At 52.1% G+C, this 122,429-nt stretch overlaps 3 protein-coding genes across 3 annotated transcripts; 2 read left to right on the forward strand and 1 right to left on the reverse strand.

Moving 5' to 3' along the window:
* Positions 1-24,011: 24,011 nt before the first annotated feature.
* On the forward strand, positions 24,012-44,524 carry LOC310923160 (NALCN channel auxiliary factor 2-like; the record flags this gene model as incomplete). The annotated part of the gene is made up of 3 exons (XM_083884306.1): positions 24,012-24,785; positions 43,228-43,399; positions 43,899-44,524. 3 exons carry the CDS (start codon positions 24,012-24,014, stop codon positions 44,297-44,299), a joined length of 1,347 nt encoding a protein of 448 aa, XP_083740432.1. The 3' UTR covers positions 44,300-44,524.
* Positions 44,525-44,696: 172 nt separating this feature from the next.
* LOC310922651 (SAP30-binding protein-like) lies at positions 44,697-53,020 on the reverse strand. Its single transcript, XM_083883354.1, is given in 2 exon segments — positions 44,697-49,578; positions 49,581-53,020. Coding segments are annotated over 2 exon segments (801 nt in total). The 5' UTR covers positions 50,257-53,020; the 3' UTR covers positions 44,697-49,453.
* A 9,868-nt stretch (positions 53,021-62,888) lies between these two features.
* LOC310923346 (ectodysplasin-A-like) lies at positions 62,889-121,675 on the forward strand (the record flags this gene model as incomplete). Its single annotated transcript, XM_083884620.1, has 7 exons — positions 62,889-63,164; positions 97,917-98,022; positions 114,871-114,900; positions 117,913-118,092; positions 118,870-118,904; positions 119,007-119,058; positions 121,283-121,675. 7 exons carry the CDS (start codon positions 62,889-62,891, stop codon positions 121,432-121,434), a joined length of 831 nt encoding a protein of 276 aa, XP_083740746.1. The 3' UTR covers positions 121,435-121,675.
* Positions 121,676-122,429: the final 754 nt, after the last annotated feature.

The following is a 122,429-nucleotide window of genomic DNA, read 5'->3' on the forward strand; positions in this document are numbered from 1 at the left end:
TTCCCTGGCCCAGCCCCGCAGGTGTTCGCTGCCAAAACAGCCCCGGGATGCCAAAGTCTCCACCGGGCAGGTGGGACCAGCGCCATCCAGCAGCGCCCCAAATCCATCCCGGTTATCCCGATCCTCTCCCTGGCAGCTCTGGATCCCCCTTTGCTGGGCTCTTTCCTTGTGTTTTTCCCCTCCACAGCGTCCTTGGGTGGGGTGAAGCGTGTTAACAACTATCCCGGGAGATTAAATTACTTTCGTGTTCTTTTTCTCACTCTTGGTGCGGGTTCTGCCGCCTCGGGCCGCTGTCACAGCCCCGGGACGCGGGGAACACGCTCAGCCGTGATAAGGTGGTGGCACCGTGACTCGGGAAAAACGGGAGGAGGGAAAACGGGGAGCGAGACTGGTCAGAAAAAGGCCAGCGCTTCCCCTGCACATAAAAACAAGATGGGGGAAATGGTGTTTTCAGAGTCTTCCATCGAAATCGGGAGGGCAGGGAATAGGACATTGCTTTTGGAGTGAAACAGAGGGAAATAAAAACTCCTCCAAGTGTTTGAATTTTTCTCCACCCAAGCTCTTCCACGGCAAAAGGGAGGTTTCAACACCGGCCTCTGGCTGGCCCAAGGAGGGGGGACGGACTCGTGTCACGGCCCCCTCATTCCCTGTCCCCCCGCAGCCCCAGCCCTGCCGCACCCCTGGGCCCGCCCAGGAGCCCCCGCTCTCCCTTTGAACCGCTCCCTTTGAACCTCCCTGCGCCGATTCCCTGCGGGACACCTGAAAGCCATTACCCGGCAGATGCCGGGGGGGGGAGCGCTGGGGCTCGGGGGGGCTCGCAGGAGTGACCCCTCTTTGATCCGGACCTTTGCTGCCCCTCCCAGCGCCGCTCGCAGCCTCCCCGGGTCAGCGCACGGGGGCAGCGCCCGGCACAACCCTCCTGATCCAGGAAAATGTCTGGGAATCCCAGACTCCCAAAGCCTCCTCGGTGTGGGGACATCGCGCCCCCAAAGCCATTTCAGTGTCGGGACATCCCACCCCTCAGTAAATCCAGGGCATCCCACACTTCCCTCGCCCAGGTCCCCTCTCCTGGGACATCCCATGGGGATTTTCCAGGACCCTGGATCTGCAGGAGCAGCCGGACAGGAGCGGCCACACCTTCACCAGCTGCTTCCATTAGCTCAGGAGCAAAATCCAGCCGTAGGAACATCCCGCAGCTCTGCACCAAAACAACCCCAGGCCCACACGAGCCCTGCGCGGTGCCTGGGGCCAGGGCATGGCCACCCCTCCGCCTCCCCCGGAGGTGTGAGGGGTCTTTGGTCGGCTTTGCAGACGTAGGAACCTCTGGGACACCGGGATGTCCCTCGCGGGCGGGAAGAGCGGCCACACTAAATCGTGTCCCCAGCTCACAAGCGGCTCCGCTCATCGCCTGTCCCTCCCCATCCTCCGGGCTCCGGCTGGGCAAGTGCTTCTAGACACGAGCCGGGGCTCTGGGATCTCCCTGAGCCCCCTCCTGTGCCGTGGAGATGGGAAAACGAGACCTGGGGCTGTACCCATGGTGCTGAGCAGGCGGGCTGGGGAGGCAGGATGCTGCCCACTGTCCTGCCAGCCCGGCCAGCTCTGCCTGTCCTGCCATTCCTGCCATCCCTTCCAGCCCTGGTCACTTCCCAGCTGCAGGTTCATGGCATTTAGAGGTCCCCATTCTGCCCCCCTCAGCCCCTCTTAGAGGCTGATTTGGCAGTGCTGGGTTAAACTTTGTATTCGATGGTCCTGGAGGTCCTTTCCAACCTAAACGATTCTAGGATTTCCCAGCAGGTTCCCACTGGAGTTTCCTGTCCCTCTCCCTGCCCTTACCCCCTCAGCACATCCCTTCCCTGGTTCTGCCCCTAGCTGAGGTCCTGCAGGGATGTGCCCTCCCTTGCACGGGACAGAAGGGTGAGAGATGCATGTCCTGCTGTCAGGGATGTCCCACAGCCCTGTGGTCACCCTGCACAGCCAATGGAGCCTCCACCAGCTCTCCAAATCCTGAACTCACTGCTCCAGCCCCCGGGATGGTGAGTTCCATCAGGACCTTCCCTTAGGGGCAGCACTTCCCTGCAGCAGCCAGGAAATGCCACCCCTGCCCTTCCTTGGGTCACCCAGAGCAGTCACTGCTGGGAGCTGCTCCAGCCCCTTCCTCTCCCTCACTAAAATCCCTTTTCCAGAGGAGCCTCCAGTCTTTGGGTTCATCTCTCTCTGTTTATAATGAATTTGTCCCATGATTAATCATTCCAAGAATTCCCTGCAGATCCTCTCGGCACTGGGGAGGGGACGTTGTGCCTATGGCTCCGAATTCCTCTGGATTAGCAATTAAGGCATCTTTTCTCACTTTGTGTCCAAGGGAGAGCCCTTCTGGTAGAGCCATTACAGGTCTCACACAGCCTGGCTCTTTGTAGGGCTGAGACTCCCTCTGCAGGGTTTGCTCCCATCTTTCACCAAGGTCTTTTTTGGGGGGCCACAACCTTAATTAAAACCTTATTCATTATAACTTTGGCACCTCGTCGCGCCTCAAGGACTTTGCAATCCCTCTCTGGGAATCCTGGGAGCAAAATACAAAATGGGTTCAATGTTGGCTTGAAGTGAGTCAAGAGGTGCAGGTAAAATTCCCAGCACACAGCTCCATCCAGCCCTCCCAGCATTCCAGGATCCTTTGTGGATTCCTACCACCCCATCTTGTCCCCAGTCATCCTTTTGGATGGGGTCCTCTCCATCCTAAGGCTGAAACACTAGGCATTGGGGATGAGACATCTCAAAAAAAAGCTGCTAAAAGACGATGTGGGGGAAGGGAAAATATCTGCAAAGAGGAGCTCAGGACAACCCAAATATGCTCCCCCCAGATTTTCCCAAGCTTTTGTTTTGGTCACGACAGTCATTCATTTTTAATATGTTTTCCTGTCATTAAGTTTAATTTCAGGATTTTCGAAACAGAAAAAACATGCTCAACAATTTGGGGAGGTTTTCTCTCTCTCTCTCTTTTTTTTTTTTTTTTTTTTTTTTTTTTGTAGTGAAAAAGGCAAATAATGCTGATCTGCTCCTGACAAAGTTGATGAGTCGGCATTTTTAACTGTCGTGTTTTTCCCTGGCCACTTCCCAGCCCGATCTCTTTGCTCTGGCAGCAGAGCTGCTCCATGCTCCTGCACTCCTGCAGAAGCTGGTGGTCCTTGGGGCCAGCGATTTTGGGATTCTCCTCAGCAGTGGCAGCCCCTTGCCCCCGGCGTTGCCGTCACTGGGACATTGGCTCCGAAAGAATCTGTGACAGAAAATCCTCCCTCTCCTCTGCAGTGTCCTTCCCACCTTCATTTCTCTTTCCTTGCCTGTGGGTTTCTCGTGGAGGCACAAATTCCCTGGCAGAGCTTCTCCCTCTGAAGTGCTGGAGGACTTTGTTCCCTTCCCTTGCCTCAGCCTACTCTATTTGCTGTCCTTTCTCCTGCCTCCAGGCAAGCTTGGCTCCTCAGGGCTGAAAGAAACCTTTGCAGCTCCCATTCCGCAGGCTGTTGCCCTTGGCCTCGCCTTCCCCATTCCCACTCCTGTCCCTTCTCTGCTGGAAAAGTTCCAGGGCTGTGCCTGCTGCTGTTCTGGCACAGGTTGGGGTTTCCCGTGTTCCCCCCTTAAAAGGAAAGACTCTGGCTTTCCCAAAATGTTGTGGCTCTTGGCATCCTTGCCTGTTCCCTGTCTGATCCCTGCTTGTTCCCTGCCTGCTCCTTGCCCTGGCACTGCCACCACAGGAAGCCACTCCTGAGGTCCTGCCTGGGACATTCCAGCTCACCGGGATGCTCACAGCTCATCCAGGCCATGCCTGAAGGATGCTGGAAGTGGGAAGGGGTCCCTAGGGGGATCCTGTCCTTCTGAGCTGTGGGGACAGCCCCGAGCCCCCCTCGGAGCTTGCTGGCACCACATCCCATTTCCAGGGGTTCAGGAAGGGCAGCTGCCTCCAGCAAAGGATTGGGAAAATGAGGTCATTGCTGACCACACCAGATGTGGGGACATGGAGCTTTTCTTGTCTTGCTGCGAATTCAATCCCTAAGGACACACCATGCCTAATGAGGGGGGCACAAAGAGCAAGAGCAGGGGGACACCTTTATTTTCCCTTAACACAATCCCAGGGGATCCCCCAGTGAGATCCAGGAAGGTGCCCCCATCCCATTCCCAGGTGGAGGGGGGCTGACACCGGATGGGATTGGAACACACAGCCTTAATTTATCAGGAGAAGGCAAGAGATCCCCAAGGGCCCCCGACCTTTCAACAGCCACATGCAACCCCCTCCTGCTCCTGTTCCGCAGGTACTCCCTTGTTTCCAGTTGATTGAAACCCAAATAATGTCCTCAGCCTGATGGATCGCTGCTGCTCCAGCGGCATTCACCTTCCAGGGGGAGTGGGAAGGAGAGGAAATGGTTCCTGTGCTCTTCCCACTCAGCCCAGCGCATGGAGAGAGCACAAAGCACATGGAAAACATCACTGCTCCATGGATAAGAACAGATTCACCCTCTGGAGCTGCTGGTGCAGCCTGAGGAAAGTCATGGGTTTCATCCCTTCCTCAGGTCTTCTCTCCACCATTTGTCCTTTCTATTTACATTTTGGGCACTTGTGGCTGCTCTTAACTATTTCCTGCTGGTTGGAGCATCTCAAATAGAGCTTGTGCCAAGGGAGACACTGTAGGAAATCCCAGCTGGGAAGCAGAACCACCAGGATCCACATGCAGAACTCTTTCCCTCCCTATTTCCCCACATAGCCTGCCCCAAAGATGTCCCACACTTCTGTGCCAGATCAACATCCAGTGATCTTTGGTGGGGGAGGTGACAATCCTGAAGTGCTCCAGGATGATGAGTGGGACCCTGGAAGGGGGGGCACAGCTCAGCCCTTCACAGGGTCAGGACAGCCAGGCAGGATTCCCAGATAACCCCCGGCAGAGCCAGGCGGAATTCCCAGATAACCTCTGGCAGAAATACGGCTGCTGCCAGGACCTGCCCTCCCTCCTCTAGTGAATTAAGGCAGCCCAAGCCCCGGGACATAAATTAGTGATGGGAATCAGTGATAGGAGCCAGCCCTTGGCCTGGAGGGGTCTGGAGCAGAGGGATCCAGAGCTGCAGTGCCCATCCTGGGATGTCCTGACTCCACAGAAATAGTGAAATCCTGGTTGGGCTGGGGGCTCATTTCTCCCCAGGAATGGTGTGGGGGGGGGGGGGGGTCGTTAATACCTGCTGACCTTGAGGTCACAGGTCAGGGACAACCATCACAAGTGAGCCACGGGAAGTGGCCTTTGCAGTGACACGTGGCTGCTCCAGGATCATCACAATTCCCGGGATGGGGCCCCGGCACCCCGGGCTTGGGGGTCCCTGGGTGCCAGGCAGGCTCCAGCAAAGGGATGTGGGAACAGGGAACAGCAAACCCGTGGCTGCCTTTGTGTAGAGACCAGGCAGGAGGTAAAGATTTCCTCCACATTCTCTTTTCCTTATCCTCTCCTTGCTCACACAAGGAAAACCTTTAATGTTCCAGGCAAAATTTCTTACCACAAAAAACTGTGGGGAAAAAAAAAAAAAAAAAAAAAAAAATTATGTGCTCTGAGCAGTGACATGAGCACAGGAATATCACTTGCAGCTGCTCAAGTCACCCCAAAAATGATCCTTTCCTGAAGGCATTGCAGCACTTCTGCCCCCAGATCCAGGCAGAGACACATCTGGCAAAGGGATCCTCATGGAATGGGACAAGACAAGGGCACAGCTCCTGGATATGGTCTGGGAACCCCTTCCCCAGAGTTTGGACCCCCCCATACCCTCATGTCACCCCCACTGGCAGCACCTTTATAACCCCTGGCGCCAAGAGCTGGGCCCTGAGCACGTGGGGCACTAATTAGCCCTGTGTTCATTAGCCCAGGCCTGGGGGCGGGGCTGTCAATGGATTTGGGGGGGATTAAAGCCCCACAGGGCCGAGACCCCCCCCCTTGCTACCCCCACCCCAAAGAGGTGATGAGTCAGTGCTGCAGGAGGGGCAGGATCCCACTGTTATCCACAGCATCCCCAGTTCTCCCAGTGCTAGCAGGGATCGGAATTCTTCACCTGGCCGGAGTGATGGATGTCCCTGGAATGAACCCAAAATGGAAGAGGCCAAAGATTAAAACCAACCCCCCCCCCACTCCCCCCACCAACAGCCCCCCCCCCCCAGTGTTAACTTTTGGTTGAGTGCAGCAGATAAGAACAAGTTAAATTTATCTTCAAAGAACCCCCAAAAGTGACTCTCCCTTAACCCCTCCCTCGCCGGAATAAATCTTCCCCTTATCTGAATTTCCAAGGAGCAGGGTTGGCAGGGGATGGAGTGGGAATGCTGCAGACTGGGTTGAGCCAAGCCCCTCTCTGGTTCGGATTAAAGAGGAGGATAAAAGAGCGCGAGGTCCCAGTGGGAGCATAAATAACACGGGATGGGCCCTGAGCAGGGATTTACACCCGGGAATGCTGAGAGTCCAACACAACAACGAGGGGAGACCAGAGGGCCTGGGCCCTGCCGGGGGGTGATAGTGGCTGTGGAGAGGGCAGGAATGCTGAGTGGGAAGCAGGGAAAAGATGGGATGCAGGAGGGATGGGAGCCTGCGAAACAGGCGTGGCGTGATGTGGGATCCTGCGGCAGGAGGAGGGGAAAAGGGGAGGGAAAAGGGAAAGAGAAAAGGAAAAGGGGAAGAAAAAAGGAAAAGAGAAAAAGAGGCAGGAGAATGAGAATGGAATAGGGGAAGGGAAATGTGGAAGGCGATGAAGAAGGAGATGAGCAAGAGGAAGGAGCAGGAAAAATGGAAAAGTGGAAAAGCTAAAGGGAAACAAGTGGGGGAGGACAAATGGGGATGGGAAAAGGGGAAAAGGAAAAGGGGAAAAGAGAAAGGGGAAAAAGGGAAGCAGATCCCTGCCCTGCAGCATCCATGCCTCAGTGTCCCACATCTCACACGCCAACACATCCGCATCCCTGCAGATCGGACAGAGGAAATCGGGCAGACACAGCCAAATTCCAGAAAATTATTTTTTCATTTTCTCCTTTATTAGTTTTTTATTAGAGGGAAAAACAAGCGAGTGCTGCCTCTGCCCCAGCACAACCTTCTCCAGCCACAGCGGCTCTGTTTGGGCTCCAAGTGCTGCCCTGGAAGAGCCTGGATTTAGGAGCTGTTGGAATTCCCCTGCTTTGGTGCATGGGCAGGGGGTCAGGAAGAACCCACCCCAACATGGAAGAATGCTCCAACATGAGGTGTCCTGGAGGGCAGATCCATAGGAAAACCCCCCAGGACCTATGTGCTGTGGGACCAGCAGAAGGGTGAATAAATCCACCTGGGATGGGAACATCCCAGCCAAGGGATGAGGTCACCATGGGGTGGGATGTGGGGGATAACTTGGACTCCCTTGCCTTGATGCAATCCGGGGAAGACACAGCCCGGTGAGAACCATCGGAAAAAGTCTTTGACCTTCCTGAACCCTCGGAAAGACTGAAGCTGCACCTCCGGCCTGGATTGCAGGGGGGAGGGAAGAGCAGGAGCAGATGTCCCTGCGGTGGGGGACACATGCAGCAACCAGGGAGGATGAGCTGGATCAGGAGGTGGGATGCATGGAGTGGCCACCCACGGCCATTCCAGCTTGGATCTGAGCCCTGCAGCATCCCGGGAAGCTGATGCCCTTCCCACCATCCCTCCCTCAGCAGGAGCTGTGCCACGATCCCACTGCAGCTGCAGGTTGCCTGTGCTGGAGGTGGGAAGGGCTGCCAAGATCCATCGCCCTCCTGCAAAACTGCTCCGGGATCTGGAATCAATTATTGTGCAGGCCCAGGAATTAGCACATTACAAAGGCACAGTGACTTCAGAAACCTGGAATGGGATCAGTTTTTGCTCAAATTGTCACCTGCTGCCCCTGCCTGTGCCCTGGGTGTGGGAAGGGCCAGGACACGGATCCCTGGGAGGGCAGGAACACCCTCTCCAGCAATCCACAGCTCCAGCCCCCGGCCAAGGAGAGGTGTCAGGGCTCACTCCCCATGTCACAGGGAATTTTCTCATTCCTAGGTGAAGCTCTCCAGAGCTCTGCCCAAGGTGAGAAGTGACCCTGGGGCTGCCACGTGTGCCCTGAAGCACAGGATGGAGGATCCTGACACCTCCCACCCAAAGCATCTCCCAGCTATCAGCAATGCCTCTCCCCTCCCCTGGCCAGGAGGAAACATCCCGCTAGGATTAGCAGAGTAACCCGAGGAGATACTGGTGGGGATGCTCCAGGGCGGAGGAATTAATCTGTTTGGAAAAGCAGATCCTGCCTCCAGTAGCTGCGAGTGCTTGTGATGAGCTGCCTGTGCCAACTCCCAATGCTTCCCTCCAGGAATCACCAGCCATCCCATATTCCTACTTAAACCTGAAGGGAAAAAAGCTCTTCTAAGAGGGATAAACATAGCAGAGGAGTGCAGGCAGTGGGTGCCCCTGGGTCGGACACACGACACAAAGCCCCCAGAGCTCAGGCTGTGTGAGCTCTTTTTCCAGGGATCAGGGTGGATGTTCATCCCCTGGTGTCATGGGTATAAACAACAGCCACAGCAACTGCCAAAAATTTTGGGAATATAATCCCAAACGCCTAGAAAATACCCTAGAGGGATGTCCAGGGATCGTGAGGAGATCCCAGTGGGCTCCTCCTTGCAGCGCCCAGGGCAGCTCATGGAGCTGGGCATCCCAATGCCCTCCTCCTCCTTCTCTTTCTCCTCCTCCTCCTCCTCTTCTGCCCTGCCTGCTGGCTCCAACTGGAGAAATCCTGCCTTTTTGCCTCTCGCCCGCGCTAAGTGAGCTGGAGCAAATCACCCCGGGATTTGCATTAACAGCAGTCGCTACAACAAGATCCCAGCCAAACACAATACTGGAAACTCGGCTTTCCCCCCATCCTTAGTGCTTCCAGATGGAGCCCAGCGCTCCCACCAAAGGGTAGGGGGCCAACCCCCCCTTTCTGCTCCCATTCCTTTGGCCTCAGGCTCCGGAGGGGGCGAGGAGGGACAGATCTGCCCTTTGTCCCAGCTCTGTGCCCAGTGCAGGAGCAGGGAAGGGCCCGGCAGCTTTCCCTGTTTCCAAAGCAGAGGATTTATTTCCGCTTACATCAGAGAAAGTTGAAAAAAAAATCATCATAAAAGAGAAGGAGATCAGGATATTCTGCAAGTCCCTTGGGATCCACGTAGGGGAAGACATCCTCGGAATAACATCAGCAGCCCCAGCACCGCCTTTGGAGCCGGCCAGGAACGGCCTCTCTGGGCACTAAAAGCATTCTAGCAGAGTGCTAAAAATATTCATTATCCAGGCGGGAATCGTCAGCACGGCACAGGCCCCAGGTATTAAGTAGGTAGCAGGACCTGGCACGGGCTCCTTGGCTTACACCTCCTCACACACATTTGGCTTTTTCATTAAAGCCTCCAGGCAGAGATGTTCCCGAGGAAGGGCCAGGAGCGGAGGGGCTGGCTCGTCCCTCACCTCCCTGTGCCAGGAGACCCCCATCCCATGGAGCTGACAGCTCCTTTGTTGGAGCTGGAGCAGCTGGGTCTGTGCCAGGGGCTTCTGATAAGAAAATCCACTGCTTGGTGGGGATGTGGGGTGTTGGGGAGCACCCGGGCCCCCTGAAGCCACCAGTGCTGCTGTGTCCCCTTCCATGGGGCTGGAATTCCTCCTCTCAGGTTCTCATCCTGTGGGAAGCTCATTAAACAATCAGGCTAATTTTTGGCCAGACCTTGGATGAGCCCAGTGCTGCTTTGGGCAGAGATTTCTGCTCTTTCCAGCCATTCCAATAGGAAATGGGTTCCACTGCTTCCTCCAGGTGGTTTTTGTTCTTCCTCTCTTTTGTTGGGACTAAAACTCCTGCAGAACTGCCATTGAATCCTCTTGGAATCACAGCAGCTCCCATCAGGATCACCAGCTACAAGACTGCACAAAGAACCTTCACACAGATAAAAACCCTCAAATTTAAGTCACAGGTTCTTGTTTTTCACCCACACTTCTGCAGCTGCTGCTTCCAAACCTTCCTTTGCCACTGTGAGGAAAGGGAGGCAAAGCATCCCAGCTGCACAGGGAGTGAACATGGAGCCTCTGCACAGGGAATCATGGAATCACAGACTGCTTTGGGTTGGAAAGGGCTGTACAGGGTGTCCTTCCACTCCTTCCATGGGAAAGGATAGGTTCCACTATCCCAGGTTGTTCCAAGCTCCATCCAACCTGGCCTTGGACATTTCCAGGGATTCAGGGGCAGCCACAGCTTCTCTGGGCACCCTGTGCCAGGGCCTCCCCACCCTCAAAGGGAAGGATTCCTTCCCAATATCCCATCTAACCCTGCCCTCTGGAAGCGGGAAGCCATTCCCTCTCATCCTGTCCCTCCATCCCTCATCCCAAGTCCCTCTCCAGCTCTCCTGGAGCCTCTTTAGGCACTGGAAGAGGTCTAAGTTCTTCCTGGAGCCTTCCCTTCTCCAGATGAACACTTCCAGCTCTCCCAGCCTCTCTTGCTCTGTGCAGGGGGCACTCAGAATTGCAGGATCAGGATTCTCCTGATGCAATCCCCCATCACCACCAGCACTGCTGGCTCCCAGCTGCTCCCCTGGTCCCCCAGGAGCACTGTGTCCATGCCCCACCACTGCTGGACAGATGATCCTGCTCACATCCTGTTTAACTCAGGCTGTTTCCAGGTTTCCCGACCCCCTGGACCCTCTGCAAACCGGAGGCAGCTGCAGCTGGAGGAGGAATAAGAGAGGGGGGTCTGAGCTGCTCCCCAGAGCTGGATGTGGGACAGCCCAAGGAGCTCAGCTTTGTTTATCCTGCTGTGGTTTCCCTACAGGGAACATACGTGTGTTCCTACAGGGACACACAGAGCATTCCAGCTTTCTCCCTTCCATGACCTCTGTGCATGTGAGGTCTCCAGTCCCTTCCATGGGAAAAGGACAGATGGAGGGCTGCTAAATCATAGAAGCATGGGATGGTTTGGGTTTGAAGAGACCTTAAAGCCCATCCAGTGCTATCCCCTGCCATGGGCAGGGACACCTTCTGCTACTCCAGGTTGCTCCAAGCCTCATCCAACCTGGCCTTGGACACTTCCAGGGATCCAGGGGCAGCCACAGATTCCCTGGGCAACCTGTGCCAGGGCCTCTCCACCCTCACAGGGAAGAATTTCCTCCTAAAAGCTAATGTAAATCTCCCATCTTTCAGTCTAAAACTTCCCTCTTTTCCTGTCACTGACTGTCTGTGTAAAAAGCCTCTCTCTGTCTTTTCCATAAGCTCCCCTTAGACACCGAGAGGAAAGGCAGGAACTTTGCTCAGACCCTTCATCCAGCAAACCCAGGAATGTTTTCTCTGGCAGCTGTTTCCAATGTCACGTTTGAGGCTGGCAGCGTCACGGAGAGGACAGAGCCAGAGCTGTGTCCCCTGGCTGGGCTGGCCCTGCAGCATCCGCTGGCCCTGCAGCATTCCAGGCTCCGCTTTTATACCCATCAGATTTGCTCTCTGCTTTAAAGTAAAGCCTCTTGTAAAACCTGGCAGCCCTGAGGAGAGATAAGGGGGGTCTCAGAGAGCCTTTGGCTTGGGAATGGGATATGGAAGGAGCTGCTGTGATGGAGAGCCAAGAGTGGGGGCGGCTGGAGCAGGGGGAGGCTCTGGGACCACTGCAGAGCATTTACCGGCCCCAGTCCCATCCCTGGAGCTTGGAAATCTTCGTGTTGGGATCTAGGCCAGCACAGGGAGCACAAAGCTCCTGCCTCCCCATCACACAGCTCATGGGTGGGGCTGTGTCCATGGAGGATCCTGGAGTTCCAGAGCATCAGAGACTCCCTGGAGTGCTACAGCAGCTGCTTCACCACTGGATCCCAGAGTGGGACCCATGCATCTGTTTGGGTGGGAATTGGGAAGAGGGGGATCCATTCCAGGGAGATGCTGGGGTGCTGCAGGTGATGACTTGGGGAAACAGCCACAGCACTCTGTTGTGGCAAACATCCGTGATCAGGATTCATTTATTGGGATGAATTTTTTCCATGGAAAAGGTCAGGCATTGGAAGGGGCTGCCCAGGGAGGTGGTGGAGTTCCTGGAGGTGTCCAAGGAACAACTGGACATGGCAGTCAGTGCGTTTGCTGGGATCGGTCACAGGTTGGACTGAATCTTGGAGGGCTTTTCCAACCTCAGTGATTCTGGGGTTCTGTGTTTTTAGGGATGATCTGCATCTTTCTGGCTCATTGAGCAGGGCAGGGGGAGCTTGGGTGCCCAGTGTGGCACAGCCCAGGAATGGGGGAGAGGAGAAGGTGGGAGGACAGGGCAGTGTGGAGAGGAGGCAGTGATCCTCTCATGGATAAGGGGGATATAATCCCTCATTTCACACACATGGAGATACCAAAAGCCAAATCGTTGAGGATAATTGCTCCAAAAAACAAAGGGGTGCTTCATATTCCTTGGCTCCCTGACAGAATTAGCACAGCAAGCGTTCCCTGGCTTTCCTTTCATTCTCCTCCAAAAACATCACTTTCCTGGGGGTGGATTTGGGGAGGATGGGAGTGGGAAAGCCGTGAGCACTGCTGGGTCCTGGCAGGGCGGGAGGGGCAGCTGCCCACAGGAGCAAGGATTTGCCCATACCCCTTCCTTCTGCTTTCCCATTCCTCCAGCTACTTGGACTCCCCCAGACCTGCATCCTGGGGGGCAGCTGTGGCCCCCATCCCATCCCATCCCATCCCATCCCATCCCATCCCATCCCATCCCATCCCATCCCATCCCATCCCATCCCATCCCAACCCCGGGGCTGTGTTCCTGGCAGCAGTGTGCCAACAGCACAGCCTCATCCACTGGGCTCAGGAGGCAAAAACAGCTGGGAAAGAAGAGCCTGGGAGGCTTTTTCCCAAGCTGAAGCTGCTCACCCCCAGAGCCAGGTGGCCTTTGAACAGGAGCAGCTCCCAGCAAGCCCTGGCATGGGCAGCACTGGGAGTGCCCACAGCCAGGAAGGGCCATTCCTTATGGAGTTTTGGGATGGAACGCCCCTGCTTGCCTCAAGCCAAGTGTTTATAAGCTTGCAGGAGGGTGGGTTAAGAGCTTTAGTGGAAGAGCAAAGGGCACAAAAGGAGAGTGGTTGGTGAGGAGTGGGATGGGATGGGGTGTTGGTGCTGGGCCAGCCATGGAGTGACAGGTCTGGTGCCACCACAGGCTCAGTCCTGGGCACCAGGGAATCCTTGAGCTCTGTTCAACTTAATAAAAATACACAATGTGAAACCTTTTCCCTGCTTTTGAGGTCTCATTTGAGGGCACCCAGTGCTACCTTCCCCATGTCCCTACACCCACAAGCCTCATCTGCCCCACTGCACCTCCAGCTCCATTCTCCCCAAGTCCCTGTGGGAACCAGGGGACACGGTGGGGGCTTTCCCAGTGTCCCCCCCACCACCAGCTGAGCCCCCCAGCCCTCCCCCAGCCAGGCTGCAGCTCTCCAGGCCTCCCCATCCAGACGGTTCTTCAGGGCTGGAATGAAAAAGCTGAAGTGTAAAAGAACACTGAAGGGAGCAGTGGAAGAACCGGATTTTCTTTTATTTGATTTTTTTTTTCTTTTCTGAAGGATGCTGTATTGAGCTGAACATGACAAATATGCCAGGAATGTTTGCCCTCAGGGCCTGGGAGAGCAGGGAAAGGCACTGCTGGCACCTTATCAATGCAGCAGCCCCAGTGTTTGTGCAAAAACAAGTGCCAGGGGCAGGTCCTGGGGCAGCAGCTGCCCGTGCCTGGAGGAGGATGCCAGCAGGAACCTGCTGTGACAAGGGGAAATGTCACCCTGACACGATGGGGACCTGCCCTCAGCCTGCACACAGGGCAGAAGAAGCAGGTCTGGCTCTGCTCCCAAGGGACAGGACAAGAGGAAACAACCTCATGATGCCCCAGGAGAGGTTTAGGTTGGATATTAGGGAACATTTCTTCATGGAAAAGGCTGCCCAGTGGAGTCCCCATCCCTGGAGGGGTTTAAAAGCCATGTGGATATGGTACTTGGGGATGTGGTTAGTCGTGGCCTTGGCAGTGCTGGGGGACAGTGGCACTCAATGATCTCAGAGGGCTTTTCCAACCTCAGCAATTCCATGATTCTCTGAAAGAGCTGCCGGCACCTCTGGAGAGCCCCGGCCCAGCTCCAAGGAAGCCGTGTGCAGCGGGCTGGGGCCGGGGCTAATTAACAGGCCTCGTTAAAAATATATTGTGTTTGCTTTAAACAAGGTTCCCCCAAGCCAGAGGAAGCTGGTGAGGGACTGAGGAGAGATAGTGAGGGAGAGAGAGGCGGCAGGGAGGGGGAGGCGATGCCTGGGTGCATTTATTCCTTCCCTTCCTTCCATTCCTAACCCAAACCAAAGTGTCTCTGTGGCTGGAGGCGCCCTCTCGTCTCATAAAGTCCCACATAGGAAATTGTAAAGTACAGGAAAACAACCCAAACCCCCTGACCCCTTAACAAACTCCAGCCACAGCCGAAGTTGCAGGGTAAACAAAGCCAAGCCGCTGTCGCCAAACTCTCCTGGGTGCTGGGGCTGCATTCCTGGTCCCAGCAGAGGCTGGATGGCCCTATTGGAGGCTGGATGTCCCCATCCGAGGCTGGATGTCCCTGCAGCCCTCACCCCAGCCCCCAGCCACAGAGCTGCCCCTCAGCCTGAGGCTGATTCTTTCAAAGTCAGATGCTTCCTCTCCCCCTCACTGGAGATGATGATGCTCTGAGCCAGTAGTCAGTCTTCCCTCTCCCATTCAGAGCAGGACTGATGTTCCTTGGAGCCTTGTCCCCGAGTTTATCTGTCACCCACAGAGAGGCACCGGCTCTGCTGCAGCGCCATTAGCATCGGTGCCACCGAGGGGATGCTCCGTTTCCCTGGACACCGGTAATTCAGCCAGAACCTGCACAATTTTCTGTGCATAACAGTCCCAAATGTGCTCTCTGGCAGGCTCAGGAATCAGCAGCCCAGCGGAGGCAGCCCGGATTAATCAGGCTGGCCACGACTCGGAACAAACCTGCTGATGAAGCCTTGGCAGCAGCAGCGTGTGTGAGGGCTGTCCCTCCCGTCCTGCTCCCACACAGCATGTGGGACTGGGAATCTTCATGGAGTCATTGACCACATTCTTCCAGAGCCCTCTGCCACCAGCACTGTGCCTCCTGCTCCATGTCCCTGTGCCACCTGTGTGCCCTGCACAGGGAGTGACAGGGGCTGGGCAGGCAGGGGGTGTGGGGCTGCTGCTGCAGAGGGGGATGAAGGGGTCAGGGATTGCAATCACAGGACTCTGTGCTCTGCCTGGGACACTCTGCTGGTTAATCCAGCCACACACCCCACCAGGAGATGCCTGTGCTCCTGCCTGGAGCATGGGACAGGAAAGCCTTGTGGGATGCTCGGAGCAAGCTCACAGGTTCATTGTGCTCCCAAATTTGGTGTGTCTCCTGTCTCCTTCCTTCAGCTTCCCATCCTCTCTGCCTCCCAAGTGCTCTATGGCTGAGGTTCCACTGTCCTTGGGATGCAGGTTGGGAGCTTTCCTGGGGTACCCCAACTCATCTCCTTCTCTCTTCCCCCCACCACCTCCTCTCCCTCTGAAGGGACAGCATGAGCCATTTTTGGCAGGTATTTGTCTTTTGGATGCTGTACTTGGGGCTGGCACTGGCAGCAGTCTGCAGCCAGGATGTCTCCTGCATTCCTGGGGGTTTCTGTGGATCCTTAGGGTGACCAGCCAGGTCATAGGAACCATGTTGAGCTGGGGGGATGTTGGCACTTTTTTTGTTCTGCCTGTGATGTGTGGGGGGTGGGCAAGAGGGACAGCCCTGCAGAGTGGGAGGCCGGACACTTCCCCCCTCCTAAAGACACAGCAGGATGTTTACATGATGGATTCTGGCTGGTGAAAAACACACAAAGCCTCGAAAAAATAAAATTAATAACAACAAAAAAAAAAAAATTCTCCTGTTGTTCCCCGCAGCAGATGGAAAATAAACACAGCTGCTCCTCTGCCCCAAGCAGCGGCTGCACACCCCAGCCCCCGCTGGTCCCCATGCCCAGGACACACTTCTCAGACACCAAATGCCCATGGGATTGATCCCACAGGAATCCTGAGCATCCAGAGGGGTGTCAGCGTGGCTCTGATGCTGCATGAGGGGCGTGGGAGCCCGAGGTGCACTGCCAGTCCAGAGGGGGACCATGAGAACAGGGACTGCCTGCCCCAAGGAGCCATCCCAAGGTGGTGCCAGTCCTGCTGGTCCAACCTCTGCCCTCTGTGTGCCCGATGGTGTGGATTAGGTGATTCCCTGGAAGGAGAACCCCTTGGGGGGGTGTGAGTGAGGCAAGGGACCATCCCCCACCCAGCTGGAGCAGCGGAGGAGAGGGGACACTGTGTGGGGACAGGACAGGCTGTGAGGCCACCCCCGGCCACGTAGAGCATGGGGTGAAGTGGAGGTTAAACATCAGGAAACACTTTCTGGCTCTAGACAGGATCTGGGAGGCAGAGCCAGCTCCCAGCTGGGAGCCCCCTCTGCAGGGACAGGAGAGGGGCTGGGGTGACCCCCAGTGAGGGCTGTGTGTCTGTCACACTGCCACAGCTGGGATGGTCTGCATCCCTGTTTCTCCTGAATTTTAATGCCAGCAGCAGCTTCTGCCAGCAGGGCCTGCTGCAGCCCCCCAGTGCCCAGAGCCCCCACCCCATCTGACCTGAAACTGGGGGAAAGGGAACATTCCCTATATTTACTGTGAAACCACAACAGCCCCTGCAGAGGCAGCTGCTGCCTGCAAAGTAACACTCCAGGTTCTGGATTTAAATGAAGTACAAGAATCTATAAATCCCATGGACAAGCAGAAAGTGCATATAGAAGTTAGGAAGAAGTTTTTCACTGAAAGAGTGATTAAATACTGGAATAGTCTGCCTGGGGAGGTGGTGGAGTCACCATCCCTGGATGTGTTTAAAAGGAAACTGGATGTGGCACTCGATGCCATGACCATGAGGTGTTAGGGCTGGGTTGGACTCGATGATCTTAAAGGTCTCTTCCAACCTACATATTCTGTGATTCTGTGTACCAAATCCCCCCCAGTTTCACCTTTGGCAGCCCAAAACCTCTCAGGAGGCCTGAAAGTCCCGGGTGAGGTTGGGCTGTGCTCCAGGCTAGGGGGTGATCCAGGTAGTTTGCAGGAATGCTGTCAGGGATGCCCGGGGCTGCAGGGATGTTTCCAAGGATGCAGGGATGCTGCCAGGGACTCCCAGAGGCTCTCTGGACTGCAGCTCTGCTCGGGGCTGGAAGAGTGCTTGAGGCTGCCGAGGAAATTCGGGATTGGCAGGGGACTCGGGACCGGCAGGGATGCTCCAGGCTGTGGGGATGGCCCGAGCTGGGGAATGCTCCGGGCTATGCTCCGGGCTGTGGGATGCTCGGGGCTGGGGGTTGACCATGGACAGGCATCCGGGGCTGGAGGTGCCGGCGGGCAGGGCAGGGGCTGCCGGGGCTCCTCCCGGGCCGCTCTGGTGGAGCTCGGCTGTCCTCTAGTGCACGCCCGGCTCCATGACACGGAGCCGTGAGGCTGGGCGGGGCAGGGAAGGGCTGGGAAAGGCGGGGAAAAGCAGGCGGGGCAGGTAGGGAGCGCCTCCAAGCCCCACCTCCCACTCTCTTCCAACCTCCGCATTTTTAGCGCCTCCGGTTTTTATTCAGCATCCCTTTGCCCTTCACTTTTCTTCCCACGTCCCAATCCCCTTTGGCCTTCTACCCCTTTTTAGCCACAGTTTTATATTAAGTCTCCACATAATTCAATGGTCTCCAGTTTTCCTTATTCTCCTGCTCCTTTTCAGCCTCCTGTTTTTCAGCAGCCTCTCACTCTCCATTTCCCATCACATTTTTATCATCCTCTCACCTCTCTTTAGCCTCCCCTCCCTTTTTCAGCCCTCAATTTTTCCTGGTCTTTACTTACCCTCAATCCTCCCACACCTCTTTGGACTCCCACCCCATTTCGGCACAGGGAAGCCACCACGGGAACATGGAACGGAGAAAGGAGGGAAAGAGTGGGAGAGGGTGAGGAAAGAGGGATGAATAATCAGCTCCCTGAGCACTCGGGGCTGTCACAGCCTGAGCAGCATCACCTGGGGCTCCCCACACACCTGCCTGTGGCTCTATTCAGCCTCAGCTCTTTCCTCAACCCGCTGTCAGTGTATCCAGCTCTGGCGCTTCCTCCAGTCCCACCGCCCATCCAGGTGCCTCCTGTCCTATCCCTGCCGGGGCTGTGGGCACGGGGGAGGCTCCCTGCCTTCTGCCAGCGCCGCTCAGAGGGACACCTGTCCTTGAGCCACGGGGCTGGGTGGTGGCCGCCGTTCCCTCCGTGGGCTGGGTGCTTTGGGGGCACCGGGTCCGGCTGTCCCTGCTCTGTCCCCGCTCTCCTGGCGCTGTCCCCGCTGTCCCTGCCGTGCTGGCGCCGCGATGGCCGCGGGAGGGCAGCAGAGCGCCAGGGAAGGGCGGCGGGAGCGGCGCCGGGAGTGACCCCGAGCGGGACCGGGACCGGGACCGGGACAGAGCCAGGCGGGGCCACGGGAGGGATCGGGGACAGGGACCCGAAACACCGCCCTACCCACCCCTGCCGTGGGCAGCGACACCTTCCGCCAGACCGGGTTGTTCCACCGCTGTCCATCCTGACCTGGGACTCTTCCAGGGATCCAGGGACAGCCACAGTTTCCCTGGGCAACCTGTGCCAGATGTACCAGGATGCTCTCTGATCGAGCCAGGTGTCGGCTCCTCTATGCTGTTCAGGCAGCTCCAGAACCTGGCATTGCTCACAAGAGTTTCTTCATCTTCAACCACCAGATAACAGAGGATTGAGCAGCCACCTGTGTGTGCGGGTGCTGCCTTCCTCTCTGCTCTGACTCAATTATCTGTCCTGGCTGAGGAGCAGGTTTGAGGATCATCACTCCAGGGCTCCTTTGCTCCAGCAGGATGAGGTTCCCAGCAGTTGCTGGAGCAGACCCGGGTCTCTCAGCCTGGCCTCGGGCTCTGTGCCCAATCTGATATCCACACGTGACCCCCCTCACCAGCCCCCTCTCCCGCCCCCACCATCTTCAAAGCCAGGGACCTGGCAGTGGTTCTGAAAGCCGGGCAGAGCCTCCATGCCATGGCTTGGCATGGAACTCAAAGGCTCAATTAGCAACATCTGCTCTTGTGGGCTGTAAAACCCTCTCGCTGCTCCCCTCCCTTGCCGGGAGCGCTCACAGCTGGGAGCAGCATGGGGCTGCAGCCAGCCCAGCCAGGGAAGCTGTGCCCCTGGCTCACAGCTGTCATAGCTTGCTGTGCCACCTCTGCCACTGCGACACCTCTGCCACCACTCTCCAAACCCCTCAGATCTCCGGCCTGATGGCAGCTGAGTGTGAGGGACAAGGAGTGAGCTCTTCTCTCTGGTTGACCAGGGAATGGCTGGAGCTGTGTCAAGGAGGGTTAGGTTGGATATTAGGAAAACGTTCTACCCCTAGAGGCTGGTCAGGCACTGAACAGTAGGAAGGGTCTGGAGAACCAGGAGTGGTTGGGAGTGCTCAGCCTGGAGAAAAGGAGGCTCAGGGGGGACCTTCTCCACAACTCCCTGACAGGAAGGGACAGCCAGGAGGGTCGGGCTCTGCTTTCAGTGAATAGGGAGAGGATGAGAGGGAACGGCCTCAGTCTATGCCAGGGGAGGTTCAGGTTGGACATCAGCAGGAATTTCTAACATGGAAAGGGTGGTCAGACATTTTAAGGGGCTGCCCAGAGAAGTGGTACATTCCTCATCCCTGGAATTGTCTAAGGAAGGACTGGATGTGACACTCAGTGCTCTGGGCTTGTTGACCAGATGGGGATCGGTCAAACGTTGGACTTGATGACCTTGGAAGCCTTTTCCAACCTCAGTGATCCCATGATTCTGTGAAAACCATCCCATGGCCTGCAGGCTGGCTGAGAGGCCCTGCCAGCACCCATTGTTCGGGAGCTGAAGCAATCAGGGCCCTTTCCCGAGGAGCCGGGCCGGGCTGTCCCGGGAGGGCCGTATAGCAGCAGGGCTGAGCACTGCTGTCATCATTCCACAGATGCCTCCAAACGCGGCCAAGCGGCGCCACACGAGGCCACCAAGGTCGGGAGGGCCTGGAGCCAGCCGGGAATGGGATTTGTGAATGGGAGCAGGATGGGCAGTGCTCATGGGGCAAGACCTTGTTGTGCCCCCTGGAGAGGGGGGTCTCTGAGCCCCCACTTGGAGGCAGCTGTCCCCTCACAGCCTAGAGCCAGGAGAGGACAAGGGTAGCATTGGCAGGGCACTACTGGTGTCTAGCACTGGGCACCAAGTATTTCCCTGACTTTCTCAGCCTCATTCCAAGAATGTCCAGTATGTCCACTCCTTCCCCACATTTTGGCCATTAGATCTGATTATCCTTGATTTATTCGTTGTCTGGGGAGCTCTCAGGGCCTCTCCCTCTGTACAAAGCAACCTCAGCTGCTTTCTGGCTGTAGCAAAACATCCCACCCTGGGGACATCCCTTGAGAGATTCCCCAAAACCCCAGTGCCCTCCTCAGCTGGGGGTGTCCCTCCACTCCTGCTTAGGAGCTGGAATAGCAGCAGGGCTTGCCAGGACTGTGATCCCATGACAAATAAGCAGCATGATCACAATCCCACAAAAACACATCATTGAACCCCTTTGCCAAGGCCAGGCCAAGGCTTGGCTGGTGCAGTGGGCAGTAAGAAAACACCTGGTGCTGATGGTGGTTTCCTCCCCAACTATTCCCATCAAGGATCTGCCTCACAGGTAATCATGGAAACTCTAAATTCCCCAGGGAATCCTCTGGAGCATCGAGGCAGAGGCTGGCAGAGCTGCCTCTCCCACCTGAGGAACCAGGACTTGAGCGCCGGCCTGTCCATATCTGCTTGGAGTAAGAAAAACATCCACAAACCACATTTCCCTTGGAATATTGGCAGTAAAACATCCATATAACATTGCCCTTAGTGCACCAGCAGCAGCAGTAGAGGGAGAGGAGCCAGAGGAGGGCTGAGCAAAGCTGTTCTCTCCTGAAGGGTCATGTGTGAGCCTCTGGTTTTGCAGGGAGTGGGAGGAGCAGTTAATGTTTTCCCAGGCAGAGGAAACTCCTGGGTGGAAATAGCGCTGTGCCCTGGAAACGGAGCCATCAGCAAACAGGGCTGGTGCAGCCTCATCTCAGCAGGTGATGCTGAGCTGGGCACAGGCTCTGTGGTGGATAAACTGCTCCCAAGGGGAATGGGAGCAGTGAGCTCCTGTCACGGCCCTGTGGAAGCACAGGGGAGCCAAGGTCAGGGATGGGCAGTGTTCCTGCATGGTGACTCCCTGGGGCACCCACTCCATACCCTCTCCCAGTTTCATTCAGCCCCAGATACACAAAAGGACCAGGAGGGCTTGGCCAGGAAGAAAGCTGCGTCCTCAGGCTGGGGAGAAAGCTGAAAAAGGATGGGAACGAGTGGGGCTTCGTGGGGACAGACAGGAAATAGGAGAGAAAGGACAGCAGGGCTCAGTGCCCATAACAGGGTGCACAAGGATTGGAGGGGCTCTTTTACTGTCTCAGCTCTTCCTAGACCAGGACAGGACAGGACAGTGCTGATCCCCTGCCTGTGGCACTCCCCCTGAGACAAGAAGTGATGGGACAAGGGAGAATGGCTTTAAACTACAGAGAAAGGAAATTTAGATAGGATATTGGGAAGAAATTCTTCCCTGTGAGAGTGGGGAGGTGGGGAGGCCTTGGCATAGCTTGCCCAGAGAAGTGGGAGCTGCCCTTGGATCCCTGGAAGTGTCCAGGGCCAGGTGGACAGGGCTCAGAGCAACCCAGGAGAGCGGGAGGTGTCCCTGTCCATGGCAGGGGGATGGAAAAAGTGATGTTTAAAAGTCCCTTCCAACCCAAACCATCCAGTGGTTCCTCAAACCCTGGTCTGATCCTGTGTGCACAGAGCAGGCATGGACAGTCCTGGGAAAGAAACCCACCACAGGAATCACAGACCTGCAGGAACAGCACTCTCAGCTATTCCAGTATCTCCTCCCAGCAGGGCTGTGGACGTGCTGGGGGAGCAGGAAGGGATGGGGTGGAAGAGCCAGAAGGAAACAGCTCCTGAGGAAGTCACAGGTGTCTGTGCCACGGCCCAGAAGAGCTGAGCCTCCAGCCTGGGTTGCAGATCCTTATATCACTCCCAGTGATGTTCAACATTTGTTCGTTCCGGCTGTAAAACCTCTCCTGGCTCCGCACCAGGTATTTCTCTCCCTCAGTGCCTCAGCCAGGGCTGAGCTGTTGGAGCATGAGCAGCTCACACACTGTCGCCTTTGGCACTAATGGCACCAGCTGAGGTGACAGCGCCTCCATCAGAGCCCCTTTCCCAAGGGCCTTGCTGTCCTCACAGGGTAGGATGATAAACAGGAGAAGGATAAAGCCTCCAGTGTCTTTCCCTGTCCCTGCAGGGTCCCGCTCTCCTGGGGGAGCTTGGGCAACCAGCTCTAGTTCCCCAAAGGAACCGGTTCACTTTGGGACAGAACTTGAGGAAAACCCCAGGAATGGGAACACCCTGAACAAATTCCCACAGCCATGGTAGTGCCCGAGGCTGAGGATCACTTTGTGGATGGAGAAGCAGCCTCCTCTGTTCCATGTGCACGGCGGTTTCATATCCATAAAATTATGGAATCATTTAAGTCAGAGTGGCTCCCAGAGACCATTGAGTCCAACCATCACCCCCAGCACTGCCAAGGCCACCACCATTAATCCATATTCTCAAGTGCCACATCCACGTGATTTTGACCACTTCCAGGGATAATGACTTCACTGCTTTTCCTTGCTGTTTGTTTCAATGCCTGACCACCTTTTCAGTGAAGAAATTTTCCCTAATATCCCACCTAAACCTTCACTGGTGCAACTTGTGGCTATTCCCTCTTGTCTTATCCTTGTTCCCTGGAGCAGAGCCCGACCCCCCCGGCTGTCCCCTCCTGTCAGGGAGTTGTGCAGAGCCACAAGGTCCCCCCTGAGCCTCCTTTTCTCCAGGCTGAGCCCCCTCAGCTCCCTCAGCCACTCTTTATTTTCCACTCCCAGCAAGTTGATGGTCTCTCAGGGCTTATCCATGTGAAGAACCCCCTAACAGGGATTTAGGGACATGAATAAGGGATGTCCCTGGAAGCTGCTTTGGCTGTCTGGTGATCTCTCTCTCTCCCAGTCTGCCAGAAATGGGATCACGGAGGGTTGTTTGTGGGTCTGAGGGTGTGCGGGCAGTGAGGGGACAGCGGGCTGTGCTCTCAGGGGACAGCACCGTGTGTGGGGCTGCTGGGGCCCTCACGGCCTATTGGCACCGGGAATGGGAATGGGGCTGGTCCGTGAGGGAGAGGATGGAGGTGAGGTGAGGATGAGGATTCAGGTGAGGGTGAGGGTTGGTATGAGGATGAGTATGAGTGTGAAGATGGTGGCAAAGGTGAGGATGAGGGTGAGGATGCCAGTGGGGGTGAAGCGGCGGCGAGGAAGAGGGAAGGGACGAGGGCCAGGGTGAGGACGAGGGTGCGGATGAGGAGCAGATGAGGGTGCGGGCGGCGCTCAGGGCGGGGGTGAGGAGGAAAAGGAGGCAGAGCGCGGAGCTGCCCCGGGGCTGGGGCGGTCGCGGGGGTTGTCCCGGCCTGTCCGGGCCGGTCCGGGCCCGGAGAGCGGAGCTGTCCTTCAGCACCTCGGCCGGGCCGGGCCGGGCCGTGCCGGTGCCGGCGGAGCGGGGGCAGCGCGCAGGCGCGGCGCTGGCGGCTCCTCAAGGTGTTGGCGGCGCGGCCGAAGATGGCGACAGACTGAGGGCCATGGGGCCGGGCGGCGGCGGCGGCGGGCGCGGCGCGGCCCCGGCACCGCGCCGGGGCAAGCGGAAAGCCGAGTGAGGGCGGCCGGGGCATGCCCGGGGCCGGGAACGGGGCCGGGGCGGGCGGCGGCGGCGGGGCGCGGCGGGGGCGGCGCGGGCATGGCGGCGGCGGCGGCGGCGGCGGCGCGGGGCAGGTGACAGCGGCGGCAGCGCGGCGCTGCCCGCCCTCCGCTCCGCCGGCCCCGGCATGATCCGCGGCGCCTGGATGTCCCCCCGCGGGGGCGCCGCCGGCGGGGCCGTGTGCTGCGCGCCGCGCCGCAGCGACAAGCCGGTGGCCGACCCCGAGCGGGCGCAGAAATGGCGCCTGTCGCTCGCCTCGCTCCTCTTCTTCACCGTGCTCCTCTCCGACCATCTGTGGCTCTGCGCCGGGGCCAAGCTGCGGGCGCGGGAGCGGCCGCGGGGCCGCGGGCCGCGGGCGCTGCTGGCGGCCGAGCCGGCGGGAGGCGGTGGCGGTGGCGGCGGCGGCAGCTGCGAGGCCCTGCTGGGCAACCTGAGCCGCGGCCCCGGCGGGCCCTGCCCCGCCGCCCGCGGGGACCTGGACTCGGCGTGCGCCCGGCTGCTGGCCCCGCAGCGCCCGCGGGCCCCCGGCGCGCCCCTGCGCTCGCCCCCCGCCGCCGCCGCCGCCGCGCCCTTCTTCGCCTCGCCCTCCTCCAAAAGGACCTTCCTGCAGGCTTACTTCAGGAACTTCAACCTCTCCTTTTGTGATACTTACACGATCTGGGACCTGCTGCGGGAGATGGCCGGCCCCGACGGCCTGGACTGCAGCCTGGACAACCTGATGGTGGACCTGGTGGTGGCGGCGGCCGGGGCGCTGGGCGGGGAGGCCTGTAGCAGCTGCGTCCAGGCGTACCAGCGGCTGGACCAACACGCTCAGGAAAAATACGAGGAGTTCGACCTCTTGCTGGAGAAGTACTTGCAGTCGGAAGAGTACTCGGTCAGATCCTGCCTGACGGACTGCAAGGTACGAGGGGCCGTCCCGGGTGGGCCGGGCCACGCGGGGCCCGGTGGGGTGGGGGAGCCGTGGTCCCCCTGCTCTCACAGCTGCCTGTGGGCTGGGGTCTCCCTCTGCTCCCCAAACCTCTCCTGGCAGTGGTCTGGAGCCTTTGGGAAGGCTGGGACAGGGTGGTGGGACAGAGAAGGCAAAGCAGGACTTGGCCTGAATGAGCACTCGCACATCCCTTCACACCTGTGAGCACACAGGCAGCTCCCGACATCCCGCTCCCAACACTCCATTCCCAACGCCCTGCTCCCAGCACCTCAGTCTGAGCACCCAGCTAATGACACCCCAATCCCAGCACCCCAATCCTGGCATCCCAATCCCAACATGCTGCCTCAGTCCAATCATCTGACTTCTGACAGCCCGATCTCTGCCAGCCTCACCCACTCCTCTTTCCACGTGCACCCCTGTGCACACAGGGGCTGAGCTGGGGCTGCTGTGGGGCCCCTCATCTTTGCCTCAGACCTGCTGCTGCTGCTCCTAGGACAGCCCACGGTTCTGCCTGACTGTCATTAGACCAGCAGTGACCTGAGATGAACCGTGGAGCCAGGGCCCCTTCCATGTACGCAGCAGCTCTTTTCCAGCTCTGACACCCTTTCTGCCCAGGGAGCTGGCCAAGGTGTGCTGGGATGTGCCTCCCACCTCGGTGTCCCCTCCAGTGTCACTGACTGTCCCCAGCACCAGGGCACAGTCCCTGTGCTGGGAGCTAATGGGTTGGTTGTGTCTCCCAGCATCAGTGGGATCCAGGCTCAGTATGGAGCCTTCTCTCTCACAGAGGAGAGTTGTGGTCGGATCTCCATCAGACCCCCAGTGTGCATCTGCTGGATGCTCCCTTCTGACCAGCCTGTGGTGCCTGCAGCTTCCACCTGCCCCAGGCTGCCTGGCTCACCTGTGCACGCTCCCTCCAGACATCATCTCTGGGAAGTGCAGTGGTCTCCATAATTAAACCTGCTTCCCATTCTTGGAGCTGTGTCTTGGGGTGTGTGACAGCATTGTCTCCACAGGGATGGTGGCAGAGCTTCCTCCCTGGCAGCAAGACGGGCTTGGCTGCTCCTCCTCTGGGACAGGAGTTTTGAGGGACACTTGGAGTTGCAGGGCAGCTCTTGAAGTGATGTTCATGCCCTGAGGAAGTGCAGGAGCAGCACCAAGAACGGCACTGGGACACCAGGGTGGTGTCTGTCACCAAGGCCACATTGGTGAAATCCTGGCCACTACTCCAAGCATCGCTTTTATGAGGAGCTGGGTTTGAGCAGGAGCTTGTGCTTGCATTCTGGGCCCAGGCCAAGGCAGGTAATTACAGTCTGCTTCCCACATTCTCCATGTGGTTTCCAAGGGACATAGTATCCAGCCTGCTCTGAGTAGTTTGGTCCTGCTGCTCCACTTCTGCAGGGAGTTGGGTGCTGTCCATTGTGCTGCTCCTGCTGCCAGGGGCCCAGCAGGATCAGGATCTCCCTGCGCCACGTCTGGTGGAGCATAAACATTCCAACTTCAGGCTTAGCTTTCATCTCTGCTGGGAGACCCAGAGAGAAGTGGAAGAGGTGAGAAAATAATCACTATATTGGGACTCCAAAGTATGTAGAAACAGAGCTGTGCTTCAATGAGTCTCCATTAAGTGTCCCTGGGTTTAACATCTGTGATGGGAGAGCAGGAATGTGCTGAGGAGATGCAGAGCTGGAGGTAGTGGCAGGACTCGTCTCTCTGAACTGGTTCCATTTGTCTCCGTGCATCCTTAGAGCATCTGTGAGCTCCAGCCTTGCATTCCACAGGCAGCACTTGGGAAGCAACAGGAGGCAGGAGCAGCAGGGACAACCTGTGCACGTTCCCCTGGGCCACCCAGTGGGAAATTCCCATGGGAGTTCCCAAGTCTACACACTCCCACCGAAGCCCTCACAGCTCCCATCCTTTAGGTTGCTCCTGAAAACCAGGCTGCTTCGTTTAAGGCCATTCACTCCATATTTATGTGTCTTACTCCAGCCTTTCACATTCATGAGACTCAGATTTTCCCTCTCAGTGGCTGTTTCCCGCTGGAATTGAGGCTAACGCCAGACTCCTCCAGCGTTGTGGTGACGGGCGAGTTTTGGCCTGATTTCGAGTCTTCTGGACTTGAGCAGGGACTGCAGTTACTCATCGCCTTGGGAAAATGTGGCTGGTGGGATTTTTGAAGCAGTTTGAATTTGTAATTCCCATCCAGATGCTGGATAATACCTGTTTGTGAGGGATGGCAGAGCTATTGCTTGGTGGTGATAATATCTGAAAGCAAATAACAGGAAAACAGGAGAGGAGTGGAGGAAAACAAAGTGGAATCTGCAGCTCGGCCAGTGTGAGAGCTCATGCAGAGCCCTCACAGCAGGATTCTGGCTGCAGGAACTCTGGAGCTGGAGAAACAGGATTTAAATGATGATTCTGGGACACAGGACAATGGGAGCAGGGCTGTGCATGGAGGGTTAGTGCTGCTTCCCGTTCACATCCCTGCCATTCCATAACTGCAGCTGGAAAATTGAAGATGAGGAAGGAAGCACAGCAGCTCCAGCTCACCTGCACACAGCCTCCCTTTGCAGGGCCACCTATCTGTCTGGAATTTGGTGCCTAAGAAGTGTGGCTCAATAGACAGTTCGCAGGGAGCTCTGTGACAGCCAGACCACTCTGGTGATTTTGGCTCTTTAGTTCACCTGGTATCCAACAACAGCAACACCAAATCCCAGCTGGAGCTGCCAGTTGCTTCCTGTGGCAGCAGGTTTGACCCCGAGCTGAAAGTTTGGAAGTGTGTGAGTGTTGCAGATTAGTTTCAGGAGATACATAATTCCCTGTCAATAAATCATCTTGAGAGCTGCGCTTGGATTTAGGGAAAAAAGGCAAGTGCTGTCAGGAGGGGAAACAACATCCTAGGCATCCCAACCCTGGATCCATCTGTGCCCAGAGACTGGGGAAGATTGGACCAAAGCCTCCCTGGGAGATAGGAATCCCATGAAATGGTGGGGTCCGTGTGTAATTCAGCTGCTGAGATTACTCAGTGATGTAATACTCTCCCTTTTTATTTTTCGCCTGGGAGTCATTCCTGGGCACATCCCAGGATTTCTGCATACGCTGTTATTTCTGTGCAGCACCATCAGCTTCCAGATCACTTCCCGGAAATGTTTTATTTGTTACTCTTACAACTAACCCCAGAAATCCTCTGGCTGAGAGATAGTAAACCACGAGGATGCACTTCTGGGGTTTATTGTTTACATTTCCCATTTAGTAAGATTGTGGAGGGGTCTGGCTGTCAGAGGGATGCTCATGGACAGGAGGAAAATAGGGGAATGAGTCCACAAGGTTCATCCATCTTCTCAAATACATTTCACCTCATGCTGCGAGGATCTGCCTGCCAGCTGCTGGGTCATGGTGCCAGGTAGGGATTGTGTGGATAAAAGGTGGAAAATGGCTGTGTTTTTCTGAAGATAGGAGGGAAAAGTCATTAATGGAGTCAAGAGCAGCTGCCGGCCGCCTCCATCTGGGCTGTTGCTATGTGACTTGTACCCTTTGTCACTGCAAGACACAATGAGCTTGGTGCACTTAGCAGTTGTGAGGACACTTTGGAGCATCCTCCAAAGGGGCTCGAGGAGGTCATGGCCTGGGGACATGGATATTGGACTCAAATATCCAACAGGAAATGTGGGCGAGCAGCAGCACTCAAACTTTGAGTCAGCCCAGGCTTTGCAGGACTTAGGGCAGGAGGAAATCACTGTCACTCTAAAAGCAATGCTGTGAGGGACGTTTGGTGCTTATTTGTGTCTTTTTCCCATCTTTCCAAAGAGGAAAAGAGCAGTGTTGCTCCAGCTCAGACACCAGATGAGAGCTTTGCTCGTGCCAAGGCCAAGCTCTGCGTGCTGGCTGCCGGCCCAACAGCTCCCAAAAGTTCCCCCTCCCACCAGTCCTGGGGCAAATCAAGATCTATGGGACAAAGCCTGTGGAATTAAGGAGTCATTAGGCTGCAAGAAACAAAGCTGTGGCAAGAGAAGGGCTGACAGGCAGGAGGGGGCTGGCAGCAGAGCTGGGCAGGCTGGGCTGGACAGGACCTGTAGCATCTCAGATGTGATTAGATTATCAGGTTTCTCTGCGCACGGGCCCGTGGCTGTGGGATCTGGCTCTGCACCTCTGGTTTTCCCGGTACCCCTGGCAGGGCAGGATTTACCTCACGAGGCTTTGCTGGTGTTTCTGTGCTGTGGGTGCACAGTAATGTGGTGAGAAATGGAGGCTCTTCCTGCTCTGGCATCACCCTGGCACAGCCCACATGGAGCAAATCCCCAGTGCCCGGGTTCAGCACCCTCTGGGGTCCTGTTTTCTGGCTTTTGTTTAGCCAGGAATAGCATCAGTAATCAGCATCCTTACAGAGCATCCCTCCCTGTGGAGCATCCTCTGGAAACCCAAGCCTGCTGGCGCCAGGAGCTTTGGGAACACCATGTGTTGGGGTTATCCCAGTGCCAGGGACACCTCTTTGGGGAAACCAAGGCAGCATTTTACCTTCACAAACGCAGCTCACATTGAGGATTTTTTTTGGGCTGGGCTTATCCAAAATGCTGCTCAACCTAGTTCAGTCCCACTCTGAGCCTGGATGGCTCCTTGCACAGAGCGAAGGTCCCTTGAGAACCACAGCAAAAGAGGTTTCACTAAAACCTTTTTAAAGGAAGTTACTTTAGGAGTGAGGCTTCCAGAGAATCTATGGATAGGTGACTGCAAAGTTGCACCCTGGACCTGTGGAGCATTTGGTGCTCCAGGAGCAGCAGCACCTGGGAGGGAAGAGGCTGCTCCCACACACCTGTGTCAGCTCCAAACCATCTCCTCCAGAACCAGCCTCTGGCCAGTGAGGCATCTCATGAGGTGAAAAAAAGGTCCCAGAGTGAATTCCAAAGTAATTCCAGCAGATCCATGCCATCATTTGGCAGCTTGAGCAGTAGCACATGCACAGGCTTAGCCAAGTATGTGGCTCCATGTTCCCCACCCATTCCATGGAAGTAAAGGGAATTTTTTGCAGCTCTGCACAAAGATGTGGTTCAGAGTTATGAAGAATTTGGGCCAAAGGACTGTGGTGAGTTTGGTCTGCAGGTGCTGTGGCTGCAGCCTCTGGCACAGCCCAGTTCCAGTGCCTCGTGTCTGGTACATCCTCAATGCTTGAAAATTGAGATCAAGTCTTGGAAAACAGGAGAAACAAAAACTGAACCGATTGAAGGAGTTTGCCCTGTGGAATAAAAGATGTAGAGGTGTCAGGAATGTGCCAGTGGTAACTGGGACTTGGCAGGACTGCAAGTCAGGCGGGAGTGGGGATGCTCAGATGGTTCTTGGGCAGTCCTGGGCTTTGCTTGGGATTGAGACATCTCAGGCTGCCTGGGAGTGTGTGGTGGGCTGGAGGCTGAGCCTGCACAGGACCTGGGGTGGGGTCAGGGTGAGAATGGGAGCGATTTATGGAAGGATTGGGTGGTGTTTGGCTGCTTCCTTTGTGCTGGTTGTCTGTCAGTCCTCGTTGTCTGCCTGTCCTCACCTGTGTCAGTCAGTGGTGCTGCGGGGACAACCCACATGTTTCCCAAGGGAGCAGCAGGTCTCCACGGAGCAACAGGCAGGTCAGCAAATGGTGCAGGGACAGCAAGGAAGGGTGACATCTGTCTCCATCAAACTGTCACCAGTAGCTCCAGGTGGCACAGGCTCCAGGTGCCAATTCCTGCTCCGTGTGCTCCTGGCTGTGCCTGCTGCCATCAGTGCCAGATGTAAGCCCAGGTTCTTCCCCATGTGTGCCCATCCCTGGGAGCATGCTGGGCACAGGGGCTTCACCAGCAGGGTGGGAACAAGCTTCTTAGAGAGCTGCAGGCTCACCTCAGCAGATGGAGATGGAGAGTATCCACCTGCTCTTTGTGGTGATGGAAAGCTCTGGGAGTCAGGAGCTCAGCAGCGTGTGCAGTGATATCAGCAAAATGTGAGATCTGGGAAAGCAGCACGACCCCCAGCCCCCTTGCTGTGCACATCCATTGTCACAGGCCTGTCTGTGGTTGTCCAGATCAGGGCTGTCTTGCCACGCTGCTTCTCCTACCAGGCCATGATTCATATTCCCCGTGGACAAAGGGATCTGCTGTTGCCACGCTGACTTCCAGCCCCACGTGCAGCCCAGGGAGAGGAGGCAGCACCTCCCACTCCAGCACCAGCAGATGGGAGAGGATGCACAGGGTGTCTACTTGATCCCAGCTGGACCTGCCCTCACAACAGGCTTCACCTGGTCCCTGCCTGAGGACAGGATTCTTTTCCATCAGGAAAAGAGCCGTTCGTGCCCAGCAGGGATCACACATGGCCTGGCCTGACCCCGGTGCTAGGCGGTACAAAGGATCACACACAGAGATAGTTTTGTCAAAACATCCCACGGCCCCAGGCCTGTCCCGAGGGATGCCCCACAGGCTTTTCCTCTGCTGCAGACTCCAGAGCTGCCCTCCAGGATGGGAGGCAGGCAGGGCGGAGGCAGGATGTGCTTGGCTGCCGGGGGCTATTCCTGCTGTCACTGGGATGCCATTAGGATGCGACTCATGCCTGGCTCCACGCAGGAGCTCAGCTCTGCTGTCCTTTGAAGGGCAATGACTCAGGGACAGCAAATCTGTGAATGAGACATGGAGGCTGCCTGGGCAAGAAGTAGCCATCTGTCCATGCTGCTCCAGCCCCATTCCCGTGGGCAGAGCCGGCAGCTGACTGCCTGGAATGGCTCTCCTGCTTCAGCCTTGCTCCTCTTCCCAGCTCCTGGCTTTTCCCTGGGGCTTCTCTCCCAGCTGTGCTCCTGGGGTGTCACAGGAAGAGCAGTGCTGGCAGCATTGGCTCCCCCAGATGCTGCCAGCGTGGCCACTCTGTTAAAAAAGCAGCATGAAATGGCCTCATCTGGCAAAGATTTGGTTTTCCAGAGCCCTGCCTGTGCCAGCATCCTGGTGTTCTGGTTCTGGCTGAAGGAAAGAAAGGAAGAAGGAAATGCCACCTGCCCTGCTTGTCCTCTTGGGAGTAACAGATACACATGTTTGGCATCTTGGCTGGAATCTTATCCCTGCACGGCAGCTCTGCAGCATTGCTGGTGGGTGGAGGCTGCGGATGGACAGGAGAGCAAAGGTAGAGCTGGAGAGGGGGCCTGGAAGTGGCTGGGATGGAGGGTTTCCTGGTGAGGGGTGTGTCAGCAGGGATCAGGGAGCCTGGAACACCCTGTGCTCATAGGCAGCAGTCCCAAACATTCCCCACTGCTGGTGGTTACAGAGGGAGGGGAGGCAAGTGGAATTTTCTTGGAATTTTCTGAACAGTTGTAGGTTGGGAAGGACTGACCAGTGCTGGCAGAGCAGGGTCTGTGCTTCTGTTCTTAATGTAATGAGTTCAACCCCCTTCAGACTTGGGCATCTCCCTGACCCACTCTTGGTCTTTCAGGCTGAAATCTTCAGCCTTCAGAGTTCCAGCAATATTCCTTGGAGCTGTTTGTCTTCCGTGTCATTTTCCATGGAGCTGTATGTGGAGAGGAGGAATCCACGGGGATCTCTGGCTGTATGTGGAGGGAGCAGTGTTTTGCTGCCATGCTGTGTTTCTTGTTTGTCATCATTCCTTGCTGTCCAATTCCAGCGAGACTGTCAGGAAGCAGCAGGAGCTCCGGGGTGGCAACCTGGCTCAGGGCACGGTCCTGGAACCGCTCTCCAGATGCCCCTTGCTTGTGGGAATGCAGGGGAAGCACTTCCACTCTGCAAAGCATCATGAGGGACAGAGATAGGGACCGGGAGAGCCCCAGCCTGCCCTGGGCTTGCTCCAGGGGAGAGCAGCAGGAATGTGGCTTCCCTGCAGTAGCGCATCCCTTGGGATTCGCTGCCTGAGGAGCGATGCCAGCCGGGAGCGCCTGCCTGCTGCTCACCACGGAGACTGCGCGTTATCCTGGGGCTTTCCTCCCCTGGAAGGGAGCGGGAGATTGCTGCAAGTGGTGTTCAGCCAGAGAAAGAAAAACAGAGGTTGTAGCTCTCGGGTCTGACATCAGCCATGGCCTGTTGTGTGTCTCCAGCAGTAGGAGCTGCCAGGAGTGCTGATAAGCATCTCAAAATCATCTTTGCTTGCATTTAAGGGACCTGTGGGCACAAGTTGAGGTGGCTGCAAGGCCCAGCATGAGCGTGGAAAACTGCATTTCCCTGTGACCATGGAAGGTGCCCAGGAACCGGGATGCTCCTGTCTCCCCACTGTTTGTTCCATGAGGGAGCGGGGATGGGCCAGATCCTGCTGCTTCCCCATCTCCTTGGGTGTGCAAGGATGACTTGAGGGACCAGCTTCCTCCTGCTGCCTTATACCCTGTCCCATTCCCACTTGAGCCAAGTGGGACCTCACAGGATGCCGCAGAGGGTTGGGTCCTTCCATAGGCATTGCTGTGACAGGCCTTGGCTGGGCTGGACACTCACACCATACTGAGGAAAATTTTTCAACCTCACCAGTTCCTTGAAAGGAGGATGAGCAGAGAAACTTCTCCCTCGCCCCCATCACTGGCGGGTAATTTATGGCTCGTGGCACTGAAGTGTCTCGCCTTTATTTTTTTATATCCTATCTAATGTAACAGGATGTTCTCATTAGCTGTATAAATGTTTAATCCACTTTTGAATCCTGCTAAGCCCCTGGCTGCAATAGGGTCTAATGGGAGTGAATTCCTCAAGCCATCCTAAATGGATTGCAGGGACCTCACTTTCCCTCTGTCCCCAACTCCATCGTGCTCAGCTTCAGCTTTGCAGAAGTCTTTAATTACTTTTTAAGTCATTGGGCTGGTAGGATGGGCTGGTGTCTTACCCACTGGGGGCTGGGAGGTGAGGGATTGTACAGGATGGAGCTGCTGGAGCGAGTCTGGAGGAGGCCACAGAGCTGCTCCAAGGGCTGGAGCCCCTCTGGAGCCTGGCTGGGAGAGTTGGAGGTGTTCACCTGGAGAAGAGGAGCCTCCAGAGAGACCTCAGAGCCCCTTCCAGTGTTTAAAGGGGCTCCAGGAGAGCTGGAGAGGGACTTGGAGCAAGGGCCTGGAGGGACAGGGCAGGGGGAATGCCTTCCCACTGCCAGAGGGCAGGGTGGTGAGAAATGGAGGCTCTTCCTGGAGAGGATGGGATATTGGGAAGAACTTTCTTCAGAGTGTGGGGAGGCTCTGGAACTGGAGGCCTGGTGTCCCCTCTTCCAGCTTGGGGCATGGCCATGTGGTGTCACAAGGACAGAGCCCTCCAGATTCCAATGAGAGCTGCTCTCTCCCTGGCCGCCAGCTGTTTGTCCCTGTCTCCTGGTGTCCACCTGCTTCCCACACAAACCTCCACAGTCCATCTGGCCTCGCCTTCCTGACGAGCTGCTCTTCTCTTCTCTAAAGCCCAGCCAAGACCCTTTTTGAAAGGAGAGTGTCGGAGTCCAGGGCAGAGTCCAGTACCAGAGGCCTGGGACCCGAGAAAGGGGTCTGTCCAGGGGGATTGTAGTAGGCCCTGGCACAGAGCCCAGGAGGACACAGGCTTTGATTTCAGTCCATGAGAAAAAACTTCAACACAAAGAGGAATTACAAGTCACAAATGTGACAGACAGCAGTGTAGTTTATCACCAAGTGGAAAATTTTGTAGTTTTGGGGTTTTTAGAATGGAGGTGAATTGGGACAAGATGGAGATTTTAGGGCGGTGCCCTGGGTTCTTCTTCTTCTCCCTTGGCATCCATCTTCTGTAGTGACGGGGGCACAAAGTAGTTTAAGAGGATTGGGTCAAAGTAAAAATGACCCTTTTAGTATAGGTAATAGGCATTGGTACATAATTGTAAATAAGACAGACGTAATTATCTGTATAAGAGGCAGCGACCTCCCATCGAGGGGGGAGTCATCCTGTGTCCGAGCTGCTGTGAACATCTCGGCCGGGCACAGGGAAAATTTTAAGATAAGAAATGAATAAACATGCGAGCAACCTTGAAAAAACAAGACCTTGAAGACTCCAGTTCATTCTCGTGCCAGACCCGGAGCCTGCAGAGGGCAAAAAGAGACTCTGGAACCACCAACCTGAATCTCAAGTGAGAAGAGACCAAACTCAAGAGGGGAGCCCAGAGCAGCAGCCTGGATTAACTGCAGCCTGGGAATGCTGGTCCCTCTGGCCTCACCGTGTTCCCAGGCTGGGATCCTGGGACAGGGACTGGCTGTTCCTGGGGTCTGGCAGCAGTGCCCACGGGCAGCCCACCATGGCTGGGCCACCCTGTCCCAGACACTGCCAAGGAATTCCCAGGGTGAGTAGAGGGGGCACACCCAGGATGTGAGGAGGGGGGACTGAACAGGAGACTGACACCAAGAATGCCGGGATCAGAGCTTGCATCTGTGAGCAGAGCACTGTCACCCCGTGCTCGCCCCCCTTGGAGAGAGCACGCATCTACCCCGAGGTGGAGTTTGCTAATGAAATGGAAATATTCCGTGGGAATTGGGATGTTTTGTAGCAGTGATCTGGGATCAGGAGCTTCCTGCAATGGGCTGGGGGCTGTAGGAGTGGTCAGGCAGGGCTGGGTGGCTGGATGCGGGTAACCTCCAGCCAGATCCCAGCCTGCACTGGGAAAAGTGGGAGCTGAGGTGGGAGGGAAGGGGCTACAGACACTGCTGGGCAGGGACATGGAGCGACCTGTGACATGTGTGGAGACAGGCACTGGCTGTGGGAAGCAGGAGGGCCTGGCAGTGGTCACTGCCTTCCTGTTCATCCAGCTGTGCCCTTAATTACTGTGATTATTCAATGGGCACAGGCACATGGCCACGTTGGGATGCCACGTGCTCTGTCCCCTCAGCACAGGAGCTGCCAGAGGTGTCCAAAGTACATCCACAAGCTCTTTTCTTCCAGGGAATGCTTCCTGCTTTGGTACCATCACGAGCACAAGCTCTTCCTCCTGGTTTTGTTCCAAGGATAGTGTGGCATTTGCTGGGATGAGACCAGGCTTTTCCCGGGGCTCGGCACAAGCAGCCCTCAGTGCCATGAGCAGATGAGCAAAGCCAGGAGGCTGTGGCTGTTGTGTCTGTCCCCTGAGAGCATTCCCAGGGCTGGGAATTCCCATGGCTGAGAGAATTCCCAAGGCTAGCAATGCCTCTTCCTGCCCAGAGCTGGGAGCTGGCACTGCCAGCCCCTGGCCCATCACCTGTGGGTGCTGGGGTTGTATGTGTGGTTGCAGAGACAGGTTGGGGTGCTGGTTCTCCCACCCTTTCCCACTCCAGTCCTTCCCAAGGCATGTGTTGAACTGGCTGATATTGTGACATAGTGTGGTGGTTGTTACCTGGGCCTTGAGTGTGTCAGGTGTGTGGGATTCACATTTTAAAGCTATTTTCTCTTCGTTTTGACCAATGAGCACCTGGGACACTGTGTGTCTCAGACAGGGTTTGAGTGGCTTGGAGGTGGAAATGTGAGGCTTTTCCCTCCAAAAAAAGGAGTGTTCAGACAGGCTTTTTAATCCAAAACTTGGGAATTAAAGCTAAAATGCTTTCTTTTAAAAATGAAAACTAAAATATTTAAACTTTAAAATGATCAGCTGCTTCATGAGGTGGTTGAGTGGCAAGTGAGTAGCTCTGACAAGCTGCTTCCAGGTAATTTGGGAGTGACTTCATCGCTCAGGTCAAAGGATATGGTCTGGTCCCGTGGGATACAGGTGGGAAGCCACACTTTGGGAGCACAGGGGATGTTCCAATGCTCAGAACCTTCCCTGAGGATGAGCCTGGTCAGTGCCAGACCAGCCCCCCTGTGCTCAGAACAACACACAACAAGTGGGATGCAAATTGGTGACATGGATGGGATGGCTGGGGGAGAACTTCTGGGAAAACCAGCCCTGGAGAGGGGTGGGCTGCAGGGTGATGGACAGCCTGGAATGGGCATGTGCCAGCCAGCCCATCTAGATCCATGTGGAGTTTCCAGTGGTGTTTGAGGAACAGCAGCTCCACTTGGAATTCCCACCAGTGCCATTCCCTGCAGCCTGCTTGCATCCATTCCCATTCCCCCATCCCCATCCATGTCCAGGCAATCCTGCTGGCAGCCCCCATCCCAGTGCCCACTGCAGCCACCACTCCATGCCCTCTGGATCTGGGCATAATGGGCAGAAGCTCCCCTGGTTGGGAAACGGAGGAGCTGTGGCTCCAGTGCTGTCATCGCCAAGCAAAAGGCAACTTTATATTAAAAATGAAGGAAAAACAATACAAATCCCATAATCCTGTCCAGTTGTTGGGGTTTAGGGTTGGGTTGGTGTTTTTCTCCCCCCCTCTCCTAACCCAGAGCATGTGAATGTGTCAAGGCAGGGATAACAACTCCAGAAGTATCAAAGAAACCAAAAATCAGCTGTTCAGAGATGATGTTGGAACAGCCCATAGCAAGGAGAATTTTTTAAAAAGCCTAAAAAAATCTGGTTTAAAGCTCCACATTGTTACTGTCTGAGTTAATTGAATACAGTGGTAATTGGACATTGCAGATGTGTTTTGTGACTCGTCCTGGCTGGCCCTGGACTTCAGCATTCCCTTAATCCTCTGCCATCCAAGGGGGCTCTTCTCTCCCCCCCCAGCCCGTCCTGCTTCCCGCGCTGCATCCTGATGTGCCAGAGCTTGGAGAGCTGCCCAAGCGGCTCATTAGCAGTGCTCATTTCCCTGTGTCCAAGATTAATGAGGCACAGCCACTCCAGATGCTCCTCTCAGACCAGGATGGAAATGTGAGTCCCAGGAACTGCTCTGGCAGGGGAGAGGGCTGCTCCAGGCTGGGTGTCTGGCAGGAACCCGCAGGGATTTTTCTTCCCTGCTGGGAGCTGGGTGCACCCAGTGAGAAGGGGGAAAGGAGGAGAGTCGTGATGGCAGAGCCCAGTTTCCAGTGATCCCCACCTCTGGTCCAAACACACTCCCAGGTCTCCTTCTGGGGTTATTTTGTAGAGAAAAACTCCCTGTTTCCCTCTCTGCCTTCCAGTCTGCATCTCCCCCTTCAGAGAAGTGGATTTTGGGCTGGGGATGCTGCCCCAACTCCTCCCTCCCTCTAGTTAAGGAAAAGGGTTTGTTACATTTGTGCCATTAGCAGGATTTTCCTTGGGGAAACTTCCTGAGCATTGATTCCTGCTCAAATGGGGAAACAACAGTTTGTTGTGTTAATTACAGCTGGCATTCCCAATGGGCGTCCAGACTATCCCAAGCACTGCAGTGGTGGTGTATCCTGGGAATGTTGCTCCACTCCTGCTCCTCAGTTCTCAAAATGTAGCTGGGATGGTTCCACAGGCAGGGCAGTGGCAGTGTTTCCAACATACTGGCAGCAACTGGACTGGCCTTGAAGTGGCCAGATTGGTGCAGAAATCCTAAGGACACAGAAAGACTTTGGAAAAGCTGTTTGGTGGGGAATGCTGTCCTAGTACTGACAGGAGACAGAGGGAACAGTGCAGGCAGGGAAGAACTCCCATTTGGCACAGAATTCCCTGTGAAAGCACCATCCCTCTGACTGCAGCTTTCAGATCCCACTGGAAGTGTGAGCAGAATTCATTCACTATTGGAAATCCAATTCATTTTGGGTTTTGTTAATGTCTTTTATCATGAGGTTTTTCATCCCACCTGCAAAATTCTGATGCAGACAGAGCCTGTCCTCCTCCTTCCATATAAATTGGGTGTCTGAAGTTGGCTCCTTTCCTAGGCAGCCAAATTCCGTGTGCTTTCTTGAAGTCATGCAGCCAGTCGTCCAGAGCTAAAAATGCAGGAAGAGGGCACCAAACTGGAGCTATTTTGGAGTTGAGGTCACTTATATTTACTTGGCCAGGAGATCTGCCAAAAGCCAAACTGGAATGGCAGGAACACTGATTGCAACCCAACCCGCTTCCTGAAGAATCCAGAGAGGGCAAGGATGGAAACCAGGGAGCTTTCCCAGTTGTTCTAAGCAATAAATTTCTTCCTGCCCTAAATTCTCACACGTCCTTTTTAACAGCAGAACTAAGGAGGTTGTGTGGGGTAAGGTTGGAGATACCAAAACCTTGAGCATACCAGGGAATTTTCTCCTTGTCTGTGACATGGATCTCTGTGGGTGAGTGATGGGAGGATACTGGGATCTCCTGGAGATCCACCTGTGTCTCAGCCTGATCCCAGTGGAGTGGGAGAGCCCTGTGGGACCAGCAGGTCTTGGGTGTCTCTGTTTTGGAGTACACACAGGCATTTTCCATCCTGCAGAGCTGCAGGAATTCCTGCTGCAGCACCTGGGGGATCTTCCACAAGGGAATGGCAAGGGCTGGCTGGGGTCAGTGCTTCCCTCAGTGAAGGCAGGTGCTCTGGAAAGGGAATGAAGAATGGAAGGCAGCCAGGCAATCCTGGTTCAGGCTCTGGATGAGTGCTTCAGCTCTGCTCTCCCTGGTGGTATCACCAGCTCCTTGCAGTCCCTCCTTCCATATTTTCATTAAATTCATGGAGCATCCCTTTGTGTGACCCCAGCCCTCTGCCAGACTTCCCTGATGGGAATCATCACAAACATTTTAGGGGGAATATGTGTGGATCCATGCAGAGCCTGCTTGTGCCAGCTCTGTTTCCACATGAGAGCAGGATGAACCCAAGCAGCTTCCTACAAAGCTCTGGGAAATCTCCTGCTCCGGCTGCCTTTTCCACCCAAATCGGGAGCTGGGACAGCTCAGGTGACACCCACAATCCTCTACTGGAGCATTCAGTGTACTCTGCATGCCAGGCTGCATATGAGCCCAGGTGGGAGCTGGGATGTGACAGGGATCTGGGACACAGCGTGGGAGAGAGTCAGAGCTGGGAAGAAGACTGGCAGGAAATGGGAGTGAGTAAATCAGCCGAGCTCGCCTGAGTTGTGACTAAAGGGGGAGCGTGAGACATCTGCAAATATTAGAGATGTGTAAACATGGAGCAGGGAGAGAGAATGGTGGAGGGAATGATTGAAGGGAGTGAACTTTTGGATGGAAAAATGTAGGTCAAGTATGAAGGAAAACTTGTAGGCAGTGAGATAAGTGCTGTAAAACAACCTCCTTGGGAAACACGAGGAAGTCCCACTGATGGAGATGTTTATCCTAAGGCAGATGAGGGCTGGAAAAGAGGCTGAGCTGGAGGGATGGATTCAGGGTGTCCATCCCAGATGGGGCTGGGCACACCAGTGATGTCCGTCCAGCTCCTTGTGCGTTCGTGATTTCCTTTGAAACTACAGGCTGGTTGTTGTTTAGTTCATCCATCCGGATTTTAATCCTGAAAACTTCATGGCTTTGGGGAAAATCCACCTGCCTGAATTCAGCCAGTTCAAATTCAAGCAGGTCATCCACACCAGCTATCCAAAATCCTGAGTGGTCACCAGGGGAAGGAGAAGCTCATCATGCCCTTCACTGCTGGATGCTCTGAGGGTCAGGCTGTTCTCAGGACACCCTCTTCTTGTTGCTCTAAGGGCAGCCCAAATAATTAAGGTAATTAATAAGGCCTCTGTTTTGCTCCAGATTACACTGGTGTGTGTCTGGAGCATATGGAAACAATGGCATCATGTCCAGGCAGGGATTTGTTGAGTCTTCAGATTGGAATGAGGATAAATCCTGAATAGATCCTGGGTAGTCAGTGGGGGCTTTGGAGCCCATTTTACATCCCCTGGTGCTGTGTCCCATCAGTGTCACTGTCCCCTGAGCTTTCTAACCCTCCTTAAAATCCTGTTGAGGTTCCATAGCAGCAGTGACAGGTCCTGCTTTCCCAACAGAGAAGAACTCATGGTGCTTGCAGAGGGTCATCTGCCACCCACTATGGGGTCCTGCTGTGTCCTCCTTGCTGTCCCTGTGTCTCCTTGTTCCTGACACTGTCCCCGATGAAGCAGAGGTGATCAGGGTGGGCACGTGTTGCAGTGGGGATTGTGGCCCCTCTGGAGCATGGCTTCTCCCTCCTTGGCTCTAGGGAATCAGCTCGGGCAGATCGTGGAGTTGTGGAATGGTTTAGGTTGGAAGGGACTTTAAACCCATCCCATCACACCTCCTGCCGCAGGCAGGGACACCTTCCACTTCCCAGGGTGTTCCAAGCCCCATCCAGCCTGGCCCTGGACACTTCCAGAGATGACATGTTCAGGGATGCAGATCCAGACCCCAAAACTCTCCTGCTTGTATCTTCACACTCTGCAGAGTCATTCCCTCCTCTGGAGCCGTTCCACTGTGTCCCAGTAATTAACATCCAACAGAACAAGGAGAACAACCACCTGCATTTCCACATCCCAGGGGAAAGCCCTGGCCATGGCCCTGGGGATTTCTCCAAAATGTTCACTCCACAAATTGTGTCCTGTGCCCATTAAACTTTTTTGGGATGAAAGTTTCACCAAAGCTAACACAGTTCTGTGAAAATTCTGTGTTTCATGATTTGGTGATTTGGCATTTTCCAGGAAAAAAAAAAAAAAGTTAACTAAAATAACTTTTATTTCCCAACCAGCTTTAATCCTGAGACACAACCATGGTCCAAACAAATTATGATAAGGATCTTATGGAAAACATGGGGAAGCAAAGGAGGTTGAAAGCCTCCAGAAAGTGAAAATGCAGCTGGAAGAAGGAGCTTGGGGTTTCCCTAAGCATGCCAAAGAAGGAAACTCATTCCCTTTGAATTACAGGGAACCCTTTCTAGCTGGTTTCAAAGGAAGTTGGTTGTGGTCATGGAATGACCATGGTGCTGTAACTCATGCCCACATGAGTTCATGGATGAGCTGGAAGTGCCATGGGTTTCTTGCAGCCTGAGGAATGATGCACATCAGGAGAAACAGGAGCTCTCCCTCCCTCTCTGCTACAGCCTGTGGAAACAAACAACTTCCCCCATGCCTGATGCTAGGGCAATGTGGGAAATTTGGGAATATGGTTGTAGCTGAGGCCATCTGGGCTATGCCCAGCTGTCTGCCATGGGTACAAGCACACAGAGGCTGGAAGAGGGAAACAAAGGACTGGACAGGCTGGAGAGGCAGGGAATGTGGCACAGCTGAATCCCCAGGGTGCTCTTCCTTCTGGAAATGTTGCCAAGCACAGCTTGAAGTATCAGGAAGATGAACAGAGCACACGGAGACCTGTACCATTGGTACATCCCACTACCAGAACATCCGTGGGAAATAAACAAGTTTTCCCCTTGAGCCAAAAGAAATGGCACAGCAGAAGTTCCAGATGTCAGGGAATCAAGAATCTCTCCCAGGACCTGGTGGGGAAAGTGAGGAAGGTGTTATTTGGTGGCAGAGAAGGACAAGCCTGAGGTGGAGTGGCTGTGTGTGCTGCATCCCAGCTGCTTCTGCCCAGCAATTTCCAGCAGGAAATTTCCAGTAAAGACCAGCCCATAATGTGTTTTGCTGCCCCATGTCCAGAGCTTATGGAGGCCAAGGCACTTTAGAGGAGATGAGAATCCCTCCCCTTCCCAGGTGTCTTGTTTTAGAAAGACAAGTGTCTGCCAGGGAAAGCTGGAGCTTCCCTGGGAATGGAGAATGTAAACCCCCTCCCTTCAAATTATAATAATTTTGCAATTAGGGCTTTTCAGGCAATGACATGGGAATACAAATAACAGTTCTTTACTAGGAATATTAAAAATACAAATGCAGCAGTACAAAAATAACCAATCAAACAAAAATCCTAGAAACACTGACAGAGTCAGAATATGGCCTGAGACCCCGTTGGCCAGGGTGTTGGGAGCAGTCCAAATAAATCCTCCTGGAGTGACAGATGTGGTTCTGTTGGGATAGAGGTGATCCAGTGATGGCAAGAAGGGTCCAGTCTTCCTCCAGGAAATCTAGTGGAAAAACAGGCTGTCCTGGTGGTCTGAATGTCAGCTTTTATCCAGGCAGGAATGTTTGGCTCGTCCCACTGGGTGGAGCATCTCACAATGGGATGATGTTATCAGTAATGCAGTGAGCCTGAATGGCCCATTAACAGCAGATATCCCCTGGAGGGAGGATGGAAGAGATAAGGAACATTGCTCCACCTGGCCCATTAACAGAAGACACCCACTCCCTCCCCCCTAGAGTTAAAAGAAAAAACACCTCTTCAACTGATTGCACAGATTGGAAATAGAATACATGCTTTTGGTCATATATTGCAACCCAAGGCACCAGGAGAGCAGTGGGATGTCTTGAGCGAGAGGAGAATGATCTGGGATGGGTTATAAGCAGCGTTTGAATTTTTGGGTGACAGACTGAGCTCTTGAGTCACTGATATTGGCAGAATCTGTCACGGCACCTATCTGTAGGGGACATTACTCCAAGTGGTAATTCCAAGTGGTTACTTTTGTGGTGGATTTAGCTGGATATATGAATTCCCTCATCGTTACATTCCAGCGGGTTGTTGGAATCCATCGGTGCTTAACAAATGACCCCAACACACATTTCCCTCAAGAGCTGGGAGCTCCCCGGTCCCCTTTCACACCGCAATGCTCCAGCTATCCCAGTGCTTGGGAACTGACATATCCCTCTCCATGATTTCCCCCCAGGCTGTCTACAAGGCATGGCTGTGCTCCGAGTACTTCAACGTGACCCAGCAGCAGTGCCGGCAGCGGATCCCATGCAAGCAATACTGCCTGGAGGTGCAGACCAGGTGCCCCTTTGTGTTACCGGACAATGACGAGCTGATCTATGGAGGTTTGCCTGGCTTCATCTGTACGGGTAAGGAGGGCCAGGCTCGCACCGGGCACCGGGAGGGTGGGGCTGATGGTGAGCCCTGGGGGATTTACAAGCCACTTCTCAAGTTTGGAAGGTTTGTCAGGGTGGAGCGGGAGGAAGGGCAGTGTGGAAACGTTGCCAAAATGTTGCCATGTCAAGGGTACGGGGTAAGGAGTTAATAGAGACGCAGCAACATCTCAGTCCAGGAGTGGAAGTCCTACATCTGACTGAAAGCTAAAGCATGGAAGAAGCTGCAAGTGATGGATTAAAGCAGGATGGGGATATTGAACTGCTGTGAGCACGATTTAGGGAGCCCTGAGCTCGCCTTACTGATGTGTGCAGGCTCACAGACGTGCTGGGGCCAATCCCAGGGGGGGTCTGGGTGTCCTGGTTCTCAGGTGTGCCCATCCCACAGATGGTGGACCGGGGCTCACTTCTTCCTCAGCCTCATCTTCAGTGTCCCGCTGACCCTTCCTCCTGCTTCCTTCCTTCTTTCTCGCAGGGCTGCTGGAGAACCAGCTGCCTGACGAGGAGGCCAAGTGCTGCGAGGTGCAATGGGACTCCTGCGAGCACCCCCCAGACAGCAACGAGGACACATCCCCCAAATCCACGGCCTCAGAGTCGCTCCATTTCCACCGCCACGACCCCCACCTCCATCACCAGAGGCAGAACCACTACCACCTCTACCACCACCACCACCACCAGTACCACCAGCCCCGCTCCTCGTCCTTGCTGCCGGTCTCCGCGGGGTCTCGCCTCTGCAGCAGCAGGATCAGACTGTGCGTGCTGGTCCTGATGCTCCTCCACACCATGGTGTCCTTCTCGAGCGTGCACGGCGGCGCCGGGGGGCTCGGCCTGGAGGCCCCGCCCGCCCTGGAGGAGAGCGTGGCACGGGACGAGTGACGCAGAGGGCAGAGCCGACCTCCAAGGAGAACGCCAGATCTTTTTCCACAAGGGGGGCACATGCTATTCCTCCAATGGGAGGCACGGGATTGGGGGTGGCACTCACGCCCCCCCGCACATCCCCCAAGAGCTGCTCGCGGGGCATCCCCGTGGTGACAAGTCTCTAACGCGCACAGGGCTGCGGGACCCGGCGCCAGAAGGGTTTGGGCAGGGGCAGCATTCCTGGCCCCGCAGGCGCCGGGCGGGCAGGAACGGCACGGGGGCGGGGAGACTGGGTGGAGGGGTCTCTCGGAATGGAAGGGTGTCCCCATGGGACTGCCGAGCGTCCCCGGCCGCTGCCGCGAGTGCCTTGGGCGCCCGCGCCTCCCCCGCCCGCGCCCTGCCGAGGTTTGACGGTCGGCCCAGCCCTCGTTCCTTTTTTTCCTGGGCCTGTGAATCTCGAGGGAGCAAGCGGAGGGGGCAGCACCTCCCAGCAGAGCCTGGCCCACTCCTGTCCCAGGGAAAAGCCACTGGCTCCGGGCAGAAGCACCCTGGTGTGTCCTCAGCGCGGCGCTGCCTTGCTGATGGTGTTTGGGGACAGGAGTGGGACGCCGTGACACTGCACTGTGGTACCACTCGGGGTTGGTCTCACTGCATCCCAGCCTGCTCCTCCAGCCCGGCCTTTCCTGCTCCTCTGTGCGAGGAGGAGGAGGAGAGGAAGGAGTCATGGAGCAGGAGGAATGTCCCCAGCATTCCCACATCCCACTTTGCCAAGTGTCCTGATGATTTGGTGTAACCTTTTGTTGTCCTCCCTGGCTGGTGGGACTGGTCTCAGTGAGGAGTTGGGGAGATGTGACTCCAGCAGCACACAGGCTGTGAGGGAGAGGGATCCCATGTGGCAACAGTTGGATGCAGGGAATCCCAAAGGCATCCTTCCATGCTTCCCAGCTACAAATCATTGACTGGATAGCAGGAGGACTGGGCAAACGGGCTGGAGAAATCTGGCTTGGAGGGAGAGTCTCCCACACAAAGAGGCACTAATAAAGCCCAGCTAGGGAGGAGCATTTTTGTGAATAGTTTCAATCCATGGATGCCCCCAGATCCGGAAATTTCTGGGAGCCCAGCTGGACTTGGCCGGGCAAGGTGCTGGCTGGTGCAGCCTCATTCGGCTCACTTGGGGTGTTTTTTTTAACCTGAGCTCAGCATATCCAGGAATTCGGCCCCAAACAAACATCAGATCCCTAGGATCTGATCCCCAGGTCATTTCCTAGGAAACTCCCAATTCTCTACCCACCCACCAGAACTGTTCCCAGCATGGATGCTGAGAGGTGGTGCCTCCGGGCTGGGCACCAGGGGCTGTAATTTGTCCTGGGTGTGGGCAGGGAAGGAAGAGAGGGTGTTTTAGCACAAGGTCACAAGTCGGGTGTGAACCCACCCCCTTCTCCCAGAGGGGCTGGGATGGTCCCTCTGTTTCCAGGCTGGCTCTTGACAGGAACCTACAGCAGAGCCCTGCATGGGTCACTGCAGGAGACAGGGATGGAGCAGGAGGAATGTCCTGCTGCATCCCAAATTGATCCCAGATCCCTATGAGGGTGCAAGAAGTCCCAGAGTTGATGACCTATAGGAGTTTTATGGTTCCTGGTCAGTTAAGGTGAAGCAACACCAAGCAGAGCCCCATGAGCAAAGCTACTTCCTGCCTGGCTGGAAGAAGGAAGTACCAGGCATCTCGTGGGAAGCACAGGTTTCCTGACATTTCCAGCCCATTTCCAGACCAAAGAGGCTCTGAGAAGCAGCTGAATGTTTGATTCCTGCTTTGACTTGAATCTCAGAGCTTTGGGGTGATGTTTACACACCACCAGTTGCCTGTTCCCAAAGTCCTGGAGAGATGAGGCCTGTGATCCTATTGTCCCATGGTTTTTGGGGTGGGAGAGGTGTGCTCATGGAAGATGGAGAGTGTTTCCTGAGGAGATTCCCTTCCTATTGCCACCCAAAAAGTAGGATGTCTTTCGTTTGACTATTCCTCATGACATCCATATGATTTCAGCCTGGTTTACACCAATCAGAACAGTTGGAGCAATTCTGCAAACCAGGATCCAATCCCTTGGTTTTCTGTGAGCAGGGGGGTTGTGGAGCTGGTGTGACAAGGAGCTCCCAGGCAGGCCAGGGGAGGGAGCACAGCCCCGTCCCTGCCTCCAGACAGCTGGATCCCGAAGGAAATTAGATTTCTCCTGTACTGCCAAGAGTTAAGCTAATTCCAGGCACCTCTCTCAGAGATAGACTGTGTCCAATCTTGGAGCGACTCATCAGGAGAGAGAAGAATAGCCCAGTGTGGTGCGTCAGCAAGTGTCCCTGAGTCACTGGCCCTGTTCACTGTGTCACGTGTGACACTGAGCAGCGCTGGCAGGCACGGGGTGGCCCGGCCTCAGTCCCTGCACCACATCCAGATCCAGCACCATCCTGAGGGGTGTGTGTCCTTCTCCCTGCCCCAAAGCCCCTGTGTCCCAGTGGTGATGGGTGATGTGAGATTCCCAGGAAAGTTGTGGGAAGTGTCCAAGGCCAGGTTGGACAGTTCTTGGAGCAACCTGGTCCAGCAGGAGGTCTCCCTGCCTGTGGCAGAGGATGGAACAGAATGGGCTTTAAGATCCCTTCAACCTAAAGCATTCCATGATTTCCACAGAGCTATAGGAGTGAGATCCAGCAACCCAAGTCATCATCAGGGGGTGCCAGCAGGGGTTTTCCGGGATAACCTGGGAGCTGCAAGAAGCAGTTTCGTGTCTCCTGACACCAGCTGGAAGCTTCCCTTGGGAGGTCAGGAGCACATGTTGCATCCCAGTGAACCTGGAAGTGGAGCCATTTCAGAACTGGGTTGGTCTGGGTGGCTGCTGTGAAGGTTTGAGCCCCGTCCACTGGGAGTGAGGAGCCCCCTAGGGCAGGAGATCCATGTGTTTTCCAGGCCATAGCTCCCTCCTGGATGGTGTTTCCAAGAAGATGAGATGTCAGAGAGAGCACATGGTATGTGGATCCACTCTGGGAGTGTAGGATGGGCTTTACCTGCTGCAAGTGGGAAGAAAGTGCTGAGCCTTCCCAGAGCAAAGTTTTTCGAGGATATCTTTACTTTAGAGAGTCTGGGCTGCTCTCAATAAGTTCTGTGGTTTTAGGGCACCATATGCTGCATTCAACACTTTGCCAATCTCCTTAAATGGATCCAGACAAGGCTGTTCCCAGAGCAGGAGCAGCTGGAAGTGTTGTATGGAACAGTCCATCATCAGGAGCCCGTTGGATAAAATTCCTGCCTTTGGTCTGATATTACAACCTCCTAATTCTCCATTCCTGAGTGCTCTGGCTTTGCTCTCTGAGAGAACAGCCCAGGAAGCAGACAGTGACATTGTCTCAATACTACTGGCATTATTTTTGTTACAAAGTGGAGGGTATGTGCCTGGAAAAGGAGGGAGTGTGCTTGGTTAAGGACAGGAAGGGCTTCCCTTACCCTTTGTGTCCAGGGATCCTTCACCACAAGCCCTGTGTCCACCAGAGCAGGGGCCCTTTGCAATCCCAGATGCTTTCCCCATTCCCAAAGCCACTTTGGAAAACACAAACTCTAAATGATTTATCCTACCAAGAACTTAGTCCCAAGGGGCTTTGTCCTTTTCATCCAATAATCTCATCTCTTCTCCCTAAAGAAGATGCCTCATGTTGGAATTAATATCTAAAACTCAACTTTTCCTTCAGTGGACAAACTTTTCTTTGCTCAGAGAAAATTCCCAGTGGGAAGCAGTGATTCCTCCCTGTTGAGGGGGTTTCTCATCCCCAGGGAACTGAGGAATGATGATGTCTCCACAAGCTCCAGGTGTGGGTAGAGAGAAGGAGCAAAGGGAGATGGGTCCAGCGTTATTCCCGGGTTTTGCACTTTTATGTAGCTGCCAGTTGTACAAATTAATTAAAAATAACTGAAGAAAAATCCCAAAGAAAGGCCCCGCTTCCTCTGGGGAACATTAATCATTAGCTGAGTCTTTTTCTTATGAAAATACAGATCCATGGTAGCCCCAGGCAGAAGATTCCCAGGGAGAGCCCTCACCATTCGTGCTCCGGAGTTAGGGAAATCGCTTTGAAAGCATCTGACAATTAAAGCAGAACATGTTGAGTAACTTGGCAACACTGGGAAAACATCTGGAACTGGTTTTTCTTCAACACATTTTGCTTTGCTTCAAGAGGAGATGTCAGGGCAGTTCATTCACTGCCACTCAGGGCCGTGGGCAGGGCCAGGAGATGCTTGGCTGCCGCTTGGAGGAAGGGAATAAAGGGAAGATCCCAGATATCTGCTGCTCCTGGGCAGGATCCTGTGAGGCCAGGCCTTGGAGTGTCCATGTGCTGAGCTCTACAGGTGTCTCCTGGTCTCTAATGGCACCAAGCGTGGTGGTTTGGGATGGGTTGTTGAGATTGCCTGGAAATGCTGTGGCTGTCCCATCCCTGGGAGTGTCCAGGGCCAGATTGGATGGGGCTTGGAGCAGCCTGGGATAGTGGAAGGTGTCCATGCCCATGGCAGGAGGTGGAACTCCATTTTCTTGAAGGTCCCTTCCAACCCAAACCACTCTGGCATTCCATGATTGCCACAGAGCCAAAGGGAGTGAGGTCCCATAGCCCAGGTCACCCTAAGCTTGTGACTCATCCTAATCCCATTCCTGCTGCCATCTGGGAAAGGAATGCCTGTAGGGCTTGGTGGACACAAGGTCAGGACAGAAACATTCCTGGATTCTGCCAGAATGTGATGGGGCAGTATACTAGTTTGAAAGCAAACTAACAGGAGATTTCAAGTAAAAACTATTTTTTAATCGGAAAATTAAGATAAAGGCAGTAGAATAGAAATACTGGCTTAGACTGACAGAGTCAGAATACAACCTGGCACTCTGTTGGTCAGGGTGGTGGTAGCAGTCCGAATAAATGGTGGCTGCAGTCCTCTTGGAGTGATGGATGTGGTTCTGTTGAAGCAGTGCTCCTGTAGAAAGGTCTGGTCCTTCTCTGCAGGTCCAGTGGTGGCTATGGAGCTCTTGTCCTCTGGGAATCCAGTGTCAGTGCTCTCGTGGTGTTGTTCAAAGCTGTAGCCTACATCCAGGTAGGAATGTTCACCCCTCCCCTCAGGGTGGGGAAGCTCACAATGAGATGATGTAATTTTATAAGTCATTCTATAAAGCCCTTCCTCAACACATTCCACTTACTCCTCTTCTTCTGGGCATCTCCCACAGTGGTGCTGGATGTTGTGGTGGTTGTGGAAGCAGCGCTTGTTGTTGTACTCTTTTTAGTGCAAATTCAATCTTTGTACATTCATTCTTGGCCTTCGCCAGTTTGTCCATCTCAATATCCTGGGCTTTAGCTAGTGCCTCATAATATGAATCCTCTGACCAGCTATGGGGATCAAACATGTCTTTTGGGTAATTTGTACCGATTTCATCAATGGAACAAAACTGGATCAGCTTTTCATAGATGATGGGATTGCGAAATTCTCTTTTCTTCTGGATGATGTAGTTCATATCCATGCCCTCTTTCATTTTCCTCTCATACAGCTTTTTAATTTTATCCTGCAATTGGTTAGAACATCTGCCAGGAGGCTGAGGGGGGATTTTGATCTCATCTGGAGGCATATTCCACACTTTGTCTGAAAAAGAAGCAACCGGTTCCTGAGGATCTCTTTCCTTCACTTCCCGGAATTCCTTTAGGTCACCAGCCACAGGTTTTTCAGTCCGCAAATCATCATCTTCTGCCTGCCTGCTCTTCCCATCATCTTTTTCTTTGTACCCTTCCTCATCCCCATCCAGGTGGCTGAAGTCATCTCCATACTCAGCTGGCACCAGCCCTCCTTTCTCTCCTGTGGGTGCTTCCCCATCACTCCATGTCATGCCGGCCTCACTGTCTGACTCCAGGTCCGAGTCCTCAGTGTAAACTTTGAGCAAGGAGAGAACACTGCACTTCTTCACCTCCACCATCCTCCACCTCAGCCACACTACCAGGAGGGCCTCTCTTCAGGCACAAAGAGTGTTCTAGTTTGAAAGCAAAGCAGTGGGAGATTCCAGGTCAGAACTACAATTTAACAGGAAAATTAAAGTAAAGGCAGTAGAACAGAAGTACTGGCTTAGACTGACAGAGTCAGAATACAAGCTGGCACTCTGTTGCTCAGGGTGGTAGCTGCAGTCCTCTTGGAGTGATGGATGTGGTTCTGTCAAAGCAGAGATCCTGTAGAAAGATCTGGTCCTTCTCTGCAGGTCCAGTGGTGGTTATGGAGCTCTTGTCCTCTGGAAATCCAGTGGCAGTGCTCCCGTGGTGTTCTGAGCCTCAGATTATATACAGGTGGGAATGTTGGGCTCCTCCCCCTGGGTGGAGCATCTCACAATGGGATGATAAGGTTCAATAGGTGAGATCCTGATGGCCCATTAGTGGAGATAGCTCCTCACAAAGTGGCTGCTGATTCCCTGGGAGGAGTTATCAGGGATGAGTCATGGAGAAGATAAAGAACAGGAGACTCTCCTATCTTTTGGTTACATCTTACATTGTAACTGGAAACAGGCAGGGAATTCTGTGTATCAGCTTTTTGTGCTTCCCTGGGGCTTCCCATCCCTAGGGATTAAATCCCTCTTAAACTAGGCTGGAAAAGTTGGGAAGGGCCATGTCTGGTGTTCAGATTGGATGTTAAGGATCTCCTTCAGCCCAAAAATTAGTTCATGGGCATCCCAGCTGGAGGTACCACCATCACACAATCCCCAAAACCATCCCTTCTCCCACAGAAGGAGTGTGCTCCAAACTCCTGGATCACAGCAGCCCTGGAGCTGCACAGCTCCCACCATGAGTCCATTTTATTCCAGAAATGGAAGGATCTTAGCAGCTCTTTTTGGTCCAGGTGGCTCTTTGGGTGACCTCCCAGCCCTGCATGTCTCTGTGAGGAAGGAGGAAGGGAGCAGAGCGAATGGTGTGGTGGGGAATGGACCAGTTTTAATTGAGGATCATAAAAAAATAAGGAATAATAAATTTTAAAAGTTGTTGGGGTTTTATCAAAGCTTTCAGCCCCTCTCAAAGGGCTGGGCAGGGGATGGGTGAGTTCCTGACCCCAGTCCCTCCATCCTTTCCTGCTCCACATCTCCAGGACTTGCGTTCCAGGCAGGCCAGGAGTGGTTTTGAGCCTTTTTAGCATTTCAGGATGATCCTTTTTCAACCCAAAAAAGTTGACAATTTCGCTTATTGTAAACTGAAACTCAACAAATAAACCCCAAGAATTAGGTTTGGCTTATGAAATTTGGGGTTGGTTTTACCATTTTTAAATGTATTTGGGGACTGGACATGCCTGAGTTGCAAAACAAAAAGACAAAAAGAGCCAGACAGTGATTTTTTTAAATTTTGAAACTTGTCAAAACAAGCCAGATTGATCATTATGACCAATTTTTTTCTTTTTTTTCTTTTTTTTCTTTTTTCTTTTTTTTTCCAAATTGAGAAATGCATCCAAAACAGTCCTTTCCCACAAAACCTTTCATTTTCCAAAAGGAAAACGAGGCAAAAAAAATAATAAATATCAATCACACTTTTTCTGCTTGCACAGTTGGAATGGGCAGCAGCGGATTGGGAGAGAATAGCAATTTGTAAGGAATTCCAACCAGCTCTCCTTAAAATAGCATCCAGCCAGTTTCTCCAGGGCAGAAGGCTGGGTGGCTCTGTGGTGGGAACAGGCTGGAGCGAATCCTGGCTGAGCAGGCTGGTATAACACCTTGGAAATGCAGGGACACTTTCCCCGTGGGAATCAGAGATGCTGATGCCTGGGAGGAGGAATTCCTGGGGATCCCCAGCCATCCCTCTGATGGAGGTTTGGTTTTCTGTTCCAACCCAAACTGAATCCAGCTCCTCCGAGCCTCCTGTTCGGACACAGCCTGAGGATGCCTTCAAAAGGGAGACGCTCCCGTCTGAGCACGGGGGTGGAAATTGGGAACAAATTCCACGGGCTGGTCCTTGAGGGAGCCAGTGCTGTGTTCAGGAGGGATGTGGGAAGGTAGAGCAGGAGGAGAGCCCAGCCCCTCTTGCCCTTCTGCCCTTCTCCCTCCGGAGCGTGTTTGTGCTGGGGCTCCTTGCCTTGCACGGAGTGCCCCAGGGCCGTGGGGGGACCTGTGGGGACCTCGGGGGCCCCGACCCCTGCAGTGCCCAGGCTGCTGGTGCCCGAACCCTTCTCAAGTGCTTGTGCCATGTGGGTGGTGACAGAGCTCGGCCCGACCCCAACGAGGTCCTTTAACAGTGCGTGGTGGTGAAACACAAACCAACATTGCTGAAGTCAAAGTATCCTTTCTAATCCCCCAGCCCGGTTTCTCTTTCTTTCCAGCTTTTCCTCCTCCGCCTCCTGGACCTTCCCTCTGTTCCCACCCCCCTTCTGTTTCTCTTTCTCCCTTCTGTCATAAGAAAGTGACTGTGTCCTCGAAGGGACAGTTTTCTTATGCCATTTTATACACTGTGCTTCATGTTTAGAACTTTTTTGCACTAGTTCCTATTACATTTATTTTCCAAACTGGTTTGACAAAAAACAAACAAAAAAAAACCCAACAAAAACACAATCCCATGCTATAATTCAGTTGTATTAAAATATTATCCTACTACTCTCTGTGTTCAATAGTCTCTGTACCTGTAATGCTTTCAGTTCTGTTGTATTTTGGGGCCGAGGTTTTCTCTGCTCCTTGTTTAACCCAGTAAAGAAATAAAATGTTAAGAATTGATGATAACTCCTCCTCCCTGTCTCTGTTGTGTCATTGGGGCCACCAGGGTCCCACAGGGACGAGCTCCCCCCAGAACCTGCTCTAAACTCCAGCCACTGTCCCAGGGGGGTGGTTTTCCTGCCAAATCCAATCCCAACTGGAGGCCAGAGAGGCGGGATGGAGGGACAATAACCCTGCCTTAACTGAATTTGATTTCGTAACCTTTCTTTATATTCTTTTGTTTCTTGCTTTCACATTTCTTGCCACGGGGCTCACCTCAGAACAATAGGGGCGAAGGCTGTCACCAAGAGATTCATCAGACAATAATGACTCAACCAGGGTATCCAAATTTTGCCCAGCTGAAGTCCACACCCACACATAATCTGGAATTAATTCCTCTGGACAACAGAGCTCGGCATGGAACAGAGCGAGGACACCGCGCTCCAAATTGAGCGCTGCGTGCCAGGCTGGGAAAGGCCACGGGATAAAAAGCTCTGGAGTTGCACTGTGGCCATCCCCATCCCGAGCTGGAAACCTCTGGAAAGAAAACCAGGAAAAGGGGAAGAAATTGGATGGGGATGGAAATAAAAGGTTTTTTAAACAGATCGGTGCAGGAGGCAAGTGGGGGAGGCACCAGCTGTGCTTGTCTCCCCCAGGGCACAGAGTGGGGGGAGCAGGAGGGGGAATTTAGGGGGCTGCTGGGTCACAGTGAGAGGGGCTGGGGGTGATTAGGAGGGGGCTGCACTTCCCCAGCATGGACAGCAGGGAGGGGGGATTCTGTCCCTCTGACCTGCTCAGGTGAGACCCCACCTGCAGAGCTGCCTCAGACTCTGGAACCCCAAAGTCAGAAGGACCTGGAGCTGCTGGAGCAAGTCCAGAGGAGGCCACAGAGCTGCTCCAGGGGCTGGAGTCCTTCTGGGGCCGGGCTGGGAGGGCTGGGGGTGTTCAACCAGAGAAGAGAAGGCTCCAGGGAGACCTCAGAGCCCATTCCAGTGCCTGAAGGGGCTCCAGGAGAGCTGGAGAGGGACTGGGGACAAGGGATGGAGGGACAGGGCACAGGGAATGCCTTCCCACTGTAAGAGAGCAGGGTTAAGTGGGATATTGGGAAGGAATTCCTGGCTGTGAGGGTGGTGAGGCCCTGGCACAGGTTGCCCAGAGAGGATAGAAGAGGTGTGGCCCCCAAACAGCAAAGCATCCACTGGAGCCTGTCCCCAGGAACCCTCAGGTGCCCCAGGTTGTCCTGCTGCAAGCAATTACAGCAGCCAGGCAATTCCCAGTTCCAGAGTGATTCCTTCTTGGTGTGCCCCTAAACTGCACCATTTTGAGAGCTCTGGGCCCCAGCTGGGCTTTAGGAACTACATAAAAGGGTCCTGCAAGGGCTTGGGCTGGTGAACACTGCTGGGATGCAGCATCAGCCTTTTCAGGAGGGTGTTTGGGATTTTTTTTCCTTTGGGAATGCTGCTGGCAGGATGTGTCCTGGCAATCCTGGTGCCATCTCTCATTCCCACCAACCTCCGGGGTGCATGGAGAGCACTGGTGTCACTCCTGAGCTCCCAGGGAAGGGTTTTGGTGGCCACGTGGTGCCCAAACTGCTGCAACAGCTGCAAATCCACCCAGGAACGCAGTGATTCCCAAGGATTTGATTAGCAGGGATTTGAGTTAAGTGGCTGTGGATTTTCATGGCTATAGGGCTGTGCACATCAAAGCTGGGAGGCAGCGTGGGGCCAGAGAGAAGTTTCTCAGCTGTAAATTTGCCTCGTGACTCCATAAAAACTGTGATGGGCAGCATGGAAAGAATTCTGCTGGAAAGAGCCTGGAAAGTGCTGCACCCCTGAGAAAACAACACAAAGGGCTGCAGACCCAAATCAAAGTCCAGGCCTGGGGATGTTTTGAGGTGCGAGATGGAACTCACCAGATGCTGAAGTCCTGGGTGAGGTCTGAGTTTTGAACCTCAGCCCTTCTGGATGTGGATTAGGAATTCCTCTTTCATGTCTTTGTTTATAGTTTAATGGATGGCACACACCAGCCTCCTGCTTTCTGGGTTATCAGAAAGGAAAAGGAACACTTTCAAATGTGTGTTTCTGAACAATTTCAGGCCTCCTGCAGCTTCTCCATCCTCCCTGACCAGAGAGGAACTTGGAATTCATGGAAACCCAGAAACAGGATCCTAAAAGTGTGCTTGAGATCCTTGTTTTTCACACCAACGCTTGACCATGGGGGATTAAGAGTTCTGAAGAGAGGATTCCTTCTCGCAGGAATGTGCTTTCAGGTTGTTGTCCACCTACCAGGAAACTCCAGGGTGATTTTAGGCCTTTCCAAGCCTGGACATTCTGGATACACTCCAGCTGGAGATCCTGAAGTTGGTGAGTTCTGCATTTATTTTTCTGGGATCAATCAGGTTTTTTTGGGTGTGTTTATGGCTTTTGTGACTTGACAATGTGATGCCACCTCAGCCAACTGATGAAAATCGTGGAGTGAGGAGTTGACGTTATTAATGGTCGTCATTTTCCACATTTTTTGCCTGAAGGACTCCTTTGTTCTCTTCTTTTTGTCTCAAAATCTCTCTTAAGTAACAGCTTACAATTAATTTTTCATTCCAGCCCCCTTTGCCCCAGCAGAGCCTGGAGGGGCTGTGGAAGGTGGGTTTGTATGGATTTCCATGGATGCTGTGAGCCAGATGGCTTTTACTGGGCAATTTCTTTCTCCCTTGTTCTGCTGTTCCTGGTTTCTCCTTTGGATCATGGCCTTGGATCTGTTTTGGTACCTGAGGAAGATCAAGGTTTCACTGATGTGTTTTCCCCACTGGAAAATCTGTGTCTTTATTAATTCAACTTTATTGCAGCGAAGAGAAACCCTTGATGGGAAAGAGCTGGGGTAGGATTGGGTTTGCTGCCTCCACCTCCCTCTGGTTTCCTGATTTTACCCTTCACACTCAAACTGTCACCTTTCCAAGGGCTCACATTCAGCTCTCTCTGCTCTCTGTGACCAGGGACAGGACACAAAGAATGGCAGGAGCTGCCAGGGCAGGTTCAGGTTGGATTTTAGGGAAAGGTTCTTCCCCCAGAGGGTGTTGGGCACTGACCAGCCTCCCCAGGGCATGAGCACAGCCCCAAGGCTCCCAGAGCTCCAGGAGCATTTGAACAACACTCCCAGGCACAGGCTGGGATTGCTGGGGTGTCTGTTCAGGGCCAGGGCTTGGACTGGATGATCCTGTGTGTCCCTTCCAGCTCAGGAAATCCTGGGATTCTGTGACTTTTCTTCCTCCAGTCTCAGCATCTTCCTACCACCCTCTTCCCTCCCTCAGCTGTGTTGCTTGATTTTTTTCTCCAAAACTCGTTGAGTCTGGGGAATTTTTAATAGAATTATTTGGGTTGGCATATCTGGGTCATTTCTACACCACTCTCGTTCCTTGCAGAATGGGTTCTGTCTCCCCCAAATCCCTCCTCCCACAGACTCAGACTCCCAGCCCAGCAGAGCAACCGGCCCCAGGTAAACCCCAGCACAGGCTTGGAGCAAAGCCTCGCTGCCAGGAGATCCCCTGACATGTTTGTGCTCATAAACTTGTCAGCATTTGGCTTTTTTTGTCCCTCTTGGGGGAAATTACTGCTGTTGCTCACCCCGTGTCAGCTCCCGAGCCGCGTTGGGAACGGTGCTAAAACCCCTGCTGTGGGTGAGGCTCCGGTGGGAGCTGTCACTACCTCGGGGTCAGGAAGCCAATGGGAACCTCTTTTTCCATAAACTGTGAGTTTTTCATAAAAGCCTTTCTAATTTGTACCAAAGAGGCTCCAGCACACCCTTGGGACTGGTAAAAATAATAATAGTTTGAGTGGTGGAAGACTGTGAATTTGAAACAGAAGGTTGTGAGATCCACGAGAATTACCCGAAACATCAACGTTGGACATCAATAAATGTAATTTAGATATACAATGAGATAGCAAAAGATTCCCACAAAGAGCTGTCAGCTCTTACCTCTTCAGATCTGGGTGAGGTAAAGCAGATGTTTCCATCCCATTGATCCAGAGGAATTGGCCCTTCCATCCGAGAGCGCGTTCCCTCCAATCGCATGGGAATTATTCCCCACCAAAATTACGGGGTTTGCCATTTTTCAATCATTTCTTTATTCATTCTGAGATGAAATGCACATGTCCCTATCAGCAGGTTTAGCTTAGGAATGTTGCATTCCCAAAGCCAGGAGCCTTCTCGTGGAGGAGAGGTGGAGGCAAATGGCACTCAGAGTTGGAGCTGTTCCCTCTGGAAAGGTCCCTCTGTAACACCCAATTTAATCTTTACTTTTCCATCCCCAACAAATGGCTCCTGGCCCTTCCCAAATCCCCTCAGCCAGGCTCACATGGAGTGCTTTATCCTGCCTTGATCTCACATGGGCTCCGCAGAGGAAATTGCTGCTTTAGGGCTGTGTTCTGGAGGATATTCTGTCTGAGCCTTGTGATCTTTCTCCTCACTTAAATCCACAAGTGCTGGCACGCGGGGAAGAACAAACACGTGGGGTTTTCCTTCCCTGGTTATTGCTGTCATCTCACATTAACAATCCCAAGGCTGGAAATCGCTGAAATCCCAGGTCACCTGGAAACTAAGCCCCGGATGTGGGGTCCTGTAGCTGGATCAGGGCCTGAGCGTGCAGTTTCCAATCACTGTTGAGCAGAAAAAGACACTTCCATATGTTCTCCTTATGACTGTTCCTGCTTTGATATGAATTCCTTGGATTTACCCTTTTTAAAGCCAGGGCTTCAGTTCTTAATGCTGGGCTCGCCCTGCCATACCCAAAATGCTTGAAAGTTTGAGTTTAGGCTAGAACTGAGCTTTGGAAAAGGGCCTGGAGTGACAGGGAAAGGGGGAATGACTTCAACCTGACAGAGGGCAGAGTTAGATGTAATTTTGGGAAGAAATTCATCCCTGGCACAAGGTGTCCAGAGAAGCTGTGGCTGCCCCAGCTCTGGAAGTGTCCAAAGCCAGGTTTGGACAAGGCTTGGAGCAGCCTGGGATAGGGGAGGGTGTCACTGCCCATGGCAGAGTCTGAGATGGGATGAGTTTTAAGGTCCCTTCCCACCCAAACCATCCTGGGATTCTATTCTGGGGCTGGAACTGTGGCCCTGCTCCACCTGCAAAGGATTTTAGTCACTTTATATTTTTATCTCTTAACACAGAATTTGCATCTTCAGGTTGAAATCATTATCATTATGTGGAATTTACATCTCAAAAGAGGGAGAAGCAAAAGCCAAAGAGGCTGAAATGGGCACATGGGCCACAAACCTGAGGCAGGGGATTTCCAGGAGCTCTCCTGTCAGAATTCCCTCTGCCCAGAGAAGTCCTAAATGGTGACACTGAGGTTCCAGTTTCCTATACCTACAACACAGTGCTAATCCCATGTACTTCTAGCAGTGGGAAGCCATTCCCTGTGTCCTGTCACTCCATCCCTCATCCAAAGTCCTTTTCCAGCTCCCCTGGAGCTCCTTTAGGCACTGTAAGGGGTTCTCAGGTTCTCAAACCCTTGTGCTGTGAGAGTGACCATGGTTTGGGTGAGGAGAGGTCTGCTTGGGGGGGAGTCCCACCTTGACAGGGTGTGGCTCTGTGGGGTGGCACCTTTTCCCCAAGGAGCCCCAAACCCAGACTTGTGCTCCCTGACAAACAAGCCTGGAAAAGAATCAATTAAGTTGGAAAAGACCTCAGAGGTCATTGAGTTCCAACCTAGGACCCAACAAGACCATGGCACCAGGAAGGCTGGAGAAATCCTTGCCAAGGGGCAGGGAGAGGAGCCCCCTCCCTGTTCAGGCTCAGCGTTGGGGTGCAGCCCCCTCCTTTCCCTTCTCCCCCTTTTCCCTGCCTTTTTGGTGAGCGATCCGAGGGGGGCAGAGCAGGCTCTGGGCTCTCCATCTTTCATGTATCACGTCTGCTCCTCGAGGCACAGATGGTATCCTCTTTCCCTGGCACCAGCACAGCCCTAGAGTGGCACCCCCAGGACAATGCCTTGGCCGGCTCCAGAGCTGACCCGGGATGTGGGAGCTGAGGGGTCGGGATGAGGGGGCCAGGAGGCACCGGGGAGGTTGAATAACGTGGTGTGGAATATCATTGTTCCAGCCAGGATGAGTAAGAGCACAGCTGAGGCTGGTCACCGACGGCACTTCCACGATTCCGGGGGAGGCAGGGGCTCGGAGACGGCTGCACAGTTGAACATCAAGACAATGAGTCTATAAAAGTTTAAGAACTGAATAGACCCCAGACATTTGGTTCTCATTATCACCAAATAACATATAAATAAACATACAACAGAACCAAGAGCAGCGTCTTCCTCGCCCCCTCTGCAAGAAGTTGTGTTTAGGCTGAACTCGGCCAAACCTCCTCCCGCGTGCTCCGGGATGGAATCGTGGGGCTGCCAGGCCTCATCTTCCTCCAAAACTGAGCAAAGCTGGGTCCGTGCAGGGAAATGAGGTGTCAATGTGCTGCTGCTCCTCAAAAGTCAGCAGTGCAGGGGGAAATGTGAAAATAAGCCCAGTAAGAGTCAACGCAGCTCTTTTTTTTCCCTTGTAAAAAGCCCATCCAGTTCCACCCCCCTGCCATGGGCAGGGACACCTTCCACTATCCCAGGTTGCTCCAAGCTCCATCCAGCCTGGCCTTGGACACTTCCAGGGATGGGGCAGCCACAGCTTCTCTGGGCAACTCAGTGTTCATTGTGAGAATTCATGGAGTAAGATAAGAGGGAGAGATGAATGATCAGGACTGTGAAGTCCTGAGAGAGAAAATCTTGGAAGAGTCCCTGGCAGAGTTAGGAAAAAAGCCATGAAAGTGATTCCTTAGTACATCTTGCTCTTCTAAGATGAACATATTGATCAATCCCTGCCTCTATGGAAGCAGCTGGACACAAATAATCACCTTTCTTGCATGAACAGAGCTCACAGTTACTGAAAAAACAGCCTTTAGGAAAGCAGATTTTATGGAACATCTTAGATCTCACTAAGGAAAAGGAATTGAGATTGCAGTGCTGCAAAGAGGCTCCATAAAATCAGGATTCTCCTTCCTAAGGCCTTGTAAACGCCCATGGATGTGCTGATGGAGTGCCAGAATTTCAGGTTTTAGGAGACTTTATTGTACTCATGTTGTTGAGAACATCACTGGGAGAGCAAGGGATGGCTTTCCTCAAAAGAAAGTCAGGAATTCCAAAGCTTTTAGGTCACACATGTTAAACTCAACTCTGTAGCCGCTGCAGGAATTGCAGCTGCTGCCAAAATGTAAGTGGGAAATGGGCTCAAAGCTGCTTTACATCACTGGAAGATTCCCTGGTCTGTGGAATTCACATGGAGAGGGGCACTCAGACCTGCCCTGTGCTATGCAGAGTGTATCCATTCCACAGGGAAGGGAGACCTCCTAAGCTATAGCAGCTTCCTCCCACCTGTGGTTAAATCCTGCTGGGATGGGAAGGTGGTGCTGGGAAATACCCAGCAAGTTTGGGAATCAAGATAAAAGCTCATTCCAGACATGTCCTCTCTGTGTTCTCCTCCTCTGCAGCTTCTGCCCACCCTCCACAGGACCGTCTCAACTGTTCTTTATTTTTCCATCCAGAGTTATCAGGGATCCCTGCTCCTTCTGCATCTTCCTCACTCTCTTGCTCCTGGTTCACCTGGGCCAGGACTCTTGGAGCACAGGCAGAATACAAAAAAAACCTTAAACCTGTGAGGTTCCTTACCCATGTGACAAAGATTTTCTGGGATGACAGAGGAAGGGGAGGAAATGCTCAAAACAAGAGGAATTAAAATAAAATCCTGGAGAAACTGCAGCTATGGGCTGTGGGGCTCAACTGGTCCAGGTGTGAGGACCCCACTTACTAATTATGTTTTAATTCCATCATCACATGGGATTCCTTTTTAATTAGTGTGATGCTGGTCAGCTCTAGGAGGTAGAAGTCCCTCAGTCTGAGGATTTGGCCTAAATCCCTGATGAGATCTGGGCAGGAATGGAAAGGTCACATCTTCCTCCTGACCCAGCCCCAGGATGACCTGACCTCTAAAATTCACCTTCAGAGTAACCTAAATGACTCTGGAAACTGGGATAAGTCCATGTAGGATTGGGGTTGGGATTTTTGAAAAACAGGATTTTGGTGGTGCAGGAGTTGGTCTTGTTGATCCTTGTGGGTCCCTTCCAACTCAGGATATCCTGTGATCCTATGAGAACCAGTAACAACACTGACCACTCAAATAATTATAAATGTTCCTAAAATAATTGTAGGGTTTTGAACAGAGAGTTCATTTGTGTTTATTTGCCTTTTTGCTCCTCAATTGCTGGGGTTGGCAGCGCTTGATGCTTCCAGTTTTGCTGTCCCCAAATATTAGGGGAACATTTCTTTCTTAAATGAAAACAGAGACTCTCACGGAATTTCATGCCTATGACACAGGACTTGTAGGAAAAAAAATCTGCTGCAGGAAAACAAGGCCAGGAAGAGCTGGGAAAGGTTGTCCTCCTCCTCAAAGGCAGGACAAGGCCACCATGGGATTCTTTATGGCTGTGATCTGTGGGATGAAGGCCCCACAAATCCTCAGACACTGTGTTCCAGGACGGGGAAGGGTTTCTCCTGGAGGGGATGGCTCTGTGGGAAACTCCCCCTGCCCCCAGGATGTGGGAGCACAGACCAGGGAGAGACCACCCAGCTCTCGGAGCCCATCCAGGGGAGGTCACCAGGAGCCGCCCCAGGGATGTGCTGGTGACAGTCCGTGGTGCTGGCCTTTCCTGGAGATCTGGGGATGGTCCTGACATCCCCCAGCACTGCTGACCTGCTCTGCATCATCTGATCCTCCAAAACCACCTGGAATCCTCCTCTGCAGTGCACCTCCTCTGCTGCCATTAACGCCTTGTATTTAATTCCCTTTTTCATTTTATTTTCCAAATCACAACCTGTTCTCTTCAGGCCACCTCTTGAGTTTGTTCAGTCCATTTCTTAATTTCTCAATTAAAATCCCCTGGCAGCCTGTGAGCATCACACAGCATCTTACTCACCTCATTATCCCTCTCATTATCAATTAAACCCTCTGATTGGGCACAGAACCAGCACGGGCTTTGCCAGCCCCATTCAATGAGCTTTAAGGCCCTTCCAAACCAGACCAGGTGTGATTCCATTCTATGGTGCCCTCTCAAAATCCACTCCTCTACCCTTTTCACTCTTTCCCAGCTATTTTCCAGCTTCCCTTGGTTTTCAGCAGTGACAATCAACCTCTCAACAGCCGGAGAAGGGAGCGACAGCTGCCCCAGAGCTCTCACACCCCCCTGGGCACCCCCTGCTCGGCCGTGTCCCCGGCAGGGCGGTGACAGCGCTGCCACCCCCGGGGACGGGTGGCGTTTGGTATCTGCTCCCGGGAATCCTCTGCGGGAACAGTGGCTGGCGGAGTCCGGGCACCGGGACCGGGATGGGGTTAATCCATAGCGGGATAGGGATGGGGATTTCGGCTGGAGGCGGGAACGGGCCCTCCTGCACCGCAATGACCCGCCCATCACCGCTGCTGCCCGCGCCGGGAGAGGGACAGGGATGGGGACGGGGATGGGGCCCGCAGCGGGGCGTGGCTCCAGCGCCGCCTGACCCCACCCACCTCATTTGCATGGCCCCGCCCCGCAGCGCTCTCACCGCTGCCCGGGCCCCGCCCAGGCCCCGCCCCCGGGCAGGACTTCGAGGTGGCGCTGCCCCGGCCAAGCCCCGCCCCCCTGCTGCCAAGCCCCGCCCCTCCTCGTCAGGCCCCGCCCCCTGGCGGCATTGCCCCGCCCCTCCCCGCCCGGCCCCGCCCCGGTTGGGGCCGCCCCCTGGCGGGGCGCAGCGGCCCGGCCGCGCAGCCCGCGGTGCCCGGCGCGCCCCGGTTGCAGCAGCGCTGGGGCCGCTCCGCGCCGCTCCGCCCGAGCGCACCATGGGCGCGGAGCGCAGGGCGCCGGCAGCGGCTCCCCGCGGCTGCGCCTGCGGCGGCGGCGGCAGCTGGCGGCTCTTCCTGGGCTTCTTCGCGCTGTCGCTGGCGCTGCACGTCCTGACGCTGGGCTGTTACCTGGAGCTGCGCTCCGAGCTCCGCCGCGACCGCGGCCCGCAGCCCGCCGCCCCTCCGCGCCGGGACGGGACGGCGGCGGCGCCCGGAGCCCCGGGCGGGGCCCGCCCGCAGCGAGCGGCCGAGGGCGCGGAGCGGCGCCAGCAGGTGGGTCTGGCCGGGCGGGCGGGCGGGCGGGGGGACAGGGGGCTCCGCGCCCTCGGGGCCATCCCCGGCTCCATCCCCGCCCTCGGGGCCGCGCACCGGGACAGCCCCTGGGGAGCGCGGGGGGAAAGGGGGAGAGCCCCGAACTCGCGGCGCGGGGTGAAGCGCGGGGGGAGCGGGTCCGGGCTGGGGGTGACGGGCCGCCCGTGTTCCACCTGCCGCTCGCCGCCTCTCTGTCGCGACAGACCCGCCGTGTGTCCCCACAGCCCTGCCCGGGGGCAGCGGGGCTGTCTCGACCCTTTTGGGGTCCCCCCGCAGGGCTCGGCCCCGCACGGCCCCGCTCGCCCCCCGCCCTCCCCTGCCCTCCCCTCCCGGGTTCGTGATTCCGCTTCTCCCCGGCCCCGGTGCATCCATCCCGCTCGGGTGATGCCCCCTGTCCCCCGCAGCAGCTCCCCAGCCCGGGCAGGGCAGGTGGGGTGCCCAGCCGCCTCCCGCCTGTCCCCGCCGCTGTCCCCAGCCCTGGCGGTGTCGCCTGTCCCGGGAGCTCTGAGAGAGCCGGAGAGGAGCTGGGGCCTCCGCTCGCGAAGTTAGCTCATTTTTTCCAGGCACGACAGCTCGCTGCTGCGGGCAGGATAAGCTGGAGGAAGGAGTTTCCTCCCCCCGAGCCTCCCGAGCGGATGCCCCGCTCCCCGAGGTGCCGGGCTCGCCGCGGGGTGTCGGGGGGATGCCAAGCCGAGCCCCGCTGGTTATCAGCGCGGGGGGGAGGACAGAAATAGCGCTGATAAAGCGGCCGGTTTGGCGCTCTCCTCCCGAGCTGGCAGCGGGAGCGGACCCGCCGCGCCGGCCTGGGCTGCCCCCGGAGAGCCGGGCGTGCGCCGCCTTCCCCTCCCCGCCTGCATCCCGCCGCTTCCCGGCGTCCATCCCAGCCCGGCGCTGCGCCGGAGGGGAGCCGAGCTCCGGGTCACGGCTCTGCGCTCTCCCCTGGCTGCCCCCGGAGCAGCGAGCCGGAGCAGCGGTGTGATGTCCTGCTGGGATTCCTGGGCTGCCTTGGGACAGCGCACGGCCGGAGCGCCTTTGGTGTTATCGTGCTGGATCTGTTTAGTCTTTCGAGCTCTTCTTTCCAGCCAGCGTATAATGAAATACCAGGGCAAATAGCTGAGGCATTCATAAATTACAGCGTTAGATAATTTCTGTCTCTGGACGCGGCCGGAGCTGGGAGCGTCGCTGGCTGCAGCTGACGGACTCCAGATAAGGTAACGACAATTATTTATTTCTTTATCCTACATCTGGCCTGTCAGGCTCCGGATGAAATATTCTTTGGGGCACATTGAAGAAGCAGTTGGGTTGGAGAGGGAGGTTGCTGGTAGTAGGGACATGGGGGAAAGGAAGGCTGAGCATCCCGAGCTCCGGCTGCCGTGACAGCGTGTGATTAATGGGGTTTGTAGTGGTGCTGCTCACCCGTTTCTCCCTGATTTTTCTGCCTTCAGTCGATGTGCTGCTAAAAACAAGCACTTGGGGTGTCCCGGGGTGTTGTGAGTGCACCCCTGGAGTGATTAGAGCAGTGAAGTCAGGGGTATGTAGACAGCTTTATTAGGAAAGTTACTGTCCAGCTTTGGGGTACATTTGGGGTTCCTGGCAGCTCTTCCAACCCAAAGCGTGATCCCATGCATGTGATGCTTGCATAAATGGGGCTGAAATTACCAAATAATTCATGTAAGGGATGTGATCAATGACATTTCTCTCTGAGGACCGCAGTCAGAGTCAGGGTTCCCTTGGGGAGGAGCAGTGAGCACAGTGCTGTGAGCCCTCAGATGTCCCCCAGCTGCTGAGGTGTCCTCAGTGAGGAGGCCGAGCGCTGTGTGTGTCCTGACTGTACAAACTGACTGAAACCCAGAGGATACTCCCCTTCCTGACCTCTTTTTTTCTTTATTTTTTTAACATTATTTCCTCTCCCCCCTCCTCCTGACCTGCGGCAGGAGGAAGAGGAGCGCGGGGGGAAGGACAGGGGGCAATGGTCAGCGCCGAGATTTTGGCTGAAGCCTCCCCTGGCTGCCTGCCAGAAATGACCTCATGACAGGAGTGAGATTTGGCAGCTCGATAACGCCCCGCTTCCCTATCTCACAGGGTATCCAAATATGTAACTCATTTGGGCTGGAAGGGCAGATTTTCATGGCAGAGGTTGAGGCATTGTAGTCTCACATCTTTGTCCCAGAACCCGCCGGGTGTTGCATCACCGCGTTGGCTGCGAGATGGGGAGTTTGTTAGAGCTGCTTTAATTCATTGACTCTTCAGTGCCTCAGAGGTGTGAGAGAGGATTTGGAGGGTGTTGGAGCCCTGGCTGATGGTATAAAATCAAAATAATCCCTCCGGATGGGTGTGCTATGGGATGGGAGAGGGATTCTGTCAGGCAGGCTCCTCTTGTGGAGATCCACGTCAGGGCACTCTGTCCCTTTAGAGGATTTTGTGCCTAAATTAAATCGTATTTTGCTGTCAAAAAATCATCCTTGCAATATTTGAGCTGTGCAGAGCATCATTCCCATGCTTTTTCTCCAACCAAATCCTGTGTCCTGCCACATTTCTGCCAAAACTTGTTTTTTGGCCAATGCTGGCTGAAATGTGTTCCCCAGGAGTGTCCCAAGATGGGAATAAAAACTGTCAAAGTCTGAGAATGGGATCAAATGCCTTCAGTTTTGTCAAACTAATTGTGGAGGCGCTTGCAGCTGATGGGGGGAGGGAGGGGAGGTGCTGAGTCATCCAAAAAAATGTGCTGAGCAGCAATTTGCTTACTGGCATTTCACCTTCCCGGTGCCAAGGTGTCTGATCTCAGTCTCCATTTCTCGCCTTTTTAACAAGGGATATTCCTACTTTGGAATATTGCCCACATTTGGCATTCCTGACCTTGCCAGTTGCTTTCATAGAATCATGGAATAATTTGGGCTGGAAGGGACCTTAAAGCTCATCCAATCAGTCCCACCCCCTGCCACAGGCAGGGACACCTTCCACTAGTCCAGGTTGCTCCAAGCCCCCTCCAACCTGGCTTTGGAACTTCAGGGATCAAGGGGCAGCCACAGCTTCTCTGGGCAACCTGTCCCTACCCTCAGGAAGGAAATTCTTCCTTTCTTTTCCCTCACCAGTGTAAAATTGCAGTTATTTTTCCTTTTTTTTTTTTTTTTTTTTTTTTTTTTTTTTTTTTTTTTTTTTTTTTGTCAATTCCGGCTCCAGAGCAAGAGGCAGCTCTTGGTGTGATTGGCACAAAGGCTCTAAAGGTGTCAAATCTGCTCCAGAGGCTTCTCCCACCCTGAGCATACCTGTAGCTCATCCATGCATCCTCATCCCTGTGTCTGGTTCCTGCATCCCAGCTGGAACCTGCCCAACAAGCTGAAAGCTTTGAGGAGAGCTCCTGTTGGAAATGCTCCTCCAGCCTTGTCTGGAAGCAGCCTCAGCACGGGCTCAGACCTTTAAATCCCTGCCCAGGGCCTGCGTGTTGGGATTTCACAGCTCTGATCCCGGGGTAGGGCGGTTACCTTCACTCACAACTCAAATTCTCATATTCCTGCTGCTGTGCCTGTGGATGTTCCATGCAAAATCTGTCCTGAACCAGAACTCCTCCTGGTGAGATGCTGCAGAGTGGCAGGAGCGTGGCAGTGCCTGCGGGATGTGCTGCATCCTTTGGGAAATTAAATACAGTGTGAGCTCTTCCTGAGGGCTGGAGGTTCATCCCTGCATCTCCTGTCCTGTGAATTCCTGGTGTGAGGAGAAACCTTTGGCTGTGTGGGAGCATCCCAGCTGGTCCTTGGGAATTGTGGAATCACAGGAGGGTTTGGGGTGGACGGGACCTCACAAAGGGCCATCAAGTCCAATCTCTCTGCCACAGGCAGGGACACCTTCCATTCAACCAAGACCTTCCCAAAGCCCTTATTCCCAAATTTATGGTGCTGCACAGGTGCCTTTCCTTCCGTCCCCCCGGCCTCCTCCACAGCTGAGCTGGGGTTTCATTTCTGTTTTCTGCTCGTTCCCTGAGGGAGAAAAACTGTGACTTTATGTAAGGACCAGGACGTTTTATCGGCATTTACTGAGTTCCTTGATGGAGAATGTTATTGCCAGAGTAAGTGTTTGACTGACCCGTGACCAGATTGCAGGGTTTTTTCCACAATTTTTGATGAGTTCCCTGGCAAATCCTTGAACTTGGGTTTTTAACAGCATTCCAAAGTTACCATCCTCTTAACCCCAGAGTAAATAGTGCTGTATCAACCCCATATTATTTTAACCTTTTAACATTATTTTTCTTACCACATAATAACATAAATCTTCCCTGCTCTCCCATACACATGTAGTGTCTTGTAATGCTAATTAAACTGCACACCAGCCTAATTTTGCTCTCAGACTAATCCAATATATTTTTCTTGACTGGAAGCCAAAACCCTGAGAGCTTCAGAGCATGCGGAGCTCTCATTCCACTCTTATTATATGTTAATGGCTTTATATTTTAATATCTTTCAGCACTTGGGGAGGATGTTATTTTTAGAGGTGTCTGGCTGCAGAAGGTACGGGTCTGTGAGGGGTTTGGGGGATGTGAAGCACCAGTAAACCCCATGCAGTGAGTGAGTGGGAAGTGTGTCCCTGAAGAGGTGTAATCTGTCAGGATCCGTTGTGCACAAGCACGGAATCACAGGGAGGTTTGATGTGATTTTTACCGTGGTTAAGTGGGGGATTTGGCCGCAGTTTTGCCGTGGTTAAGTGGGAGATTTGGATGCAATTTTACCGTGGTTAAGTGCCTTTATAGGGCGGTTGCAGTGGTAAGTGCTCTCTCGTTAAACTCTGGGTTTGTGTGCTAATGGTGCCGATGCCAGTCTGGCCTGGATGCTACTACAGCAGGAGTAATCACTCCCAGATGGGCGTGGATGGAAACGAGTTCTTTCCCTAATCCCAAATGAGAGCTGTTGTAAGTGTAAAGTCCTAATGATGCCGGACCCCGTTGATGGGGTGCCAGCCCTGTAACACCTTCCAAATGGAATTGCCATCATCCTCCTGCCTGGCTGCACCTCATCTCCGGGGATGTAGCTGAGATTGCTCCTTGGGGATGATCCTTGCAGTAGAATCCCAGAATCTGCTGAATTGGAAGGATCCCATCAGGATCGGGGTTCACCGCATGGTGCGGGGTTGAATTGTGTGGGTTTGCAGCTGTGGGCATTGTGTGACACGAGGTGGGGAGGGTTTGTGTGGTGTGGGGAGGGTGTGTGTTCCATGGTGTGAGGGTCCTTGTCCATGGGGAGGGTGTGTGTTCCATGGGAATGGTCTGTGTTTCATGGTATGAGGTTTCATGTCCATGGGGATGGTCCATGTCCGTGGTGTGAGGATCCATGTCCATGGAGAAGGGTCCATGTGGTCTTTGTCCATGGAGAGGGTCCATGTCCATGGGGATGGTCCATGTGGTCTTTGTCCATGGTCTGAGGTTCCATGTCCATGGGGAGGGTCTGTGTTCCATGGGGATGGTCTGTATTTCATGATGTGAGGGTCCATGTCCATGGGGAAGGCTCCATGGCTTTGCCATGGTGGAGCCGCTGGCTCGGTGCCCTGGTGGCAGTGACTGCTGTGTGTGACTTGGCTTTGCCGTGGTGGACGGGGCAAGGGTTCTTTGTGCCCCACAGGGCTATGGTCACTGGTGGTGTGGCAGGACGGTGGCCACAATGCCTGGAAGCTGCTGGACGCTCCCAGGAAGGAGGAGGAGGAGGAGAGGACTGTGGAACAGCTCCTGCCAGAGCTGCCTCTTGCACAGCCCCTGGGAGCTCAGACCCCTCCTGGGCAGTGCCGGTGCCCCAGGGGTTAAATCCCATCCCTCTGTGACAACAGGGTTAAATCCCTGCCAGGCCAGCGGGGTGCTGTCCCTGAGTGCTGCTTTTGTCTTTTAATCCCTCTTTGCAATTCCTGTCACCTCTGGGCTTTCAGCCTCTCCCCAGACACAAAGCACTGGGAGTGGGGAGACAGGGAAAGGTGTTCCCTGAGCTGGTGCTGGGAGTCAGATCCACCTGGGAACAGGTACAGGCTCTGTGGTTGTACATTATCTGCAGGTGGGAGGGTTGGGGAGATGCTATGTTGGACAGACCCCACTGTGCTGCTTAATTCCAGAATCCTGGCATGGTTTGGGTGGGAAGGGACCTTAAAGCTCAGCCCATTCCGTTCACTGCCATGGGCAAGGGACTCCTTCCACTATCCCAAATTGCTCCAGCCTGGTCTTGGATGCTTCCAGGGATGGGGCAGCCACAGCTTCTCAGGGTATCTTCCCAGTTGTATCATCTCCCTTTTTTATTTCTTGTTTTAAACTGGATAATGCTAGTATTCTTCCCAGAGAGTTGAAAAGATTGGAGTGCCCTGTCCAGAAAAAAAAAAAAATCTTTGAATTTCATTCTTATTCGATAATAATATTTATATTTTCTAAAAATAACTAAATCTTTTAACTCTTCCCTATATTTTCTGGTCCATGAGGCGGCAGTGGCTTTCCTGGGTTTCCCAGGGATGTGGGGCAGGCACTAATGGCCTAAACAGACCTTTGTGATCCTTCCAGTCTTCCCCACGTGCCTGGCTCAGCGAAATTAATCCAGGAAATCATTTCAGAGCAATCATTTCCTTCAACTTTGCAAACAAGTTGCTGAGCTACTGGTTCCCTAAACCAGCACTTTATTCTAATTTTCCCATGGGATAGGAAAATAGGATAAGGCATTTAAGGCTGGCAGCTGGAACTGTTGCCAGCCCAAGAGGATGGAACAATTCAGACTCAAAAATGAGGGGTTTATTTTAATTTTTTACTGCAGTTGCTGCTATTCTTGGGGCCTCAGGAAGGCTCTGCCTGGAAATCTTGAATTCTCATCTTTTCCAATAAAACATAGCCTGTGTCAGGAAAATGGGATCAGACAGGGAATCGCTGGATGTGCAGCTGATGAGGTGCATTTGGAGAGCAGGATGAGGAGAAAAGTTGGGTTTTTTACTGCAGCTGTTTGTATCTTTTGAGTGATAATGAACTCAATGAGTAGCTGGCTGCCTTGGGGCTGTGGATAGGCTTGTTAGTGCTTGCTCTGTCTGTCTGGGGTGTTAACTCTTGCTGGGAAGCAGGGATATCCCATCCAAGGGTGAGGGAAGCCCATCAGGAATTACCTCTGCGTGCCATCAGAGTAAATTCTGGCAGATTTCTAAGGTCAAAAGGGGAATTTTTTTTTCCTAGGGGGCAGGAAAGCAAAGTTTAAAGCTGGTAATTGTACATTTTAAAGGAATACTAAATCTTCTTTTGAGCAATATCTTTATTGCCAACTTGGGGTTTTCTCCTGTTGTTGACAGGAGTTGTTTTGGCTCAGAGTACAGCTCCTGCAGGGATTCCTGGTGGTGGAAGGACAAGGGGTGATGGGTTTCAACTGAGTGGGTTGATTTAGATTGGATATTGGGAAGGATTTCTTCCCTGTGAGGGTGGTGAGGCCCTGGCACAAATTCTGTGGCTGTGCCAGCCCTGGAAGTGTCCAAGGCCAGGTTGGACGGGGCTTGGAGCAACCTGAGACAGGGGAAGATGTCCCTGTCTGTGGCAAGGGGTGGAATGGGATGGGCTTTAAGGTCCCTTCCCACCCGAACCATCCTGTGCTTCATTCTCTGGAAAGGGAATGTGTGCAGGAACATTCCTTGAACTGAAGGCTTCAGCCAAGCCTTGGGAGCTCAGCACTTTCCCTGGCTCAGCTGAGCTTGGCCTTTGTGTCTGGTGAGATGCTGAAACCAAGAGAACAACTCAACTTTTTACTGGCAGGGTGGATTTTGCTTAGGAGATGGGAGAGCCTCCATGCTCAGCACCTGCAGGAATGTTGTCTGGTGTAATCCCTGGATCCCCTGGATGGAATCCAGCACTCCAGGCTCAGCCCAGTGCATCTCCTCTGTGTCCCCTGGGGCTGGTTCTTATTTCAGGCTCAGCACCAGCAGCAGAGGGGCAGGAGAATTCTGTGCCCCTGCCAGGGATGCTGGGAGCCAGCACATTCCTAAAAAAAAGCAAGATTTGACTTCAAACACAGGTGCTCCGCAGGTCATTCACATTCCCCTGTGCGGCTGCAGTGCTTGGAGAATTCCAGATGTGCTGTGTCTGGTGTCCTGCTTGGGATGGAGCTGCAGGAGGAGCTCTGGGAAGTTGAGGTCTTCAAGTGTTAAATCCCAAGTGCTGCTCCTGCAGGCTCAGCTCCGATCCTGGCGTCTGGCGCACGTTTCCAACAACAGCCTGGATTTGCCAAGAAAAATGACGCTGGATGCAGCAAGGAGCTGTCAACTCTTTCCTCCCTACCCTGCCGGGCAGCTTTTCTCCTGCTGTCTGGAATAACTGGGCTGTTTGGGGGTGATATGGAATTTGGGGTTCTCAGTGATGCTTTCATCCCCTTCCCTCCATCCTCACCCCGTTCCAGACAGCAGCACCTCACACCAGGCCTGTGGAATCGCTCTGTAAATCCCATTTCTGAGGGTCACATTAAGCTGAGAATAACTCAAGTTGTTCTCCTCTCATTCCCAAATGTTGGACCAGGGGGATTTTGGCTGGAATATTAAAGAGCTTGTTCCTAAAAAAGGTTTTTGAGGCTGGTTTTGTGCAGATGGGTTCAGGATAAGACCCCTGAACCAGTTCTCTCCCGCTCACTGACCATGAGCTTCTCTGTTGGGTCCTTCTGACTTTAAACTCTTTTCTTCCCATCTCTGAAGATGCTGAAACCCCAATTTACATGATAACTCTGCTAGCCAGGGTTCATGGGGTGTTTGGGGCAGGTACCCTTCAGTCAGATCCCTGTGAAGATCCTGTGTGGCTTCAAGCTGGATCAGGTACTGAAGGAGTTAAAAATTCCTACTGCTGGTGCACACCAGCAACAGCGCCAGGTATGTCCCAGGGGATCCAAGTTTGCTCTCTGCAACCTGGCAAATAGCAAAAATTTTGATGTCTGTGAACAGCAATCACACCCCGAGGCGATGAGGGCTGACAGGGAAGGGCTCCTGACATATTTACCGAACAATTTTCTTATCATGAAGTGCTCAAAAAGCCCAAACCTGGAGAACAATAGCAACAAAAACCCCACTGCAGGGTTTGTCAGCAGATGCAGCTTGGAGATAACAAATGATTTTTTTGCTTTTCGTTTGACTCCTTGGCCATTTAGGGGTTAATTGGAGCGAGGCCAAGTGTGGTGAGATAGTGCCTGAATCAGTTTTAAAAACATTGGAGTTGGAAGGGTTTTAACTTTTAACTTCTGTGAGGCTCTTAGAGGCTGGTGAAGAGGTGGGTTAGAAACAAGTAGAGGAAAACATTTGGGTTGGGCAGTAAAAATTGACTGTGGAAGAGGCAGCCCTTCCTGAGACCCCAAAAGTCATCTCAGCCCTCACCCCAGCTGGGCTCCCCCTTGTGCTGGGGCTAGATTGGTCTGAAGTGTTATTAAATGGCAATAAATGAGAATAAATGTTTCTGTGAGGGTGCTGTGTCATGTTTTCATCCACCAGTCCCTCTCTCCTGGTTGTTGTGTGTGTCTGGAGAATGAAGCAAAACTGCATTCGTGAGAAACCAGGGGGACTTTGACACGAAAAATCGGGAATAAAGTTGTAATGTTGGTCCTGATCCAGCTGCTCCCTTTGATTTCGTTCTGATATAGAAAGGCATTGGCCTGAAACTGGTCCAGAGGGGTGCCCAGCATGCTCTCTGAACTCTGGCATGAGGAATTCTGAGCAATAAAACTTTGGAAGTGTGGCCTTCGAGGGCTATTGTGGAAGGAAGGGCATAAGAAACATGACACTGGGATTGTGATTCCTGGCAGGAATGCTTTGCAATGGGGAAATTTCAGCTTGGTTTGTGTTGCTTACATGCCTTTCTTCTCGCTGAAGGGCAAATGACAGTGTCAGCATTAAATGTGAGGAGCTGACATCTTCCCATGAAATATGCCCAGCGTCCCCAGAACAGAGCTGGAATTATTGCTGCTCCAGAAATCCGCCTTCCCTGGACTTTACTTTTGGTCTTAACCCGAAAGGGACCCGACTGAAATGTTCCTGCTGATCAAGAGGTTGGTCGTGGAGGGAATTGTGCTCTGGGGAGAGGTCTGAGAGCAGGAGGAGCCGTGGCTGAGCTGGATGTCCCCTGTCCCTTTTGGCCCTGGGGCTCTTGTGTCAGGACGTGTCAGCCTGACGGGCGCCTGAGATGGAACAAAACCCAGGGCAATTGCTTGGATGTTTGGGGGTTTTTTTTGGAGTTTTTTTTTTAAGGCCACTTCTCTGGGTTTGAAGATGTTCTGTGGGGGAAAATTTATGGCAGTTTAGAGATGGAAGAGATTGGCCTTGTTCTCTGTGATGCCCTGTTGGTCCCGTGTCCCCGGCAGCTTCTGTTGTGGTGGCTTTTAGGTTGGTGGGTTCAGCTGGGCTTGGTGTAGCCAGGGCTTCACCCCACAGGGTGAGTGATTTAGGGAGCTCTGTTGACTGGGGGGCAGTGGAGATGTGTGTGGCAGCTGGAGCTGCAGGAGGATGAGGAGTCACTCACTTTGTCTTTACATCCAGTGAATTGTGCCGCTCGTTTCGGCGTTCGGGAATTGCTCTTTGGGCTGGGCTGAGTTTGAGCCCCTCGTGGGTTTTTCCACCAAGATCTGCCAGGGTTGGTGTCCATGGGGAAGAGGAACCTTGTCAGGCTGTTCAGGAGGCTGCAGAAGATCAGCAGGGTTGGGCTTTGTTGGCCAAGAGGCTTCAAGAGACACCTGGCATGGAAAGGGTTGTCCAGCCCTGGCACAGGAGTGGTGGAGTCCCCATCCCCGTAGCTGGATGTGGCACCTGGGGACATGGCCAGTGGTGGCCTTGGCAGTGCTGGGGGAATGGTTGGACTCCAATCTCAGAGGGCTTTTCCAGCTTCAATAATTCCATGATTTTTCTCAGTGCTTCTACTATCATTGCTCAGTGCTGACACGCTCAGATTGGAAGAACTTGAGTTATTTCATGCAGGATCCTTGTTTCCTTCTTCCCCTCTGAAATCTCTACAGAACCATTTGCACATAAATGAAGCAGAATTTTTGGCCAGCTCTTGTACACACCTGTGCACTCCCATCACCCACCAGGAAATTGCTCCCCTGAAATTCTGCTCCTAAAATATTTGCTGAGAAATGGTTTGGGGAAGTTAAAAACTACTCTTTTGAGATTTCTCACATGGTCAGTTGTGAAGTAAGGCTGCACAAAAAGAGGGTCTTCAAGCAAATTAACTATTCTTACCAGCAGTGGGGTGGGTCAAGGTGGGACCACCCCCTTCCCATGGGCAGGAGCACCTTTCACTATCCCAGGTTGCTCCAGCCTGGCCTTGGGCCTTTCCAGAGATGGGGCAACCACAGCTTCTTCCATAAGATGATGGAAAACACTGTGGGCTGGAGGGGCTCTGGTAAATATAGGATTATTTAATATATAGGATGATTTAATTTCTGTTTCAGTAGCTCTGCTTGTTGTCAGGGTCTGAGGTCAGCTGGGGTGAGGGAGGAGGATGGAGGGGATGAGGCAGCGAGTCCCTGCTCCAGCAAGGCAGGATTTCCAGTAGGAGAATGCCCTTGGAAGAGTGTGTGTTTGTGCCCACAGCCATTAAGCTCCATAATCTTGGTGTCTGTATCAACTTACAAATGAAAGCTTGCAGTAATTTGGAGCAGCATTTGAATTGTGAGTGGTAGTGATGATGCTGAGCTTGTCTTTTAATGCTGAGTTTAGAGGCTTTGAGGTTTGGATTAAAAAAAACTTCAATGAAACCACAAAAAAGACATTGGAAGCATAGCTGAACAGGTGGAACAAATTTGTTAAATCTGTTATTGGGAAAACAGCAACTTGCTTTTAAGAAATAAATCAATCTGCAGCTCAGTGTTTCATAATGAGGAGTGGGATAGGAAAATCTAAAAATATCTCCAAATGAGAGCTAATGCTCCGAAGGAACAGATCCAAACTAGAATATAATATTGCCCATTGTGGTGACAATAAGGATTTTAAAGTTCATTGAGATCCTTGCTGGGATGCAGATGGGACTTGAAGAGCCAGCATATTTCCCTTGGCCGGGTCCAGTTTTTATTTGCATAATAACTTATTATATGTATTGCCAGTAGCTCGCAGAGCCCCTGGTCAGGATTGGGAAACCACGATGAGTTCATCCCCCTCTGCCTGCTGAGACAATATATTCCCCAAGAACTGGGAGGGAGGCGTCTCTAGCAACTGAAGCAAGTGATTATGTGCTTGAAAAGGCAGGAAAGAGCAGAGTTTTAACCCTCTGAACCTTTGTGTACCTCGGATCTTCTCACCAGGACCCATTTCAAGGGTCTTTGTCCTTTGGCTGCCTTTGTCCCTGTCCTCCCTCCTGTGGCATGAGCTTTAGCAGCTGATTTTAATGAAGCCAAGGGGCTTTTCCAGGTGGAAAACGTGTCCTGGGTTTTCAGGAGCGGGGGCATCCGTGCTGTTGTCTCTGTTGTCGTGGAACCATGGAATTGTTTGGAGCAAAAGGGGCTTTAATTATCATCTCATTCCACCTCCTTTTCTGCTCCTTTCCTTGATTTCCCCAGCGCTGTTCAGGCAGCAGAGCCAGCTCCCTTTCCATTTTTCTTGGAAAGCGATTCCACAGCCACATCCATCTCTCAGCAGGTTCTACCTAGCATTATTCCAGAGTTTCCCTTGCTCAGCAGAGCCTGGGTGCTGTGTCACACCCAGCCGGGCCAGGCTGGGGCACTGCCATCGCCTTTCACGCTCCATCCTCCATTTCTTTTGGGACTTGCTGAGGGCTCCTGGGCAGAGAGGGCTTCTTCAGTGCTGCTGTGGAGTAGCTGCTCCCAACTAACCAAATCCACATGGACAGCTGTTGCTCAGAGGGGAGTGGGTAAGTGCATCCATAAAGTTTGGGATCTGTGCTGGAGGGAGTGCAGCCAGTGCACGGCCATCGCTCTCTGGGAGCCCTTGGCACTGAAACCCAAGGGAACAAACCCCCCTAAACTTCTTCAACTTCCAGATTCCAGTTGAGGGAAGAATCAAGGTGTTGTGGAGTTGTAAATGGTAATGCTAGTTTTTCACAGCTGGGTGTTCCTGTGCACTGGGACCAGGGTTGCTCATGGTCAGGGACTGTGTGTGGCTTTGTTTTGGGGGCAGAGGAGGTTTACCCGAAACTACTTTAGGCTGGATTTTAGGAAAAGGTTCTTCCCCTAGAGGGTGTTTTGGCACTGAATGGGCTCCCCAGGGAATGGGCACGGCCTCAAGGCTGCCAGAGCTCCAGGAGGGTTTGGACAATGCTCCCAGGGATGCACAGGGTGGGGTTGTGGAGGTGTCTGTGCAGGGCCAGGAGCTGGACTGATGGTCCTGTGTGTCCCTTCCAGCTCAGGATATTCCATGACGCTGATTTTGGTGATGGGCAGGTTGCAGTGGCAGTGCCACTGTCCTCTTCTGTACCAGGCTGAGATGCCCTTGGGGTGACAAAGGCCAGTGCTGCCTGTGCCTTTGCCATGGTCAGTGTTGGCTTTTGGCTGGGTCCAACCAAACCATTTTCCTTTGGAAGCATTTCCGAGCCCGGGCACGCTTTTCCATGGCTGGAAAGGTGCATTGTAACAACACTTCCTGCCTCAAACCTCAGCTCAGACTTCAAGGACTTATTTCTCACCTTGCCACTGTCACCATCTCCAGCCTGATCATTGTGCTGGGATCTGGATGGATCCATGGGTTTGGAAAATCCTGCTGTTGCTTTAGTGCCAAGAGGGGCTCGTGCGGCGCTGATTTGGGAAGCCCTGCTCTCCATCTGCTCCCGTGGTTTGGGAGAGCTGGGATGTGATGTCCGGGATCCCCAATCTGACCACAATGGCCCTGCTGGCTGGGAGCCGCGCAGAGTGGCCGGGAGGCAGGGATTTGGCACCCATGGGTGCTGCCAGAGGTGCCAAAGCTTTTGGGAGGTGCCAGGGGCTCGCTCCGGCCACGCTGCCAACGATTTTTTTAAGGCTGAGGGGTTGGTGGAGCCTTTGTGTTTCTGCTTTGAAGCCCCGGCCTGAAAGTGTTGTAATGAGATTTTATGATGTATTCTGGCAAGGCCTGGTTATTTTGTGTGTGGATTTATTGTCTAATGAATTGAGTGATTTTGAAATGTTTTGTGCAACGCTTTTTTGGAAAGGACATTGTATTTTGTTTATGGGACGTGTGAGTTTTTATGAAACTTTATTTAGCTTTTAGCAAGAATAATCTTTATTCAACAAATAGTGCAAATAAATCTTTAATTGAACAAATATGTGCCAACTTTCAAACACAGTAACAAACAATAACATGAAACAAGGAAACTTTGGAACAATATACAACTTTAAACATAGTATTAAAAAAAAAACCAAAACCAAAAAAACCCCAACCCAAAAACCCCTAACAAAGCAGATTTTGGGCTGCGTAGAGGAGCATGGAATATGTGGGACCTGCCAAGCTGAAGAGAGCAGAGCAGGGAATGTGGTGCCTGGTGGCTTTCCAGCATAGCCAGGGATTGGGGTGCCCACTGTGCCAGGGTTTGGAGGGAGTGAGAGCTGCTGGATGTGCCTGGGCTGTGGGGGCAGATGTGGGAACTTCCCTTGTGTGCCCAGGTCCTTCCTGAGCTGCCCTCCCAGTGGGGCATCCCCAGCCCAAGGAGGGATGTGGGGCACCCAGGGGTTGAGGGTTTGGCTCTTCCAGCCCCACGTTGTCTTCAGGCTCTTGGAGGGCACCCGAGGGGCTCTGAGCTCTGTGTTCCTGCAATGTCCTGTGTGAGCTGCCTGGGAAATGGGATGAGCATTCCCTGCTGCACTGTATTCCTGCCCATGCTTGGCTGCTGCCATTTCAGTTGCAAATGGAGGTTCCCATCCCCTGCACTGCATGTGGCTGGAAATCCCTGAAAGACTCTCAAATCTGGCCTGAAAGGGTTTGAAATGACGGGAGGAAACCCTCAGCATTTGTTTAATTTCACTTTTTTTGGAGTGTCGGTCTTCGGGGAAGATGGGCAGAGTCACTTTTCTGTTTATTTCCTTATTAATCTGATCCTACTGGATTTCCTTCCTTGTTCCAAGTATGGAACGTTCCTTTTATGTCCCTGGAAGTGTTTCAGGCCAGGTTGGAGAGGGCTTGGAGCAACCTGGTCTAGTGGAAGGTGTCCCTGCCCATGACAAGGGGAGGAACTGGATGGACTTTAAGATCCCTTCCAACCTAAACCATTCCAGGATTCTTTGCAAATAATTATCCTGAAGTATGGGAGGAGTTTAGTGCTGAAGATGCTCATACAGCCACTGCTTTTCCATGGAATTTCCTATTTTGATGACAAAATTACTTGACAGAAAGAAACCAAGTGCATTTAAGTGATTTCCCTACATCTTCAAACCCCAGGAATATCAGGAATACGAACCCTGATATTTCTTCCTTCTCTGGGAAGAGCATTTTCATCCCTTCATTGCCCTTTTCAGCCCCTGGAATTGGAACAAAAGAGCTTTTCTTCTAAAAGTGAGCCGTGGAATTGGGTGTTAATGGAAACTAATTAATGCTGAATGGAAAATTCCTTCTCGGCTATGTTTTGCCATTCTCTTTTATAACTCCAACCTACCAGTCCCCAGACTTTTCCAGGAAGGATAAATGAGGCTTATGTTTCCGGAATGGGAGATGGAGGCATCTCACCCCTCCATGCACTCTTGCCTTGATCTGACCCAACCTTCTCCAGACCTTTGGGTGGTCCTAGAAGGGCCCAGTGCTGCTCTCTGCACCCACCTCACCTTCAAAGACCCCTTTTTCCTTGGATTTGGCCTCATTTTCTGTTTCAGACAGTTACAGGATCATTCAGGTTGGAGAAGCTCTCTGAATCATTGAGTCCAACCCTTCCCCAGCACTGCCAAGGTCACCAGTAGCCCACATCCCCAGGTGCCACATCCACATGGCTTTTAAACCCCTCCAGGGCTGGACAACCTTTTCCATAAGAAATCTTCCCTAATATCCAACTAAACCTGCCTTGGCACAACCTGAGGCTGTTCCCTCTTCTCCTGTCCCTGTGAGCAGAGCAATATCCCCTTGGCTGTCCCCTCCTGTCAGGGACTTATGCAGAGCCACAAGGTCCCCCCGGAGCCTCCTTTTCTCCAGGCTGAGCCCCTTTCCCAGCTCCCTCAGCCTCTCCTGGGGCTCCAGCTCCTTCCCAGCACTGTTCCCTTCTCTGGACACAGGAAAAGCCCTGAAGAGCAGCAGGAGATGGTTGGGTTGGGGAGTTTCACCCTATTCGTAAAGGGGGAGATGTTGATGCTGAGGAGCCTCTGTGGCCCAAGTGGCAGAGTTTGCTGAGCCAGCATTTTCCAGCTGGATCTCCTGAGCACAGCCCTGAGCCACCACCTCCAGCCAGAGTCTGCCTGGAGCCCTCTGAGCTCTTCTGGCCTTTCAAACAGAGCCAAAAGCCCAACTGTGGAGGGAAACACCTGCCCGTGCTTTATTTTGAAATCCGTATTAAATCAGGAGATCAAGGAGTCCCTGTCCATGCAGAGGGATGGAAGGAAAGCCATTGATGTGCCAGATGTGTGGTTGGAACATCTGTGGTTGGAGGTGCTCTGCCCAGGGTTTTCTCTGCTGAGGAAAGCAGGGAGGTAGTGCCTGAGGGGGCTGCCAGTGGTGGTCTCCTCTCTGTGGTAAATCCATCTTTTTCCTTAGGTAGGCCATGGCTTGAATCCATAGAACATCCAGGGGTGGTGTTAAGGATAAACTTGTTGGATTCGTGATTGGTGTTTTTAACTACTTTAATTCCCGGTTGGTGGAGGGGGGCAAAATTCCCTATAGGAGCAAACTGAGCATCAAAGCTGTTTGTCCTTGCTGAGCTGGGCTCCAGACACTCCCAGTCCCCAGCAGAAAGTGGGATATGGGGCTATAGTGCTGGGAGATGTCAGTATGGAGATGTTCCACATCCTCATCCCTGGATGAGCCTAGAGGAAAGGACATTCCTTGGGCTGAGGCTGCATCCCATGAGGATCAGGGGGACAATTGCATCTGGCATTAGGACTGATGTCTTTCCAAAAGGCGGGAGGGAAGGAGCTCTGGCAGGATCTTGGTGCCTGGCCAGTTTGGTGATGGATCCCAGTTAAGGATGGTGAGGTCCAGAGCACAGGCCAAGTTGTTCCCAATCCCTGTGAGGAAAAGCTTTCCGTTTTGGACAGCCCTTGCTGTCCACACTTCCATTCCTTTCCAGATCTCCCCGTCCCTCCCTGGTTATGTCTGCAGTCATCCCCCTGCAGGGTGAGGGCTCAGAGCTGCCCCTGGGGTGGGAGAACATTCCCACATTGCTGTGGGATGTGCAGGTGTCTGTGTGCCACAGCTGCCAGGCTTTTTTCCCTGGGATAGACCAGGATCCCATGAAGCCTTGGCTGCTGGAATTCCTGTCAGTGGATCACCTGCTCCTAGTTGGAAGTGATAAGTCCTCTCTGTCTCCATGTCAGCAGTCTGTCAGGCCCACAAGTGTGTTGGCAGGAAACCTTCCTCTCTCCCAGGCTCTTGGATCACAAGGGGAGGATCAAGGACCAGATGTCCTCAAAATCCTCTGTATCCTGAGGCTGACGTACAGCTGGCAGGGAAAACTTCACTCCCTGTCCATGGAATCTCTCCCGGGTTTTGTAAAGACAGAACCATTTCAGATCTCTCCATCCCTCCTGCCTCTCCTTGGTCCGTGCTGGGTTCTAGCCTCCTTTGGGGTGGTCAAAATGGAACCTTGTGCACCAGAAAGGTGCTGAGCTTCTCCTCCAGGGACTGCAAGGAATGTGCCTGACACTTCAGCTGCTTTTCCTTATGGATTTAAGGAAAGGGGTCTGGGCAGCAGGCCTTGGAGGATATCAATGATTCAACCAAAGAAGTTACTTATTTGCACCAAGCTTGGCATTTAAATGCTCATGGATAAGCAGGAATAATAGGATTTGTGGTACCTGTTTAAAATAGCTCAGTTGGAGCCCCAAACCAGACATGGAAGGTTTGGATTTCAGACCATCCTCTTGCTCCAGGATCTTCCTTTGGAAAGAATGCAATATTCCGTGCCAGCAGCCTTGTGCTGCCCCAAAGATCCTCCTGGTTTTAGGATGCAGATTCTGATCTCAACCTGGGAGTCAGAGCACGCACTTGAACAGCATCTTAATGAGCTTATGGTTGAGAGCTATTTATTATCTGTTAGAACAGGCCTTTTATTCCACTGGCAGCCTAATTTGCATGGTTTGTTGTAATTAACACCATAAAATGTTTAAACAAAAGTACAGATAGAAATTAAATTTACAGGCATTGAATTCAATAGCATCAGAATAAACCTTTGATTTGTTTTTTTCCTTTGGCAAGAAAGTGATTCGCTCAAATTAAATTTAGGAAAAGCTCTCAACGTGGAAGGAGGGATTTAATGAAAAAAAGGCATCCCAAACTGCTGGAGCAGCTCAGGGGAAAGCCGGGATTTCACTTGGACAAGGCTGCTGAAGGGAAATTCAGCTGTTTTGGGTGGGAGAGGTGTCCCAAAATTCTGCATCACTGCTGGCAGCACACGTGCAGGCAGGATGGTGCCTTCACTGTCCATCTGTTCAATTTTTTAATCCTCTGGCAACTATTTTGGAGTCACTGAGGGGTTGGGATGAGGGCAGATTGGTGAGAGTGTTCCCTGGAATTGTCCAACAGCAGGTTGGAAAAGGTTTTGGAGCAACCTGGGGTAGTGGAAGGTAGGGAAGGAGTGGAACGAGATGAGCTTTAAGTTCCATTCCAACACAACCCATTCCAGGGTTGTTCTATGATAGTTTGGAAAATCAGCCTGGGTGAAGGGGTTGGGAACTGTGCTGTGACTCAGCCATTCCTGAGGGGCTGGGGGCATTTTCCAGGGGCTCCTGTGGCAGTACGTCCCCCTTCTGCTGCAGAGCACGCAAGGTGGCTCTGGAAGAGTCTTTTATGCCACTAAAAGTGGCGTCACCATGTCCACCCCCAAATGAAGTCATCAAACCCAGGCCACTTCTGCTCTGATTTATGCAGCAAACACTATTAAAAAAAATTACATTGTGAGCAAATGGTCTCTGGGTGAGGTTTAGATTCCCTTCTATTGTTTAGAATTCTGGGCTTAGTGTTATGGCTGGGATTTGTATAGTCAGAACTAATTTGTAGCGTCTGGGACCGAGGCTTGGAGTGGTGCAGGAGTTGGGATTGAGCTGCTGGAGACATTAGTGGGGGGGAGCACATGTTCCCTGGGATTTATGGCCTGTGGGTTCTCGGGAGCTGATCCAGCAGGAATTCTGGTAGCCAGAAGATAAACAGGGGGGGAGTTTAGCACATCTGTGCCTCTCCCTGGATCTTTGAGGTTTGGGGTTTGGAGGGTCACCCACAGGTTCATGCTCTGCATCCCAAGGGATTTGTCCAAAATTTCCTCAGTGAGACTTTGCTTTAGAGGATATTCCCCAGCAGGCTGGGTTTTGAAGCATAAAAAGGTCTGTCCCAAAGGTCTCTGAGCTGGGGTGATGAGAACTGGGGTAGTGATGGAGCACATTGAAAGCTTCAAGCCTTTACCAGCTCCTGGTCAGTTTGATAAACCTATAGTGGCTTTCCCTCCTTGATGTCCTCCTGAAATCCCTCCTGGATCAGAGGGAAAACCACCACAAGGACCTGTGTTTGTAGAGGACATGGAAAAACTGAGATAAGTGAACTAAAAGTAAATTTTTAAAAGAAATAAAGCTAACATGCACTGACACCTCAGGAAGCAGTGTTGGAAATCCCATTTTCTTGGCCAGGTCACACACAAACTAAGATTAATTAATTAATTTCTGTTGCTGCAGCAGAGAGTTCTCCATGTTGGTTTATTCTCTCTTTTTGAGCATTTTTATTTTTACCTCTGGCTCCTATTGCTTCACTGGTTGCTTCTCACTCTTTCCCAACTAAACCTCTGAAAGTTCAAGGATCCATGAGGTTTGTGTCTAGTTTAGGTTTATTTTTTTTTCTGTACATGATTATTTTGACTGGTTTGCCAGGAGAAATCCAGCCCTTCACCCACTGGGTGCTGCAGGTTCTGAGCATTGGCTCTACAGAAAATAAGTATTAATTTAGCATTGTTTGACTTCTAGAGTTATTTGAATTTGGGATAAACTGGGAAGAAGGAACATCTTGCTGTACTAGCACCTGCTAGCAGCACACTTTGCTAGTTTAGGAGGGATTTGTCAAGCCCAAACTGGAGATTCTGAAGCAGGAATAAAGCTTTTTCCCTTTCTTTTCTCAGTTGCTTTGTAGTGTAAAGGGCCAGGTAGGGCCCTCTGCTGGGGTTTGCAGTGTTAATCAGTGATTAATAAAAGGAAAGTTGTGAAATTAGGGAAGACATGGAATTTAATGTCTGCAGTCTGATAATTGTGTGGTTTAGGGTTTTTTCACTTCAAATTAGAAGGTTTTGGTAACATGATAAGCTGCTGTTACACGTCGGAGGGACAGGACTTGAACTGGAAATTTGTTTTTTCTAGCAATGTTTTTTAAGAACAGAGTCTCCTTGTATTTACTGTCACTTCCTCTGGGTTCTCTTTTGCTTTGGAAATGACACATTGGGAATGATGTTGTTGGAATTTGAGGGGGTTGGAGTGAGGTTTTTTGGCTCAGGCAACGCAGACTGAATTTTTGGCTTGCCATCCCTGGTCAGCTGATGTGCCCCGTGACAAAGGTGAACCCAAATGGGTCCCTTTCACCTCAAACCATCCTGTGAGTGTGGGATTCGGTGTCTCCACATCAGAGCCTGGGGGAGCAGCCCAGGCTGGGAGCGTGTCTGGGCAGGGACAGGAGGGAAACGGGGAGCAGAGCTGCTATTAAAGGGATTATTCCCAACATTATTCATCAGCCAGGCTTGAGTGATGGCCTCAGATCTGGCTGTGTTTGTGTTGGGGGGTTGTGTGTGTTGCTGATGGGAAAGTGGAGCCTTGCTCTGGTTTTATACCAATTTTGGGGAAGTGTTGGTAAAGAGGCTGCTGTTTATATTTACATTTATATTTATATATTGTGTACATACATTGGGTTTTTAGGGTAGGGGCACTGTCCATCATTAGCCCATGGACATCTCCATGGACATAGAGCCACAGAGGCTGTGGCTGCCCCTGGATCCCTGGAAGTGTCCAAGGCCACACTGGATGAGGCTTGGAGCAGTCTGGGATAGTGGAAGGTGTCCCTGCCCATGGCATGGGGTGGAACTGGATGAACTTTCATTTCCCTCCCAACCCACACCAGTCTGGGATTTTCCATAGCCCTCCTGTGGACATGATCCTGTGATCTTGCTCTGGGCTTTGAGTGTTTGTGACCCAGGTTGTGCCAGTACATTTTCCTTTTCCCTGGGTCAGAGTTTTCCAGGTCTGGTTGTGACGGGAAGAGCTGACTGCTGGTGGAAAGACTCCAATGCCACGTGAGATGTGTCTCAAAAATCTGCCTGTCAGTGAATAACTGCTGCTAAAGGACATGAGCTGGCAATGGTGTCAAGAGGAGAAGCTGGAACATGGATGGAGCTTTAGCTGCAGCAGAGCAGAGGGTTCAGGAAAGGTGCTGGAGGTGCTAAACACGGAAAAAGGGTGGAGGAGCAGCTTCCACTGCTGCCTGCTCACACATTCCCTGCCCAGAGCTTTCTGCTTGCAGTAAGTGCTGCTTTTTCACTTCACTACATCACACAGAACCACTGAGGTTGAAAAAGCCCTCCAAGTTCATCCAGTCCAACCTGGGACCACCTGGTCACCAAGCCCAGAGCACTGAGTGCCACATCCAGCCCTTCCTTGGACACCTCCAGGGATGGGCACTCCAAACCTCCCTGGGGAACCCCTGACAATGCCTGGCCACCCTTTCCATGCAGGAATTCCTGCTGCTGTGCAGCCTGCACCTCCTCTGGCACAGCTCGAGGCTGTCCTTGAAGTGAAGACCACTGTTGTTCCCCTCGTGCCTCTCGCGGGGTAGCAACGAGCAGCCGCTGTTTGTTGTGGCTGTTGCTGCCTTTCCCTGGGTTTTCTGCCTAATGCCTGGCTAAGGAATTATCCCCGTGAATGCACGGAACAGGCACAGCTCCTGGCTAGAGGGATGAGAGCAGCTAATCCACAGGAACACAGCCCAGCCTTTTGTTGCTTCCCGTTGTGGGGAGTTGTGCAGGACAGGATTTGTCAACACTCGGGGCCTGACAAAGAGCCCCTGACGGCTGTGGGTGAGGCCAGAAAGCAGGGCCGGAGGGGAAGGTGTTGGGACTTGCTGCTGGAGCTGTGTCTGCACAGACAGCTGGTTCAGAAATCCCTCCTCTCCCCTGGGAATGCAGAACTGACAGCTCCTTTGGCATCCCACAAGGAAGCAGGTTCCGGAGGTGCAGGCGGCTCTGCGCACTCAGGCCACGGGGAGCTGTTTTTAGGTGAATTTTGGGGGGAGTTACACCTTGTGCTTCTGGGGTTTTCATCCCTTTCAGATGTTCTTTCTCCTTTTCTCTCTCTTTTTTTTTTTTTTTTTTTTTTTTTTTTTTTTTTTTTTTTTGACTCTAAAAGTTGAAAGAGGCCTTGGGTGTCTTCTCCTTTTGAAAGGTGACCTTGCTGCATAAAGTTGTCTGACTCTGTGCTGTCCATGCCCAGTGATATATGGCAGCATCTGGGAACGAGGGGAGGCTGCTCATTAATTCCCTGAATTTCTCTAGGATCACACACGTACCTCAGGATCCCTTCCCAGCAGTGGTGAAACGTTCCCCTTTAATCCCAGCCCTGTGTGAGGAGCTGCCATGTGTAGGCAGAGCAAAGAGGAGTGGGGAATGGGCTTTTTTTTTGGGAGTCTGGCATATTCCAGTAGTGCCAAGCGTGTCTCAATTAGTCCAGTGTATGCATCTGTTCTTTGACTGTGGTCCAAAGCAATATGTTCTTCTCCTGTCTCCCTGGCCATGGTTTAATTAATTAAATTTAAAAATTCAGCCACAAGCTGTAGGTGAAGGTGCTGCCGGGGGAGTGGGTGCTGCTTCCAAAATACCATTGTTAAATGGTGGGGTCATTCCCAAATAATCCACTTTATAAGGCTGTTTTATTGGTAGTTTCTGTGCTTTGCTACTTCCAGAAGATCTCTCACCAGAGGCTGGTTGCTGCTCTGCCCACTCACTTCCCACCTCCACCCTGCACCTCTCCAGGCTAATCATAAAAATCAAATTGTTTTCTCTGATGGAGGAAAAAAGGAGAGTCAGAACTGAGACTGATGTGATCCAGACCAAAGCATTTCCCTCTCCTTTGGGTGCTGGATGTCCGAGTTCTCTGGGAATTAAAACCACCAGATGCATTTCTGCCCTTGGGCACCCCGAGCTCCTTGCAGCAGCATTCTCAGTATCCTTCTCTCCACATGGGATCCTCAGTCATTTGGTTTTTCCTCTTGCAACGTTACAAATTTCTGCTGCCCTGGATTTTATTTGTGGGTTTTTCAGGCTTAGCAGGTAATGGTTATAAATGGAAATTTGACTGCAGCACGTGGTTTCTGGCTGCAGTAAATTCATTCCCTGCGGGCTTGGGGACGGATCCCATGTGTTTTCTCCAGTGCAAATGGTTGTTTCAAACATCCATCTGCTTTATCTGCTGTTGTGTTTACAGTTCCCCTTTGTAGTTCCCAGCAGCATCTCCTCTCTCTCCTCTGTGTTTGTTTATTTAAGGTTATGGTAAAATATCCCTCTCGTTTGGAGCTCTTTTGTGGGAGCCTTTCCCAGCTTGGCTGATCCCAGGGGTCAGGGGAATAAAGTATCATGATCTGATTGCCCCAGGGGAATCCCACAGTGGTGGTTCCAGCTGGTCCCTGGTGTTGTTTCTCCTCAGGAATGGGATTTCAGCCTGCCCTTGACCTTCTGGGGATCTGCAGGCAGCATGGCTGGTCATTATTGAAAAATAAAGGGTTTAATCCACTCAATTTGTAGCAAAAGCTGACCAGTGGACTCATCTTTGTTTGGGTATTGAATTGTGTGATGTCCCTGGTTGTTTGTCTGTCCAGGATGATTTAGGAAACCAGTTTCAACTTTAGAAAAAAAAAAACCCAAAATAATACAACAAACAAACCCAAACCAAGCTGTCTGAAAAATCCTAGGAGGATATATTTGATACTTTTTCCTGGCAAAAGTTAAACATTTTCCATCCTTCTTCAGTTTCAAGGCTTCAGAAGGTTTGTGGGTCCTTCTCCAGCACGTGGTGATGCCTCTCTGTGTCCAGGCAAGAGCTGCAGGGAGCACCCCGGGGCTCCACAGCCTTTGGAGTTTCCCTTAGGTTTTGTGTCCCCATCATGGGCAAAATATGACCCAGGATGACATTTGGAGAGGTTGCAAAATTCTCTCTGTAAACAGTATTTTTATTTTTTTTTTCTTATGCTGAGCCCCAAGCGATGTCACTGCTTGTCTCTCACAGAGAAGTAGGAAAATAGTCCCTGGCTGCAGGAGGGGGTTGTTTTCCTAATTTTCCTTCACCACAGCAGCATTTCCTGTTACTGGTGAGTGTGTGGAGTGCCTGGATGAGACCTCCCCCAGCTCGTGTGTCACCCCAAGTTGTGTGTTGGAGTCTTGTGGGACACTGGAGAGTGACTTTGGAGTGGGACCTGGAGTGCCAGGACAAGGAATGGCTTCCCACTGCCAGAGGGCAGGGTTAGATGGGATATTGGGAAGGAATCTCTGGCTGTGAGGATGGTGAGGCCCTGGCAAGGTTACCCAGAGAAGCTGTGGCTGCCCCTGGATCCCTGGAAGTGTCCAAAGCCGGGTTGGTTGGGACTTGAAGCAACCTGGTCCGGTGTCCCCATGGTAGGGACAGGGGTAGAACACAATGAGCTTTAAGGTCCCTTCAACCCAAACCAATCTGGGATCCTATGGTCTTGAATTCCTCACCCTCTGCTGCTGGAACTTTCTCTTTTCCAGGGTTAAAAGCTGCTGGCCAGTTCCAAATAGTCCAAGCCCTTTGAGCCTCATTTTAGCCACTGAGTATGGACAGAGTGGTCCATTAAATTTTTTTCCTGGCTCCTTTATTTTTTAATCTCCCAGTTTTTTCAACCTTCTGGGTTTTGTTTTTTTTTTTCACCTCCTAGTGCCTCAGTTTTACCATATGAGCGACAAGCAGCTGCTGCAGAGGCACAAGCAGCATCCAGGAGCTTGAAACACTAAATCCTTTACTACTTTCCTTACTCAAACTCCTCTCGACAAACAACTCAGACGGCACAAGGCCCTTTTTTTCCCTTTCAGCCCCACGAAGTCAGAACATGTCACGGGGGATGTTGAGCTAGTGCTGCTCCCTCCCAAGAGCTGCCCCAGCCCGACACGAGGCAGCTGTGCAGCAGCTGGCCTGGCTGCCTGGCTGGAAACATCTGGATGGGCTGCGGCGCATGGCGGGAGCCGCTGAGCCGATGCTGCTGTGCAGCCTCGGGCGCTGTTTGAAGACGTGCGTCGGGCTCTGCACTTCAAAGCCCGGCTCAGAAAGGCTTGGCTTGCACAAACTCACACCTCTGCCTCTGCTCCGTGGCTCCCACCCGCAGCCAGAGACCCGGGAATGCCGCGGTTGAGGTTTGTTTGCTGGAAAAGTCGTGGGATTCCTGCGTGTGGCTTCGGGATCCACTTGCTCGCGCTGTGGCAGCTTCTGGCACTCGCTGGCCGGGCTGTGGGGGCTTGGGGATGGGTTGTTTGGATGGAAAACGGAGCTGTTGCCATGTGGAGAGGGAGTGGGGAATGTTGTTTTGATTAGGAGCTGTCTGGTGCTTGCAGCACAGCAGCAAGTGGAGCTGGGTTTGGCGGCCCCAGAGCTGGGACTAGATGTGCACGGTGCTGGGACCGGCTGTGAGATAGCAGCTTGTGGAAAGCTCACATTCCTGAGCTCCTCCCAGCTCCTTTTCCTGGAGTTTCTGCAGCACATCGTGGCGTTTCTGATTCAGCTCATCCCTCATAGCTCAGAGTTGTGCTGTTGCAGTGCACAGGCAGTGGTGGGGGCAGAGTCAGCCTGGTGCTCACAGTCGATCCCATGGCGCTGCTCCAGGCACTCCATGGAGCCATCAAGGGATCCCATGTGCCTCCTCTGGCTCCCTCAGCTGCCCACATATCCCAGAGCACATTCCAAGGGCAAGGAGATGGCACAGTTGGCAGGTGGGTCAGGCTGAACAGGTTTGCTTCTGGAGGGATCCATCCCAGAAGTGCTGGGGTGTTGTTTTCCCCACATGCCACTGGTTTCCTTGGGTGCTACAGCTGTGGGAGCTGCTCCTGGTGTTCTCACTTCCAGAGGAGACAATTCTTGCTGCTGAGCTCCACAGACAGGCCAGGAGGGGACTAAACAGCAGCAAAATTTGAGATTTTTTACAATGAGGGTGGTTTTTACCACCACTGACTTAGGGTGCCTGGAGAGAAGGTTGATACCCCAACCCTAGAAATATTCAAGGCCTGCTTGGATGAGGCTTGGAACAACCTGGGCTAGTGGAAGCTGCCCCTACCCATGGCAGAGGGGTGGGCCAAGTGGTTTTGAAGGTCCCTTCCAGCTCAAACCATTCCATGTTTCTATAATCCAATTTTTGGGATGCAGGATGTTTATCTGGAGGCATCTTCTCCAGCACCACGTGACGAGAAGCCTCTTGGTTCTCCCTGGATCCAGGGCTTGAGGGGACATTCCCTCTTCCTCCCATTCCCATGCCGTGTCCTGTTGGCTTCCGAGGAGTCCCTGTAGGATCTGTAGTTTTGCAATTCCTGCATGAAGGAGGATCTCTGGCACTGCACCCAGCCCTGCCTTGCGGGGACTTGTTCCCGTGGCTGTGCCCGGAACGGAGCCTTGCAGAGCTCTTAATCCTGTCTGCATGAGGTCATTGGCTCCTTGACGTTAATTGCAGGGGATCTGATTAATTAGGCAGCAGAGCGTAATTTATTTGAGCAGATTATTGTATAGAATCAACCAGGCAGTCGCTCTCTCCCACCACAATTCCCTGCATCCCTGCAGGTATGGGAATCGCCATTAGAACCTTCACCTTTGGAGTGGATGGCTGGGTAATAATTGGATATATTTTTCCCAGTTGCTGCAGTGGGTTGTTTATCCACACTGTTGCATGGATGCATTATTTTGTGGGCGTTACATTTTCAGCGGACTTGTTTTCATTCTAATTCTATTCAGTTTGGACTACTTGATTCCCTCCTCCTGTTTCCTTCCCTTCCGTTTTTCTTCTTCCAATAAAACGTCATAAAAATTAATCCCCACCGAAGGCCAAATTTAACATTCAGATTGAGAAAAGAGGATTTTAAAGCCCTTGTGCTGAAAAGGGAAAAAATGCACTCAGACAGGAAGTTTTGGGTTTGTTGTGGAGCAAAGAAAAATGTTTTGAAAACATTATCATAGAATTATGAAATCCCAGGATGGTTTGGCCTGGAAGGGACCTCAAAGCTCATCTCATTCTGCCCCATTTCCATGGGCAGGGACACCTTCCACTAGACCAGGATGCTCCAAGCCCCATCCAACCTGGCCTTGGACACTTCCTTAAACAGCTCAATTATCTGAACAGCAGAAAGGTTTAAAAATTATGAAGATTTTTGAAGGTTCACCCCTGCAAAAAACCAATAGGTGTTGTCTGAGAGCAAGGGCAGAATGAAGTTCAACAGTTCTAGTTCTTCTGTAACTTTGTTCTATGTGGATCCATCTCCATGAGTGAATCCAATCCAAATCTTTGCTGTAGCTGGTCCCACTCCAGGCAACAGGATTATGTAGAATGGCTATAAAAGGCCAAATACCAGAGAACTGAAAAATGCCATGAATTTGGATCCTGCAGCCACATTCCCAATGGAAAGCTCCAGAGCAGGGATCTGGTTGATCACCTCCTGCAGGAAGAGGTTGCTTGGTCACCTCGAGTGTTTGTCTGTCTTGGAGGTGGGTTCAAAAAGGGGAATGTTCATTGAATCAGCTGCTCTTTCCCAGATGCTGGGATTTCAGTGCTCCTGTCTTTTGAAAAACATCTGGAATTAGTGTGAGTTGAAGCAATTGGATGGCAGAGAGAAGCACCTTCAGTGGAGGTGACCCAAAGCATCCTCTGGGAGTGGGCCCTGTGCACCTTGTGGTCCATGTTACATTGGCTGTGGGATTTCTTCATTTTGCAGGGAAGTGAGGTGCTCCGAGGGAAGCAGCAGGGCCCTGAATCTCTTTGCTGGGGCAGCTCCTGATTCGGGGAATATTTTTTAAGAGAGATTCTGGCTTGAGGAGATTGTGCTGTTGACCGTGTGCTGGAGAAGCTCCAGGTCATGAGGAGCAAGAGCAGTGGTGCAGCTGGAGAAAGGAAGAGGAGCTATGGCTGATATGGAATTGCCAAGGGTTGGGTTCCCCCAAACCAAGTGCGTGCTGTGTTTTATAGAATGCATTAATATTTTGGGAATATAACTGCTCAAATAAGGAAGGAATTGCTGCTGGAATGCAGAAGTACCCATGACCTCCATCTGGAGGAGGGCATAGCCCAGCTGGCTGAAAATGGGCCTGAAAAGGGCTACAAAAGCTAATTAAAATGTGAAAAACTGAGAATTCCTGCTAATAGACAGCAGATCCCTGACTGGCGCTGCTTCACAGCTAAATTTGATTTCCTTGGGAGGCGAAAGGAACTGATTTAAGCTCTTTACCTTGCTGACATTGATCCCTCTCAGCATTTAACCAGCCTGTTCCCAGCAAGGGACTTCCCGCCGCTGTGCTGTGCTGTGCTGGACCCGGAGCTTGCAGCAGGAATCTCTTACTCCTGCTACCAGTAAAAAATTCACTGCAGGTGAATTTCATGTGCAGTGTTAAACTCAGCTTTTGACCTCGTTCTCCTCACATCTGGGTTGTGTTTGAGCTTTCTCTTCAGTGCCAGCAGGTGTAAGGAACGGGAAGCCTCATCCGTCGCTCAGCTGGAGCCGTGTCCACCTCCCTGACATTGTCCCCCCTTTAAAGTCCTTGTGGGAGCCACCAGCTCCCCTCCAGCACAAGGCAGCTCCAGGGAAAGGTATCTTAGACAGGTGTGTTGGACAAACAGCCTCATGGTGTTGAGGTGGTGCTGGTTTGGGGTCAGATTTAGTGATTGACATGCTCCTACAGTCAGGGAAAGTTGTAGGGTGTGTGGAATGCAGGGGTGAGGACTGTGGACCTGGTTCCATTTTGTGCTGAAACCAATTTTCTGTGGAGGTTTAGGACAGAAGGTGTTTCTGGGGGTTCCACACATTGTTCTCCCTGTGCTGAAGGAATGCTGGAACCTTCCTTTTCCAAACACTTCATTCCTCTCATGAGGAGCAGATCCACCTGCCTGCTGCCTCTGACATGTCCTTACCTGCCAGGTTTACCTGCATTTGCTCCAGCTTCCTTAAGCTGATTGGAAGTAAAAATCAAGTGGTGTGTTCAGTTGGATCAGTGGTGGAAATGAAAATATTTGGGATGTTGCTTATTGAACTAAGCTGAGTTTGAGCTGGGGAAGGTTTGAATTAGAGGAAAGGAGGAAATTCCTGTTTGGACTTGCAGGATGTGATCACTGCTGTCATAGGTCTGCCTAAAGCCCAGTTGCACATAGAAAGGAGAAAGGGAGAGGGAAGGGTTTGGTTCTGAAGGGAGGTTTATAAGGCATGTTAATTATTCTGATGGCAATTAATTCCCTGTGTCCATTGCTTTGGTGTGGACTGAGAACTGGCAGTTGGATTTAGGGTTCTGTCCTGCAAAACACAAGTGGCTTTCCTGGGTAATGAAGGTAAAATACCCACAAAACCCTGGAAAAACCTGCTCCCTCCTCTTTCCTTGGTCTCCAGTTGGTGTCTGTTACTGGAGTGTGTGGAAGAGCCAGAGTGTCATTCCCTGGCTTTCTCCAGACTGGGATTGCACCAACCCAAGGAGTGCTCACACATTGGCAGCATCCCAAATCCTGTTCCCAGAAGCACTGGTGGCATGTTCAGGGTGTAGACCTGCTGAGATGGGAGGTCCTGTCCGCTGGCAAGTGCTGTGTCCCCAGTCCATGGCATTCCATGCTCCTTCTCCAAGTCCAAGGTAATTTCTGTTTTCTAGTGGTCAAATACTCCCTTGACTCCTTTGGCTGTCATTTTTGTGAAGCTCTTCATGAGTGTTGGGAGGGAGGTGGCTCTGCTGTTACAGCTCCTGCCTGGACCAGAGCTCAATCCCTCCTCCCAGCCAAACTTCTCACCTGGATAAGCTCCTTAGCATCGCTGGTGTTTTGGGATTATAGAACAGCTTTGGGTGGAAAATGCTTTTTAAGTTCCCTGTTGTGTCTGAAAACCTTGGAGTGCAGATTGGAATGAGAGGGAGTTGGGATTCTTTATCAGCTCCAGGGTGAAGGATTGTGCCTCTGGGATCTCGGGCTTCAGCATGAACAGCTGGAAAGAGCAGGAATGTGGCTGACTTTGGGTGGGGAGGATGACAGAGGTGAAGCAACAGGGACCAGAGGAATTCTGGGCATTTTGAAGGACCAAACTGGAGCTTCACATGGAAAAAGCTGAGGGAAGGGGTTTGTTATGGTGTGGAACCTGCTCCAGAGCCCTGTCAAGGATTCCCAGAGCCAGCTGGGAGCACCAGGTTTGAGGAGGAAGGTGAGTAGGAGAGGTTGTAGCATCTTTGTTGTACCATCTGTGATGGTTGTACCATCTCTGCTCTCTCCCTCTCTGCTCTCCCCCTCCTGGTATTGATCACATCCCACAAGTTCTGCAGGCAGGGCTGTGGCTTGTCCTGCAGACAAGACAACGGTGTCAAAGTTCTGTCACGTTGAAATGGGAATTGTTCCCTCGTTTGCTCCTTGCATTTTTATGAGGAGCAAAAAACGACGACAAAAACAATTCTTAAAATATGTTGAGTGGGGTTTCTTTTCAATAAAGCAAAACTACTTCCCGAGCTTTCTTTCTGGGCTGGTGGAATATAAATAATCTACTTGATTTTTTTTTTTTTTTTTTTGCACCACATGTGACCAGAGGCAAAGTTCTGGAGGACAATGGGGCTGATACTCAAGTAGCTGCTCCTCTGAACCACAGGCTGAACTTGAGAGCACAGAAAAACAACAGTATTGCTTGCAGAGAATGCTGCTGCAGAGCCTGGGCTGGTTCTGCTGATCTCCCAAACTGCAAAGAAAGGGGGAATTTGTCTTTAATAATCCTGTTAAAAACTTGTGCAAGAGGATAAGTTTATGCTTTTTTCCTCAGGTGCTTTAAGATACTGAGCTGTGTGTTTCTGGATGAGATCTTTGGCTGGACTTGCTTTGTCAGGAGGAATTGGGAGCAGTTGGAGGCAGAAAATCTTTGGGAGTTTTCCCCCAAAAGGCCTTGTACACCTGAAGGTTTGAGTGTTTTTCCCTTCTGCAGGAAGAAGACACTCATTCTTCCTACCAGCTTAGCCTAAGGAAAAACCCACCCTTTGTGCATAATTGCATGGGTTTGTTATATTTTTTCACTTGTCTTCCTTTGAAGCTGTTTGACCATTGGAAATACATTCCCTTGGTGTCCAGTGGCTCTTCAAGAGACCTTAGACAAGGGCCTGGAATGACAAGCCAAATAATATTTTATTTTATGAAAAATGGTAATACCTTTCTTTATCCTTACTTGCGTGGAATATCCGTCCTACAAATGAGTTTGAGAGGCCCTGTTATTTTGGGAGTTCCCAATGTGTTCCCTTGACATCCATCTTCCAGCAGCTTTGTCCAGTGTTCCCAGGCAGGTTTTGCAGGGAAAACCAGCTCTGTGCCTTTGTTTTGCTTTATTTTGCCCAGAGAAACCAAGGCAGATCCGATTCCCTCCAGGGAGCAGCGCCTGTGCTATTGTTTCCCAGGTTATTTTGAGGAATGCTTTCCCCCTGGGATTTTTCCTGTGTTGGCTTTTTGACCTTTTTGCGTCCTATAGTGATTCTCTTGATTAAACCCACGGTGTTTCTAAAATTAAAGGTGATTTGAGGGCTTTAGGTTGGAGGAGGAGGGAAATGGGGAATTGTTTGGACTGTGCAGGGAAAATACCTGATCCCAGAAAAGAAGCTGAGCGTGACTTCTGAAAAATTCTCTGGCTCTAAAAGTGCACCACAGGCTGAGAGAATCAGCTCCCTGTGGTTTTGAGGATGAGGAGTTTCGGTGATAATTGTGGGCTAGGTAAGAATTCCCTTCAGAATTCCTCAGAAGGTGGCACAGCCAGAGATGCAGAGGAAGGCAGGAGCCTTAAAGATGATTTTATTCCACCCCTTGCCACGGGCAGGGACACCTTCCACAGGTTGTTCCAAGCCCCATCCAACCTGACCTTGACCACTTCCAGGAGCCATCCACCGCTTCTCTGGTCAGCCTGTGCCAGGGCCTCACGGGAAGGAATTTCTTCCCAATTTATTACTGATATCTCAAGGGTGGTGAATGGAAAAAGCATCCGAGTGGTGCCGGCCGCGATTCCCAGACGGACACAGACGGGCCCTTCATGGCAGCTGCAGCCCTGGAACAACGGGGCCCTTGAGTCCCCAGAGAGGGACTTGGCCTTGGGGTGGCTGCAGGAGGCTTGGTCACCCTTTTCTCTGCCCCTGACCTTCCCAGGGATCTGAGCATTCCCTCCATCCCGAGCCGGACCCCCGTGACCCCTCTGTGGCAGTCACCGGAGGGTCAGTGCCATTATTTGCATAATTCAGAGCACTGTGGAAGGTGTTCGCTAGGGATAGGCCCCTCTCCCTGCTGACCAGGGTTGTGTCCATTCCCAGGTTAAGTGTGGAGTGCTGCTGCTCCTGGAAAACACAGTTTGGTGGGAGTTGTCCCCAAGCAGCAGCTGCTGTGTCCACAATTAGTGTCACAAGCTGCTTTTACTTTCCTCAGTAAAAGGTGTGATTCAGCCATTCACCCTCACTGTCGTTGCTCTTTCTGGCTAGAAATGCAGAGCTTAATGGACAGATTGCTTTTAGCCAAAATTAATGGTTTTCTGATTGGTCAAGGGGCATCAGATTAAAACCTGGAGCAGAGCAGCAGAGTTGGGGTTGTTCAGCCTGGAGGAACAGCCTCTGTTTCACCCTGCCCTGTAAAACTCCACTAATGATCCAGGCAATAACAGCATTCCAAAGCCGTGCTGAGGATCTCATTGACACTTTAACCCGAATTCAAATTTGTTCCATCAATTAGTTCCACCAATTAGTTCTGCAGTGTCTCAGTGTGGGTTAAGTAAGAGTTTAAAGAGAAATACACTTGTTCTCGTCCCTCACCCTGCTCGGGTGTGTCAGGTGCCTGCAGGAGCATCCCTGCTCCAGTGTTCCACACCTGGCTGGAGCAGTGCAGTGGGATGTGGGAGCTTTGGGAAATGTGGTGCTTTGGGAATTGTCCTCGTCCTTTCCTCCTTGTTGTAAACCAGAGCCTTCAGTTGTCCATCCCCCCCTGTGACTGGCCTTCCTCAGGCAGGTAAGTTTTACTCGTCATTGTTTCTTAGGGACGTTAAAAAGCCCAGTAAAGTGAGACTTTGGGAAGCTGATCCCAGATCATCCCAGTGTTTCAGGGTCCTTTCAGCCACGGCATCACTGCAGTGACAAACACCCAGGAACTTTACAGACCTGCCTGCACAGGGACAGAAGGAAACAGCAACAGTTTGGGAGTTTGAGAGACGCTTTGGGGGGCTCTTCTTTGGAAACTAAAGGTTTTCCAAACATTTCCACTTACATGGCCGCACCCGAGCTTGTTGGATGTAAAATCTGAGTGAAGGACTGGGACGCTGAGGCTGGGAGGGGAGCTGCTCTTTGGAAAATACCTTGGGAATGCGAGGGAGAGGGGAGGTGAGAGCCCTGGGGCTTGTGAATAGCCCCAAGGGCCTTTTGCGATTATTGCTCCTGATAGGGACTTTTATGGGCTGGAGCTTTAACGAGCCCGGCAATCCGGGGGAGGTGTTTGTTCTCCTCTGCCCTTTCAAAGGTGCTTTTGATGCCCCAGGTTTTGTTCTGGGAACAATGATGAGCTCGATAACCTTCGGCGCTGCTTTTTGAAGCCTCCTGGTTCTTGTGGCGGGCTGTGTTTTTGTTTTGATGTGAATTTACAGCTTAAATAACCACGGTCGGGTTTCTTCTGCATCCCTGTCGGAGCAGCCCTGGCTGTGAGATGCAGTAACAGCACAGAAGGTGTTTGGTTCCTAATTGCTCTTTGACTTTTCCTTTTTTTTTATGAAGTGGAAATAACAGGAAAATGCCGCTGGTGATGAGCTGCCACACCCGGGGGTAGCCGGGATTCTGGTTTCTGACCCCCATTTCCAGTTTCTGGGTCGGGATGTTGAGCTGTTAAAGAGCTTTTAAGGCAGCTGCCGTTCTTTCCTGAATAAAAGGTCGCTACATAAAATTTTTGCCTCTCGGCAGATCTCGTGTTACAAATGTTGCTGTAGGTTTAAAGTGTTAATTTATGTGGTGTATTGGGTTGGGTTTAAAAGTCCCTGAAGACCTTTGAATCTCAGTAGCTAATGAGGCTTGCAGAGAAGAACTTGAGAGGGAAAAAGCTTACTGGCAGTGAATAATGCTGGAGAAAGAGCTCCAGGACTGGGCAAGTTTTGTAGAGAAAAATTAGGAATTACCACATCGGCCTTTGAGATGTTTGATTATTTCCAGCCATAGATCTCCCTGCAGACCTCCATCCCTGGGGGAAGGATTCTCCACGCTGAAACCCCTCAGGTGGAGTTTTCCCAAGTCCTAGACTGCTTCCAAGGGGATGTATCTCCTTGGGATGAGCTGAGATCCATGAGCAGCCATCTCGCATCCTCCTCGGCTCTCCCGCTCATCCCTGATGGAAAGGATTTACCATTTAGGCTCCCAGTTTCTCAGCTTGGCTGAAGCAGCCTTGCAAAGGTGCTTAAACTTGTCCCTCTCCTTACAGCTGGCCTTGCTGAACTTCTTCCACCCCGAGGAGAAGCTGCACCTTGGGGAAGAAGGGAGACGCGTCCGTCGGAATAAAAGGAGTAAAGGCAGCGAAGGGCCCGACGGTGAGTCCTGCTCATTTCTCTCCGATTTTGGTCCCCTCCCAGATGAGGAATTCCAGGAGTTCTCATTTCTGCAACTGTAGGTCTTGTGTGAATTAATGCTGCTTGGGAATTCCGTCCTTGACTCCTGGAACTGGGCTCGTTTAAGGCTTTAATTTGTACTTGTTTGCCTTTATTTGTTGTCCTGCACGTCCGGCTTTGCTTAAAATCACCAAGGAGCTTTTCACAGTCCAACAAACAGCTGGGAACACCTGCATCCCAAACTGGTGACTGCTCTAAGGGGGTTTTGAGTTGCTGTGGAGTCTGAGCTGGGGTCAAAGACTGTGTGAAGAGAAGTAAAAGTTGTACAAAGCTCGGATTAAAAGAGCAGAACGGTTCCTGATTGCTTTGTAAGGAATTTAATTTCCAGTCCTGGCTTTCCATGTTTGTCATGACACAAAGACAGGAGCATTAACTCCTGGGAGAGCTCCTGTGCTTCCCTGCTGCAGGAAAGCACAGATCCCCTTTTACAGGAGAGGAAAAATGACTGGATGTCAGGAAAAGCAGAGACAGAACTGATGGAGTCGTGGTGCTGTGCCTGGCTAAGCCCGAGTCCTAACTCCATTACCATTGTTAATTTTCCAGTCCAGCTCTGTGAGTTTCCCATCTCTCCTGAAACCTTTGCATTTTCACAGTGGAGAGGCATTTCCCTGTGGCTCTGCTCCAAGACAGAGCTTGGTGAAACTCCCTGGATTCCTCTTGCCTGGAATGCTGACAAGTCTGATGCATTTGGTACAGACTCCCTGAGTGATTCCAGCCCAGTGTGGCCCATCAGTTTCGGAGCCGGTGTCACTCTGGTGCTCAGATGGCTCAGGCAGCATCCCGGTCCTTTTCCCAGTCTCCCTGAAATCTATCTCAGTGCCTTCACCAGTTGCTTGTGTAGTAGCAAGTTCCCACTGGAGGCAAGCGGTGTCAATGGAGCGCTGCTGGCAGATGTTGGGGGGGATTAACTTCATCCTTCAGGCTGCCTCTGCCTTGCCAGATGTGCAGAGAGCTGCTGAGGAGAGAGAGAGCCTGAGGGTTGGTGTCTAACGAGGGTTTTGCCCATCACCCTTGTGCCCAGTGTTGTCCTTTCACGACTGGCATTCCTTTCTCTGATTTTCCTGACTTTCAGAGTTGAGTCACTCCAGAAATGCAGAGCACTTCCACCGTTTTTCCAGTCTCGGGAGGGGAATGGAGCTGGGGAAGGGTCTGGAGCGCCAGGAGCAGCTGAGGGAGCTGGGAAAGGGGCTCAGGCTGGAGAAAAGGAGGCTCAGAGGGACCTTCTGGCTCTGCACAACTCCCTGGCAGGAGGGAGCAGCTGGGAGGTGTTGGGCTCTGCTCCCAGGGAACAGGGACAGGACAAGAGGGAATGGCCTCAGGCTGTAGCAGGAGGGGGGCCAGATTGGACAGCAGGAGGAATTTCTTCCTGGAAAGGGTGGTCAGGCATTGGAGGGGGCTGCCCAGGAAGGTTTGGAGTGCCCATCATTGGGAGTGTCCATCCTTGGGAGTGTCCAAGGAACAGCTCCATGAGTTTCCCATCTCTCCTGAAACCTTTGCATTTTCACAGTGGAGAAGCATTTCCCTTTGGCTCTGCTCCAAGAGAGAGCTTGGTGAAACATCCATGCATCCCCAGGGAAGGGTCCCTACTTTGCCAAGCTGCAGGTTCCTGTCAAGGCTCTCTCCCTGCAGGGCTGGGGGGCTCCAGCCTGATCCCCTCTGCAGGGCCCCCCGTGCCCCAAAGCACACAAGCACATCTGTGTCAGGGAAGGACAGAGGTTTCAGCAGCTCCTTCCTGGAGTGTGAGCCCCAGAAAGGAGGGGATCTGCTCCAAGGGGGATGGAAAACGCCAGGTGACAAAATAAAGTGCAACCAAATCAAATCAAACCACATCAAACCAAACCAAACTCAGTGCTCTGAGCTGGGATCGGTCACAGGTTGGACTCAGTGGTCACAGAGGCCTTTTCCAGCCTCACTGATCCTGTGATTCTTACCTGTGTCTTTTTGAAAATTAAAGATTTTGACCCCACAGGTGGTGGAGGTGGGAAAAAACTGCCAGAGTGACAGGTTGTGTCCCTCTGGCTTTGGCAAGTGGTTGCCCCGTGTTTGGCTGTGGTGGTTTTAGAGCTGCATTTAACAAGTGGGAGCTGTCAGGGCAGGGCTTGACCTTGTAACAACCATAAAATCGAGAAACAAACAGAACCACAGCCTTGGGGAGCTCAGGCTGTTTGTTTTAGGCCTTCATGAAGGAATCTTGCTGTCAGAGCAGGGCAATGAATCATTAAACTAATAAATAAAATCATGTCATGGTCCTGATAACACCGTTTTCTTCGTGAGTTTCGCAGAGGAGAAGTTGATCAAATCTTTGATCTCTGAAGAGCCTCCCGAAGATAAAAGTGGCTGAACTATAAATTCCCAGAGGGAAGGAGATGTGCTTTCCACTTGAGGCCTCGATAAGATTTGTCTGGAATTAATTTTACAAACTTTCAAGTGCTTTTACACATGCAGAAAAAAACTGAAGTGATACAAGGCTGGGGCTGGAGGGAGGCTGCTCCAACCCTTCCCAGCTCTTCCAGTCCTGCTCATCCTGGTACAAACAACAGGCTGGCTTGGATGATTTATAAACATCAGGGAGAACGTGGTTCCTTCTCCAAAAGCTTTTTCTTTTTGGAGGATTTGCTTTCAAGCCTTTTACTGCGAAAGAGGCGATTTTGGGACAGGGCAGAGCTGGTTCTGTGCAGCCAGGGGAGGGTGCTGGCTCTGGCTGTGCCCGGAGCACAGAGCCACAGGGATGGGACACGGGAGCAGCAAAGCTGCTTTCGTTCCTCTTTGTTAAAAAAATCCAAGGAAAATTGTGTGCAAGGCCATCAGCTGGATCCTGTCAGTCCCCAACAGGACTCTGGAATTTCAGGGGCTCCTCTTTGGAGGACTCTGGTTTCAGCCCTCTGACCTCTGACATGTTTTGCTGAATTTTGGGTTGTGGCCCTGCACCCATGGTGCCCTGGGACCACCTAAAGGAGCTGAGGTTGTGTCCTGGCCAAGGTCCCTCTCCTTGTCCCTGCATCCCTCCAGCCCTGGGGCATCCCACAGGATCACTATGGACTGGTGCCTGTCCCAATCCTGGGATCATCATCTTGAAGCCACTTTCCAGTCCATGCTACCAGATCCAACTTTTGCATAGCTTTAAAAACTGCCACTAGTTTTTCCAGCTTCTCAAGGCCCGGGATTGTCCCATTTCCACTCTATTTTTCCTGCCTTTTTTCTCCTCAGTGTTCTGATCTCCACCTGCCACTTCATTTCCTTTAATTCTCTAAAACCTGCCCCTCTCCAATGCCTCTTCCCTATTTTCTCTTTTCCCCCTCCTTCCCTTTTGCCCTGGTGTATTTTTGCTGCCATGGAACCGCTGCTGCTCCCAGATGAACAAATCATTCTGGAGCTGCTAATTAGCAACAGTTGTGCTAAAAGGAACCATCAAGGATGTTAAATTAGTCCACTTTTAAATAAACTGGGTATGAAATGTTAGATCTCTATTCCCAGAGTGCCAGTAAAAATGCTGCTGGCTCTTTGCTAACAAAGCCAGAATCTGGGAGTAGCATGGTTGTAACTCCAGAGACAATTCCATGCTCTGGAGGTTATAAATAATGACAGAGCATTTACAAAGCAGATGTCAATAGGACTCTTTAAAAAACATTGTTTTAAACATATAAAATAGTTTCTTTTTCTCCTACTTTCATCTCTGTTCCCAGTTAGATCCCTGCCGGGCTGCTTTCCTGGTTTCTGGGCTTTTTGCATTTGGGGTTGTTGGTTTGTTGTTTTTTTGTTGTTTTTTCTTTTTTCTCCCTTCCTAGATTTTTTTCATATTGAGCTTGGTGAGAAACATCAGGAATTGTTCTCCAGGCTTTGATTGGGAGCATGGCAGCTGGGAAGAGGCTGAGCGGATGGCTGGCCTTAAGCTGACAACAATTTGGTTCCTACTACTTTGGCAGTTCTTTATGCTGAGGAAAGTCCTGGAGGAGAAATCCAGCTCTGCAAATGGCTTTGGGTTGAAAGGAAAATTAAATTCTGGGGGAATTTAAAGCTCTTCCCCATCCCTGCTTCTACCTAGAGCTTTGGAAGTGATGCTCCAGCTATCTGGGTCCAGTTTCACCCTCTTAGGATTTGCTTGGTGGTTTTAGGGTGACTTCAGTGTGGTTTTAGAGTGGGTTTTGAATAGGTTTAGAATGGTCTTGCAGTGGTTTTAGGGAGGGGTTTGAATGGTTTGGCAGGTAGCTGATGCCAGAGCTTGGCTTTTAGAGTGGTTTTAGGGTAATTTTAGGATGGTTTTACGGTGGTTTTAGGATAGAATTTGGATGTTTTCTGCATAGTTTAGCAGGTAGCTAATGCCAGGATGGATTTAGGATGAGGTTTGGATAGTTTAGCAGGTAGCTGATGCCAGCCTGGCTTTCAGAGTGAATTTAGGATGGATTTTGGATGTTTTTGGGATGGTTCGGCAGGTAACTGATGCCAGCCTGGCTGGGGGTACCTGGCTCCCCCTGTGCAGCCCCCAATCCCACAGGTGCCCTGTCCCAGCTGTGCCCCTTTCCCGACCCGGCAGCACTGACCATGCAATTGGACCTTTTTTTTTTTTCTTTTTTTTTTTTTTTTTTTTTTTTTTTTAATATCCAGCTCACAATAGCAACTTTTCCTGCCGGCTTCCTCTCCTGTGGAAAGGGCAGGTTCGTCCCTCTGCCTCCAGAACAATGGGTGCCTTTGTGTCGGCCCCGTGCAATTCCCAAAGCCCCGGCATTCCCAGAAACACAGATGGATGCAGGGCGATAGAGCCTTATTGTGCTCCGAAACCATGGTGATGAGCACGCAGTAAATACTGGACATTTCCTGGATCCTGGAGCACAGGAGACGCTCCCAGAAGGAAAGGCTCACCACAAAGTGTTTCTTCTTGCTGATTCCCCCCAGAATTTCTCTGTGATTTCCCCCTAAATGGAAGAAATTTGGGATAATGTGATGTTTTTAATCTTTGGGGGTAAACTCATCCCTTTCTTGGGATGTTGCTGTCAGTGTTTGTTTTTACTGGGATAAAATTAATGCTTCTGCTTATTTACATATCCCCATCTGCATGTTATTCCCAGGCTTATGATAACAGGGATCTATTTAAGTTCTTGTCCCTAAAAACCCAGAGTGGTGTGTAGGTGCTGGTTCCAGCTCTGTTCCAGCCCTGCCACTGGCTGCACAGAGAAACTGTGGATGTTCCTGGAAGTGTCCAAGGCCAGGGTGGACAGAGCTTGGAACAACCTGGGATAGTGGAAGTTGTCCCTGTGGGTGGCAGGGCGTGGAATGGGAAGAGTTTCAAGGTCCCTTCCAACCAAAGCAGTTTATGATTCTGTGATTCTCTAACTCCTCATGTCCAGAATTCCTCACTGAGCTCTGCTGTGTTTCTGTCCCAGTTGGATGTTAAATAGGAAAAGCTGGGAGAGGCCCAAGCCCAGCTGAGTGGTGTCCAGAGTGAGGAATTGTCCCATCTCACAGGGATCCCAGTGGAATGATGGTCGGTGTGTCCTGACCCATCCAGAACCTGCCTTTGCCCCCTGGCTTCTTCAGCAGCCCTTCCAGCTGGGATCTGGATTGTTCCAGGAGGAACTTGGCTCCATTATTTGGAAGTTTACAAAGCTGTGATGAGGTGCTGCTGATCTGGTCCATCCCTGGAGCTGCCCTGGGGGTGTTCATCCTTCCCTGCCTGGGATGGGGCTGCAGGGTGGCCACCGGGAGATTTGGAGCTGCTGAGGATGAGAAGGAATTCTCTGCTCATTGTCACACCTCGGTGGCACTTTCAGACACTTGCCCTGACTGCACTTGTGAGTGCATTCTGAGCTCCCAGGAGCTGTGCTCAAACCTGACCAGAGCTCAGCTCCTTTTCCAGCTGCACTTTGGGGATGTTATTGGAAGTGACTGGTGATTCCATCTGAATTCCGCTCCCGAGGCCCGGGGGCTTTTCAGAGCGCCCCGGGTCAAACGCTGAGCTTCAGGAATCTCACAGAGTTCCTTGTGTTACAAAACAGGGCCAGCACTAATGAGAGGAGAGCAGATGTTCCAGAGGGGCAGGAATGTGGCTGCATCTGAGCTGTGAGTGCAGCTGAGCTGCACCGAGCACTGGAAATGCCAGACTCCTCTGGAAGCTGCTGCTCCCTTCCCGCAGCATGAGAGGCTCCATTGTCTCCCTGCTGGAGGATTTGCAGCTGAGCTTTGATTTCGGTGAATGAACCCTCAGCCAGGGAGGTTCTGCAGGCTCAGCACGTGCTCCAGGCCCGTCTGGTCACTCCAAGTGGATGAATTGTTGTGGAACTGGATCAGATCCACCTTCTCCACCTGAGCCCCCGCTCAGGTCCTGCCCCTGCCACCACAGGAATCCTCCTCCTGCAGTTTTTGGGATGAAAAAGTTTGGTTTTCTGTCTGAGCAGGCATGGCAGGGCTGAGGGGGATCTCATAATCCATAAAAATATCTCTAAAGGGTTTCAGAGCATGGTGCCAGGCTCCAGGACAAGGGGCAATGCCAATAAACTGCAACACAAGGTGTTCCACCTAAACATGAGGAAGAACTTGTTTCCATGGAGCGGGTAGAGCCCTGGAACAGCTTCCCAGGGAGGGTTTGGAATCTCCCTTCTCTGGAGACATCTCAAACCCACATGAATGTGTTCCTGTGTCACCTGCTCCAAAGGGTCACCCTGCCTAGGACTGGATGATCTCCAGAGGTTCCTTCCAACTATCCTGGGACACTGTGGACAGCCAAACCTGGAGCTGCTGCTCTGGTGGTGGCAGTTGTGATTGTCACTGTGCCCTCTCTGGGCACTCACTGGAACCCTCTCGGCTGTCACAGAGCAGCTGCATCAGCCCAGAGCTGCAGAGCTCCAGTGAGGAATTCCCTGGGGGAAAAGCTGTGAATGGGGCTGGGTTGAATGTTTTCATGAGGGCTTTGTTGGCCGTGATGTATGGAGACATTGTTGGAGTCCTATCTGATCCCACTAATTCCAGCAGGATTTGGGGAAGTGCCTTAATTGCTTTCAATGGATAAATGCAGGGGTTGACTGAGCCAGGCAGCATTCTCTGTATCCCAGCTGCTGCAGGGACTTCATTTGAACTTCCCAAGAGTGGTGGAGTCTCTCCTGGGTTTTCTTTTTCCCCACTTTTTTCCCCTTCTTTTTCCCCCTAACCAAATTCATCCAATCCTCACAAGAGCGATGGGGGTCTCTCTTAGGTTTCCTTCTTCTCCCTCTTCTTTCCCCGTTTTTTTTTTTCCCTCCTTTTCCCCTGTTTTTGGATTCATCCAGCTGTAAGTGCATGTGGATGCACGTGGGTAGATCCTTGGATATAGACCCCACGTTTTTCCCTGTAATTAATCCATCAGTTCTCAGGCAGCTGCTCAATGCCATGGAGGTTTTCCATCCAATTAGGCAGGATTATGGATGGGAGGAGGAAAAAACACGTCAAGTTCTGCAGGGATGAGACAGTCAGGGAGGTTTCCTCACACCTGCCTTCTATTCCTTATGGATAACCATGGGAAGAGCTCATTTCAAACATCCAGCAAACAATTCGGGAGAGCCTCTCGTACTCCCACTTCAGACCTTGCTGCTGCCCCACTTGGGAATCATTTCTGCTGGAATTCATGACATATGTTCGTTGTTTATCTTAGTGGGATGTGACTGAAAATGTCAGAGTGTTTTGTGTTAGGCAACAACCGAATAAAACAAACAGAATAAAAACACAGCTGTAATGCTACGCTTCAGATTGTTGGATTTTAATATGTGGGGTTGATAAAGGAAACAAGAGGGTGCAGTGGTGGATAGAAAATCAGCCTGGTGACTCCAGCCAGCAGCCAAAAAAAGCCTTGGGATTCTCGAATTAGAATTGGGGATGTTGTTTGTCAGCTCTGAGCTTGGAATCCAACCGAAATGCCTGAAGGGAAACAAAAGGCACATCACATCCTCCTTCCAGAGCCAGCCAGAGGGTGGAAAATGAAATATGATGGCCACAGGTTCTGGTGTGAACCCCAGGAACTTGGCTGGGAGTGGTGATGTGGGAGCAGAGCTGAGGAGGGTGGAGATTTCTGTTTGATTGGCTTTTTGTGTTTTCAGAGCAGGCAGTGCAAGAGGATTTTGCCAGCAACAGTGGCTCTGGTTAATTGAGAGCAGGATTTTGTCTTTGCTCGTGACCACATTTGTGCTGTGGTGTTCTTGCACCTACTCAGAGACTGGAGCTGTTTTTTTAGAGCTTTCTGGTGCCAGCAGCCTGTCCTGGTGCTTTGCCATTGATCCTGCAGTGGGTCTGGATGGGATGGAGGTGGTGAATCACCTTGGTTGTTCCGTGTGTCCTGTAAAGCCTTGGAAATTCCCATTGCAGTGAGCAGGGACACATCTGCCTTGCTCAAGGAAGAGAGGAGGGGTTTTCAGCAGAGCTCTGGCTCCTGCAGAGCAGAGCTGAGGTCACGGGGTGGGGAGAACCCCAGGAGGTGACTGGATCCAACCTCTCCTCCTAAATGGGACCAGCACTGTGACAGAGGTGACAACAGCAGAGGTGACAGACCTCTAAAGGACAAGGTGCTGTTCCATCCTGGTTCTCCCACAATCCTGTACTGGTATTTTTCTTCCTGCAAAAAGCCCTTAGGAAGGAGATAGACAGGGCTGGTGGGGCTCTGCCTGCTCCAGCACCTCCCTTCAGACAGCACCTGGTGCCCTTTGAGTCCCATCATCCTCCTGAAGGTAAAAAAGCCTGTGGAATGCATGAGCACAACTAATTCAACCTGCTCCCTTTGTCCTTTCCAGCTGGGGGGTTGCTCCCCCAGCAGCTTTACCTGGAGCAAAAATCAGGTTGATGAGTCCCTTAGGTCTGTCTCCTGTTCACACTCTGGTTCTGGTCATCTGCAGTAATCACATTTTTTTCTCTTGAATAGGATTAAAGATCAGGATAAACTACATCACAACCTACTGCCACTGTTGGCATTGTCTGTAAATTTGAGTTTAACTGTCCTTAGGAGCTTCACCAGATGATTCCCCAAGGAGTCCTGGGTTTTGTCAAGCCAAGCAAAAACCTCTGAGTACTGGCAGGAGAAAAAAAAAAAACCAAAAAACTTTCTCAACAGCAAAAAAAAAAAAAAAAAAAACCTGTTCCTGATGAGATCTTATGTGGTCTGAAGCTGTTTGAGAAGAGAGATTGTGGCTCTCTGGCATCTCGTGTCTCCCCAGGGATTCCAGGGGTGAGCTGTGACTTCCCTCCGTTTGTTTTCAGCCCGATGGGCTTGAGCTGGGGGCTGGTGTTTGGGATCAGAGGAATGGGGAGGGAGCAGGCTACTGATGCATGGAGCTCCTGGAGCAGCATCTGCTCATCTGGATGACACATGAATGGAGGCTTGTCCTTTGGTGGAATGTGAGGAGAGGAGCAGGGAGGCAGCAAAGGCCACTCTCACCCCTAAGCCACCACATGGGAGATGATTCCCAGCCCTTGGTGCCAGGGCACGAGCTCTTCTCACACCCAGCAGCCCCAGGAGTGACCTCAGTGCAGGACATTTCCCCTGGAGACACATGGAAAGCCCATCAAAGAGATGAAGAATTGCCTCAAAAATTGGATGGAGCCAAGGGAGTGCCTCAGAAGAGTCCAAAATGAGCTGCAAACTGTCCTTGATCTCCCAGGCTGGAGGAGACTGGATTTGGGCTGGGGCAGTCCAGCACAGGGCTGGGGAGGGTCACGAGTGTCACTGTCCCCAAGCCATTTCTGAGGACTCAGCAGCCTCTCACTCCACAGTGGGACAGGACAACAAAGCAAAGACTCCTGAAATTCAGGGCTTGTGTTGTGCAGGTGGAGCAGGCTGGGACAGCCCTCTGGTGACTCTGGGGATGGCACAGATCCAGGATCCCACTGGATGAGGCACAGGGAGGGAACACTGGTTTGTGGGGTGCTGTTGTGGAGCATTTTGATTTAAGGTGTAACCAGGCAAAGACCATTAAGGGTGGCTGCGTTCACACGTGAATTCTCAGGAGTTTTAAAACAAAGTTGAAACAAAAGCAGGATGAGAAGAAAAAGTGGTGGCTGAGGAAAGCTGGAATGCCCTGGGCTCTGCCCTATGGATTCACACATCCCAGAGTCCTGTTTCATCCTTCCCCTACTTTGTGTCATGAGTTCCCTCCCCATTCCTTTACAAAACATATTCTCTCAGAATATTCAGATACTCTCAACATACTCAGATTTGTTGAAATTAGTTCTAGTTCACACCCCTGGCTTGGGTTCCTGTGAGTCTGGGCAGACTTTTCCTCCACTTTCAGCAGAAGATTCCCCTTCCTCATCAAAAAGCCACCCTGGGAATACACACCTGAATTTTGGAGTAGCACAGGATGTGATTTACTTCTGGGATGTTTTGCTAGATTTATCATTTATCATATTCTCTAAATACTCTGGAGTAATAATCCCAAAGCTGCTCTTCAGCAGACCCATAGCTTTCTCTCTGGAGCTGGTAAAGAAGCACTTTCTTTTTCAGGGTAAAAGGGAAAATATTCCTCTTGTTTCAGTGTTTGTATCACTGACTGATGGTTCAGTAGGGTCCAAGAAGCTTTCATCTGGATAGACCAAATTTCCTGAAAAATGTTGAAAACATCTTGGTTCCAAACCTCCCCCGAAACCACATGTTCTAGATTAGGCATGTGTTGGGAGCTAACATCCCTCTTTCCCCAATCCACTGGAATCTGGCATTAATAACCCCACACTTAAAAAATATTTGGAAAGCTTTACATTTCTTCTGCTCATGGGAATGAAGTGAATGTCACTGCACCAGTGCTGGAAAAGCAACTGCAGAGTTCTGGAGGTTTCTTCTTCATTGGGAACACTGACATCCCAGATGGCAGGAGGTTCATCATCACCTGCAATCCCAAGGAACACCCAAGCTGTTCTTTCCACCTTTGGTATTGGTCAGATAGGGATAGAGGGGTTGGTTGATGGGTAGGACTAACCCCAGAGCCTTTGAGGTCAGAAAAGCCCTCCAAGATCATCCAGTCCAAGCTGTGACTGATCTCCACCTTGTCACCAACCCAGAGCACTGAGTGCCACATCCAGTCCTTCCTTGGACATCTCCAGGGTTGAGGACTCCACCACTTCCAGTGTTTGAAAGGATCCACAAGGAAGCCAGAGAGGGACAGGAACAGTAGTGACAAGGCGAGGAGAAAAGGATGCAAACGGAAAGAGGGGCAATTTAGGTTGAACATATGGAAGGAGTTATTCTTCTCTGTGAGATTTTTTAAGGGGCTGGAATGGATTTCTCAGTGAAGCTGTGGCTGCCCCTGGATCCCTGGAAGTGTCCAAGGCCAGCTTGGACAGGGCTTGGAGCAACCTGGGAGAGTGGTAGGTGTCCCTGCCCATGGCAGGGGGTGGGGCTGCAGGAGCATTAAGGTTCCTTCCAACCAAAACCATTCCATGATCCTGTGACTTAATGATTTAATGTTTATTTTATGAAAGAGTGAGAAGTGATGTGGTGTATCTGGATGATGCTGACCTCTCTTTAGTCACCAGGATTTCGTCTCTAATCAGTAACCTGGCATGAGAATAATTCCTCAGTACCTCCATCCTCTCATCTCCCAGGATGAAGGAGAGATGGAAACACACAGGTGCCTCAGTGGAATTATCTGGTTTTACATGTCCCCAAACCAATGTCACATTTAGGGAAGAAGATTGAGGATGTTCCACAGTAACTCAGTGCTAGGAGTTAGGAGAAGGGTCAAAAATTCCCAATGAATGCTGAAAACAGGTTGGCACAGTGATGGATGGATGGATGGATGGATGGATGGATGGATGGATGGATGGATGGATGGATGGATGGATGGATATCCAGAACTGGTGGCTGCTGCCATGTACCTTTCCCAAAGTGGATGAACTACCTTCAAGACATCACTTGGTGTCATATCCTGAATCAAAATGATGCTGCTAAAACATGGTTGTGGCATTCCATGTCTGTTTCCTGCTCTTGGCAACTGGGAATTCCAGCATGTTCAGCACCTCCTTAGGTGTGTCCTTTGTTTGGCTGATTCCTATAATGGTCAAGCTTTTATAGGTTTGATATAAAATCAGCATAATTACAAAGATCTGTTCCTGTCCATAAAACCAGTTGGAACTGTTTGGCAGGAATTTAAACTATTTCTTGTTAATCCACACACACAGCTAATAAGGGAAGGCAGGGTTTTTTTAATATCCTATTTATATCAGCAGATGTCCCAAAGAAGTTTGGGATATTTCTGTATTTATAGTAAATCACAGCAGTGTGTAGCGTGCAGAAAGAGAGATTGGAGGGGGGGCAAAGTCAACTCTATTAATCTTGCTAAGAGCAAACATGTCACATGTAATATCCTTGAGTTGCATCACCATCTGGGATTTTTCTGAAGGCCTTGGAATTGATCCAGCAGATGGTAGGGCTGCAGGAGCTGGGGCTGGAACCTGCTCCCTGAAGCATGGGGAGATGTTCTTAATGCTGCTGGCTGGGCCACAGCTGGGGGTTTGCACACCAAAAACTCATCTCTTGCAAGTGTTTTCCTCAGCTTCAAGTGAATTGTTTGCATCTGAACCCAAAGTGCTTCTGCTAGGAGGGACTTGGAATTGATTGGAGTGGCTTGGAATGGTTTGGAGCCTTCCACTTGTGGTGGCTCTGTTTGGGTTGAGGTCTTTTGTCATCATGTAGAGATGTCTTTCCTGCTTGTGCCTTTCCCTCTGGGTTTGCCCCTCCTGCAGACTTGACATTCCCTCTTTTTCTGGTGTCCTCCCCTTACAATTTCCCAGCACCCGTGGAAAAATCAGCTTTTGGAGGGGTCTAGCTCTGGAGTGCTGCTCACAGCCAAAGTGTGCAGAGCGCGGCTTGCAGCATTCCTGCTCCCATCTTTCCTGGGGGAATCCCATCCTCTGATGAGAAATCCAGCTGGTCCAAGTTCCTGTAGCAAAGTCAGGGGGTTTTCCTATAGGAAATCCAGGGAAAGGCAATATCAATGGTAGCTGCAATGTTTCCAGGAGAAGCTTCAGTAGTGATGGCTTTGGTGGTTGGGCAAAAATAATCCCAAAAGTAACATTCCAAAGGGAATGGCAGACCTTACAGAGACTTTCCAGCCATCACCTGTGACACAGGAGGGCTCACACTGAGCCAGAAGATCCCCTCCAGACCTGTGCTGCTCCTTGGAATCTTTCTCATTCCCAACTCAGTGGTCACTTTGGGTGTGCCAGCACTGTTCTTGAAGCCCTCCAGATCTTCTCCTTCTTTAGCCTTTCCCAGTGGTGCTCTCACCCCTTTCCCAGGGCTGATGGCCACCAAGGCAAGCTCACTTGCCCACTTCTTGCCCTTCCCAGAAACCTTTCTGTGGATTTCTTCTCATTTAAAGTAATCTTCCTGTATCAGATATCAGGATTGGCTTCACTGTTCCCAGGATTTCCTCAACCCTTCCCTAAGTGTCAGCAGGATTTCCCCATGTTTTCCAGAGTTATTCCCATTTTAGGATTGTGCTTCTGCCTTGCCTGGCTGAGCAGCAGCAGCTGAGCACGTGCAGGTGTCCTCCAGCATCCACCAGAACACTTTATTATTTCCCATGTATATATATTTTATAGGACTGTATATTTTGTATGACTGAATCTCATTCCATGCTTAATATCCTTCAAAGCCATCCAGCCTGTCCTGTTCTCCCAAATCCTTTTCTGTATTAACAGTTCTGGCCAACTTCCCTCCCCCTAAACAAGGGGGTGAACAGAGCTGACAACTCCTTCAGGGAGAGATCAGAGTTTAAACATATATTTAATTCCAGTTGAAAGATGGGAAAAGTAGAAGGGGATGCACTTCCCGAGGTCTGGAGCTGGTTTCTCAAAGGAGAACAGACAGCATGTGGAAAGGGAGAGATGGGAGGAAGGACAGAAGTCAGGAAGGATAATTGTGCTCAAGTGGCTGTCACATTCAATCCTGGCAACTGGGACCACCTGGATCTCTAGGACATTCCTGATGGACATGGACAGGGATTCATGAGGAGCAGAAAGGTGCACTCATAAAGGTGCACACTTAAAAAGAAGGGAAAAGAGGTGCCAGGGAAAAGCTGAGAGGTTGAGTTGCTCTTAGATCCCATCGGGACTGGGATAAACCCTCAACTGCATCATGGCAAAGCCCTGAAATCAGGTATGGGAGGTGTTGATCAGTCAGAAGTTCTTCAAGTCAAACAAGTTCCCTTCTCCATGAAGATGGCAGGTCTGTAGACCCTGGAGCAGCAGAAGATATCCTGTAATTTGGTTTTTTATACTCATGTACGTTGGAGGAACACAGTGGATACACCTGTGATCCACATCTTGGAGTGGAAAAAAACAGTTTTCTCTTAGGCCATCCTTGGAATCAAGGTCTGTGTGAAACTACAGTAAATAATATGGGTTGGGTGACAGGCTTTGGGTCCTGGAACTTCTCCATGGGAGGAATGGGATGGGAAGGTGACATTGGCAGTGTGAGAGTGTGGGAAAGACTTAAGGTTTGCATGACTTGTAGGTATTTAACCATCAATTAAAAGGTAACCAGTGGGTCAGATATATCATGGAATCTCAGATGAGTTTGGGTGGGAAGGATCTTAAAGCTCATCTCACTCCTCTGCCATTGGCAGGGACACCTTCCCCTATCCCAGGTTGCTCCAAACCCCATCCAACCTGGCCTTGGACACTTCCAGGGACAGGTCATCCATTATATTACAGTGATATTATCTGAGTGTTCAACCACTGCATTTAACTAGTTTAAATACTTTGAAAAGTATTTTAAAATACTTTAACAAGTTTAATGTTTAAATATTGGGTTGTGGCCTCTGAAAACCCTGGCAGAAAGGATTTTTTAATCACCATTTTCCTCCTCTGCACATCAACGTTGGGACACCAAGCCAGGTTTTCAAGCCTTACACCTCAACACCTCAGCACCTGAGAGGAACATTGATCTGAAATTTTTGTGGCCCTCAGCTTAGACTCAGTAATTTATTACAACTGAGCCTAAATGGAGCAGCAGCTCCTGAACTCCCCATTTTGAGCAGAACCAAGGGAAACTCTGCTGTATCAGAAGCTTCAGCCCCACACTCCAATTAAACAACCCCCCCTTGCTCTCGGGAGGCAAACAGATGCAAACCCCAGAGAGACTCAGAAGCTCCCAAGCTTAATAATCCTGGGGTTTTTTTCTCTCCCCCCCTCGTGTCAGGAATACTTCTGTGTCTGTCGAAAGCTCCACTTGCAGATCCATAACATCTCTCTTTGCCGTGCCTGGAACAGATGCGTGTGTTGTAATATAGACTGCGAACATTGACATCCCATGTGGTTCTCATTCCTCCCAGTCATCTTTGAAGCTAATTGGATCCAGCCAGCCCAAATGTGTCTGGCTGGCCACAGCTATTTGTACTTTCACTCTGGTTCTGGTGCTAATGGTGGGATCTATGGAACATGAAATAAACTCTCGTGACTCCGAGGGCTGCCGAGGCACAGCCGCTCGCGTCTCGCTGCGTTGGGATGGGCTGGGATCTTTAAATGGGTGGTTTTTTTTCTTCTTCTAATGTTGTTTAGTGGCTGGTGGCTACAGTGAGGGCTGGTGGGGCTCAGAAGTGCAGAATTAGGAGCCTGGTTGTCCAGCTTAAAATGTTTTGCGGTCTGGTGTGGCTTCCTAGTGGGATACTGGGAAGGCGTTGTTAGGAATCCATGTGTTGTCCAACTTTTGAGTATTATTAAAAAATAGTATGGAAATATTATTAAAAACAGTAAATTAGCAAAAATTAACATTTAGATAATAGAATCACAGAATGGGTTGGGTTGGAAGGGACCTTAAAGCTCATTCATCCCCATGGGCAGGGACACCTTCCTCTGTCCCAGGTTGCTCCAAGCCCTGTCCAGCCAGGCCTTGGACACTTCAAGGGTTGGGGCAGCCACGGCTTCCCTGGGCAGCCTGTGCCAGGCCCTCACAGGGAGGAATTTCTCCCTGAAATTATAGATACCACCATTTATAGATAATGTCTTTTATAGATAATATAGGTAATATATAGTGCCTTTTATAGATAATACCATCATTTTCCCATGACCCAACAGCACAACGTAGGAAAACCAATATTCCTGTTGGAAAGGCATCAGTAAGGTTGATGGGTAATTTCTCTGGTCCTTTTCCTGTCTTTCCTCTAACTGTCCGTGGGAAAAAGGCTCTTCTGTTGGGTATTTACCTCTCCCTACCCCCTCAGACTCAAAACAACCTCATTACTTCAATTGGTTATGATTTTATCTCCATTAAAGGTGATTTCAGTCATTGTTATGGTAAACCCCAGGTTTTGGAGGGATTTCCCTGATGAATAGCAGGGGAATATTTGGGGATTTTTGCAGTTCATTCCCATCCGTGATGAATTCTTGGGGAAGCTGTGGAACATGTTTCACGCTTCAGCCTCTGCTCACAAAGTCCTGTCATTTCTCAGCTTCACTGTAAATATTTTCTCTCTGTGCTCGAGAGGTTTGTGTTCCCATTGTTTCAAACAGCCAGTTCAGAATAATTCTTTGCTTTTGTGGGTTTTTAGTGTTCTGTTCTTGTTTTAAAACAACTTGGCTTGCAAGGAGTCAGCAGGGGGTTGGACCAGATGATCTTTAAAGGTCCCTTCCAACCCCAACTACTCTGTGATGCTCTGAAATTTGGGTTTCTGCTCTCAGCTGAGACCATTCCTGTGCTGCTGCAGGGCCACAAATACATCCATTGTCCACTTGAAAAATAAAATGGCAATGGAGATTTTCTCTGATGAAATGATCCCTGAATTTCACTAATTTTCTTTTTTTTTTTTCCTCTTTCTTTTGTAGGTCCAAGTTCAGTGAAAAACAAGAAAAAGGGTAAGTGAGTTTTAACTGAATTTTTCTGTCTGTGCTTTGTGAATTCTCTTTGGCCAACACAAAGGAGAAACCAACAGCAGCTTCCCTCTCCAGGAAAGGCTGGAATAACATCCACAAGCACCCCTTGAAACTTCCTTAAACACTGAAAGAAGTTAATTATGTTGTACAGAAGTAATCCTGAAGATTCTCCAGTTGGAAGTTGAGTCAGTACCAAATACCAGGAGCTGTTCCTGTTGGCCAGCTTGGCTTTCATCCCAACCCTGCCAACCTGCAGCTGGGATTCTCCTTCAGATCCACCAAACTCAGCATGAACACACTTTTTATCCCACTTTTTCCTTGAATTAAACCTCCAAATTATCATTTTATGAGCCCATTCTGAGTGTTGCTCAGCCCTCAGGGTTTTGTGGATTTGGTGATGTTCCCCAGGCAGTTTGCAGTGGATTGCTAGGGTTTGGGTTATTCAAACAGGGCAGCCCTGTTTGGGGGGTTTCTGATGCCATCTTTGTGTCTGTAGGACTGTTGGGAACACTTAGGGTCCCACACTTAGGGTCCCACGTTTCCAGGGGTTTTGGCGAATCCGAGGATCCGAGCAGTTGAGTTTTCCATGTCTGTACTACTGTAGTGGCACATCAAATGGCTTTAATCCTTGGATGCAAACTCCAGAGCCACAGCTGGGAGGTGGGAACAGGCTACACTTAGCAACTTCCTTTGTTTTTACTCCGAGAAGCAGCGTAAAATTTTATGTTGGAGAAGTTTGTCCTAACAAAGCTCAACCCGCGTTCCATCAGCCCAACAAATAACAACTGATGGCTGCAGCCTCCGGAGCAATTCCAGAGGGGCAGGGGGATCTCGGGGAGCTGGATTGCATACAGCTGGATAAAGTAGCTTAATTTTATGGTATTGTCACATTTAATTCTTTATGGAGTCGCAGTTCATTGTTTGATGAGTGAGGATTATGGAGAGCTCCCTGCTTCTGCCTGCTCCGAGTTTCAGTGCAGACATGGGAGACTTGGCAGGCTGGGATTTGGGTGCTGGGACCCTCCTTGGAGACCTGATAAGGGAGCAATCAGATAATAAATGGAACACCTTTTGTCTTGTGAGGTTTGTTAGTGCAGAGAAGTGGTTGGAATGCCTTGAAGGAGGAGAAGGCACAGAAATGTGTCTCTGGGATGAGAGATTGAGTCGCTGCTCAAGCAGCAGCTCCCTGAGTAGTTGAGTAGTTGAGCAGATTTCAGAGGCAGATGAGTCAAACCAGCTGTGAAGTGCATCTCTCTTGGGAAGGGAAGCCTGGAGTGACAGCAGCAGCATTCCCAACTCCCTGTCTGCAACCTTCCCGTGGGATGGCCTGGACTGGGGGGATGTCAGTGGGAGTGTTTTAGGGAAAATGGATGTGGTTCAAGGTGATCATTTCCAAAGCATGGCATCATCCCAAAGAGGAGGAGGATAATACTGGATTAGAGGAAGGCTGGATTGAGGTCAGCTCAGGTTGGAAGTCATGGCTCCTGCTTTGGAGAGAAATATTGCTGTGGAGATTCGTCCCCTGAAGCCCTTTCCCACTTTTTGTAGAACACCAGTGTGGCTTTACCCACCCCTGCTCTACTTTAACTTTATTTCCTGCACATTTAAAATATGCCCACAGTTGTCTCACCCTGATGTCCTTGTGCCCGTGCTCCTGGCTAGTGGCCATCCAGAGATTCCCACTCCTGTGCTAAGACAGATGGATTTTTCCTTACACTTATGTCCATTACAAAGATGGATATTAGTAGAGAAACAAGCACATAAATGTACTCAGCAACTATTCCAAGAACTATAATTTCATACCCCAACTGCTGCTGTCATCTAAATATGAGTTTAATTCTGTCCTACTGGGGATCTTGTGGTAGCAATTGAAGCGATTTTGCTCCGTTTATGTTCCTTGGCAAAAAAGCTGCCATTTTAAAAACTACGTCAAAAGAATATAATTTTTGTTGGGAACATAGAAAATCAGGAGAGCAGGGGCCAGGCTTTCCCTGCAGAGCTGGTTTCATCCTATTCTGTGTGCTTAGGAGTCATTCTTGATGTGATTATGTCATTTCTCTTCCTTGGGACGTGTGAGGTGTCTGAGGGTCATGGTAGGGAAGGTTTTCACCACAAGGCTGGGAAAATACTGGGACAGGTTGTCCAGGGAAACTCGAAACTGGCTGCCCCGTCCCTGGGAATGTCCAAGGCCAGGTTGGACAGGGCTTGGAGCAACCTGGGATAGTGAAAGCCGTCCCTACCCATGGGGCTGGATGGGCTTTAAGGTCCTTTCCAACCCAATATTGTAACAATTTGGCAGTGTTTCCATCCCCTGGTTGGGGTTAGTCCTTCCCGAGCCCCTCCCTCCATTCAAAACCCAAAATATTGAATTATTTTGAGGCACAGGTCAGCACAGGGGCTCCTCCAGCAGCGCTGGGGAGGAGCTGGAGCTCAGCTCTGAACTGCCCTCTGGAGGAGACCAAGCCATGGGGATCATCTCCCCATTCCTAATGTGCAGGAGGTAGGAGAGATTATCCCTGTTTTCCATCAAAACCCAGCAGACTCAGTAACTGCTAAATGGTTCATCTGGACCAGAACACCCCAGCCTTGGCTGGGTGCACTGGAATGTGCTGGGGGAGCATCCTGAGTGTATCCAGAGATCATCCTGGGTCTGTAGCGCTGTCACCAGCCCCAGGGCATGGACATGAGGACTGACCCCATGCCAGAGCAGAGTGACTGGAGCTGTGGGAAGAGGGCCCCTGATTCTCTGTCCCTTGAGAGGCCCTGGGGAGTCCCCATGCCTCATTTAAGTGTAATTCCCAACAGGAAGGAGCCTGCAGGGTGGTGACCTGGCCCTGTCCCTGTTGTGGAGCTGTAGGACACCCACCCTGGCTGTCCTGAGGCTCCTCCTCATCCCTGCCTGCAGCCAGGAGTGATCCATCCCCAACCTCCCATTTCCTGCAGCTCCCAGCCCAGCCCACAGCCCCAGGTAATGCCTGTCCTTGTGTTTTTCAGGTAAAAAGGCTGGTCCTCCAGGGCCCAATGGTCCCCAAGGGCCACCGGGGCCTCCCGGGCCGCAGGGTCCCCCCGGCATTCCCGGCATCCCCGGGATTCCAGGCACAACCGTCATGGGACCGCCCGGCCCCCCTGGCCCACCAGGCCCTCAGGGACCACCAGGAGTGCAGGGCCCCTCAGGTGAGGATCCATCCATGCCCTCTGCTCCGAGCTGGACAGGCAGGAATGCCAGAGGTGTCACCGGAGTGTCCGGATGCGGTGGCACAACAGCCTGGAGCGGGAATCCAGTGTCCTGGGCCATGTGGGAATGGGCTTGGAGCAATCTATGGAAGGTGTCCCTGCCCGTGGCAGGGGGGAACTCGATGGGCTTTAAGGTCCTTTCACACCATGCTGAATTTCTGGGATTCCATGGCTGTAAATGACCAGGAGCAGCAGGAGCCCTCCAGCTCCGTGCTGTGCTGCCACAGGAATCTCCTCCTTAATTAGGATTTGGCTCTCAGGGAAGAGAGATGCAATGAATGACCTGCAGAGGAGAGCTTGGCATCTTGGCAGCCAAGAGGTTTTATTCCCACTGTGGATCAGGGAATGGGGTTGTACAGTTTTTCCTTCTAGCAGAAACCTGTTGAATAATGAAGAATTTTGATAGTTGGGCAGAAATGCCAGGAATAAACTAGGGAAATGTAGGATGAGCATTTTTCTTCCTTTTAAAAATATTTTTTAATATTTAATAGTTCTGTTTTATGTATTTTAATGTTACCTACATCCCATATCCCTCCTCCTGTTAAAACAGAGGTTTAATGGTTATTATGGAGTAAGAAAATTGATTTATATGGATTTTAGGGGTTATTTGGGGGTAAAAAAGTTATTTATAAGGGGGTTTAAGAGGTTTTTTGGGATAAAATAAGAGGTTTTAATGGTATTTTTCACTATTCAATGATGTGGAATTGCCTTTTGCAGGTGCCACAGACAAGGCCAGCTCCAGAGACATCCAGGTGGGCTGATCTTTCCATGAAAAGACCTAACTTCGTGGGGGATTTTTATGGACTGGCATGGTGCTTCCCATTAATCCTCAATCCCTGTGCTCTCCCTTGCAGCCAGCTGTGGTCCATCTCCAAGGCCAAGGCTCAGCAATCCAAGTGAAGAATGGTAAGGATCTCTTGATAATTATGGGTACTGGGAAGAGCCCCTCCTGCACCCAAAAATTCCTGGATCCCAGTCCATCCCATGACACAGCTCCAAGATGATCCCTGCCCTCCAATACCCCTGTCCAGATTCCCCAGGAAGAGTCCTGTGTGGAGTTTCCACCCCCATTTCCCCTGAGCTCCTGTTTATCTCCCAGATTATCTCTGTTCTGTAGATCCCAGTAATTCTGTCCCACTAAATCTCCCTTTTCCCTGACCTTCAGGTACATCTTGTGCCTTCCCAGCCCCTCCATTGCCAGGGCTTTTCTCCCCCAATTCTATTTTAAGCTCTCAGTGCATCCTTCTCCTGTCTCTTCCCCATTTGCCCATTTTCCTCCAGTTTCCCAGGAATTTAAGGCAGGGAAGACCCAGTGGTGAGAGGACACAGAGGTGTCAAGCCACCAGCTCTCCTGGGACCCCTGAGCATCTCTGCACCCACCAACAGCCTTTAATCCCAGATCCTGCCGAGCCACTTCCCATCCACAGGCAGCTCCTTGCTCTCCTCCTTCCCAGCTCCCCATCCAAATTCTCCTCAAGTTCCTGCTCTCCTTGCCAACAGCTGGGGCTCATTCATCACCTCCTGTCTCCCTGCTCTGGCTGTGCTGGAGGGGAGCTGGCTTGTCCCCTCCCTGAGTCCCCACATGCAGCTCCCCGGGGACCACATCCATCCTTCCTTATCCCAATCCCAGACTGGGAGGGACGTGGCTCCGGAGGGTGGGGGCAGCAGGAAGGGGCTGCAGGATCCCAGTCCACAAATTCCTGTCTCACACATGGGATGGGGAGGGCTGGCCACTGCTTCTGTGGGAAGGCAGCTTTCCCTGTGAGCAGTGGCAGCTGGAATTTCTCATGGATAGGGACTTGTGCTCGCAGCTCCCCAAAATTGAAAGGAAACCGCCCGTTCCCAGGAACAATGTGAGGGAAAAGATGCTGTTTGCTTAGGTTCAGAAAGCAATTATCCCTTCATTACTGGGAATGCTGAGGGTTTCCAGAGGGAACGCTGCTCTCTAAGAGCGGGAATGCCCTGTGAGTGTCCTTCCCTGCTGCTCGGGAACAATCCAGAGCTGGGAGCCAGGAATGCTGTCCAGCTGCCAGCCTGGCGAGCTCCAGCTGGGAGCAGGGAGAGGAGAGGCAGATGGAGACTGGGAGGAAAAGAGTGGGATTTGACAAACTGAGGCAGCTACAGAGATTGGCTGAGTTTGGGGCTTACAGCAAAGTCTGTCCCTGGGTTATCCCAGTAATCCCAGTGCCAGAGGACTGGATGGTGGATCCATAAATCCCTGACTGTGTTGAGGGACCCCAGTTAGGGGTTACTGTGTCGTGATATGATGCAATTTCCTACTTTGTTGTTTTTCTGGCTTTTGAAAACCTTAGGAGTTGTAAAGGCAAAGGATTTGTTAAAATTATCCCAATTACAAAGTCAGGAATGGTGAAGTCAAGGAACACCAGAATTAAAATCAGTCGCGTGACCCAAAGCTGGGCCCCATTTGCCTGGAGAAGAGAAAGCTCCAGGGAGCCCCTTCCAGTGCCTAAAGGGACTCCAAGAGAGCTGGAGAGAGATTTTGGACAAGGGCCTGGAGTGACAGGGCAAGAAGGAATGGCTTTAGGCTGAAAAAGGGTAGATTTAGATGTGAGATTGGGAAGAAATCCTTCCCTGTGAGGGTGGAGAGGCCCTGGGACAGGGTGCCCAGAGAAGCTGTGGCTGCCCCTGGATCCCTGGAAGTGTCCAAGGCCAGGCTGGACAGGGCCTGGAGCAACCTGAGATAGGGGAAGGTGTCCCTGCCCATGGCAGAGGATGGAATGGGATGAGTTTTAAGGTTCCTTCCCACCCAAACCATTCCATGATGACCATTCCCATGGATGCAATAGGGAACAGGGATCAAACAAGCCCAGCTGCAGGGTCAGGAGGAGGCAGGTCCGTGTCCATCCCTGGGATGAGCAGAGCACAGCAGGCCCTGCACTGGGTTTTGAGGTTGAGAACACAGAGGGTTGGAGGGACAGGCGACCCCACAAACCATGGCGTGCTCAGAGCTAGAGAGGAGTCCCTGCTCCCACTCCCTAGCATATAATCCTGGGATTTCCCCCCCCTCCCTGAATTCCCTGCTCCCTCATCATGCTGTGACTGTATTTGTGTTGCTCCTGCGCTTTTCCTCCTGACGGGTACTGAGTGACCGCCGTTTTCTCATACTGAGATCTTTCAGGTGGAGTCCTCAATGACTGGTCTCGCATCACTCTGAACCCCAAGGTGTTTAAGCTGCATGCCCGCAGTGGGGAGCTGGAGGTACTGGTGGACGGCACATACTTCATCTATAGTCAGGTAGAAGTGAGTACGGTCCTAGGCTAACTCCTCCTATTCTTGTGTTCCGGTGGAAGCCTTGCATGAACCACGAGAGGGCTCCAGACAACAACCAAAATGCCGCCAGCTTGCCTGGAGTTGTAACCGCTCACACGGCTCAGGATGGGTGCGGGGAGGAGTGTCACAGCCCTGTCACCGCCCCTGTCACCGCCAGGACACCGCCCCGCCGGGGGTTAGTCACTGAGAGCACACCCCACATCCAGCAATCCGGGGTTATCCCTCCAAGTTGTCCGTGAGGTTGTTCCTGGAGCCTTTCCAAACCTGTAGGCAGGCAGGACGCTGAGCTCAGTGCTTTAAAAGACACAAACACTGGTCGTTTGTGGTTATTTTGGAGCTGTGTCACTCTGGAAGCGTAGGGCTCCCAGGTGGTTTGGCCAGATTCCAGCCTGGGTGACTCCTTTTGCCTCCCCCTGCTCCATGTAGCTCCACTCCAGCGCCAGCTCTGGGATGAAGCGGCCCATGGATGTCAGGAGCTCTTCCATGGAATTGGTAACACACGTCCAGTTCAGATGGGGACAGAAAACATAACTCCACATGGGCCAGTGTGTAGTTGTTTCCCAAGTGCTTGATGCTGATTGTTGGCCACAGTGTTAGGCTGCTGAGGTGTCATCATTTGTGGCCCATCAAGAAAAAAAAATGGATTCAGTGTTCAGGGAGTTCCTGGCTCCAAAAGGCCTGGATTTCCTTTCTCAGGAAGAAGCAGCTCCCTGAGACTGACTGCTCCTTGGACAGGTCTTCCTCCCACAGTTCTTTGGAATCAGAGTGTTGGGAGAGGGTTAAGTGAGGACAAGTAGAGTCACAGGGCCTTGGGAATGAGGGAGTTCAGTCAGTAGAAACGCTGTGAGGTGATTTCCTTCCAAGCTGTGGAGGTTGGGAGAGCCTTTTCACTGTAATAGCCTGTGCAAGCACCGAGTCCAGTTACCCAGGAGGCAGCTCCCAGTCCACCTTAGGGCAGTTCTGATGTCACCACTAAAGGAGGCTCC

This window comes from Zosterops lateralis (genome assembly GCF_965231275.1).
Source record: "Zosterops lateralis genome assembly, chromosome: Z".
NCBI lineage: Eukaryota > Metazoa > Chordata > Aves > Passeriformes > Zosteropidae > Zosterops > Zosterops lateralis.